Source organism: Schistocerca piceifrons, chromosome 8 (assembly GCF_021461385.2).
Source record: "Schistocerca piceifrons isolate TAMUIC-IGC-003096 chromosome 8, iqSchPice1.1, whole genome shotgun sequence".
Taxonomy (NCBI): domain Eukaryota; kingdom Metazoa; phylum Arthropoda; class Insecta; order Orthoptera; family Acrididae; genus Schistocerca; species Schistocerca piceifrons.
This window is the reverse complement of record NC_060145.1, coordinates 456,684,097-456,816,953: the sequence shown is the minus strand read 5'-3', so window position 1 is coordinate 456,816,953 and position 132,857 is coordinate 456,684,097. Positions and strand designations below refer to the sequence as shown.

The following is a 132,857-nucleotide window of genomic DNA, read 5'->3' as shown; positions in this document are numbered from 1 at the left end:
GGGCTCTGTGCAGACCACTCCTTGAGAGGGATGTTATTGTCGTGTAGACACTCCGCCAGAGGCCGTGCATTATGAACAGGTGCTCGATCGTGTTGAAAGATGCAATCGCCATTCCCGAATTGCTCTTCAAAAGTGGGAAGCAAGACCGTGCTTAAAACATCAATGTAGGCCTGCGCTGTGATAGTGCCACGCAAAACAAGAAGGGGTGCAAGCCCCCTCCATGAAAAACACGACCACACCACAACACTACCGCCTCGGAATTTTACAGTTGGCACTACACACGCCAGCAGATGACGTTCACCGGGCACTCACCATACCCACACTCTACCATGGGATCGCCACATTGTGTACCGTAATTCGTCACTCCACACAGCGTTGTTCCACTGTTCAATCGCCTAATGTTTACGCCCCTTACACCAAGCGAGGCGTCGTTTGGCGTTTACTAGCGTGATGTGTGGCTTTTGAGCAGAGGCTTGACCATCAAATCCAAGTTTTCTGGCCTCTCACCTAACTGTCATAGTACTTGTAGTGGATCCTGATGTAGTTTGGAATTCCGGTGTGATGTTCTGGACATATGTGTGCCTATTACACATTACGGCACTCTTCAACTGTCGTCGGTCTCTGTCATTCAACAGGCGAGGTCGGCCTGTACTATTTTGTGCTGCACGTGTCCCTTCGCGTTTCCTCTTCACTCTATTACATCGGTGACAGTGGAACTAGGGATCTCGCGTGCAAAAGCATGACAGAATTGACACCCAATCACCTGACCACTTTCAAAGTCTGTGAGTTCCGCGGAGCTTCCCATTCTGCTCTCTCACGATGTCTAATGGCTACTGAGGTTGCTGATATGGAGTACCTGGTAATAGGTGGCAACACAATGGACCTAATACGAAAAGCGTATGTTTTTGGGGGTGCCCGGATACTTTTTGATCACATAGAGCTTTCCGCAGGCAGCTCAAGGTACCGAGAATAATTTGAGCGCGAGAACTTTCCTGGAGTGCAGTAAATTAAGGAACTTTACTACGGATACTTCGACAGCTTACTGATAAAATTGACAGTCGAAACGTCGTTTGCCTTCTCTAGCCGCATAGCGACTGGCGAGTGTTCATCAGAGCACCTCAAGCTACTGTCTAGCCAAAAGAGACTGTGTACACTTCACAAGTACTCTCATATGCTAGTTGCTAGTAGCTGCTTCTTTTTTGTGTAGTGCACCCCTGACTTGCCAAGGGGACTCCTGCAAACTTCCACACGATGACGTAGGTCTAGAAATCTGCAGCCAAGACATCACAGAGTCGACGAAGCCTATGGTTGAGCCCCCCCCCCCCCCCCCAGTCTGCTCAAACCAAAGGACCCCGAACAGCTCTGGGAACGATCCTGCACGTTGCGAACTCTCTGCTCGCACCCTGCGCGCCCCGGGGCCAGCAGTCTTCGCCACCTCCACCAGCCGCGTGAACCAACTGAAGATCGCCTTAGAACCCGTGCGGTAGGCGCCGCTGGTGCCAGCGTGAGCCACAAGATGCAGACGACGGCACCCTGCCTGCTGGATAGCCGCATGCAGGGCCCCTCCACGTCTCGGATGAGGCCGCCCAGCAGACACAATGAGTGCACATTGGCTTTCTTTCCAGCCCTGAACGTCGTCTGCCTAAGGGGCTCCATAACGCGCTTAACGTTGGAGCTCCCAATAATTAGTAAACCAGGCGCTTCAGTCTAGAACGGAGCGACCGCTATGCTCGCAGGTTCGAATCCTGCCTCAGGCATGGATGTGTGTGACGTCGTTAGGTTAGTTAGGTTTAAGTATGGAAGGGGTTTATTTCAGTAAATGATGATGAGGGATCCTAGGCGCGTCCGCCAAATGTCGAGGGGTTTTAACAAGAATGCTTTCACTTGTTCACTTTCCCTACTGGATCGGGTCGTTGGCTCTGGCTGAAGGCCTGTTATGATACCCAACCTGTTAATTAAAACTGCCCCTTTACTAATAGTGCTCAGGGAACTAATCACTACTAAACAAACAAGGATAGCATTGAACACATTTATTAAACAATAATCTTCCTATCATCAAACTGAACAATGACATATATTTATAAGTGATTAAAATCAAGCTAGTAATGGCAATGGCTCTTAAATTCCAAAACTAACTCTTAAGGTCGGATAACGCATCTTTACTTATTATTTTCTACTCTCTCCTTGTCAGACAGCATAAAATACGCCAGACAAACCTACTTCAATTACCAAGTTCTCAATAAGACCGTGGCTAGAAAACTGAGCTGTGGTAATCAGAGGCGTGGGTAATATCGGATTAAATGCCGAAGCTGCGATTCACGTTACCAAATGCAGCATCGTGGACAGGTCAGCAAGCTGCCGATGGCGTCTGCGCCGTCGAGGAGCCTCAATTGTAACAAAAATGAATTTATTTTCCCGAACAGGCTTCCTGTTCGTAAACTCCTATCCAAAAACTAATTCTTCTTTCTTTCCAATCGTCTCGCACTCGTAAAGACAGGACACACCAGCGCAAAGGCGGAATCCAGTAACATCTTTAATAAAGTGAGGCTCAAGGAAATTGCTCTGCTCCTGTCTGCTTTCTGTGAGACAGTATTCCCAACCGTAATTGGCGAAATCAGCGTGTCTCTAACAGTAAAACACGACAGTTCCCCTAACTGAATACTAGTTTCAGTCGCAGCTGGCAGACTTATTCAAAGTCCTGCACAGCACACTGAAAAGAATTTACTCTCCTACAGCAGAACTGAAAGCACGACGTCCGCTCGCTACAGGAGCTAAGACGCTTCTCGCAGATAACAGCTCCAAAAGCTTCCCTCTGCAAAAGTCAGTACCCCCACACTTTTTTCGCGCTGGCCAATTCCGTGGCTCTAGACCAGCACAGTTCGCTCCCACTATTATTTCCTGGCTTCTTCCAGCCAATCAAAACATTCCGCGCCTTACTGCACCTAGAATGTTCTGGAACAAACTGAAATTCCGCTCAAAATTGAGCCCACCAATCGCGTCTCTCTGTTCGCCCTCGCGCGGGAAAAGGTCATTGCACTAGCTTAACCGCGTTTCTTAGAAAGCCCCAGAAAACGTTAAGACTCGTGGGAAGGCTCCCTTAGGCGCCAGCTCGTCTCGACATAGTGGCGTCGGCGTAACGCCCAGCGCCAACGAGGCCCCGTCCCTCGAAGCCCTGCCTGTGTTGTCCACGCAATGGGTGCCTACCTGCACCGGCGGCGCGTCCCCCCCAGTGGGACGCTTTCGTATGCCGACTCGTAATGGTTCGTTGTAAATTTCCGCACCCCTCTGCCCTGCCTTTGAGCAGTGCCGCTTGTCCACTCCGGCCAAACTCCGAGAAAATATCAGCTGAACACCGACTTCATGTAACATGCGAATTTCGCGTTAATACTCGTCTTATGCCGTCTGATACTCTCTATATTAATTTCAATAGGCTGATTGCATGATAAATAACATAATAACCGACATCTAACTCATCTTTGCAACAATTATTATATTACAGTAAGGTGCAAAATACTGCTACCTTACAAGTAGTTCTAAGTTCTAGGGGACTGATGACCGCAGATGTTAAGTCCCATAGAGCCATTTGAACTAGTAAACCTCCCCCCCCCCCCCCCTCGTGTGTCGGTTCGGACCCTGCTGAAGGAGCAGCCACCTCTCTACTTGCTGAGTGAATTGGCGACGCCAGGCGGCCAGTCTTCACTTCGGCCCCCCACCTCGAGCCACACTAACGTGTTACCACCCGCCACTCAGCCGGCTGTGTGGGCGGATCTACGTCGTCGGGTGCACCAGGAGGTGCCTCGGAAGCAGAAACCGTGGGCGAAACAAGCGACACGTGAGGTGTGCCGTGTGACGCCGCAGATTCTCAGCCACCGCTACACCGCTAGACACCAGCCTGAAGGAGACTAACCGCTGACCGTAGCAAATGCACATTCAGCTGTTTGCGAACTGTGGCCAGCTCTTCCTGCGTCCGCACACGGCATGCAAGCGTCCTAGCCATCCTAGCAAGAGTAACAATTTATGCACCTTGCTACCCACCCTGATGTTCCCCCAATGGACGCTAATGTGTTAATGAGCTACGTAGGTGTCCGTTCACAGAGCAACTATTGCGCTACAGACAGTATGAATTTACACTTACAAAAACGGGAGATTGAACCTTGTAAACAGAGAAACACGCACGAAATTTAATAAATATACTAGGAGGAAATACCAAAAGATAAACACTTAACTTGCCGCATTGTAGTTGTAACCGTATACCAGCCGAAAGCTGGAGCCTGAGTGATCCTGCTGGCATGACAAAGCATGACCCAGAACATCACTTGTTTTGCAGTTCCACTCGTTAATAGCCAAAGAAAGTGCTCCAGTACTCGTTGACGGGTTCTCTTCGCCGTCACGAGGGGGCGGCCTCTTCCAACTCGTGTTTGCGGCGTCTCCTCGGAGCACCTCAGTCGCGCCTGCTGACGTTGAAGACAGCCTTTCTCGAAGCCGTTGCGTAACCATGGCGAAGAGGGAATGCGGTGGGGTGGGACGTTGTGGACAACGATCTCGATAAAGGCAGCAGATCTTCCACTAACGTGAGACTCGTCATTCAGAAGGATTATATCGGTGTAGTCTGCAAACGTGCATTCAACCACGCTGCTGTAAGGCTCGAAGCAGGTCAGAGATGTAGGAGAGACGTAAAACGACAGCAGCTGACCCTACGTAACCACCCCCCACCATGGCTACCCGTTGCATACGTACCTGGCAAACATGTTTTCAATCGGCTGTAAAACGGAGACGGTATATTTCCGGACATGGGTTATGATTCAAAATATTATCTATTCACTCCCATTACAAGTTCTAGAAGATTGTAACGAGAATTTCCGTACACCCTGCATGTGAGGATGTTTACATGTAAGTGCATTTTGGTACTGTATCTTGGCTATTACTCGTCGCTTATGGCCAAACTCTAATCCCTGCCGGGTGTCTGTCTAGGAGGGCGCCGTGTCGGAAGCTCGTCTTGCTGCCCAAGTGGGTGGCCTCCGTTTTGAATGCATCCTTTAACTGTGGTACTGTTGTTAGACACATGCTGGTATCTGTTCTTCGGACAAGTCCGAAAAAACAGACACCATCTTAGTATATATATGGTTAAGGCTCACCGGCCACTTGACAATCTTCTTTATCTGTGCGAATTCACAAACAGTGCCCGAACTCTTACGGGAAACGGCAACGCGCCGCGAGTAATGAGTATAATGGGCGGGGACACTAAGAATGTAGTGTGGGACAATACGTTGAGAATGTGGGTTTCGCGGGAGGCGTGCCAGAGATAAGTCCCTGCAGTCGCGCTATCCTCTGTGTCCTCGGTGGCTTAGATGGATAGCCGGCACGGTAGCTCAGCGTGTTCGGTCAGTGGGTTAGCTGCCCTCTCTAATAAAAAAAAACTGAGTCAATCGATCAACAACGAACTTCAACGGATGTCTTACGACGTCCGCCCCGAGCAGATGCAACGAACAAAAGCGAACAAAATGAGAAAAAAAAAAAGAGTCCGCCCCCGGTAGCTGAGTGGTCAGCGCGACAGAGCGTCAGTCCTAAGGGCCCGGGTTCGACTCCCGGCTGGGTCGGAGATTTTCTCCGCTCGGGGAATCATCATTGCCGGCACGGTAGCTCAGCGTGTTCGGTCAGAGGGCTGTGTGCTCTCTGTAACAAAAAAAACTGAGTCAAGGATTCAACGATCAACTTGAACTGATGTCTTGTGACGTCCGCCCAGACCACACGCAACGAACTATATCGAACAAAATAAAAAAAAAAGATGGATAGAGCGTCTGCCATGTAAGCAGGAGATCCCAGGTTCGAGTCCCGGTCGGAGCACACATTTTCATCTGTCCCCGTTGACGTATGTCAACGCCTGTAAGCAGCTAAGGGTGTTCATTTCATTGTAACTGTTGTTAGATAACTTTGGAAATTCAAGGCCTACAGTTATCAATTAATAGTTTTAGGGTTAGGAACGTAAACATTTAAAACTATTTGTTTTGAAAAAAGAATTGTTACCATTATTATTACAGCCATTCTGGGCGAAGAAATTCAAAACAAAATTTAATTATCTTATTGATGAAAATTTAGCTGTGCAAGATTTCATTATTCTGAGTAATGATTTCTGATTATTACTATTATCACCGTTTTGGAGGAAAGATAGTCAAAATTTAATTGTTTTTGGGATTAAAATTTATTCATTTAAATCCTGATTCTATTGAGTAGAGATTTCATATGCTTATTATCAACGCTAATTTGAGCAAAGAATATGTATTGTCAAACTTATGCTTGGGGATAAATTTTAACTATTCGAAATAGTTTAAGTACAATTATCTTACCCTATTATTATTGCCATTTTGGACAGTAAAATATAACTTTTTTTTCATTGTTCTGCGTAAGGTCTTGTTATTATTACTGTTAAAGCCACCATGGGCATAAGGTACTCAGAGTCAACATTTAACTGTGTTTGGCAATAAAATTTAACGTTTTAAGATCCTATTGTTTGTAGTGGAAGTTTCTTCGAATTGTTACTGTCACCCTCCTGGGCGAAGGAGACCACATGGTTGTAGTTGTATTCATTTATTTTACTAGTCGTTGTAAAGCAGATTTGGAATATCAGTGCCTGTAGCCTGAATTTTAATTAGTTTGAGATAAATATTTTAATTGTTTAAAAACTTCAGGGGGCAAAACTGTTTTCTTTAAGAGTAACTTGTCTTTTTTTTTTAATAAAATGTAATCGCACCCAAAATAAAATCTTTGTATGTGAGCCGTGGAAAAAAAAAAAATTGCTGTTTTGAAGAGCGCGCCGCAGCGCGTTGTGTGAAGCAGTCGCCCTCTGTTTCTGGCGGTGGCGCCGCTGTGGCAATCGCAGCTTTGGTGTCTCCCTCTGGTGGGAAAGCGGAAAGGTTGCCTGTTCACGTGCATTTAAGAGGCGCTATGAGCTCGCCAGTTGCACATTCGAGGGTTGGATTCCCTCACTTCTTCATCGAGGACTCGCACTGCCTGGGCTACTCTCAGGGTGTATCTTTGACGTGGAAGAGCCCCACCTTTTCTTTGCCGTGTTGTCTGCTCGCCATCACTACTGCTTGCATCCGGTCCTCCTCGCCGCCGCCTGCTGGTGCTCGTCGCCTCCTACCGCCGCCGCCGCCCTTCTCGCGCGCCGCCACCATGTCCCAACCCACCACCACTATCATTTTCACCTCTACTTCCGCTGCTCCAACCACTATCACATGGAGCTCATCCTCCGCCCCCCTTCCCGTCCTTCCTTCTCTCCATGTCCACCCCGCCCCTGCGCCATTTTCGGCTGTAACTACCCCCAACTCCCCCTCCCCTATCACTGTCGCCCCATCGACAGCTGCTGACTTTCCGCCACTCCCTGCACCACCTCGACGGGTTCCAAGCCAGCACGGATTTCGGCTCGACGTTCCACAGTCTCTGTGACACCCACGCCCCCTCCCTCTGCGTCATCCTCTGCTCAGGGTGGTACTGCCCCACGCCATCTCCCCCTGCAACCCATCTCCCAGCCCACCCTGTGGTGACTACGAAGCCTTCAAAGCGCCCAAATGTTGACCCTTCCCCCGAAATCTCCTCCGAGAAAACCCCCGATCCCCGTGACCCACCCACCCCCTTGGACACGACCCCGACCCCTGCCACTGCCACGCCTGCCACCCACACCTTTATCCTCTCCAATCCTGACCCTCAATTCCTTGATGCCTGCTCCCTCACCCTCGCCATCTGGAAATACTACTCCAATGCCCCCATCTCCCTTCTGATTCCTCGCAAGGACTCGGTCCTCTTTAAATCCCCCAATGCTTCCTTCCACATTGATCTCCTCTCCTGCATCCCCCATATCCAATTTGGCCAACGTGCAACCCTCACCCCCTACCACACCCCGTCCTCTCCCCGTCAGCCTCAACCTCCCTGATGTCCGTCGACCTTCACTGCTGTGATCACGAAGCTTAGCCCGTCACATCTACGATGATGCCGGGCCGGCTTTTCTCATGCGGATATTCACTGAATATTCCTCCTCCATTGACCGCCTCCTCACCGAGGGAGCCCTCATCTACAATCGCCGTCATAAGGTGGACCCCTCGCGTTCCCCAGTCCAATCCTACTGCTGCCAACGCTGCCTCACATACAACAACCATGTTACCTCTGCCTGCAAGAACCCCCCCCCCCCCTACTTGACCCCACTGCAAAGCTTCACACTTCCTCAAGAATTGCCCAAACCTCACCTCTCCCCCCACCTGCAACACCTGTAACGAACCACATCCTACCTACTCTTCGAAGTGAAAGGCGAAACCTGCTCCAGTCACCCCTGAGCTCACCGACCCTGTCCATCCTGTTGATGACCCCATCCACCCCAACAACTCGCTCCGCTCTCCACCTACTGCAGAGGACATCATCCGTTTCATCACCATTGTGCTCCAAAACATCCACCCCTTCCAGCGCTTCCACACCCTATCCCAAATCGCCCTCGCTGCCCGTTCCATCTTCCATCTTACCACCTATGCCACATACTCCCACAACCAGGCCCACTTCACCTTCACCCCCCTCACCACCCTTGTCTAACTCTCCCCTCCCATGGTACAACAACCCTACCGTATCCTGTACCACAACATTCGCTCCCTGCCCACCCACAAACTTCTCTTCCTCCACACCCTCTGTCAGTACCGCTTGGATGCCTTCCTCCTAAATGAAACCTTCCTTCAACCCCGTATCTCCATCTCCCGCATGGCGGAGTTGCTATAGGCCACCTCAAGCACCTCCCTGTCTGGCTCCAACCTCTCCTTAACAATCCTGCCGAGCATCTCACCCTCAGCCTCTTATTCCCCACCCTTACCATCATCCGTGCCACCATTTATGTCCGCCCTCGCACCCCCATCCCGTACGATTTCCTGGCCCACATTGACCGCATCTTCTCCACCTACGTGATTGCCGTCAATGTCAATATGCACAGCCGTGATCCTGCCGACCTCCAGCGGTGGCATCACTTGCTCACCACCCTCCAGGGTGACCTGGTTCCCCTGCCTCAGCACACCTGACCCAAATCCAACACCACTCCCGATGTGGCCCTTGCCTCTCCCAACCTCCTTGGGCGCATCACCGCAGATGTCCTTGACCTCATTGGCAGTGACCATGCTCCTGTTCTCCTCACCATCTCTAATGGTCGCCATCCCTGCAACGCTCCTCGCCCCGACGTCACTCCTAAACTTGTCCATGATTACTCCCGTGCCAACTGAGATGCCTATCGGGACTCCATTCACACCCAGGTTGACAGCCACGACCTTACCCTCCAATCTCCTGATGACATCTCTCGCACTGCTGCCTTCCTGCACCAGACCTTGTCTGAAGACTTCGCCACCCATCTCCCCACCAAAGCCATCCACCCTCACTGCCCCGCACTGCCTCCACAGGCCGTCCTTCTCCTTCGTGAGTCCCGCCGCCTCTACCGCTCTTTTCTCCACACTCGTGACCGGGATACACTTACCCACCACCGGCAATTACAACGACACATCTGCAACCTGCTTACTGAGAAGAAACGCCGTGCCTGGCGCCAGACATGTACACAACTCAACACCACGCTCCCCATAAACTCTTCCAAGTATTGGTCTGCTTTCCACCGCCTTACTGGGAACCGCCCTACCCCCCAGTACCCTCTCCTCCTTGATGACCATCCCTTTCCCGACAACCTCAGTAAGGCCAACCACTTTGCCTCTCACCTCTCAGATGTTTTTTCCATCCCAGATGATCCCCACTTTGATTATTCCCTCTTCCCTGATGTCATGGACCGTACAAATACCTCTGTTCTTCCCCTTGCTCCTAGCTTCCAGTACTTGGGCCACACACCACCATCTGAACTCAACACCCATCACTACACAGGACATCAGCCTCACACTCTGCACTAAATGCAACACTGCTCTCGGCCACAACTGCATTACCTACCGCCACCTCAAACACTGCCATCCCTCCTTCCTTACAGTCCTTGGCACCCTCTACAATGTCATCCTTGCCACTAGCTTCTATCCCGACCTGTGGAAAACCTCTCGTATCCTAATGCTCTCCTCTTCCTATCGTCCTATCTGTCTCACATCGGTGTTCAGCAAGCTCTTGGAATCCATCCTTTCCCAGCGCATCCATCATCACTTCCACCAAAACCACCTCCTCCCCAACACCCAATGTTGCTTTCGACCTTCCTTCTCTGCCGATGACCAACTCCTCCACCTCACTCATCTCCTGTCCCTCCAGCTTAACTCCCATCGCTCCGCTATTTTTGGCTCCCGCAACCTCAAAAAGGCCTACGACCGTGTCTGGCATCCCGGTCTCCTGTTTAAACTCCTATGCCCTTCCTATCAACTACATTCGTCTGGTGGCCTCCTTCCTCTTCTGCCGCCCCTCCTATGTTACCATCCAAAATGCCAATTCCCACACCTTCTACCCCTCTACAGGTGTGCCCCAGGGCTCTGTCCTCCTCCTGTACACGGCAGATGTGCCCCAACCCCCTCTCCAGAACACCTCTTGCAATATGCTGATGACACCACATTCCTCGCCCTCGCTCCTACCCTCCAACGGTCCCAACGCCTTCTCCTGACTCACCTTGATCTTTTTGCTGCATGGTGTAACCAGTGTCTCCTGAACATCAATCCTTCCAAGACCCAAGCAATCATCGTAGGTCGTACCACTCGCTCCTTCCGGCTTCTGGATTTCTCCCTTACAGTCTGTGCCCGTCCTGTCCGCCTCACCCCCACCCTCACCTACCTTGGCCTCACCATTGCCGTTACCTCATCTGGATCCCTCATCTCCGCTCCATCCAATCCAAAGCCCACAACCGCCTCTGACTCCTCAAACTCCTCTCTGACCGGACATGGGGGTTGCACCCCTCTACCATCCTCCACACCTACAAGTCCTTAATCCATTCCATCCTCTGTTATGCCAGTCCTACCTGGATGTCTGCCCCCTCCCCCCCCCCAAATTCTATAAGTCCCTCCAGATCCTTGAGCATCATTCACTCCGCCTCGCCTTCCGTATACGCGTCGCGTCCCCCACGCGGATCCTCTATGACCTCATTCCTTTCCCCCTGCCACGTCTTCACTGTTGTGTCCCCCCTACCCTCCATCTCTACACCCTTCATCTCCTTTCCCAAGGTGGCTTCCTTCAACTCCCCCTCCCAGATGATGCCCTCTCTCCCTCCATTTATCCCTCCTATCAACTCTGATCCTCACTCCCCCTCCTTTCCTCTGTCCTTTCCTGGGCTCCCTCTTCCCCCCTTCCATGCTCTTTTTTCCCCACCTCCCCTCTCTCTGACCCCTTCTCTCTCTCTCTCGAGTCCTTTTGCATTTCACTCCTCTGCTTCTTCTCATTCCCTCTCGTGTCTGCCCTGCCGCTCTCCCTCCTTATGAGTCTTCTCCCTCCTTGGTTCCCCCCTTTGGTTTTTTCCTCTCCTCCCTCCTTGTTCCCCCCCCCCCCCCCCACATCTGCCTTTGGCTCAGGAGTGTCGTCTTTGTGCCGCCATTTTCGTGCAGTGTTTTACAGTGAGTGTTTTACAGTGAGTGTTCTGTGTTGTGTCTTTTGGAAAGTGTTGCAAACGACCATCATACTGTCACTGGGTGTGATTATTTTATCTCTTGCGAACAGAAACCAGACTGTCGCCATGTTTTTTAATTGTATGTCTACTATGTTACTTGTCTGATTCCTGTGTATTTTATTAACATTGCCAACCCCTTTGCTTTCTGTTTTAACTTTCCGTATTTTTCCGTCATTTTACCGTTTTATCGCCTGTTTTTTCTTGTTTCTTTTCTTCTTCCGTTTTTAAAAAAGTCTGTAGGCTGTAGAGCAGCATACTAAGCTGCTGCCAGCCCGCCCCCTTGAAAATAAAAAAAAACAAAAAAAAAAAAACTCGCCAGTTGGTCAGTCGGAGTGAGGCTAGGTCAGTCTCGCGTCACCAGTTGCTGGTCTGTCTCTCGTTTGCATTTGTACGGCAGTTAGTGTCTGTCTGTCGTCGGAGTGCGAGTATGTCTGTCGTTTGGATCAAACTTTAAGCCAGAAAATGAGAGTCTTTCCACTCCGTCAGTAACAGAACTCGGCTAGTGGTCGCCCGGTCGGGGCTGAGTTCCTACATCTGAGTCTGCGTGTTAGGCCGCCAGTCTGCTCGAGTTGCTCGGGCAACGGTCATTGGCGGTTGAATCGGTCAGTTGGTCGGTAGCGCACTGAGACACCAGATGACTTGTCCGCCTTGAGCGTGGGCGCATGTGGGGTCGCCACGTGAGTCCAGTGGGCCGCGTCGTATAGAAAGGGGTAGTGGCTTCGCGGTTCACACGAGAGCAACAGGAGTGAAACCACGACATCTACCTGGCCGGGGCGAGCTGCGACGCTGTGAGACGGGAGATCGGCGCGCCTTCCTGCGTCCATTGAAGCGGCTGGCAGCGGACGGTTCGGGAGAGCGTTGGGGGTGCTGCGGCAGGTCTTGGCCAGAAATCGCAGTTTATTAGAAGTTAAGTGATTGGAGATATGTTGTTTCATTTATTTGCTAAATTGTTTTCTTGGTGAGGTCACCAGCCGCTTTGTTTTGGGGTCGTCCCACCATTCTTCTCCGTTCGCCCACCCGCAGGATGGTGGTTATTTGGGAATTGGGTGTCCGTTTTTCTCTTGTGGAGTTGGGGAGGGTTAGAGCAATCTGCGGTTCGGGTTGTTCAGTAATCCCCCTGTCAATCTGCCATATGTTTGTCGGATTCGGTGTTAACGAATTTATAGAATTAAGTTGTAAAGGCCTAATTCCTGCCCGCATCTCGTGGTCGTGCGGTAGCGTTCTCGCTTCCCACGCCCGGGTTCCCGGGTTCGATTCCCGGCGGGGTCAGGGATTTTCTCTGCCTCGTGATGGCTGGGTGTTGTGTGTTGTCCTTAGGTTAGTTAGGTTTAAGTAGTTCGAAGTTCTAGGGGACTGATGACCATAGATGTTAAGTCCCATAGTGCTCAGAGCCAGCCAGCCAGCCAGCCTAATTCCTGAAATATGTTTTTGACTTGCCTATCATCTTGCGAGGCGGTATATGTGTAATGTAGAACATGTTGTACATTTTATGTAAGTCTGAATTTAATGGGTTTTATTTAAATGCCGGCCGCGGTGGTCTCGCGGTTCTAGGCGCGCAGTCCGGAACCGTGCGACCTGCTATGGTCGCAGGTTCGAAAACCTGCCTTGGGCATGGATGTGTGTGATGTCCTTAGGTTAGTTAGGTTTAATTAGTTCTAAGTTCTAGGGGACTGATGACCACAGCTGTTAAGTCCCATAGTGCTCAGAGCCATTTCAACCATTTATTTAAATGGTCATTTTTATAAAGTTGCCTCCCTTCCACCGTAAGAGTCCTTTTAAAAACAAATTGCACTTTCGGTGGCAAATAATTTCTTAGTGTGTGTGTTTGTACGATTTCCATCCCTCTTACGGGGTGCATAGTTAATGTGTTTGTGTGAGCTGTTAAAATTTTTAGTTTAAAGTAATCTGGTGTGTTGCAGATTTGCACCAGTGTAGTCTTTCAGAGGTTGTTGTGAGCGGTCGTGACTACGGCCGTGTTGAAAGGGAGCAGCAAGCTTCTCAGCCCGAAGGCTCATACTGTGAATATTGTTCTTTCTGCCTCTAAATAAATTTGTAACTTGATATTTCGAGGGTGCTTTTCTGCTTATAAATTTTAAATCTGTTTTTGAATAGGCTTCTATGAATAAAATTCCCATTTGTTAAAGGTAATTTCATTTTCATCAGTTACACCCTGGCAACTACTTCCACGCTCACCTAGTGTGATTGAATATGTTAGTGTTCTTGATGCATCGCTAGTAAATAAAGTAAATTATTTAAAAAAAGATTTTGAAGGTAAATTCACGGTTCAATGTGCTGGTGCCCTTTCATGTTTTCCTGGTCCAGCCCTCCGCTCCACAGCCGTTACTGCTGTCTCCTCTGTCGTTCAGTTTTTTCTTCACCCAAACTGAAACATCATCCATTAGGTAATGCACTTCCGTAATGTGACATCTACTGTATGTGTCCACCTGTGTTTGCTGTTTGCCAAAAAGTTTTGTGTGACGGAAGCGGACGATACTCCAGGAATGCGTGCAGTGGTACACTCTGGCCGGAGACTCTGTTCACATCCTGCCGCAGCGCCACACGCTCCCGCCACGTGCTCCACGAGCGGCGGCGCCTGCTGCACACGCTGTGTCTCGGCTGCTCGGCACCTGGAACTGTCCAAATGGCTCTGCACACTGCCCTGAGATCGGCCCTCACTTCTCCCGAAGGACGCACGATGGGAAATTCCCGGACAGATTTGAAGCTCGTTGACTTCCGATAAAGCAGACCCGCGTATCAGCTTATCGTCAACTTCGAGTGCTGATTGCCAGGTCCGACGTTTGTAGATAAATCCCGTTTAACATTGAGAGAAGAGTTGGTAAGACTTGTATAGTATGTTTCCCCTTCTGTATAAACAATCCAAATTTTATAACATTGAGTTCGATACCTTAAAAAATTATAAATATATTGTAGGCTGTGCATCTATCGAAGCCCTAGGACACCTCTTGTTACCCGAAATGTGCAATGTCTGAATGCTTTCATTGCTTGTTTTACACTTCTCACTGCGAAAGTGGACAGTTGAACTGTCTGTGAATACGAACATCAGTCCGTAGGTTATGGCATAGTGTACAGGATTCCGCCTGACGTATCAGAATAGTCCGATATGAAACAGGCAGAAGAGGCACATTCTTCTATAAAAATGTACAGTTGTAACATTAATTTCGTAAACCTATAGTCGTTTCTCGGAGCGTTATGGCACGAGAGTTTTATGAAAAAATGCATTTCTTCTGGTTATACTGGTAACAAATTTAAATTATCACCTTGAAATATTCGCGAGACAAAATTTAGAATATCAAGTGGAGACACTGCTGTGCTTCCCCACTTCTGTCAGTTTCGTTACAAAACCAGAGACAGGCTGTGGCGTAGACACGAACCGGGGGGTGCAGGGCGCGCACCGTCCAGACACAAGTGGCGGGGCGGGCAGCGACCAGACGCAGCGAATGCGCCAGAACGCGTCGGCTTCGTAAGGCACACCACAGCTAGATCTTTTGCAGTTCACAAACGTTCAGCAGTGAAGGAGATATTAGATACATCCGTTATCGTTGTAAAAGACAAGAAATATTCGACGTAATGAAAGAACTGCACATATATCTCGACCGCTTCCATACTTTTTACACAGTGTCGAAAGGTTCTTATATTCCGTTTGACAAAGTGAAGGATAGCTTTCAGAGAGGAGCGACGAAGAGGATGCATGCTACTCGTCTGGAAGAGAAGCTATTAATATCGCTCACATTGTAAGACATGTGTATTTCTATTGTTTATTGTCAAATCACAATTTACGAAAGATGTTTATATTTTATTAATAGGATTAAGTAGGAATAATTAATATTTGTCATGTTGGAAATAATTGTGGTAGCAGGGAATGTCTACACCAAAGTATTGTTGGCAAGAGAGACCGCAAATTGATATGATTTTAAAAAGGGCGGGAGAGACCGCGTATGGATACATTTTAAGAAAAGAGCGGGAAAGACCGCGCATTGATACATTTTGTAATGGTAACAGGTATTGTCTGCACCAGAAAGCGTTGTTGGCAGGAGAGACCGCACTTTAGCGTTCGTAGGATGTCAGTAGTAAGCGAGATGTGAAGAGAGTCGGTAGCAGGTCTGAAGCGAGAGGTTGAGAGGAGCGGTGTGCCTCCCAGCCACTAGCTATGATTTACAAGAGATTATAAACGGATGTACAGAGACATCAGCTAACTATTATAATAAGAGGAACTAATATTATTGAATTAATTTTTTTAAGAAACTCAAGACTACTGAAGGTATGTTTGCGCATTGCTAGTTGTAAGATTGTTGTAAAAAGTAAGTCTCATTTGAACGTTTGTAAAATCATTTAATTCAGAATATAATTAACTTTTGCCAGCAATATTGCATTTCTAATTATAATCCATCCCAAAAACCATTAACGTAAAACTATGCAAAATTTTATTGTTGTCAAAAAAAAAGTTTAAGTATGAATTACGTAATTTCAGTCAAATTAATTATAGAATAACGTCAGCTTTGCTATTAAAGAATAACGTCAGCTTTGGTAATAAATACAGCCACTTATTATGAAAGCCCACCAGCAGCTAATAGAGTATAGTAAAACAGAGTAAGTATATTCATGTCGCAGTTCGATGTAGCAGTCAGATGGCGATCCAGTAACACTAAAAAAGGTAAGGAACAGTTTTGGGTTATTGCAGATAACGACTGAGGGCCACGACGACGACACATTCTATGTTTCGTCGAAATAATCAGAAAATCACTTTTAATAAGCAGCAATTAAATTTGTACCAGAAGATAGAGAAAGAGAATAAATTTCAAAGGGAAGATTTCATTTGTTATTATTAAGCAAGAGATAGAAATCCTAAGAAAAGGTTACATAGTTTGTTGCAAAAGGGAATGTTATCATTAACAAAAGAGATATAGGGGAGACGACGGGAAGGTTTCAACATTAGTTGACTAAAAACCAGTCTGTTTGTTAAGCAAGCATTTGTTTAAAGCGTTTCGTAAAAGCACGAATACACAATCATTGTATGCTGCTGCAGTTATGGAGTGCAACATGAATACAGCTTTCTTCTTTTACTGGTACTAAACTGTTGGATGTTCATTCAAACTGCTTTCATTCTACTCTCTGAAAGGCCATCCCACAGATCAGTCAACTGCACATAATACGTCACAGGTTTTATGGCAGAACCTTCAACGTGAACAAGTGTCTATTTTCGGTATTTACTGTTAAATATGGAAAGAAGTCGGATAGCAACGTAAATAATTTTAGTGGTATTTTATTTTGTTATTCCTATGCAAATTCGAAGCTTTTTTACTTGAGACCATACGTGCTTTCCTCTGTATTTTCCAGTATTGATAATGGCTAGGCACTAACCGAAATCTAGGTTTAAAAAAAAAATGCTGAATAAAATCTGCAAGAAAAGGACGACTGATTGCTGTGCTCTATCATTTAGAATGCCAAATGGGAGGAAATGACAAACCGATTCTACCCTCTACGGAACCAGCCTAACTGCGTCGGTAGTGTCGATGCTGAACACGTAAGATTAATAAAGGGTACTTGCTTTTGTGAACCGCAAATGGTTTTTCAGTTGTATGGTTAGGCATTGTATACGTATATATGCTGTTTGTAACAGTGGTCACAGGTGAATATGGAAGCAACTGCCATGGACGAGCTTTTCAGAACAGTAACAACGGCGTCTTAATCTACCAGACGCAGCTTCATTACCGGCTGAGACGTACAAGGGTCGTTATTATTTCGTGGCAGACGAGGCTTTGTCCCCTTCTCACTAATATACTTAATGAAATCTTTCTTACGGAATCAACTGATAAACGAGTGCGGAATATATAACAGCAGACTGCGATGGAGGCCGACCGAAGTGGCCGTGCGGTTAAGGGCGCTGCAGTCTGGAACCGGGCGACCGCTACGGTCGCAGGTTCTAATCCTGCCTCGGGCATGGATGTCTGTGATGTCCTTAGGTTAGTTAGGTTTAACTAGTTCTAAGTTCTAGGGGACTGATGACCACCGACGTTAAGTCCCATAGTGCTCAGAGCCATTTTTTTTTTTAACTGCGATGGAGTCGAAAATTACGATCACATCTGGCAACTTCACAATATACTCGGGAATATCTTTGCACTTACTACGTAGAACGCCCTCCTATTCCATTTCTAGATAAGGACCGCATTCTCTATACACTCATTATCAGATTAACAGTTAATTGCAATATATTAAGTTTTATTTTCGCTGTGGCACAAGAAGATGGTTTAGGCACTACATTTACTGCTAACGGTGGCACAAATTGATTCTGATATGGACTGTTTTGATCATATGAATCTTCTTCATACTTTTAGTCTGGTTTCAGAATCTTACGAGTTCACTCAAGTGATAGCAGTTACAAAATTTACAGTTTTAAACACGGCTGTTTCTCGGCAACCGTATACTAGTTTCAACATAGGATTACACAGCCAACAGGTTGAAAATAACTGTTTGGTACACTGAGCTAGGTTTCGACGCCACTACGAATCACTTCATCAGAAACTTTGAGGAACCGTAAAACTACATTGCGAGAAGGCAATGGCCATAATTAAGAACAGATATACTCAAGTCAAAAAGTAAAACAAAACACGTTACCAATAATGAGATTTATTGGCTTACTAGGTCCGTTTACTTCCGCCACCGTTTGTCTTGCACAGTACGATTGCAGTAGAATGCACAATTATTATCGTGTCATTGAGGGTATTTGTCATTTATTTCACAAAACTTTACATGAAACTCCACATCATCTCACATTTCAACACTTCAAAGACCGACACTTTGAAGTCCAGCATGTCTGATTTGGAATTCCTTGAGAGTAGCCTACGCAAATACTGAAAATGTTTAAAATATTCGAGAAAGTGTGTTCAGTCACATTAGATACAATTACTACTTTACGAACACACGATGTTTAGACATTGTTGGATATGGATAATTTAGAATAATGAAACACGAAAGAAGTGTTACTTCACCATCTCCCACTTAAGCCAACTTGGATACAGTTTTTGACGTTATATGTCGATCATTAAGGAAGAAGAAACTGGCGAAATTACACTACTGGACATTAAAATTGCTACTCCACGAAGATGACGTGCTACAGACGCGAAATATAACCGACAGGAAGAAGCTCCTGTGATATACAAATGATTAGTTTTTCAAAGCATTCACACAAGACTGGCGCCGGTGGCGACACCTACAACGTGCTGACATGAGGAAAGTTTCCAACCGATTCCTCATACACAAACAGCAGTTGACCGGCGATGCCTGGTGAAACGTCGTTGTGATGCCTCGTGTAAGGAGGAGAAATGCGTACCATCACGTTTCCGACTTTGATAAAGGTCGGATTGTAGGCTATCGGGATTGCGGTTTATCGTATCGCGACATTGCTGCTCGCGTTGGTCGAGATCCGATGATTGTTAGCAGAAAATGGAATCGGTTGGTTCAGGAGGGTAATACGGAACCCCCTGCTGGATCCCAACGGCCTCGTATCACTAGCAGTCGAGATGACAGGCATCTTATCCTCATGGCTGTAACGGATCGTGCAGCCACGTCTCGATCCCTGAGTCAACAGATGGGGACGTTTGCAAGACAACAACCATCTGCACGAAGTTCGACGACGTTTGCAGCAGTATGGACTATCAATTCGGAGACCGTGGCTGCGGTTACCCTTGACGCTGCATCACAGACAGGAGTGCCTGCGATGGTGTACTCAACGACGAACCTGGGTGCACGAATGGCAAAACGTCATTTTTTCGGATGAATCCAGGTTCTGTTCACAGCATCATGATGGTCGCATCCGTGTTTGGCGACATCGCGGTGAACGCACATTGGAAGCGTGTATTCGTCATCGCCATATCACCCGGCGTGATGGTATGGGGTGCCATTGGTTACACGTCTCGGTTACCTCTTGTTCGCATTGACAGCACTTTGAACAGTGGACGTTACATTTCAGATGTGTTACGACCTGTGGCTCTACCCTTCATTCAATCCCTGCGAAACCCTACATTTCAGCAGGATAATGCACGACCGCATGTTCCAGATCCTGTACGGGCCTTTCTGGATGCAGGAAATGTTCTGTTCGACTGCTGCCATGGCCAGCACATTCTCGAGATCTCTCACCAATTGAAAACATATGGTCAATGCAACTGGCTCGTCACAATACGCCAGTCGCTACTCTTGATGAACTGTGGTATCGTGTTGAAGATAGATGGGCAGCTGTACCTGTACACGCCATCCAAGCTCTGTTTGACTCAATGCCCAGGCGTATCGAGGCCGTTATTACGGCCAGAGGTGGTTGTTCTGGGTAATGATTTCTCAGGATGTATGCACCCAAATTGCGTGAAAATGTAATCACATGTCAGTTCTAGTATAATATATTTTTCCAATGAATACCCGTTTATCATCTGTATGTCTTCTTGTTGTAGCAGTTTTAATGGCCAGAAGTGTATTTGTGAAATGACTGTCCTTAATTTAGTGAAACATCTCGGCTTTCTTCATTGTGCACTATCAGTTAACAGGAATCCATTCCTTTTTACTTTACAATGTATTTCCTAATCCTTCACGACGAAACTAATTTTCGTTATTTAAATAAGTAAACTGTTTTACATACTGCTCTTGTTATTCGGAAATGATAATGACGTAAATTCCATTACAGCATGACAACTGTGCAGCCTATACTGATTACAATGAAACCACCTGCTTCAGTTCTTCGCTTCACTGTTTGTGAAACGCAATCGAGTCTCATTGGGGGGGGGTCTCAAGTTTGAACGCCACTATGTCCTCGTATTCTCGTTTCTTCGAGCTGCTTGTAGGAATCGTATTAACTTGAAACAACAGATATTGAGATTTCAAGCATTTGATTTATTTCATTTAATTTATTTTTCTCTTTTCTTGAAACAAACAGTTCTTCTTTGCGCGCGTTGTGGCCGCGCAGTTAGTGGCTCCATGTCAGTGTTTGCTCGGCCCCTCCCGTCGGAGGTTCGAGTCCTCCCTCGGGCATGGGTGTGTGTGTTGTTCTTAGCATAAGTTAGATTAAGTAGTAAGTCTTGGGACCGATGACCTCAGCAGTTTTGTCCCATAGGAATCTACAAACATTTGAGTAGTTCTTCTTTCTTGTTTGACTTTTATTTCCTCTGAAGCTGCGCCTGATTCGGATCTTTCTGCCTTATACATTAAGCACAAGAACCTGCAACCACACAGCCTTTCCAAAGCTGTTCACCGCGTGTACTAGGTGCGTTTCATTTCTGCTCCTAATCTTGTCTCTGTGGTGTGAGGAAAGTTCTTAGACGTACTTCAGATACTTGATGGACCGCCTGATAAAGACAAAAGGCACCTCCTCAAGTGTTTTGTTTACTAGGTTCAGCTCACTCAAGCAGAGACGCCTGGAAAACGGCAGATCCATTTGGACTGCCGGCCTTTCATAATTATGATCATTACAGTGTTTGCTTATCAGTATTGTGGCAAGGCGTGTTTGATCTAACAGCGACTGCGCATTAAAGAGGGTCAGCATTTACTTGCACTGGTTAACTCTTAGCTGCTACGTATGTTGACAGGAGCACAATTACTACAGAGGGGTCTCTCAGATCGCCTTTCTATTTTTTATGTATCAAACTTCAGTTTCGATGTATATAGTTACATGACTTTCTGTTGTTCGTTACACTTCTTAGATACAGGCGTTATGGAAATTTGCATTTTTTAAATGATGCAGAATTTGTAACACTTTGAAAACTAAAACACAGCAAAATTTTTAGTTTATTATTATTTTATGTATTACTAAAATAACAGCACATAGTGACCTCCTACTCATCAGGTAGGTAGTATTAGACATCCGCAACATAAGTATACGGAAAAACACATTTCAGCTATGACAAATTGTATTTGGAATCAGCTTTGAGTTTACTACTCATCGTTTCAGCCTTAGAGTGATTACTCCAACCCATAATGCTAAGAAAGGAGAAATTCCGCCCATTTTTTATTTTAAAAATGAAGAAGAAATTAATTACCTATTGTATCGTTCCGAGGCCCTGAATCGAATTTCAGTTGCTTTCAGCCTGCATCCATTCCGCACAAACCCTCCACAATTCTGCAATCAAACTGGAACACCGAACTGTTGTCACGGATACAACAATAGGCTGATATTTTTCGTTTTTAGAAAAAAGAGTGTTTGTGTATCTGAGGCTCATGTCTCCAAACCACCAAGTTTTCTCCGAGACTTCTCGGAATCTGTTGCAGTCCAGGCAGTTTCAAGGCAACACTGAGTTGTCTTGTTCTTACGTTTGGTAGCGGCTTCTGTTTCCTCCAAAACATATTTCTGTTCTTATCGAAGAAGTACGATTCTCCATCGCCATCACCTGGCACGTCTTCATCACTGTCAATTTCCTTCTCCGAATTAGTATCGTGATCACTAAATACCCGAAATCAGGACCATTATCACTGTCATCAAAGTTATCATCTGAGAATTCACTGAGGCGTTGTCGAACGCCCATATCCCTCTCGCATCGAAAACGCTGCATAGAACGCCTAGCTTTCCTCACCACGAAGAAACGGTAGCGTTCAACAAAAATACAGTATGCCCACCCTGTGGTAGGTATGTGAGACTTGTCGAGGCCTAGCTCGCCATCCAGTAGGAAGGTACACTGACGAGAATACTTCACCTTAAAATATCACAAGACAAAAAACTGTAGCAGTCTGAGAGACCGTCAACAGTAGTTAAGGGTTAATCAGATCCTCACGTCACTTGACTGTTATCCTCTCGGTCTGTTCCGTTGCTCCTGTATGCAGAGGAAAGCGCGTACCGTGGGATGTTTTCGGAGGGCGACGAAAGCATTCGCAAAAGGCCCGGTCGTCGGCACAGTAGGTGACGGCTGGGGGGCTGCGTCAAAAGCGGACCTCGCTCGAGGAGGGAGAGTCCATATCTCTGGCAAACGGGGTCCGGTTGTGGTGTGAGCGCAGGCTGGCTGCAGTGTCCGACAGCCTGGCAGCGCCAGGGCGGCAGGCGCCACAGTGGAACGTTCCACGTCCGGTGGCGACTGTTTCGACACCTCCTCGGCATCTGCTGGCTGAACGTGCGAACGGCTCTCTTCAGAGATGCATATCTGCAGGCGCTGTCAAAGTTCCGTTTCCAAGTAAAACCTGGACCCACGCACCGGGGCCCCCGACTGTGTGTCGCCCATGTCGACAGCAAAATTCTCTGGTTCGTTTCTGGTTCTCGCGTCTATTCACTTCCTCCGCGCGCAACAAGCGCCCATTTTGATTGGAAATCAGACGGTGACGTCATGAGAGGTAACGAGACATCTCTTAACATTTTGGCAGAAAGTAATTCTATTGGGAGCCCGCCTGGCTAGCGCGCCGGTCTAACGCGCTGTTTCCCGAGCGGGAAGGCGCGCCGGTCTCCGGCACGAATCCGCCCGGTGGATTAGTCGTCCGGTGTGCCGGTCAGCCTGTGGATTGTTTTTAAGGTGGTTTTCCATCTGCCTCGGCGAATGCGGTGTGCTTCCCCTTATTCCGCCTCACTTAAACTATGTCGCGATTGCTGCGCAAATACTGTCTGCTGCGCGAAGTAGCCGCGCGGTCTGGGGCGCCTTGAGGCGGTTGGCGCGGCTCCTCCCGTCGGAGGTTCGAGTCCTCCCTCGGGAGTGGGTGTGTGTGTTGTCCTTAGCGTAAGTTCGTTAGTTTTAGTAGTGTCTAAGCCTACGGACCATTGACCTCAGCAGTTTGGTCCCATAGTGCCTTACCACAAATTAAAAAAAAAAGACACTCTCTCTACGTACGCATACACCATAATTACTCTAAGAAGTCCTGTTTCTCCTGCCACCGAACTTCACTACTTCCCACTGTATCTAACTTTAACCCATTCATTTCCCTTTTTAAAGTTTCTAAGCTACCTGACTGATTAAAGGATCTGACATTCCACACACTGATCCGTAGAATGCCAGTTTTGTTTCTCCTGATAATGACGTCCTCCTGAGGAGTCCCTGCCCGGAGATGCGAATGGGGGACTATTTTACCTCCAGAATATTTTACCTAAGAGGATGCCATACACTATAGCTGTATGCCCACGGGAAAAATTACGGCTGTACTTTCCGCTTGCTTTCAGCCGTTTGCAGTACCAGCATAGCATGGCCATTTTGGTTGATGTTGCAAGGCCAGATCAGTCAACCATTCCTTGCAACTACTGAAAAGGGTGCTGTCCCTCTTCAGGAACCACACGTTTGTATGTTTGTCTGGCCTCTCAACAGATATCGCTTCATTGTGGTTGGACTTACTATATAACTATCACGTATCACTGACGCACACAAACCTCCCTACCAACGGAAAGCTCCATGGTTTATTGGGGGGGGGGAGGTGGGAGGGTTCAGATCTGGGCAGATGATAACTTTCATTTCTGTTTCACCAGTTCCCTGCAGCCCACTCGAAAATGCTTAAGGCATAATCAAGTAATTCTTCCCTATTTTTATCAACTTTCTTTTTGCCTTTCTCACATGTGAATATCCTTTTTATTTCTCATATCATTTATGTTCTTATGAGAGAAAATAGATTGGGAAATCCGAACATGTTGTAAGTGGGCTGCTTCTATGTTGTCAGCGCTGTGTGGTGCTTCGCATTGGATCTCTGACTGTGCTTTCTTTCTAAGAGACTCCTGTGGCTGGTTGGGCTCATTGGAAGTTAATCACCAGTAGTGTTGGGCAGTTGGAAGAGTCGCCAGCAGTGATGGAAGTACTGTTGGGCAGTTGGAGGTGAACAACCAGCAGTGATGGGTGTTAAATGTGAGAAGTTAGCATTAACGGACGGCAGAGGTCTAAAGTGTTGGCGTAGGCTAACGATCTAGAAGTATCTGACTTGGAGATTGAAAATTATTCGTGATTATGTATCTTTGTACTGGATGTCAATGACGATTTATATTCATGTTTGAATTGGATGTCGCATTATGAAGGTAAAAAAAAATACATTGTTTGGTTTGCAACAAAATCTTTCCACACAGTTTTAATCTGCCAGGAAGTTTCATATCAGCGCACATTTCGCTGCAGAATGAAAATCTCCCTCTGGAAACTTCACCCAGGCTGTGGCTAAGCCATGACTAAGCAATATCCTTTCTTTCAGGAGTGCTAGTTCTGCAAGGTTGGCAGGAGAGCTTCTGTACAGTTTGGAAGGTAGGAGACGAGGTACTGGCAGAAGTAAAGCTGTGAGGACGAGGCGCAAGTCGTGGTTGGGTAGCTCAGTTGGTAGAGCGCTTGCCTGCAAAAGGGAAAGGTCCTGAGTTCGAGTCTTGGTCCGGCACCTAGTTTTAATCTGCCAGGAAGTTTCATATCAGCACACATTCCGCTGCAGAATGAAAATCTCACTCTAAAGTCTTTCCTTTGCTAACCACCTAGTAGTTATTGACTTTAGTAGGTAGAATCTTTTATTTAGCTGGCAGTATTGACACTTGCTGCATTGCAGTAGTTCGCGTAATGAAGATTTTTGTGAGATAAGTGTTTAATGAAATGTATAGGTTATTGTTAAGATATCTTTTTAGTCAGGGCCATTCTTTTGAATTAATTATTTGAAGTCAGGTTGCAAGTTTTCTGAGCAGTCAGATTGCGTTGCACTAGAATATTGTGGGTCAGTGTTGACATGATAAGAAAAAGTAAAGAGAAAATAGGCTCAGTATGTTCAGTTTTACTCAGCTGTTTCAGAATCAAATAACGTAGCAGTTTCATCTTCTCAGCCATTCAGCAATTTAAGTACAGACATACTCATTTAAATAAAGTAGTTTCAATGTTGTACCTATCGCCATTTAATAATTTATGCAAGGCTGGCACGCATGATTCATTTACAAGAGCCTTTCTGCATCGTTCATTGTCCAAATTTTTTACATTACGTATCTGAAAAGAAAAAAAGTACAAAACTAGTCAATCTAGGCTCACGACTGAAATTCCATAACATGGTTTGCCCTGTCAGGATTTGCTAAGCTGTAGTTCTCTAATAATGAGTCACATCTCACTATGTTAATGGAGTAGTTATACTGCATGGACATGGGCACACAGAATAAGCAGAATTAACTTTCTTGTATTCTTTACTATAAAAGCAATGAGAAGTCGTGTAGTGAAACACTTTTATATCACTCTAGCTCCATCTTAGCATGTCTATCAGCTGACGGTGGTTGTTCTGCCTGGCGGCGTCCAGCGGCGTCTCCCCGTCGCTGGTCCTGGCCCTTCTGTCGGCCCCTGCCTCCAGGAGTGCCGTCGCCGCCTCTACGTGGCCATTGAATGCCACCAAATGCAGCGGGGTCACCCCGTGATTGCTCTTGGCGTTCGGGTCAGCACAGGACGCCGCCAGCTGCCGCACCACAGGTGCGTGGTCGAAGAACGCTGCAAAGTGCAGAGGTGTGCCCTGCGTGTTGTTCCTGGCATCGACCTCTGCACCGGCCTGCAGCAGACACGCGACTGCCTCCTCGTATCCCCCGAGTGCTGCCCAGTGCAGGGCGGTCATCATGTCCCCATCCCTCGCCCCCACGTCCGCCCCGGCCGCCAGCAGTGAACGCAGCTGACTGGCTGCGCCCTCCTGAGCCGCCTGGATCAGCCTCTGGTTCTTCTCCTCTCCAGGGAGACTCCTGCGTGAAACAGAGAAATTCTCACAGCTTTCTCCATACGTACATTTCTGGCGAAAGATATATCATAGAAGCAGAACTATGCTGTATTCCAAAAACACATCTCTCCAGTAAAAAACGATAAACCTAGAGCATTCTTACTTCTCTGATACACAATAGAGCGAAAATCGCTGTATATTAAGGTACAGGTGCACAGCAGTATCGTACTCTGGAAGTCTTCATCCGCTTACCATCAAAATTTCCTACATTCCATTCCTCAAGAAATTCAGCTGTTAAATTTTGAAACATCGATGCCTGACAGTGAGTTCCTTTGACCTCACGATGCTACTGTGAAGCTGTGGTTGTCCTCCACTGAAAGAGATGCTTCATGTAGGTAGTACTGATCTTCTGTGTGAAGGAATCCCTTCTCACTCTTGCAAACATGGCACACAAAAATAATTACATCGCAATACATTTATTATGCCAGTAAAAAATTTCAGTTCGGTTATTTGCAAATTTCTTGACACAGCCTCGTCAACAGAGAAAGCTAGTACTTACTGGGAAGACATTTGGTTGTGATATTTGAGATATAGCAATGACAATAAGTCGACTCCATTACCCCCTACCCACAAAAACGCTTGTTCACCTATGCACATTTTTACTGCCAGTGTTTGGCCAGCAAGGGGAGGAGAGGTTGTGGTGTAAAGTTCCTGATTACCAGACTTTTCGCCAATGTCCTGGTTTAAATAGCAAACCACTCCACAGTACCTCATGAAGTGAGAGCATGTAACACTGTTGATCATGATCCATCTGTGAGAGAGGGCGTCAAGCTTGGCAGCCCCCTTGGTGCTTTTGGTGAGGTGTAAACCATGTACTGGCACAAGGTTTAACTACCTCCTTCCCTCATCATTATCACAATCATAATCGTCAAAATGCAGCACAAACATTACACTGCATTACACACACACACACACACACACACACACACACACACACACACACACACAAAGAAACATAGACTTTCACGTAAATTCTTGTGACTTTGATCTCTATGAAAGCAAAACTTAAAGCTTATGAGACTAAAACATTGTTTCATGCAGTTGTACAGATTACCATTCTAAATACTGAAACTTCCTGGCAGATTAAAACTGTGTGCCCGACCGAGAGTCGAACTCAGGACCTTTGCCTTTCGCGGGCAAGTGCTCTACCAACTGAGCTACCGAAGCACGACTCACGCCCGGTACTCACAGCTTTACTTCTGCCAGTATCTCGTCTCCTACTTTCCAAACTTTACAGCTCACCTGCGAACCTTGCAGAACTATGCACTATAATGAGTGTAATAGAAATTCTACACCTCTGCCATGTGAGATATTACAGCTAATAAATTCAATATTCAGTAATCAACCAAATACAAAACTATCTTTTCTACACATAATTTGCACAAAGATATGCAAATTTCAGTGTTGTTGTTGTTGTTGTTGTGGTCTTCAGTCCATAGGCTGGTTTGATGCAGCTCTCCATGCTACTCTATCCTGTGCAAGCTTCATCTCCCAGTACCTTCTGCAACTTACATCCTTCTGAATCCGCTTAGTGTACTCATCTCTTGGTCACCCTCTACGATTTTTACCCTCCAATACTAAATTGGTGATCCCTTGATGCCTCAGAACATGTTCTACCAGCCTATCAGAGCCATTTGAACCATTTTTTTGAAACCCTGCCTGTACCTCATGCTTATGTGAGCTGTTGATCTGACATAATTAAATTTTCCTCGAGACGTTTGAATCTCATCTTTTTCTATGATAATAAGTTGAAGAAATAAATTAAAATTTGTGTGATGGCCTGAGGTACAGGTGGGATTTCCCCATTACATCAGACATGGAGTGTTATTCCAGTACAAGATAGCCTCTCCAACAGTGATGACCTAATAAGGCGAAAATAAGCTGAAGATGAGATTTGAAGATTTTTATGGAAGGCATTGGACAAGTGTAGTCTGTGCAGCGGTGGTAACTACAATGCTGTGGTGGTGTAATGGCTTGCAGACCTATCTTGCAAGGAGACATAGTTTCAAGTGTTGGACATGGCTCAAATTTTAATTAATTTCTTTAGCTTCCATCACTATCGTAGATAAAGATGAGACTCGAATGTCCCTAGAAAAATTAATTTATATCAGATCTGCAGGAATACGTTTGAGGCGTATGCTGAAGACAGCCTCCTCCTCACACAATGAGCTGTCATAGGAGTGGCAGATTGGCGAGTTGCACTCCTGATTTTGAGGCCAGTTGATATGATCGCCAATTTGTGGACCTGAAGAATAATAATATGTATGAAAATGAAAACTGTCAGCTCAAAGGTATCTTGCGTTTACTCTGAAATTTACTTCAGATACCACTCATATAGATGGTCTTTATTAACAAGAATGTTTCAGTGTAAAATACTGCAGCATTACCAGTTATCTCATTCTATGCACTACTGGTAGCTCTTCGTTGAGGATGGGATGTGGGAAGGGGCGAGGAGTCCTAGGGGACAGACTGAAAAGTTATACTCAGCTCTCCGCAGTTATGTTTGTGGGGATAGGGGAAGCAGCAAATAGACATCTGTAGGGAGGGTGGTGCTGAGGGGGGGGGGGGGGCAGTTACAATGGTACTGGGCTCTGAGGTCATGTCATACTTTGGTCATTCCAGCGACTGGCAGAGAAGGTTGAGAAGTACAGTCTTGAGCATTGACTTTTGATGAAGTTCGCAATATGCAGCATTGTCCCCAGAACAGATGGTGGCCCTTCGGTTCTGAGTAGAGTGAAGGACTGAACCAGAGACTTCAAAAGTTCTGTGACAAGCTAGAATGTGACTTCCTGGACGTTCGCCATAGGGTTGAGAACTGTAGGGTTTTTCTAATTGAGTCAGGTATGCACTACACATCAAAAGATGCTACTCGTAGCTGGCTGTGTGCAGGGTGCAAGCAAGTTTTTTTTATTTATTTTAGATTAGGCTATTCTCCATCTGATCCAGATAACGACAGCTGCAGTGAACCCAGAAGTGTCAGCGTAAGATCGAAAGAAATGTCTGTGTAGGTGAGAGTAATGACATCCTAATGGTTAACTGCCGAAGCATTCACAACAAAGTGCGGGGTTTGAAGCGCTCCTGAAAAACACAGAAGCTCTTATAACACTAGGTACAGAAAGCTGATTAAAACTTGAAGTTGATACCAGTGAGATTTTTGAGGAAAATTTAATTGTATATCGAAAAGATAGGTTAATGGGAAATGGAGTATTTGCTGCAGTGGACAAAAAACGCAGATTCACCGAGATAGAAATTGAATGTGGATGTGAGATTCTTTGGGCAAGAGTAAGTACCAGGGGTGAGCGCTAAATGATAATTGGATCCTTCTATTGCGTACCAGATTCATCTGCTCATGAAACACAAAACCTTAGATAAAATCTCAGTTCACTTTGCTAATCATACTGTAATAAATGGTGGAGACTGAAATCATCCAACAATTAATTGGGGAAATTACAGTTTTGTTAGTAGCGGGCGTGATAAGACATCCCGTGAAATATTACCAAATGCCTTCTCTGAAAACCACGTAGAGCAGATAGTTGGGAACACCAGTCCTGATGCAAATATATTAGATCTAATGGCAACAAATAGGCCTTACTTCTTTGAGGATGTCCACATCGAGACTGATATCAGTGACCATGATGCAGTTGGGGCAACAATGATTATCATAGTACGAAGGATATCTAAAACAAACAGAAAAATATAAATGTTCAGTAAACTAGATAAAAAATGAGGAGTGCCATATCCCAGTGAGAAACTTTAAACTTTTATCACAGGGCAGGAGCATGTAGAAGAACTATAGCACAAGCTCAAGGTAATAGTTGGTCATGCACTGGACTGATACGTACTTAATAGAACAGTTCATAATGGGAGGGACCCGCCATTGTATACAATGACTGTAAAGAAATTTCTAAGGAAACAGAGTGTAATCTCCCCACGGAAAATTACCCTCTACCACGCAATAATTAATAATGGTCAACCAAATCATCCACATGTATTTACGTTTGAAAAGTACCTGATCAGATTTTCTAGTAATATATGCGCCGACAGCTCGTCGACGCCAAGGTATTTTTCTAGTACGTTTATTCTTTGGAACAACAGAGGTACAGAAATGTATGCTCCATGGTTATTATAGAGAGAGAGAGGAACAGCTTCGGAAGTATCGGTTGGAAGATTGTCGGATTGCTAAAGGAGATTTATTTACTCTTCTTCGGGCTAAAGCGAGCTAGGAAAGTTTGTGCCGCTAGCGTGATAGATAAAGAAAAAGAAAAACCTGTAAAAGAAAATTACATGAGACTTGGAACCAACAGAAAACGGAACATGTACGGAAATGGATTCAATATACAATTTTCCTCAGAAATAAGGTTTGTGACCATTTTATTCTAGAGTGAATGACGAATGAGCTCTCTGTCTGAACCATTGATGATTGTCTGGGCCCTGTAATTAATTGGGAAGTTTCAGCTGTGACGAAGAGAACCTGCAATCTCTGAGTTTTTCGAAATCGTCCAAAAAGGCTTCGTCCACATCTGAAATTTTAGATCTGTCGTAAACTGAACGAATTGTTCAAACGATCGATTTTCCCAACTGAATGCAGCGCTGAATAATAATAACAAATGTAAAGATCTTTTCTAGCAAGCCAGCCGCTGAATATTAAGACGAAGGGCTCCACCAGAGATTCTACTAGGCTGATTTCACGTAAGTAATATATTTAAACTGTACACAGGTAAAGGACAGAGAGGGAGAGAGTGAGTGAGAGAATCCTCCATTAGCATAATTGTTTCTCTGTCTTTTCACGGATCAGCCTAACTAGAAAACACGAAGCCCTGACTTTATTGTACCGATTTATGTGTGAGAGGGAAAGAGCGATAAAGGCGACAGATACACTTCTGTACAGACAAAACATTACACCAAGTTAGCGGCAAGCTGCATTCACATAGACTTTCATCATTTACAAAAGCAGAGTAGAAATCATTATAAGAGGTTACCGCATAATAGGTGTAAAACAAAGCGTAGGGCTTTAGACAGGAAGATGCTGAATGAAACACGTTTTTCTGTCAAGAAATCAATGTGTGATGCTTTCAATGACTACCATAGCAGCATATTGTCAAATGATATTTCATAAAACCCAAAGAAATTATGGTCGAATGTAAAGGTTGTTTGTGGCACCAAAGTTCGTGTCCAGTCCCTAGTGAATGAGACGAATACGAATAATCCGCAGAATTACAAACTCATGTCACTAACGTCGATTTGTAGTAGGATTTTAGAACATATACTGTGCTCCAACATTATGAATCGCCTCGAAGAAAATGATTTATTGACAAATAGCCAATACAGATTTAGAAAATATCGTCCTTTGATACACAACTAGCTCTTAATTCTCACGAAGTAATCAGTGCTATTGACACCGGACGTCAAGTTGATCCCATACTTTTAGATTTCCAGAACGCTTTTGACACCGTTTCTCACAAGCGGCTTCTAATTAAATTGTGTGCCTTTGGAGTATCGTTCAGTTGTGTGACTGGATTCGTGACTTTCGGTCAGGTAGATCACAGTTCGTAATACTCGTCGGAAAGTCATCGAGTAAAACAATTATAACATATAGCGTTCCCCGAGGAGGTGTTATAAAGGGCCTCTGTTGTTCCTGATCTACGTGAAGTATTTAGGAGACAATCTGAGTAGCCCTCTTAAACTGTTAGCAGATGATGCAGCCATTTACCGTCATGTAAAGTCATCAGATGGTCGAGATGACTTGCAAAATGATTTAGACAAGATATCTGTATGGGGCGGAAAAATATAAATTGACTCTAACTCATGAAAAGTGTGAAGTGATCCACATGAGAATTAAAAGGATCCGCTAAATTTCAGTTACACGATAAATAAGTTTAATGCACAAAAGAAGAAGTTCGCTTATCTCACGGTGCATTACAGACTGTCGTAACTGTTTGGTTTTCACCGACCAGTCCTTCTTGTAAGAAAATTATACAGGTCACTCGGAAAGTAACGGCTTACTTTTTTTCTACAACAGTTACTTATTCCACTCAATGAAAATTACGCATGTGAAAGAGTTACGTTTTATGTACACACCACGTAAGATCCTTCCATTTTATGACGTTCCTCCATCGAGGCATAAGAGCGTGTATGCTTCGCTGGCAGCCGTTCTTGCTCTGGTCACAAGCACAGTCCTTCACAGCGCGAAAAACAAGTTTTCGTACTTTTTTTTTTTTTTGGTCATCAGTCTACTGACTGGTTTGATGCGGCCCGCCACGAATTCCTTTCCTGTGCCAACCTCTTCATCTCAGAGTAGCACTTGCAACCTACGTCCTCAATTATTTGCTTGACGTATTCCAATCTCTGTCTTCCTCTACAGTTTTTGCCCTCTAATGCTCCCTCTAGTACCATGGAAGCCATTCCCTCATGTGTTAGCAGATGTCCTATCATCCTGTCCCTTCTCCTTATCAGTGTTTTCCACATATTCCTTTCCTCTCCGATTCTGCGTAGAACCTCCTCATTCCTTACCTTATCAGTCCACCTAATTTTCAACATTCGTCTATAGCACCACACCTCAAATGCTTCGATTCTCTTCTGTTCCGGTTTTCCCACTGTCCATGTTTCACTACCATACAATGCTGTACTCCAGACGTACATCCGCAGAAATTTCTTCCTCAAATTAATGCCGGTATTTGATATTAGTAGACTTCTCTTGGCCAGAAATGCCTTTTTTGCCATAGCGAGTCTGCTTTTGATGTCCTCCTTGCTCCGTCTGTCATTGGTTATTTTACTGCCTAGGTAGCAGAATTCCTTAACTTCATTGACTTCGTGACCATCAATCCTGATGTTAAGTTTCTCGCTGTTCTCATTTCTACTACTTCTCATTACCTTCGTCTTTCTCTGATTTACTCTCAAACCATACTGTGTACTCATTAGACTGTTCATTCCGTTCAGCAGATCATTTAATTCTTCTTCACTTTCACTCAGGATAGCAATGTCATCAGCGAATCGTATCATTGATATCCTTTCACCTTGTATTTTAATCCCACTCCTGAACCTTTCTTTTATTTTCATCATTGCTTCCTCGATGTACAGATTGAAGAGTAGGGGCGAAAGGCTACAGCCTTGTCTTACACCCTTTTTAATACGAGCACTTCGTTCTTGATCGTCCACTCTTATTATTCCCTCTTGATTGTTGTACATATTGTATATGACCCGTCTCTCCCTATAGCTTACCCCTACTTTTTTCAGAATCTCGAACAGCTTGCACCATTTTATATTGTCGAACGCTTTTTCCAGGTCGACAAATCCTATGAAAGTGTCTTGATTTTTCTTTAGCCTTGCTTCCATTATTAGCCGTAACGTCAGAACTGCCTCTCTCGTCCCTTTACTTTTCCTAAAGGCAAACTGATCGTCACCTAGCGCATTCTCAATTTTCTTTTCCATTCTTCTGTATATTATTCTTGTAAGCAGCTTCGATGCATGAGCTGTTAAGCTGATTGTGCGATAATTCTCGCACTTGTCGGCTCTTGCCGTCTTCGGAATTGTGTGGATGATGCTTTTCCGAAAGTCAGATGGTATATCGCCAGACTCATATATTCTACACACCAACGTGAATAGTCGTTTTGTTGCCACTTCCCCCAATGATTTTAGAAATTCTGATGGAATGTTATCTATCCCTTCTGCCTTATTTGACCGTAAGTTCTTCAAAGCTCTTTTAAATTCCGATTCTAATACTGGATCCCCTATCTCTTCTAAATCGACTCCTGTTTCTTCTTCCATCACATCAGACAAATCTTCACCCTCATAGAGGCTTTCAATGTATTCTTTCCACCTATCTGCTCTCTCCTCTGCATTTAACAGTGGAATTCCCGTTGCACTCTTAATGTTACCACCGTTGCTTTTAATGTCACCAAAGGTTGTGTTGACTTTCCTGTATGCTGAGTCTGTCCTTCCGACAATCATATCTTTTTCGATGTCTTCACATTATTACTGCAGCCATTTCGTCTTAGCTTCCCTGCACTTCCTATTTATTTCATTCCTCAGCGACTTGTATTTCTGTATTCCTGATTTTCCCGGAACATGTTTGTACTTCCTCCTTTCATCAATCAACTGAAGTATTTCTTCTGTTACCCATGGTTTCTTCGCAGCTACCTTCTTTGTACCTATGTTTTCCTTCCCAACTTCTGTGATGGCCCTTTTTAGAGATGTCCATTCCTCTTCAACTGTACTACTTGCGACGTCGGCATGTATACCTGAACTATCGTTGTCGCTGTTGGTCTGCTGTCAATTCTGATTAGAACAACCCAGTCACTGAACTGTTCACAGTAACACGCCCTCTGCCCTACCTTCCTATTCATAACGAATCCTACACCTGTTATACCATTTTCTGCTGCTGTTGATATTACCCGATACTCATCTGACCAGAAATCCTTGTCTTCCTTCCACTTGACTTCACTGAGCCCTACTATATCTAGATTGAGCCTTTGCATTTCCCTTTTCAGATTTTCTAGTTTCCCTACCACGTTCAAGCTTCTGACATTCCACGCCCCGACTCGTAGAACGTTATCCTTTCGTAGATTATTCAATCTTTTTCTCATGGTAACCTCCCCCTTGGTAGTCCCCTACCGGAGATCCGAATGGGGGACTATTCCGGAATCTTTTGCCAATAGAGAGATCATCATGACACTTCTTCAATTACAGGCCACATGTCCTGTGGATACACGTTACGTGTCTTTAATGCAGTGGTTTCCATTGCCTTCTGCATCCTCATGTCGTTGATCATTGCTGATTCTTCCGCCTTTAGGGGCAATTTCCCCGCCCTCTTTGACAAGGCCGTTGGCAGAATGAGGCTGACTTCTTATGCCGGAAGTCTTCGGCCGCCAATGCCAATTATTTATGAAAATTTAGGTAGTGGCGGGGATCGAACCCGGGACGGAAGACGTTTAGATTATGAATCAAAGACGCTACCCCTATACCACGGGTACCCCCTTCATGGTATCCTTTAAAAGCCGGAACATGTGGTATTCCGAGAAAGCTTAATCAAGGCTAGGGTGGATAGGGTGACACTGTTCAACCCTGTTCAGTGATGTGTTCAGATGTTTTCAAACTTGTGTGAGGCCGTGCGTTGTCATGTTGAATCGAAACTTCCCCTGGGCAGTTGACGGCAGCAGTGCCAACTGCCGAATCGTAATTGCGTCAATCCTCGCGATGATATCTGCACTGTGTAACATTCACGCGGGACGGCCAAGGATGGCCTCCCTGCTCGTTGCAAATAATCAAATCATGAATCTCCGTCCAACTGCCTTCTGATGCGTCACTTTCTGTGCCCAGAGACCAATTGTAGTCCTGTCTATTCTAGATGCTCCACAGACTTCACGTAAACACTTGCAAATAAACCCCACAGCGCTTTTCTCCGCGGTAAGAAAATTAATAACGGAACGCTTCTTGTAACGTAGACCACTTACAGACGTCATTTTGAAACGTTGCTGCAGTTGAGCTATCTCTTGGAGGAAACGCGCTCACTTGGAAAAAGTAGAGTGGATTCACACCTAACATGGTTTTCGGTTCAGGAAAAAATGTGGCTTGTTTACGTGCGAACCTTGTACATCTAGATCTGCAGTGTAGCTATCTGTTTAAAATAATTCTTTGTGATGTTGCATGTCCTGTGGTTTTTTTATGTAGGGTGTTTCATTCAACCCCACCAAAGTCTACTACCGTTCAAAGAGGGAAATATTCACTTTGTTCGCCTGCACAATTCCTATTAATACCGTGCCTACATGCTCTTTCTCAATACGCATTCTGCTCTCCAGCCAGATTTTCTTTTTGTCTTTGCCAATACATTTTCACTTGATTTTGCAAGCTCTGTCCTAGATAATTTTATTCTCTTCTCTAACACTTCTACTTCCTCCTCTGATTGTTCCCTTATAGTTTTTTTCGTTTTTTGATTACATGTTGTGCTTCCTTCCCGCGAATTTGTTCATAGTGGTGTTTTCTGTGCTGTATGGTTTTTCCGTTCCCATGTCTTGTTTCTGATAACAGTCCTCCAATTTGTTTTCTAATTTTTTTTCTGTCCCATTATCTAGTGACAATTTACTAACTTCGATTTACTTGGGCTACATTATGAATGATATTGATAACTACGTGACGTTAAACCCAATGTGCTACATAATTTAAAACTTTTTTCTGGGCACCGTGTGTATTCTGTTTAACATTACTGATCGTGTCTGGGGTATGCATTTTACTGTGTCATCTTACATTGAGAGGTTTCTGGTTTTTCTACATAGTAATCCACATTGTCTTCTGTCTCTTTAATGCTTTTCCCGTAACTTTCTTCCAATTGGTTTTTAGTATGCACCTCTTCTTGTGTTTATTGACCTACGTTATTTGTATGTCCGAAATATGGCAAATCTGTGTCAGGGGCCTGTTCCTTATATAACCTGTCTCTTACTCCTAAACAGTTATATATCAGTCACAGTGAGTGAACCTGTGTTGTCTACTTATGCTGCATGAGGCACTTACAGGCAAATAGGATTCGCAGGTCATGCACGTACATGGGTGAACATCCAATGTTAATCAATTCTAGAAATACTTGAGTCACTTTTCAACGGGGGATAAGTTTTCTTTAGTCCCCTGAAACCTTTCTTACACAACTATCAACGTTAAAGTATTTGTTTTGCCGCGCAGGATTAGCCGAACGGTCTAAGGCGCTGCAGTCATGTACTGTGCGGCTGGTTCCGGTGGAGGTTCGAGTCCTCCCTCGGACATGGGCGTGTGTGTTTGTCCGTAGGATAATTTAGGTTAAGTAGTGTTTAAGCTTAGGGACTGATGACCTTAACAGTTAAGTCCCATAAGATTTCACACACAAAGTACTTGTTTTACTTCCATGTATTCCCCTGAATAGTTAGAGAGGTTTCAGCATTATGGAGTAATACCTTACTGTATTCTGCTGAGATCTTAACGTGAGCCACATTGGCAAACAACATATTCCATTGCAGTTTACGGCCTCGTATTGCTCCCCTAGTCGGCAGCCAGGCCAGCGGCAGTGCTACACGCGGCCTGGGAACGTGCTGGCTACTGACACAGCCCTAGAACTCTCGATGCGGCGTCCGGCTCACGTGATCTCTGTGAGAAGTCTCCAGCTAGTCTCTTCAGTGGTCGCGAGTACAGCAGGCCAGACAGCTACCAGTCTGGAAGCCGTTAGTTATCTTGGCAAAGCGTAGCATTGCGTCACAGGCTTGGCCACGTAGCTGATGTAGTGCAGCCATGACTTGGAGGCCTGAATATTTATTACTACTTGTCTGAGGCAATGACGTGACGCCTGGCCAGCGATGACCGAATGTGGCTTACTTTTCTGGACTCACCAGCGGTCTTCACCACTCCTCTATCTCGCAAGGATGGCTTCAGGCGTCGAGCTTGTTGCCTGTCCGCTATATCAGTTGCCTGTCCGCTATATCAGCAAGCTGACAGGAGTTCTAGTGAAACTTTTACTCCCTCTTGCGCAATCGAGCTGTGCTGTCAGTATGAAATGACGTCTCCTCCTCGCTGGAGTCATGTTGCTATGTTACGATTCCGGCCACACACTTGCACGAGGTGAGCCAATACCTTTCGGACTTGTTCTGCTTTCCACAATGTCGCCTTTCTGCCTGTTTGTCATTTAGATGGTGACATGGGGCGTTGGCCTGGCTTGCTTGGCTTTGGAGTTTGAGAAAATTTTACATTTGTCCCTAACACATTTCTGGTGTGTGTGAACCTACGGGGTTTACAGTGAGACAGCAAAATTTTTTCATGAAGCCAGCTATGGTCGTCAGCTACCAGCGGTCACTGATTTTCAAAAGTAAAAGTGAATTTTGGGACGGATTTTCGCAGAAATTGTACTCAGGATACTTGCAAAACTCTCTCAGCTGCAGACTGTTTACAACATGAGATTTGTGCATTAGTGTTGGTGTCTCCACTCAACCACACCTGCAACACGACTGATCAGACTTCCTGATTATCACGAGCTGCCGCCTTAACCGTTACGCCAGATGAACACGCCGACAGATCTGACTTGTACTGAGGCCGATGTTTCCACGAATAATTTACAACACTAACATCAGAGGTTCCCTCAATGACTCTGATCCCCTGTTCTCGTACACCCTATAGGAAAACTCCTCATTTTAGTGCTTGGAAAACCAAGGTGTAAATGTAAATCACAGTGGAAGTTTGATCTAAGCCTGGACGTTTGGTGAGGTAAACTGACGCTGAAGTAAACGTCTTGTGACGTTTGTTGTTGTGGGTTTCAGTCTGAAAACTGGTTTGATGCAGATCTCCCTGCGAGCAGGTCCTCTGCTAGGCCTTTATCTCTGCCTATCTGCCATAACTGCTGCAAACTACACCCATTTCAATCTGTCTACTGCATTTAGGTCCCCAGCTGCAATTTTTACACCCACATTTCCTTCAATGGGGAACTGACAATTCCTGGCTGCGTCAGGATGTGCCTTGTCAGTCGCTCGCTTGTTTTAGTCAAGTTGTTTCTTTTTTCCCTATTTTGATTCGACGCCTCCTTATTAGTCACTCATCTAACCATCAGCCTTCTACTGTAGCACAACATTTGAGAAGCGTCTATTCTGTCCAATAAATGCATTGAAAAAAACTATCATAACACTTAAATTTATATTCCTCCTTGTGATAAACGTTTTTCATGTTACTAACATTCTCCATTCAATAGTCTCCATACCTAGGCCGTCATCATTTATTTTGCCGCCCAAATTGCAAAACTCGTTTACTACTTTTGGAGTCACATTTCTTAAGCTAAGTCCCTCAACATTGCCTAATTAAATTCAGCTATATTCCATTAAACTTCTTTTACTTTCGTTAATGTTCATCTTATAACATCTTTTGAAGATATCGTCAATTCCATCCAACAGTTTACCCAAGTTCTTTGCCGTCACTAACAGAATTACAAAATTGGCATACCAAAAAATTTTTATTTCATCTCGCTGAACTTTGTTTCCCTTTCCATATTTGTTTTATTTCCTTGGCAGCTTGCTCAGTGTACAGATTCAATAACATTCTCGACTAACGCTTACATTTCATGGTCTTTGACTTTAAACCTGGTTTCGAAACTGTCTTATAGTTATAATGTGAGCTGTAAAAAAAGTACTGGCAACATAGTACACTCGCAGCAGATCGGACATGTTCAAATACACTGATGTACAAAATTAAAGCAACAAACCACCATTCCCCGTGTTGTTTCTAATTCACGGTATAATCAAACAAAATATCAGCAGATGTCCGTACAATCGTGTTCTTCACGAAAGATGGCTTTCCGATCAATAGACAACCTCCACAACGATGACGTCACAACACCAGTCAAATGGGGCAGTGTTTGCCGTGTAGTCCCACACCCACACTCGCTGTGTACACAGTCACAGAAAAGACGCCTGGCACAGAGAAGACGCCTACCAGACTCTCTGCGATGAAGGCCACAAGAAGAATCGAAGAAGGAGAGTCGCAAAATGATGTGGCCTAAAGACTTAATGCGAATCGTTCTGTTATTTCTCGCATCTGGTGGCAATTTATACAGACCGAAACAATATCAAGAAGATCAGGGCATGGCCGATAAGTGTGACATCAAAAAGAGAAGACCTCTATTTGGCCGTAACGGAATGACAGTACCGCTTTAGTACTGCGCGGCAACTGGCATCTCGCCTCGCAGCATCCACTGGACATGCTGTATCGAGACAAACTGTGTACAGAAGGCTTCGCCAGAGTAGCCTTTACTGTCGAAGACTTTCTGTACCTGTACTTCTGATGCTTCTCCACAGAAGGGAAGGTCTAGAGTGGAACAGTGGACCAATGTTCTTTTCGTAGATGGGTCCCAATTTCATCTAGAGAGTGATTCTCATCAAATTTACATCTGGAGGGAACGTGAACACAATTTCTCTACACAAACATTATGGAAAGAAACTGATATCGAGGAGGACCCATAAGGTGGATAAGGATTTTTTGATCACTCAAAAACCTCTTCATGAAATTGTGCAGATGAATCAGCAAGGTTTAATTGCTGTTAGGTACCGTGACGAGATCTTGGAACCTCCGCGTGGATGTTGAAGGTCGTGCGGTCCAAGACTTCGTATTGATCGACGATCATGCTCGACCTCATAGAGCACAAGTGGTTGATGTTTTCTAGGAAAGTGGCCTGCTCGCTCTCCCAATTTCGCTTGCTGTGTCTCAGGGACAAACCGATTTTTGATTCCACATTTTCGTTTGCCATGCGGCACAATAGTCAACGTGGCCTATGGAATACAAGTTTTGTTGCTCTTGATGATGACATCCTCCTGAGTCGTTTCCGTATGGAGACGTTAATGGGAGTTGATTATCTCCAAAATATTTTATCCATAAGTATGCCATCTTCGTATAACCATACAGCAGATCTGCATGTTGTCGGGAAAAATTACACGTGCAGTTTCCCCTTGCTTTCAGCCTATTGCAATACGAGCTCACAGACGCTCTGTTGACAAATATTACAGGGCCAGTTCAGTCAGTAATACAGACTGTTGCCGCTGCAACGGCTGAAATAGCTGCCTGCCCTTTGAGGAACTACAGGTTAGTCTTCGTTGTGCCTGCTTGTAGGTTACCGCCGGCGTTGCAAAGTCAATTTTTCTTGAGGAGGGTCACTGCTTGTGGTGAGCGAGAGATATGCATTCGATCACAGTATGGGGAAAATTTTTGACTGTCACTACATACGAAAGTGTCCGCAAAAATCGTTTAAATAAAAATATACAAATTCTCGTATTTAAACATACAGATCACAACTTTCCATATCGTCAGTTGGAGGAAGCACATTATTTTGTATCTCTTTTGCTGGTAACTATTCCTCTGTCATTACATTTTGAGCGCAGCCACAGACTTACATTAGCAGTTATTTATTGACATGAAGGCAATATTATTGGCGTTGCAATGCACTGATATCCTCTTTTACACAAATTCCTACCTGGATTAATTTAGGAAGATAGAAATCCATCATTCAATCCAGAAACTGCATCCAGCAAAACCAATCCATTCACTATCTTTTGAAAAGAATTTTGTTTCGCGAACTTTTATCTCATATAAGTGCCTCGAGTGAATCATTTGTTTCTTCAGTTGAATATCTCCTGTGAAACCAGAGAAGGAGGTACAAACTCATCTTGATCCATGCCAACCGGAAGGTCCAAATTTATCAGAGGTGTAACTTTTCCTGGCATATAAACCATAACCTCTGATTTACAATAAAGCAGAAATCAATTTTTGACCTAAACTCTGATTTAATAAATCCACAAGTTGTACAATGTGTTTGCAATATGTGCAAGGGTAGTTACAGAACTCACCGCATGGGGGAGACTGCTGCATCATCAGGCGGGGGAGTGCTGTCGGCGGCCACGTCCAGTGCAGCTGTAGTGGGAGTCCGGCTGTGGTCGCTGAGTGGCTGTGAGAGAGGGCTGGGTGTGCGACTGCTGCCTGCTGCGGCTGCCACACTGCACAGACAGACAGACAGCGTGTAGGAGGGGCCAGAGGCCAGCTGCTGCTGACAGACTGTCCACACACAGGCAACAGGTCACACAGCTGGATGACTTAAAAGTGAGGCTAACACTCAGCTTCTTCTGAGTTGTCCACAGAAGCAGATTAGCATTCAAAACAACAGAATGTACAAGACATAGCGGAGATGAAAGATACCGTGGGCCAACAGTTAGGCTGGCGTCATAAGAAACCTATTGAATAGGACTATGTAAATACATAACAACCATTTTCACACAGAAATTAGAAGTCAATAATCTTTAAATGTACTTACTGTAATACTATGACATTTGTGGATACTTCTAGAATGTACTCGAACCAAACACAGAAATCAAAATCGTACAGTCCAGGCGAGTTTTGAACTCATGACCCACCATGCAATAGTCTAGAATCATAACCACTACACCACAGCTTCTTCTGCAACATTGCTCCCTCCTTAAAAGAACAGCGTCACGGTGTTACGTCCTCCTAGTCCGGGAACGAGTCATCGGTCCTCCATACTCCGACTCCCGATGACTGATGTTCGCCCTGGTGGCGATCTTCTTAGAACTTCCTTTGCCACTACGCTCTTCGTCACCTTCCGCTTGTTGCCTGTCGCTGGAGCTTCGAATTTACCCTGGTTTGCAGGATACTTTTACGGCTTCATTGGAAGGACAGGGACCGTATCTCTGATCTCTCGTCGTCTTGTGTCGGGGTCGAAATCTTCAACTTCATCAGTAACATCCAAAGTAGCGCCTGAGGAGCTTCTCAGAGAAACAAATCTTCCGAATAGGAGTGAAGATCCAGACGAGGTCACCAGGCTGGTAAAGAACAGGGCGGTGGCCCGCGTCATATCTACATCTACATCCACACTCCGAAAGTCACCTGACGATGTGTGGCGGAGGGTACCTTGAGTACCTCTATCGGTTCTCCCTTCTATTCCAGACTCGTTAGTGGAAAGAAAGATTGTCGGTATGCCTCTTCGTGGACTCTAATCTCTCTGATTTTCTCCTCGTGGTCTCTTCGCGAGATATACGTAAGAGAGAGAGCAATATACTGCTTGACTCCTGGGTGAGGGTATATTCTCGAAACTTCAACAAAAGCCCGACCCGAGCTACTGAGCGTCTCTCTTAAAGAGTCTTCCACTGAAGTTTATCTGTAACCCTTTCACGATTAGTAAATGATCCTGTAACGAAGCGCGCTGCTCTCCGTTGGATCTTCTCTATCTCTTCTATCGTCCCTATCTGGTATGGATCCCACACCAGTGAGCAGTACTCAAGCAGTGGGCGAAAAAATGTACTGTAACCAACTTCCTTTGTTTTCGGACTGCATTTCCTTAGGATTCTTCCAATTAATCTCAGTCTGGCATCTGCTTTACCGACGATTAAATTTATATGGTCATTCCATTTTAAATCACTCCTAATGCCAACTCCCAGATAATTCATGGAATTAACTGCTTCCAGTTGCTGACCTGCTATATTGTAGCTAAATGATAAAGGATCTTTCTTTCTATGTATTCGCAGCACATTACATTTGTTTACATTGAGATTCAATTGCCATTCCCTGCACCATCCGTCAATTCGTTGCGGAACCTCCTACATTTCAGTACAGTTTTCCATTGTTACAACCTCTCGATATACTACAGCACCATCCGCAAAAAGCCTCAGTGAACTTCCGATGTTATCCACAAGGCCATTTATCTATATTGTGAATAGCAACGGCCCTTCGACACTCCCCTGCGGCACACCAGTAAGCCCCTTAGTTTGCGGATGATAGGCAATAGTCTTGTGATGAGTAATGTTGCACTGACGGTTTATCTCTGTCACAAGATTCGGTTGAAAAACGTTCCCTCAATCCGTAATTAACGCTCTTGTGGCACCGTGTTTTAATACAATGTCCACAATGAATTTGGCTTCCTCGAATGCTTCGGCTGTTTTCACCGCTTTTTTAATGGCATAGCGTGTCAGATAATCAGTACAAACAACAATGCATTTATTGCCACTAGCAGACGTTGGACAGACGTTGGAAATTGTCCGAGGAGGTCTATCCCAACACGGCGGAAAGGCGTTTCGGTTGGTGGAATTGGTATGAGTCGGCCAGGTGGTTTTTCCTCTGGCACTATCGACAGTGCGACACATAGTGACGAACACTCCTAAATAAACCTCTTGCGGATTCTATCGTATGTCTTAATAAATCCTAAATGTCCGGCCTCAGGTGTCTCATGGAATTTCTGTAGAACAATTAAGCGCATGTGTTGAGGAATCACTGGTAGCCACCTCTTTCCAAACGGATCGAAGTTTTTCTTGCAAAGTAATCCATTAACTACCTTAATTGTCCTTTCACATCCTCTGACCGATTTAAGGCAAGCATAATTTGAGATATCTTTGCGTCCTTCTTCTGCTCAGCAGAGAGATCGTGGAGTGCAGAGAGACAGTCACTATCTTCATCAAAGTCTTAATGGTCTTGCACAGGGTTTCTTGAGAGATAGTCGGCATCTTGGTGTTTTCTTCCACTTTTGTACACTATGGTAATTCCATACTCTTGAAGACGTAGTGCCCACCTGGCGAGTCGTCCTGTTGGATCCTTAAGACCTGTCAGCCAACAAAGTGAATGATGGTCTGTAACAACTGTGAATGGCTTTCCATAGAGATACTGTTGAAATTTGCACATGGCCCAAATCACAGCAAGACATTCTGTTTCTGTAGTTGAGTAGTTTCTCTCGGATTTTGTAAGTGTCCTAGAAGTATAGGCTATAACCTTCTCTTTTCCATCCGAAATTTGCACCAGAACAGCACCGATCCCATATCCACTGACATCTGTGTATAGTTCTGTAGGTGCTCTCCCATCATACAGACCAAGTACAGGGTCAGTCATCAGAGCTTTTCGCAGCACATCGAAAGAATCTTGTTGAGCACCACCCCAGATAAATTTGGCATCAGCATTTAACAACTCTTGGAGTGGCCTGGATTTGATACAAAAGTCTTTGATAAAACGATGGTAATAAGAACATAAGCCGAGGAAGCTTCTCACATCTAATACTTTTAGGAATAGGAAATTGCGTTGTAGACCTCATCTTTTCTGGGTCTGGCCGCACACCTTCGTTTGACACAAGGTGTCCAAGTATTTTGATTTCGTTTTCTTCGAAGAGACATTCTTGGATTAAGTTTCAGTCCGGCCTGTTGGAGACACTTAAGAAAAGGCCCTCAATCTTTTTATATGTTCATCAAAAGTCTCTGAGAACACTATAATGTCATCTAAATAACTAAGACACATCATCCACTTCAGGTGACGTAGAAGATTAACCATCATCCGTTCAAAAGTTGTTGGTGTATTACACAAACCAAACGGCATTACCTTAAACTCATATAAACCCTCAGGGGTGATGAATGCAGTTTTCTCACGATCAGCCTCATCTACTTCGATTTGCCGGTATCCCGAGCGCATGTCCATGGTTGAGAAAAACTTAGCCCCCTTCAGACAATCTAGTGTATCGTGAATTCATGGAAGAGGGTAAACGTCCTTTTCAGTTATCTTTTTAAGCTTCCTGTAATCAACACAAAAGCGCCAACTGCCATCCTTCTTCCTGACGAGGACCACTGGTGACGACCATGGGCTCTGCGAAGATGATCAAAATTACTTGCAAAATTATTTAGATAAGATATCTGTATGGTGCGAAAAGTGGCAATTGACCCGGAATAAAGAAAAGTGCGAAGTTATTCACATGAGTACTAAAAGAAATCAGCTAAATTTCGATTACGCGATAAGTCACACAAATTTGAGGGCTGTAAATTCAACTAAATACTTAGGGATTACAATTACAAATAACCTAAATTGGAACGATGACATAGATAATATTGTGGGTAGAGCAAACCAAAGACTGCGATTCATTGGCAGAACACTTAGAAGGTGCAACAGGTCTACCGAAGAGACTGCTTACACTACACTTGTCCGCCCTATTCTGGAGTACTGCTGTGCGGTGTGGGATCCGCATCAGGTGGGACTGACGGATGACATGGAAAAAGTACAAAGAAGAGCAGCTCGTTTTGTATTATCGCGAAATAGGGGAGATAGTGTCACAGACATGATACGTGGAGTGGCAATCATTAAAACAAAGGCGTTTTTCGTTGCGATGCGACCTTCTCATGAACTTTTAATCAGCAGTTTTCTCCACCGATTGCGAAAACATTCTGTTGGCACCCAACTACATAGGGAGAAATGATCATCACGATAAAATAAGAGAAATCAGGGTTCGCACGGAAAAATTTAAGTGCTAGTTTTTTCCGTGTGCCGTTCGAGAGTGGAACGGTAGAGAGACAGCATGAAGGTGGTTCATTGAACCCTCTGCCAGGCACTTTATTGTGAATAGCAGAGTAATCGCGTAGATGTAGATGAATGATGTCATTCTTCAATATTTTCTCTACCTCGACGCGAATTATTCGACGTTCCGTTGCTGATACATAGTATGCTCTCTGGCTTATCGGTTGATGGTCTCCAGTGCTAATCCGGTGCTTCACCGTCGATTTGTCTAATTTGCTCTTCGCTTGTGAATTGAAGTATTCAGAGAACTCTTGAAAAATGGCGAGTAGCTTCTTCTGTTGTTCGTTAGTGAGATCTGGTGTCAGTCGAGCTAGACGATCTTGTAGTGGTAGCACTAATTTCGCCCACAGACTCGGCATGGGAGGTTTCTATGACGCTCAGCTGTTCTTCAATTAAGGGCTGAGCGTTTGCTACGCACATGCGTCTTGGGAGGATCTGCGGTTCTCAGTGACAGTTAACTATCCACAATTCACCCAATCAAAAAAAAAAAAGTTCAAATGGCTCTGAGCACTATGGGACTTAACATCTATGGTCATCAGTCCCCTAGAACTTAGAACTACTTAAACCTAACTAACCTGCGGACATCACACAACACCCAGCCACCGAATCCGTTGTTAAACGAGACAACAGAGGCTGGGATGACCAAGTTATTCTTCAGTGGTATGCTTCTCTTACGTTCCACTACAAGATCCATGGGTTGACGCATGGCATGACACGTGGCAGTTACCTTTCTAGCGCTGACTGCAGGAATGATCACTTCATCCAGCACACATGTCTCCACACACTCGGATGCGCATCTTCCTGTACACAGCACCTCACATCTCGTCTAAATCTATAATTGCCTGAGAAGCTTTCAAAAAGTCCCATACGAGAATGACGTCATGACTACACTCTTGTAAGACGATGAATTCTAAGGGCTGTGTATGACCACTTATATTCACACGGATAGTACATCGTCCTGTAGGCTTTACATATTTCCCATTAGCTGTCTTCAGCAGAGATGTTTATCTGTCGACGAATACGGTTTTCTCCAACTGGCGATGGTACTTCTCCGACATGATTGGATATGATGCTCCAGAGTCCACAAGAGCTGGGGCTGGTCGGCCATCCATGAGGATATCGACGTAGTTTTCTATCATTTATGTAGTAATCGACGGCGGAGGATTTTTCTCTTCGGCGGCCTCACCTCAAATGAAGGTCGAACCCTTTAATTTTCCAGGTTGTGGCGGGTAGGTCATCGGATGGAGCTACTAAACGCCGATGGAGACCTTGATCGGCGTGTTGGGGAGCGTCATCTGCAACAACTAGCTTGCGCCGATGGTGACATTACGTCGTCATGCACCCACATCTTGTTCATCTTCGTCGTCCCGGAGTTGTCGTCGGCTGAGATCGGTCTGCTGTCTTCTGGCGAGGGCGTCATCAAATATCCACCGCCTTTCTCGACAGTAGCACATCACATGTCTAGTACACCACATGTCCTGGTCGTCCGCAGTGGAACGTAACTTCGCCTGGGAACGACTTTTTCACCGTTTTAAAGGGAAATGATGGACGAGAGATTGGGTTCAATGTCTGTTCCACTTCCTTCCTTATGACCTCTTGAAGCGTCTCGGTTTTTTGCTCGCCGTGCAGTCCAAGTGCCTTCCGAACTTCCTCTCTGGCTATCTGAGGAAGAACACTTGTGAAATCATTTGTTTCCTCCATCGCAGACATCGATACGACGTTTGTAAATCGTTCAAACTTGAAGTCGTCTGCTGTCGAAACTTCATTCAGGAGCATTGATACATGTCCTCAGCAACACCCTTCATGAGGTGTGCAACCTTATCTTTCTCCTTCATTCTAGGGTCCACTACTTTACACAGCTCCAAGGCGTCTTGAATGTAGGATGCTGTAGTTTCTCGTGGATGCTGTGCCCTGCACTTTAATTTACCTTCAGCCTTGCACTTCTGTCGTTGTGTGTCGCCGAAATACTTGCGCAGTTCCGCCTGGAATACTTCCCAGCTTGTGAACTTCTCCTCGTTGTTCTCATACCATTGTGTGGCAGTGTCCTCCAAGCAGAAAAATACGTTAGCCAAACACACGGTGACATCCCATTTGTTAAATTTGGCTATACGCTCATATACCTTCAGCCACTTCTTTGGATCTTGGCCATCGTCACCAGAGAAACCGGAAGGATGTCTCATGTGGTCGCACACCGTTGGTGTCATCGTAACGTCCTCTTCTTCTTCTGTCACCGGTAGACTGCCATCTGTTGAATATGGCTCGAAATCGGGTTTCTCGCCACGTAAACGGCGGCTCTGTCATGGCCTGGTGGGAGCCACTGTGTCGTCGATAATGGGGGCTACCACAATTTCCAGTACCCAGCGTCTCCACCAGAATAATGTCACGTAGAAGATGGTGTAATTGGATGAATGACGAACACTAACTTCACTCAGCGAAAGTTTATTCAGCACTTGCACGTACAAGAGCGCGGAGCGAACTGCCTTCGGCCAGAACACATACAATATATATACAGCTACTGAACATTCCAGTACAGTGGTGCTTGACATTTGTGGATACTTCTAGAATGTACTCGAACCAAACATAGCAATCAAAATTGTACAGTCCAGATGAATTTTGAACCCATAACCCATGACAGTTAGAATCATAACCACTACACCACAGCTTCTTCTGCGAGAATGTGTTAGACACTGGGCTGTTAGAGGCACAGATGGTAAATTGGGGGGGGGGGGGGCGACAGAAGGATCTGACCTGAGAGGAAGAAATTCCATATGTGGAAGGAGCACAGAATTTGTGATACAAGGAAACAGTTTCAATGAAAAATTTAATTTCCATAAAAATATGACACAGACTGAAACATTGTCCCAATAAATAGATTTAATTCACTTTCGCCAACAAAGCACTTCTCTGAATATTAAGCATCATCTGACTTTGAAGTTGAATGAGTGTGTGAGGAACATCAGAAAAGCAGACAGAGACAATGTACAATCTACATTTCGCACAGATACAGAATCTGGGCCATACCACTGAGTATTCATCCACCCCCACAATGCATATGAATGTTCATGATATTTGATTTTTCATGGAGATAAAAAAAGGGAGCTGCTGCTGTAGACTTACACTGCACATTGTTTTGAAGCCGGTGGGGGTGGGGTTTGCCGCCATCTTGAATAGCCCAAAACATAAACAGACTATAGTTTACGATTGCTTCTTGTTCTTTATTTCTGTCGTGTTCCGCAACAGCTGTCCTAAATATTAAAAGTTAAGTATTTACATCAATAAAACAGTATCACGAAGGCAATTTCGATCGCTTTTCTGTTCAGGAAAAAAGCAACGCAAGCTATCGTATCTTGTATACCTCCATGTCGAATAGACTTCTTGTTTTTTTTTAATTGTCAGTGCATTAGTCTCACTGTAGTTTACACATCGCCTCTCTTTAAAATCGTACGTATGATGCTTCATTCACTATGTGGTGAATCACAGCATTTTACAGAGTAAAAAAGATATAATTTTTTAAACGTGTTCCAGCTTTGTGCAATGCTATTAATGTGATTGAGGAAATGGTCTCAAACGCTTAGACCCTGTAAAATTGATATTTTACATTAACATGTATCTAAATCATATAATTTAGTATTGAAAGCCTAACATCTTTGAATGTAAGTGTACTTTGATCATATGCTTCATCTTACTTTTGAATTTAATTCGAAATTTTCAAAATATATAGGGTGAGTCACCAACGATTGCCACCTAGAATAACTCCGAAAGGATGATACTAGCTGAAAAGTTTGTGGGACTAATGTTGCATGGGACAACGAGGGCCATAATATGACTTTGGTTATTTTTTGCTAGGTGGGGTTGCGTCAGAGATATGAAGGTCAACTTCAAGTTTGTAAATGGGATGTTGTAGTTTGGTACTTATTTTCTGATAGCAGCTATCAAGAAGAATCCAATGATGTGTAACAGTAAGGTTTTTGAAGGTCAACGAAGATCACAAAGGTGGCATGAACGTCCATTTAAAGGTGTTCGATGTGATGACCATTGGTATCAATGCAGTGCTGTAATCTTATCATGGTTTGAGTGGTATTCCTTATCAGCTAAGCACTTATCGAAGCACATGCTCTGACAATCCTCTCTCATATATCGTGCAAATAGTAAATATTCGCCGAATATAGCAACTCCATCTAATGTGCCATTGACATGTAAACAGCTTTCGACGGTTCCGAAATACAACACCAAAAAAGAACGGTAAGACTAGTATCGTCGAATCAACAGAATGTGAATGATGTATTCCTTCGAAGAACAAGTCGATATGCTTCACATTTACGAAGAATGGCAACGATATTCAGTGAGATCTAGAGATTTATAGACTGAAAGATATCCTCAACGTACTCACTCTACAAGTCGTACATTTAAATATGTGTATGATAAATTGAGAACAATTACATCTGTAACGCATTGGAAACATATCCCGCAAAGGAAAGTTACTAACAAGGAAATCGAAATGGTACCCTTGCCACTGTGGTTCGAGATCCTTGTGTTAGTTAGTTCACGTCAAACTGCAAGGGAATCTGGCATGAGCCATAGTAGTATTGTTCGTGTTCTGCATCGGCATAAATATCATTCTTACCATATCAGTCTCCACCAAGAATTAAGTGGTACGAATTGTATGCGGCACATTGAATTCTGCCGATGGGCTCAACTTCAGATTCAGAGGGATGACACATCTATTAATTTGATTTTATTTACTCGCGAGGCTATATTCATGAACCATGCAAATGTTAATTTGCATAACATGCATTATTGAGCAACAGCAAAAGAGTTTCGACTGTGGGAAGTTGCACACCAAAAACCGTGGTCAGTGAATGTATGTTGTGGGATTCTGGAAAACAGTACAATAGGCCCCCTATTTCATCGAAGGAAGTCTTAAAGGTAGGAAGTACACCACGTTCCTGCTAGACACATTGGGTCTGTTATTGGAAGAAATACCTTTAGGAACAAGGAACAGAATGTGGTATCAACACGATGGATGTCTTGCACATTTTTTGCTGATGGCTAGAAATGAGTTGCGAGACAATTCCCAAATCGCTGAGTTGGACGCGGAGGAGATTTGTCGTGGCCGGCTCGTTCGCCAGACTTGACGCCTCTGGATTTTTTCTTGTGGGGATTCGTAAAAGACATTGTTTATGAAGACGTTCCAACCACACCCGAAGATATACGAAAGAGAATTGTCAGATCATGTGCTTCGATAAGAGCCGAAGTGATAAGCAATACCACTCAATCCATGATAAGAAGATTGCAGCACTGCATTGATACCAATGGTTATCACTTCGAACACCTTCTGTAAATCGACCTTCAAAGACCATACTGTTACATATGATTGGATTCGTCTAGATAGCTGCTATCAGAAGACAAGTACCAAACTATAGCATCCCATTTAAAAAAGAAAGTTGACCTTCATATCTCTGAAGCGACCCCACCTGGCAGCAAAAAACCAACGTCATATTATGGCCCCCGTTGTCCCATGCAACTTTAGTCCCACAATCTTTTTAGCTCCTGTCACATTTTCCGAGTTATTCCGGGTGGCAATACTTAGAGACTCACCCTGTATAAAACTTGAAACTATTCACTACACTTTTCAGATTCTCTCACCTCCCTTTCACATTAAAGGATCCACATTCCAATCGCTGGCCCATAGAATACCACTTTTGTCGCTCCCGATGATAGCATACTCCTGAGTAGTTTGCGCCTGGAAACGTCAATAGGAGACTGTTAGCTCCGGAATATTTCAGCCAAAACTGTTCCATTATCGAATAACCATACAGCAGATCTGCATGCTGTTGAGAAAGATTACGGGGTCAGCTCCGTCAGTCATACACACTGTTGCCGCTGCAACTGCTCAAGTGCTTGCTGGGTGTTTGAGGAACTACAGGTTAGTCTTCGTTGTGGCCGCTTGTATGTTCCCGCCGGCGTTGCAAAGTACATTTTTCTTGGGGAGGGACGCTGCTTGTGATGAGCGAGAGATACGCATTCGATCGCAGTATGGAGAAAATTTTCAACTTTCTCTTCATATGAATGTGACCGCAAAAGGCGTTCTAATAAAAAAATACAAATTCACAACATTACATATCGTTAACTGGGGGACGAACATTATTTTGTATCTCTTTCCCTGGTAACTATTCATCTGTCATTTCTTTTTTAGCACAGCCACAGACTTACATTCGCAATTATTTATGGAATTGAAATCGAGGTTTTTGGCATTGCAGTGCATTGATAACCTCTATTACATCCATTCCTTCCAGGATTAATTTAGGAATCATTTAAACTAGAAACTGCATCGAGCACACCAATTCACTCACTATCTTATGAAAAGAATTTTGTTTCGTAACTCTTTTCTCATATAAGTGCCCCGAGTGAATCATTTATTTCTTCAGTAGAATGTTATTTCTCCCATGAACCCAGAGAAGGAGGTAGAACCTCATCTTGATCCACACCTACTACAACGTCCATGTAAATCATAACCTCTGATTTATCAAGATGTAAAAAAACAACAGTAAATTTTTGACCATAACACTCGATTAACAACACCATCAGTCGTATTCTGCATTTGGAAAACGTGCACGTGTAGTGATGGAACTCACCGCATGGGGGAGACTGCTGCGTCACCAGGCGGAGGAGTGCTGTCGGCGGCCACGTTATGTGTAGCTGTAGTGGGAGTCCGACTGTGGTCGCTGAGTGGCTGCGAGAGAGGGCCGGGCGTGGGACTGCTGCCTGCTGCGGCTGCCACACTGCACAGACAGACAGACAGCGTGTAGGAGGGGCCAGAGGCCAGCTGCTGCTGGCAGACTGTCCACACACAGGCAACAGGTCACACTGTGCCAACGGGAGCAGTGCATCCGCTCAGCTGGATGATTAACCAATGAGGCTAACAGTCAGCTTCCTCTGAGTTGTCCACAAAAGTAGATTAGCATTCAAGACAACAGACTGTTCAAAACAAAGCGCGGATGAAAGATACTGTGGACCAACAGTTATTCTGGTGTCAAAAGAGACCTATTGGATAAGACAGTGTAAATACATAACAACCACATTCACACATAAATTAGAGGGTAATAATCTTTCTATTTACTTAATGTGGAATGGTGTTTGTAGCTCATATGTTAGGGACTGGGCTGTTAGAGGCACAGATGGTAAACCAAGAGCATCGGAACTGTGAACAGGAGAAATTTCATATTGGGAAGGAGCACACAATTTGGGATAGAATGAAGCAGTTTCAGTGAAAAATTTAATTTCCATAAGAATATGACACAGACTGAAACATTGCCCAACAAATTTCATTGACATCTGTCAACAAACGCCTTCTATGGATATTAACTATTGTCTGTCCTTGAAGTTGAATGATTGTGTGACGAAGATCAGTAAAGAAGGCAGAGACAATTACATATACCGTACATTTCGCACAGATTCGGAATTTCGGCCGTACCACTGAATTTCTCCACCCGCGCGATGTATACGAACGTTAATGATTTTTAATCATCATTTTAATGGGCTTTCGGAGCCGAGGGCACACTCATGTACCCTTGATGATACATCTACTCGCAGATGACACGCATGTAAGCATCGTGTCTGATCACCTGCATCCATTCATGTACATAGTGCGTTCCAACAGACTTTTGCAATTCCAGCAGGACAATGCGACACCCCACACGTCCAGATTTGCTTCAGAGTGGCTCCAGGAACACTCTTCTGAGTTTAAGCACTTCCAATAGCCACAGAAGTGCCGAAACGTGAACATTATTGATCATATATTGGATGCCATGCAACGTGCTGTTCAGAAGAAATCGCCATCCCCCCGTCTCTTATGGATTTATGGACAGCCCTGCAGGATTCATGCAGTCAGTTCCTTCCAGCAGTACTTCAGACGTTAGTTGAGTCCATGCCACGTTATGTTGCGGCACTTCTGCGTGCTCGCAGGGGCATACACGATATTAGGCACGTGTACCAGTTTCTTTGGCTCTTCAATGTTATATGTGTTACATAATGAATGATATCGATGTCTACGTGACGTTAAACACAGTGTGTTACGTAATTATAAATTTTTCCTGCACACTATGTACATTCTGTTTAACATTACTGATTGTGTTTTGGGATATGCATTTTATTGTGTCATCTTACATTGAGAGGTTACAGGTTTTTTTTTACATCGTGATCCACATTGTGTTATTTCTGGGATGTGTCGAAAATCTATAGAGCCCAAAACGTTATCCCAAAGACCAGGGTCCGCAGCTCGTGGTCGTGCGGTAGCGTTATCACTTCCCGCGCCCGGGTTCCCGGGTTCGATTCCCAGCGGGGACAGGGATTTTCTCTGCCTCGTGATGACTGGGTGTTGTGTTATGTCCTTAGGTTAGATAGGTTTAAGAAGTTCTAGGGGACTGATGACCATAGATGATAAGTCCCATAGTGCTCAGAGCCATTTGAACCATTTTGCACCAAAGACCAGGACACGGCCAACCACGTGTGATACCAGAAGCAGAGGACCATTATTTGGCCATAACGACACGACGGTAGCGAGTTACTATTGCATGGCAACTGGCATCTGACCTCACAGCATGCACTGGACGAGCTGTATTGGGGCAAACCGTGTACAGAAGGGTTCGGCAGAACGGCCATTATTGTCGGAGACCTCTGATGCGACTTCACAGAAGGGAACATCTAGAGTGGAGTCGTCGACATCCCACCGCCACGATCGAACAATGGACCAGCGTTCTTTTCGCAGATGAGCCCCAATTTCGTCTAGAGAGTGATTCTCAACAAAATTGCGTCTGGAGTGAACGTGGAACACGATTTCTTGACACAAACATTGTGGAAAGAGACCTATATCGAGGAGGATCTCTAATGGCGTCAACAGGGATTTTTTGACCACTCAAAAACTGTTCAGTAAATAGTACAGGTGAATCGTGACTATATCTTGGACCCTTACATGCGGTTGTTGAGGGGTGGTTTGGACCCAGACTTCGTATTAATGGACGATAATGCTCGACCTCATAGTGCACGGGTGGTTGATGTATTCTTGGAAACGAACGATAGTGCAAGGATGGCGTGGCCTGCTCGCTCTTCCGATTTAAGTCCCATAGTGCCATGTCTGGGATGCACTATGGAGACAGGTTACATCACCTCAGCATCCACCAACCACTCTCCAAGACTTGCAAGCAGGTCTGCAAGAAGAATGGACGTTATTGTCTCAAATTGAAATTGATGATATCATTGTGTGGTGGTCACACCCCACACTGAGCACATTAACCAGTTGCCAGAGCGTGTATGCAAATCGGTTATGTTGGAAAAAACGAATAACATTTTTACCTACCGTTATGCGTTTTGCAGTTGTTTGCATTCTGTATCCTTTATGTTGTTTCTAATTTACTGTTATTTGTTTACATTGTTTTATGGCAAAATATATGCAGCCTTGAAAAAAATTTCCTTTTCTTACTTTAATTTTGAACACCAGTGTAGTATTGGAAGCCGACAGGTGACGGTGATGTCGATGTTTAATGAGTATTCGAGGGGCATCCAGTTGTGAGAGTTGTTGTTGTATGGCACTGAAGTGAAGACTATCGATTTCATCGCTCTAACGCGCGTTTTCGAAAGGTGGTCAGTATTCGTGGAGAAGAAACGAGGTTCCCCGTGCCAAAAGTGCATCAGAATTTTATCCAAGATTACGTGAAGCCATTGGCGAGAGATCATCACCGCACAGGACAGTAGCACGATGAGTCAAGGCGGTTAGTGTGTGTCACATTGAGACTGCGGATCGGCAGCGCACAGGTCGGCTGTCCAATCGCTCCTTGACACCAGATTGCCATCGTGAGTATTCTCGTTTCGGTAGACCAGCGGGGGACTCCCTAGGAATTATCTGTAGAGGTTGGTGTCATTCATCAAACTGTGTGGCACATGCAGTAGAAATGTTTTAAGGAAAACCGCGTCCCCCTGGGTTACAGGTCATCTCACCAACGGATAGAAGTGGCAGAAATGACGGGATGCACTGGCTGACACCCACCTGAACAGATACCGCAACGAAGGAGGCGCCTTTCTGCATCGCACTGTCGCCATTGACGAGACGTGGGCGCGAGCCTACGAACCTGGATTAAAGTGTCAGTGGAATTAATAACGTCACCCAGGTTCGCCACGTTGAGAAAATTTTGTCCGGGACCCAGCTGGATAAAGAGTGTAGTGATACGGCGTATGACTACGAAGGGTTTATTCTTGGGCTTGCTGTGCCTGAGGGACTAACCGTTAACAGTATCGATTTTTGGATCGACATCTGCGTTCTGCCATGCCGCATAATAGCCAACGTTTATGAGATGGTCGCCCAGTCGTGTTGCATGACAACGTACGTTCTCATACCGCAGCAAACGCCGACCTCATATTGCATACGTGCTACTGGGAGGTGCTGGAACACTCTCCGTTCTCAGCATACATGAGTGCATGTGACTTCTACGTGTTTCTGAAACTGAAGGAACACCTCCGAAGCCAGCATTTGCTGCGTGGCAGCTGTTCCCCGCGCAATGGGGTGATACGCCGCTGTCATCAGCAGGGAATGTCTCGCCAACCGTCCCGATCGGCTTCCCGATATTTGGTAAAAAGTAACAGACTTTTCGGATGGCTACACTGAAGGAATGTCAAACAACTGTACCTGTTAGTTCATTAAATACTGCGTTTTGTTGAAGTTGCCACTACTTTGTATACAGCCCTTGTATAACCAATCTCAAAGATTCTAGTGCCATCAAGTCTCCTCGACGTATACACCCTTCCTTCATCATTCTAAAAGCAACTGTTAGCGATAATCACACAATGCAAAATTCTACTAGGTGGCTTGCTCTTTCATTTTCCCCAGCAGCAAGTTTCCTACCACACTTCGCTTCCTTTTCCTACTATATTCCAGTCTCCCACCACAATCAAATCTTCTTCTCCCTTAAGTACCTAAATAATTCATCTTATCTCGTCACATGTTTTTAATCTCTTCTCCATCTGAGGCGCTAATTGATAAATAAACTTGTACTGCCTTTGTGGTTGTTGGTTTGGTGTCTGTTTCCGCTATGATAATACATTCACACGTAATTAGCAATATTTCTACACTCCTGGAAATTGAAATAAGAACACCGTGAATTCATTGTCCCAGGAAGGGGAAACTTTATTGACACATTCCTGGGGTCAGATACATCACGTGATCACACTGACAGAACCACAGGCACATAGACATAGGCAACAGAGCATGCACAATGTCGGCACTAGTACAGTGTATATCCACCTTTCGCAGCAATGCAGGCTGCTATTCTCCCATGGAGACGATCGTAGAGATGCTGGATGTAGTCCTGTGGAACGGCTTGCCATGCCAGTTCCACCTGGCGCCTCAGTTGGACCAGCGTTCGTGCTGGACGTGCAGACCGCGTGAGACGACGCTTCATCCAGTCCCAAACATGCTCAATGGGGGACAGATCCGGAGATCTTGCTGGCCAGGGTAGTTGACTTACACCTTCTAGAGCACGTTGGGTGGCACGGGATACATGCGGACGTGCATTGTCCTGTTGGAACAGCAAGTTCCCTTGCCGGTCTGGGAATGGTAGAACGATGGGTTCGATGACGGTTTGGATGTACCGTGCACTATTCAGTGTCCCCTCGACGATCACCAGTGGTGTACGGCCAGTGTAGGAGATCGCTCCCCACACCATGATGCCGGGTGTTGGCCCTGTGTGCCTCGGTCGTATGCAGTCCTGATTGTGGCGCTCACCTGTACGGCGCCAAACACGCATACGACCATCATTGGCACCAAGGCAGAAGCGACTCTCATCGCTGAAGACGACACGTCTCCATTCGTCCCTCCATTCACGCCTGTCGCGACACCACTGGAGGTGGGCTGCACGATGTTGGGGCGTGAGCGGAAGACGGCCTAACAGTGTGCGGGACCGTAGCCCAGCTTCATGGAGACGGTTGCGAATGGTCCTCGCCGATACCCCAGGAGCAACAGTGTCCCTAATTTGCTGGGAAGTGGCGGTGCGGTCCCCTACGGCACTGCGTAGGATCCTACGGTCTTGGCGTGCATCCGTGCGTCGCTGCGGTCCGGTCCCAGGTCGACGGGCACGTGCACCTTCCGCCGACCACTGGCGACAACATCGATGTACTGTGGAGACCTCACGCCCCACGTGTTGAGCAATTCGGCGGTACGTCCACCCGGCCTCCCGCATGCCCACTATACGACCTCGCTCAAAGTCCGTCAACTGCACATACGGTTCACGTCCACGCTGTCGCGGCATGCTACCAGTGTTAAAGACTGCGATGGAGCTCCGTATGCCATGGCAAACTGGCTGACACTGACGGCGGCGGTGCACAAATGCTGCGCAGCTAGCGCCATTCGACGGCCAACACCACGGTTCCTGGTGTGTCCGCTGTGCCGTGCGTGTGATCATTGCTTGTACAGCCCTCTCGCAGTGTCCGGAGCAAGTATGGTGGGTCTGACACACCGGTGTCAATGTGTTCTTTTTTCCATTTCCAGGAGTGTATTTTCTGATTCATCATTAGCATTTTAGCTACGTGATTTGGTGTTGATGACCCTGTAATGACATGATCAGAGCTCCTGTTCTTGCTGCCACCACACTTCAGTGGTTCCCACTGTATAGAACTTCATCCTATTCATTTCCTTTTTCAGATTCTCTAACCTCCCTTCCAGATTAACGGATCTACATTCCATGAGCTGGCCCATAGAATACCAATTTTTTGCTCCTGATGATGACGTCCTCCTAAGTAATTTGCGCCTCAAGACGTTAATGGGAGACTACTACCTCCGAAATATTTTAGTCATCATCGTATATCCATGCAGAAGATCTGCATGCTTTCAGCCATTTGCAATACAATCACAGCAAGGACATGTTGCCTAATATTACAGGGCCGGTACAGTCAGTCATACAGATTGTTGCCGCTGCAACTACTGAAATGGCTGCCGGCCCTTTGAGGAACTACAGGTTAGTCTTCGTTGTGGTTGATTGTATGGTACCGCTATTTCTGCAATTGAGGCTCACGAGCCACCACGGCGTCATAAAGTCCAGTTTTCTTGGGGAGGGGCGCTGTCTGTGATGAGCAAGAGATTCGCAACCGATTCAAAAATGGGGAAAATTTTCAACTATCACTATATACGGATGTGATCAGCAAAAGTCGTTTAAATAAAAATATACAAATTCACGTATTTAAAAATACACATCACAACTTTCCATATCGTCAGTTGGAGGAAACATTATTTTTTATCGCTGTTCCCGACAGCTATTCCTCGATCGTTTCTTTTTTTGCACAGTCAAGACTTACATTCGCAATTGCATTAGTTAACAAATTTAAACTTTTTTTCTGCGTCTGCTTTGTAAATGGGTGGATTGACTACTTTTGGTGCTGGATACACTGGTAAAATCAGTTTTTCTCTATGACGTCACATTTCCTAGATAACAGAATAAAAAAAAAGTAATAGCGAAAATTGACACGATAAAATCAAACAAAAATACATATTCGGAACTTTTGAAATCAAAACTATTTTGTACGTATATATGGGCATGATGCCAATAAAAGCTTCAAGTTAGTTCAGAAGATATTTTCACCTTTAATCGTCTTTGGTTTTTGAAAAATGCGACGACGGAGCTCTTCTTTTGTTTGCCGTTTCATCACTCTCCCTAACAAGACCCCAGCAGTAGTCACCCATCATCGAAGGGTTCCAACGGCCTTGGTAACGGTGTTCCATGGTAAGAATGTCTTGGTGAAAACGTTCACCATGCTCATCGCTTACGGCTCCCAAATTTTCCGGGAAGAAATAAAGGTGAGAATGTAAAAAGTGAATTTCAAGCGACATTGTACACCTCATGTTCTTATAGTTGTCCAACAGATCATTCACAATAGTAACATAGTTTTTGTCTTTTGTGCTACCTAAAAGGACCTTCAAAATTGCTTTAAAAGAAGACCAAGCAGCTAATTGAATATCTGTGAGTTTGGTATCAAAGGATGGATCTTTCAGCAATTTTCTTATTTGTGGTCCAACAAAAAAAAACCTCTTTCAGCTTTGCCTCACTTAATTTGAGAAACTTTTCTTTTAAGTGATTGAAGGCCTCACCTTCTTTATCCAGAGCTTCTACAAAGTCCTTGATAAGGCCCAACTTGATATGAAGAGGAGGCAAAATGATTTTATCGGGCTCAACCAGTGGGGTTTTGTTCACATTTATGCTTCCAGGAACATATGCCTTCCTTATAGGCCATTCCTTGACTGTATAGTGGTTCTTGGTGTCATGGCTGTCCTAAAGGCACAAGAAGTAGCAGTATTTCGTGAATCCAGCCTATAAACCTGTAAGGAGTTCAACAAATTTTAAATTCATGATGCTTATATTTGATTGCCTCTGGCAGCAAAACCATGTTTCCTTAAGTTTTTTTCATGTGTACTGCGTAAGCCAAAGGTACCGATGTAAATCCATTGCCATTATGCAGTAGTACTGCTTTCAAGCTGGTTTTACTGGAGTCAATAAATTGTCGCCACTCCTGTGGATTATGTTTTACACCTCGCTGCATCATCAGACCATTGACATCTCTACATACACACAGTGAATTCTGCATATCGAAATATTGAGCGAAGGAAGCACCACTTGATCTGAAACAGGAAATTTTTGTGCCTGATGCTAGAAGGCTCCCGTTGTTGCTGTCTCGACCCCAAGAGTTCAGCTTGCTGTTTAGAAAGTTTTAGATCGTGAACTAGATCGTTCAATTCCTTTTGACTAAACAGCTGTGTTGAAGTGTCATGATATTGAGGGCAGTACTCTTCTATATGTTCAATACTTTCTGATACTTGACATGGTGTCTGGTTCCGTGGCTTTCAAGTTACAGACAGGAACCGGCAACCACTCATCATGGGGTACAGGCAAATGCACTTAGGATACATTTGGATACTTTATTTTAAGTCTAGTCTTGCTTGAATTTCCCGAAATATTTGTAAGACAGGAGAAACAGTCTGAATAATGGTCATTAGGCTCTCACCACACCATTGGAACAGCGAATGGCATGGCTCGGCGTTTTCCTTTCAACCAATCATTAAGGTTGTAGTACACGTTATGCAGGCAATATGAGATGCAAAAACTTTCTATCTTGATCACTAACAGGAGAATCGAAATACAATTTATATGTCTTCTCAACCAAATCAGTAATTTGTTTTCTTTGGGCTTTTTTAGTGAATTTCCCATAAGATAACGAGATTTACAAGGTGCTAATTTTCTTAGCGTATGTTCTAAACACAATAAGTTTACACTATCTTTAACAGGAAACACTCACTGAGGATCTCTTTAACACCACTGCATTACCACACCAACCATTTACTGACGATTTGTAGATCTTCTATCTCTCCTCTGCCAATCAAAAACAAACAACTAAACAGCTAAACAGGAGAACAGCAAAAAGCGAAATACTTAATACGAATAATAAAAAACTTTTAAAAACTCAAAAATGGTACATGCTAGAAAATTTTGAAAGCTATATTCGCATTCGACACACAAAAATACATACAAGTTGATGTTTCACATCCCAGATGCAAAATGGCTGTCGAGTAGTGCTGTTTATTGACGTGAAATCAATGTTTTTGGCGTTCCCATGCACCATTTTTTAACCTCTTTTACACTCATTCCTTCCACTGTTAATTTAGGAAGATAGATTTCTATCATTTAAACCAGAAACTACATGCAGCACACCAATTGATTCAGTATCTTTTGAAAACAATTTTGGTTCGTAATTCTTTTCTCACATAAGCACATCAAGTGAATCGTTTGTTTCTTCAGTTGAATATAATGCCTCCTATGAACCCAGAGAAGATGGTAAAAGCTCATCATGGTCCATGCCTACTGGAACGTGCAAATTTATTACAGGTGTAACTTTTCCAGACATGTAATTCATAACCTCTTATTTAACATAATAAAGCAACAATCAATTTTTGGCTATATCACTTGATTAACGACACCACAAGTCATACTATGCGTTTGGAAAACGTGCACGTGTAGTGATGGAACTCACCGGATGTGGCAGATTGCGACGTCATCTGGTGTGGGAGTGCTGTCGGCGGCCACGTTAAGTGCAGCTGTAGTGGGAGTCCGGCTGTGGTCGCTGTGTGGCTGCGAGGGAGGGCTGGGCGTGAGACGGCTGCCTGCTGCGGCTGCCACACTGCACAGACAGACAGACAGCGTGTAGCAGGGGCCAGAGGCCAGCTGCTGCTGACAGACTGTCCACACACAGGCAACAGGTCACACTGTGCCAACGGGAACAGTGCATCCGCTCAGCTGGATGTGAATTAGTCTCACTTTAAAATCGTACATATGATGAATCATTTAGTGTGTGTGGCCAATTGGCACAGTAAAAAGTGATATAATTTTTAACACATGTTCCTGCATTGTGCAGTGCTATGAATGTGATTGAGGAAGTGATCCTAAATGCTTAGACCTTGTGAAATTGATATTTTGCATTAACATATAAGTAATTTAGTTTTTTGGTAATGATAGCCTAACCTATAGGCCTACGTTTCCAACCATAGCCTATTTGATTGTTTTTGGGAAAAATTTCTCGCCAGTTACTCATTCAGATTTTTTAGCAAAAACCAAACACAAATGGAAAGTAAGCCTACTTTGATCATCAGCAAGTGTTATCAATGATGACGTTATGCATAATTCTTCAAGATGACGCCATCTTTCACTTTTCCCCAAGATGCATGGTCTTCTAGTACCCTTCTCTTCCTTTCCGTACTACTGTACTCCAGTCTCCCATCACAATCAAACATTCTTCTTCCTTAAGTTGCTCAATAATACATATTATTTCATCATATATTTTTTTAAATTCTTCTCCATCTCAGGAGCTAATTGATAAATACACTTCTACTGCCTTTGTGGTTATTGGTTTCGTGTTTATCCGCGCCATGATAATGCATTCACACGTACTTAGCAATCCTTCTATTTTCTGATTCATCATTAGGCCGACTCCTGAATCTTAACTACTTGATTGGGTTTTGATGACCGTGTAATGAGCTGACCACAAGTCCTGTTCTTGCTGCCTACATTCCATGCGCTGACCCACAGAAAACCAGAATACCAGTTTTGTTGCTCCTGATGATGACGTCATCCTAAGTAGTTTCCGCCTGGAGACGTTAATGGGAGATTATTACCTCCGAAATATTTTAGCCGAAGGTATACCATCATCGTGTATCCATGCAGCAGATCTGCGTGCTTTCATCCACCTGCAATACAATTTCAGTAAGGCTGTGTTGACTAACATTACAGGGCCAGTTCAGTCAGCCATACAGACTGTTCCTGCTGCAACTACTGAAATGGCTCCTGGTCCTTTGAGGCACTACGGGTTACTCTTCATTGTGTTTGCTTGTGTGGTACCGTTGTTTCAGCAGTTGAGGCCGGCGAGCTACCCCAGCTTCACAAAGTACATTGTTCTTGGGGAGTAGCGCTACTTGTGATAAGCGAGATATTTGTATTCGGTTCAAGTATGGGGAAAATTTTCAACTTGCACTACATACGAAAGTGGTCAGCAAAAGTCGTTTAAATAAAAATATGCAAACGTACCTATTTAAACAAACAACATTCCGTATCGTTAATTGGAGGACACACATTATTTTGTATCTCTTTTCCTGGTAACTATTGCTCCATCGTTTCTTTTTGAGCAGTCACGGACTCACATTGACAATTATTTATTGACATGAAATCAATGTTTTTTGCATTGCAATGCACTTTTCTTAACCTCTTCTACGCCTGTTCCCCCCACTGTTAATTTAGGAAGGTAGAAATCCATCATTTAAACCAGAAACTGCAACCAACACACCAATTCATTCACTATCTTTTGAAAACAATTTAGTTTCATAACTCTTTTCTCATATACGCATCTTGCATGAATCATTTGTTTCTTCAGTTGAGTATTATTCCACCTGTGAACCCAGGGAAGGTGGTAACAACTCATCTTGGTCCACATATACTGAAACGTGCAAATTTATTACAGGTATAACTTTTCCATACATGTAATTCATAACCCCTTATTTATCAAGCTATACTAAAGCAACAATCAATTTTTGGCTATATCACTTGATTAACAACACCACAAGTCTTATTATGCATTTGGAAAATGTGCACGTGTAGTGATGGAACTCACCGGAAGTGGGAGACTGCTGCATCATCAGGCGGGGGAGTGCTGTTGGCGGCCACGTCCAGTGCAGCTGTAGTGGGAGTCCGGCTGTGGTCGCTGTGTGGCTGCGAGAGAGGGCTGGGCGTGGGACTGCTGCCTGCTGCGGCTGCCACACTGCACAGACAGACAGACAGCGTGTAGCAGGGGCCAGAGACCAGCTGCTGCTGACAGACTGTCCACACACAGGCAACAGGTCACACTGTGCCAACGGGAGCAGTGCATCCGCTCAGCTGGATGACTTACCAATGAGGCTAACAGTCAGCTTCCTCTGAGTTGTCCACAAAAGTAGACTAGCATTCAAGACAACAGACTGTTCAAAACAAAGTGCAGATGAAAGATACTGTGGACCAACAGCTATACTGGTGTCACAAGAGACCTACTGGATGAGACAGTGTAAATACATAACAACCACATTCACACAGAAATTAGAAGGTAATAATCTTTAAATTTACTTAATGTGATACTATGAGTGAGATGGTGTTTGTAGGTCATACGTTAGGGACTGGGCTGTTAGAGGCACAAATGGTAAGTAGGGGGGACAGAAGGATCTGAACATTAGCTGACCAACGTTTGCGATTGCTTCTTGTCCTTTATTTCCGTCGTTTGCACGGAACAGATGTTCTAAGTACTAAAAAATATAGTGTTTACATCAATAACATAGTGTTGGGAAGGCAACTTCGATCGCTTTTCTGTCCAGGAAACAAGCAAGGCATGCTATCGTATCTTTTATACCTCCATGCGGAATAGAGTTCTTATTTCCTTACATTGTTAGTGCATTAGTCTCACTGTAGTTTACACATAATCTCACTTTAAAATCGTATGTGTGATGCATCATTCATAGTATTGTAAAGGGTAAAAAAAAATTTAATTTTCTAATCGTATTCCAGCGTTGTGCAATACTATGAATGTGAATGAGGGAATGGTCTCAATAGCTTAGACCCTGTAAAATCGCTATTTTACATTAACAAGTATGTAACACACATTTTTTTTTAGTAATGATAGCCTGACCTGTAAGCCTATGTTTCCAACTACAGTCTATTTGCTTCTTTTTCCGAAAAACTTCTCTCCCTTAACTCGATCAGAAATAACCAAACACAATTAGAATGCAAGTCTACTTTGATCGTGGGTTTCATTTTACTCTTGAATTTCATTTTGAGTTTTTCAAAGTATATAACCCTATACCATCCTTTGTGATAAACTGGCAGTTACGTGGTTAGTTTCATCTTCCATGTATCAGTCATTTCATATTAAGATCAATTTTATTGTAAGTATACGTCCATGTTGATCATTTTAATTAAAGACATACATAGGTTAGTCAATAATTGTTACCCATAACCATTTACACATTAGAATAACAGATAATCTTTTTCGAAATAAGAGGAGTAGTCAAGAGAAAAGTTCTCAGTTTGGTCGAAAATTTTACTTTGCTGTCTGTGAGGCACCTTATATAAGTTGGTAAGTCATCAAAAATTTTGGTTAAAGCATTGTGAACCCTGTGTGTGCTACAAACAACCTTAACGTGGCGTAATGCATGTCCTATTATTCTTGTGGTATTGCAATCATGTACATCACTGTTCCCGTTGAAGTGCAGTGGATTATTTACAACAAACTTCGTGAGTGAATAACTGAAGCGGAGAGATCGCTACTCACATACCGAGCAGAGGCCATGCACGACTGAAAGAGTGTTCACAAAAGTTTTCGGCAAAAGCCTTCTTCAGAAAGGAAGCAAAGCGCACACACACACACGTTCATACAATCGTACAGAAAAAATTCTCGCACGGTTGACCAATGTCTCCGGCTGTTCTAGCCAGATTCTCTTTTAAAGAGGGAGAAAATGCGAGCATTTTCTTCAGAAGACGTACCACTGCGATGTATTCTGTGGTGTTAAACTATGTTAATAACCATTTAATGATTTTCATGAAAAATTGTCACTGATTCTGAATGAAAATTAATCTGGGTGAAGTCAAGCATCAAAGAGCGATCAAAAATGGTAATCAGACGCTTTTATAGACCACCTGGGTGAGGAGCTGTATGGAAGAGCACTTACGAGAGAACTTGCAGAATGTCGTAAGTAGTTTTCCTGATCTGTTGTGATAGGTGTGTGACTTTAGGTTACCAGGTACACTTCTAGAGAACCATGCTATCAAAACTGATGCCATAGAGTGGGATTCATGTGACATTGTTCTGAATGTCTTGTCCGAAAATTACTTCGAGCAGATAGTCAGAGAAACAACTGCTGAATGTAACGTCTTGGACCTCCTACCAACAAACACCGGAACTTACCGAATCAATCAACGTAGAGGAAGGTATGGGTGATCGTTTGGCTATGATAGCAATTATGACTACAGGTATTAGAAGAAATGTAAAGAAAGACATGAACCTATTTTTGCTTAGGAAGAGTGACAGCCTACAAATTACAGAGAATCTTAGCAGTCAGCATCAAATATTCAATGATGAGGGCGTAGATTTGGAACACAAACGGAAAAAAAATCGTTCAGTACGCCTTAGACTAGTATGTTTCGAGCAGAATCTTAAGGGACAGAAAAGACGCACCGTGGTTTAGTGGCCATACTGAGAAACTGTTGCCTAAACAAAAAGAGGTTCATCACACATTCAAGAGAAGACAAACTGTACCTGACAACCAGCAGCTGAACGAAGCCGGCCGGAGTGGCTGAGTGGTTCTAGGCGCTACAGTCTGGAACCGCGCGACCGCTGCGGTCGCAGGTTCGAATCCTGCCTCGGGCATGGATGTGTGTGATGTCCCTAGATTAGTTAGGTTTAAGTAGTTCTGATGACCTCAGAAGTTAAGTCCCATAGTGCTCAGAGCCATTTGAAACAGCTGAACGAAGCGGATATGAGCATCAGGAGAGCAATGAGAGAAGCTTTCAGGGCCTTTGAAAGGAAAATTTTGCAATTCGCTCCGAGTAAAAACCCTCAGAGGTTTTGGTCTTATGTAAAATCAGTAAACTTTTCGGAATCCTGTTCATTTACTCAGTGACCATACTGGCACTGAAACAGTGGATGACAGAGAGAAGACCGAAATACCGAATCGAGACACTGTCCCATATTTCACCTCATAGTACGAACGTCAAAATGGCAGATACTGAGATAAGCGATAGCGGACTGGATAATCAACTGCAGTCGCTTATGGAGTGAGAACACATCAGGACCAGATGGGATATCCATAAGATTCTGCAAACATTACGCGAAACAACCTGCTTCTCTTCTAGAAGTAATTTATCGTAGACCGCTTGAGCAACGAAGCGTACTTAGTTACCGGAAGAAAGGGCAAGTGATTCAACCATTCAACGAAACATTATCCTAATGGGCTTTCGGAGCCGAAAGCCGATTCATGAAACCTTGATGATACGTCTAGATACGATTCTCACAGGTAACATGTACGTAAGCATCGTATCTGATCACCTGCATCTATTCATGTACATAGTGCGTTCCAACAGACTTCAGCAAACTCCAGCAGGACCATGCGACACCCCACACATCCAGAATTGTTACAGAGTGGCTCCATGAACACTCTTCTTAGTTTAAACACTTCCGCTGGCCACCGAACTGCCGAAATATGAACGTTACTGATTATATCTGGTATGCTGTGCGACGTGCTACACAGAAGAGATCTCCACCCCCCTCGTCTCTTATAGACAGCCCTGTAGGATTCATGGTGTCAGTCCCCTATAGCACTACTTCAGACGTTAGTCTAGTCCATGCCACATCGTGTTGCTGCACTTCTGCGTGCTCGCGGGGGTTTCTACACGATATTAGGCAGGTGCACCAGCTTTTTGGCTCTTCACTATACTATGTGATACATAATGAATGATATCGATGTCTACGTGACGTTAAGCCTACTGTTAACATATTTAAACATATTTCCCGAACACCATGTACGTTGTGTTTAACATAACTGATTGTGTTTTGGGATATGCATTTTATTGTGTCATCTTACACTGAGAGGTTTCTGGTTTGTTTTACATAGTGGTCCACATTCTGTTATTTCTGGGATGTGTCGAAAATCTATAGAGACCAAAACAGTATCCTAAAGATCAGGGCATGGCCAACCACGTGTGATACCAGAAGCAGAGGAACATTATTTGGCCATAACTGCACGACGGTACCCTCTTACTGCTGTACGCCAACAGGCATCTGAACACGCAGCAGGCACTGGACGTGTTGTATTCAGGCAAACTGTGAACAGAAGTCTTCGGCAGGGTGGCCTTCACTGTCGCAGACCTGCTGTATGTGTACCTCTGATGCACCTGCACGGAAGAGAACGTCTAGAGTCGTCAACATCCCAACTGGACGAACGAAAATGGACCAATGAGCTCCAACTTGGTCTCGAGAGTGATTATCGACAAGGTTGCATTTGGAGGGAACGTGGAACACTATTCCGGGACTCAAGCATTATGGAAAGAGACCTATGTCGAGCAGGATACTTAACGGTGTGTGCAAGGATTTTTTTGACCACTCAGAAACCTCTTCATGAAGTTGTACAGGTGAATCGGCAAGGTTTAACTGCTCTTAGGTGTCGTGACGAGATCTTGGAATCTGAAGTCCGGTTTAACTGTTGTTAGGTATTGTGACGAGATTTTGGAACCTCATGTGTGGTTGTTAAGAGATAGCGTGGACCCAGACTGTATTGATGGACGATAATGCTCGACCTCATAGAGCACCTGAGGTTCATGTTTTCTTAAAGACACTTCACAGACGGCGTTGCGTGCTCTCTATCTCGTTTCAGACCAATAGCGCATGTCTGGATGCTCTAGGGAGATAGCTTACATCACCTCAGCATCCACCAACCACTCTCCAAGACTTGCAAGCAGGTCTGCAAGAAGAATGGGCTTTATTGTCTCAACACGCGATTGATGACATCATTAACAGAAAGTCCATCGTCGACAGGCTCCTCCTGCCAGAGGTGATCACATCACAAACTGAGCACATTAACCAGGTGTCGGAGTGTGTGCGCAAATCCGTTAAGTTGGGAAAAACGAAGATCATTTTTATCCATCATGGCATTTGTTTACATTCTGTATTCTTTACATCGTTTCTAATTTGCTATCATCTGTTTACAGTGTTTTGTGACAAAATAAACGCAGCTTTGCGAAATTTCCGTTTGTTGCTTAAATTTTGGACACCAGTGTAGTATACGGGAGTGGTCAGGAGTCGGCGTTGTCGATGTTTAATGAGTGTTTGAGGGCCATCCAGTTGTGAGAGTTGTTGCTGTATGGTACTGAAGTGAAGACAATCGATTTCATCGCTCTAAAGCGCGTTTTCGAAAGGAGATCAATGTTCGTGGATGATAATCTAGGTTTCCCGTGGTAAAAATGCATCAGAATTTCATCCAAGATTACGTGAAGCCACTGGTGACAGATCATCACCGTCGGCTGTCCACTCAGTCCTCGAGACCAGACAGCCATCGTGGGAGTTCTCGTTTCCAAAGACCACCAGTGGACTCCCTAGGAATTATCTACAGACGTTGGTCCCTGTCATCAAACTGTGTGGCAAATGCAGTAGAAATGTTTTAAGGAAAACTGCGTCCCTCTGAGTTCCACGTTGCATCACCGACTGTCAGAAGTGCCAGAAGTGACGGTATGCAATGGCTGGCACCCATCTGAACAGATATCGCAACGAAGGAGGCGCGTTTCTGCATCTCATTGTCGCCATTGATGAGACGTCAGCACGAGCCTAGGAACATGAATTAAAGTGCCAGCGGAATTAACGACGTCACGCAGGTTAGTCATGTTCAGAAAATTTTGACAGGAAGCCAGTTGGGTAAAGGTTGTAGTGACTTGGCTTTTCACTACGAGGATGTTATTCTTCGGCTACTTGTGTCTGAGGGACCCACCGGTTTTTTGATCGTCATCTGCGTTCTGCCGAGCGGCACAATAGTCAACGTTTACCGTGACGTGGTCGCCCAGTCGGGTTCTCTTCTTTTTCCTACTTCCTTATTCCCGTCTCCCATCACAATCAAATTTTCTTCTTCCTTAAGTACCTGAATAATTGATCTTATCTCATCATATATTCTTCAAGCTCTTCTCCATCTAAGGAGCTAATTGATAAATAAACTTGATTTGCCTTGGTGGTTGTTGGTTTTGTGTCTCTCTTCTCCATGATAACGCATTCACACGTGCTTAGCAATATTTCTAATTTATGATTCATCATTAGCCCAACTTCTGAATTTTGGCTACTTTATTTGGTGTTGATGACCCTGTAAAGACCTGACCAGAGATACAGTTATTGCTACCACCTCACTTCAGTGGTTCGCCCTACATAAAACTTCAACCTATTCATTTCCCTTTAAAGATGCTCTAATCTCCCTTCCAGATTAAGGGATCTACATTTCGTACACAGCTCCTGCATACACTAGATCTGCATGCTGTTGGGAAAAATTACAGCTGTAGTTTCCCCTTGCTTTCAGACGTTTGCAATACAAACTCAGAAAGGCTGTGTTGACTAATATTACAGGACCAGTACAGTCAGTCATACAGAATGTTGCAGCTGCAACTACTGAAACGGTTGCTGGCCCTTTGAGGAACTACAGGTTAGTCTTCGTTGTGGTTGTTTGTATGGTACTGCTGTCTCTGCAATTGAGGCCCACGAGTCACCCAAGGGTCGCAAAGTACATTTTTCTTGGGGAGGGATACTGCTTGTGATGAGTAAGAGATACGCATTCGATTCCAGTATGGGGAAAATATTCAACCGTCACTACATAGGAAACTATCTGCAAAAGGCTTTTAAATAAAAATATACAAACTCACAACATTCCACATCGTTAATTGGGAGACAAATATGATTTTGTATTTCTTGTAACTATTCCTCTGTCGTTTCTATTTGAACACAGCCACAGACTTACATTCGCAATTATTTATGGACATGAAATCAATGTTTCTGGCGTTGCAATGCACTGATAACCTCTATTACACCCATTTCTACCAGGATTAATCTAATCTAGAAACTGCATCCAGCACACCAATTCATTCACTAATCTTTTGAAAAGAATTTTCTTTCATAACTCTTTTCTCATATAAGTGCCTCGAGTGAATCATTTGGTTCTTCAGTTGAATATAACGCCTCCCGTGAACCAACAGAAGGAAGCATAAAGTCATCTTGATTCATGCTTACTGGAATGCCCAAATTAATCAGCGGTGTAACTTTTCCTGACCCTTAAGTCGTAACCTCTGATTTATCAAGATATAGTTTTTGACCATAATACTTGATTAACAAACCCACAAGCAGTACTATGCATTTGGAAAACATGCATGTGTAGTGATGGAACTCACCGCATGGGGGAGATTGCGACGTCATCTGGTGTGGGAGTGCTGTCGGCGGCCACGTCCAGTGCAGCTGTAGTGGGAGTCCGGCTGTGGTCGCTGAGTGGCTGCGAGAGAGGGCCGGGCGTGGGACTGCTGCCTGCTGCGGCTGCCACACTGCGCAGACAGACAGACAGCGTGTAGGAGGGGCCAGAGACCAGCTGCTGCTGACAGACTGTCCACACACAGGCAACAGGTCACACTGTGCCAACGGGAGCAGTGCATCCGCTCAGCTGGATGACTTACCAATGAGGCTAACAGTCAGCTTCCTCTGAGTTGTCCACAAAAGTAGATTAGCATTCAAGACAACAGACTGTACAAAACAAAGGAAGGTGAAAGATACTGTGAACCAACAGCTAGGCTGGTGTCACAAGAGACCTGTTGGATAGTACAATGTAAATACATATCAACCACATTCACACAGAAATTAGAAGATTATAATCTTTAAATGTACTTAATATGATACTACGAGCGAGATAATTATGGACTGGGCTGTTAGAGGCACAGATGGTAAACGGGGGGGGGGGGTGGGGGGGGGGGGGGAGGGGGGGGAGGGGGGACAGAAGGATCTGAAGTGAGAGAAGATGAAAATTCATACATGGAAGGAGCACAGAATTTGGGATACAATGAGGCAGTTTCAGTGAAAAATTTAACTTTCATTAAAATATGACATCGACTGAAACATTGGCCAATAAATAGATTTCGTTTATATCTGTCAACAAAGGCCTTCTCAGGCTATTGTCATCTGACTTCGAAGTTGAATGAGTATGTGAGGAAGATCAGAAAAGTAGGCAGCGACAATCTACATACATATTTCGTACAGATAAGGAATTTGGGCCTTACCACTGTGGATTCTTCCACCCCACACAATGTATATCAATGTTAATGAGTTTCGATTTTTCAAGGAGATAAAAAAAGGGAGCTGGCGCTGTAGACTTAGTCTGCACATTGTTTTGAAGCCGGAGTGGGTGGGTCCCTGCCTCCATCTTATATAGCACAAAATATTAACAGACTAATGTTTCCGATTGCTTCTTGTTCTTTGTTTCTCTCGTGTTCACCGGAAGCTGTTCTGGGTACGAAAAATTACAGTGTTTACATCAATAAAATAGTTTACATCAAAATCTTGTATTGTCAGTGCACTAGTCTCACTGCAGTTTACACATCGTCTCACTTTAAAATCGTACAAATGATGCGTCATTCAGTGTGAGGCCAATCATAGCAATTTAGAGGGTAAAAAAGATGTAATTTCTTAAATTTGCTCCAGCATTGTGCAATACTATGAATGTGGTAAGGGAATGGTCTCAAACGCTTAGACCCCGTAAAATTGAGATTTTGCATTAACAAGCGTGTACTTAATTTTTTGTTTAGTATTGACAGCCTAACCTGTTGAAATGTAAGTCTATTTTGATTATCTGCTTCATTTTACTTTTGAATTTCATTTTGAGATTTTCAAACTATATAAGCCCACACCATCCTTTGTGATACACCAACAGTTAGTTGGTTAGTTTCATCTTCCACGTACCAGTCATTTTATACTATCACCAATTTGTTGTAAATATACGTTCATGCTGGACACTTATTAGTTTTTTTTCTTTAATTAAAGACAAAAATGTTAGTAATTCTTACCTGTAACCATTTACACATTAGAATAATAGATAATCTTCTGTGGAGTAAGAGTAGTAGTCAAAGAGAAAAGTTTTCAAATTAGTCGAAAATTTTGCTTTCCGGTCTGCCAGACATCTTATATCAATTGGTAAGCGATCAGAAATTTTGGTTACAGGCATTGTGAACCTCGTTTGTGCTACAGACAACCTTAACGTGGCGTAATCCATGTCATATTATTCTTGTTGTATTGCAAACTTCCCACTGAAGTAGAGTGGATTCTTTACAACAAACCTCGTGAGCGAATAACTGTACCGTAAAGTGGATAGATCGCTGCTCACATACCGAACAACAGGAGGTGTCCATTTTGTAAGGTGAGTGTATAGGGGGCCCAAGGACCACACATCTCTACCAGTGCCGTCATCTTGGCCTTTGAGGGTGATATGTCGCCTGAAAAGATGATGGTATACTGGTGTAATATTAAACCACTATGTCCCCCCCTCCCCCCCCCCCCCCCCCCCCGCCCCAGCCAGCGGCGGCGGCCGAACGGTTATAGGCGCTTTAGTCTGGAACCACGAGGCTGCTAAGGTCGCAGGTTCGAATCCTGCCTCTGGCATGGATGTGTGTGATGTCCTTAGGTTAGTTAGGTTTAAGTAATTCTAAGTCTAGGGGACTGATGAACTCAGATGGTAAGTCCCATAGTGCTGAGAGCCATATGAACCATTTGAACCCCCCCACCCCCACTCCCCACCCAACCGGTATTTCAGATGCTAGAAATATGGGCTCATGCTCTGTTTATGAAATGTCAGCCCCACATACTGGGAATGTAGACATCCTTCATACATAACCATTCCTTGCACCCCTCCTCCTATTTGTGTCAACTGCAGAGAGCTCCATTCCACCCGTTCACCGGACTGCGCCGTTTATCAGAAAGAGAGGAAGATAATGCAATATAAGACCCTGCACAATTTGAACTATATAGAGCCCAAAGAGATGTACGACAGTCTTAACCCTGTATGCATGTTGCCATGATATGCTACGGCTACGACGACATCACCCTTTATAAAATCAGCATCGCCATCAGCTATGCCATTTAAAGTAGGCGATGGTTATGGGCCCTCCTTCTCTCGTTGCTCCCTTCCCACCCACTTCGGAAGTAATAATGTTTGTGGCTGAAGGAGCCACAAGTTGCTCGGTTCGCGAGACCAACTCAGAGAAATCGTCCCAGCCACCAAAACCTAAGGAGAAGAAGGAGGAGAAAAAGAAGAAGCCAACAAAGAAGAAAGAGATCACAGTGACCCTCACACCTTCACTTCTGGCAGGCTCCATTTCTTGGGATGAGTTGGACATCCTAGTGTCCACCAAGGACCTGCATCTCCCCAGAGCCTCAAAACCAATGGACACATGGAACCAATGGCACTGAGCCATTGGCGGCAGGTGATCCTGTACAGAAACTGCCTAATCGGTCCCTTAGTGCCCTTACAGTACACTGAAAGCTCAATCCCTCAGTGGAGTTGCAGCGGTTTTTTCCACCGCCTGGCTGCATTACGACAGCTCTTAAGCACTTCTCGTGCTTCCAGGAAACTTGGCTGCAGCAATGTCGACCCCCGGCCTTCACTGCGGTGTTTGGCTTCCTGGACTAGCCCTCTGAGATGCCTACTCATGGAGGCTCGGATTGGGCACCAACAACTGCTTGCTAATTATTGCCAGACATGTCCATAGTGAGCCGTGTAGCTCGACCAGCGATATTCCCGTCGCCGGTGTGGGTCACCTTTCCGGTGGTGTGCGCAGAGCGCGCCGTGGCGCCACCTACCGGGCCGATCGGGGAGCGGGCGGTGAACTCTAGCAAGTAGCGCGGAATTTGTCTTTGGGACGCCTAGCAGTAACGTCGTTGGCCAAGTCTGGCGGACTGTACAGGTGCCGTGCGAGGCAGCAGGAAGAGCACGTCTAAAAAGTGCTGTTTGCCCGGGTGACGGCGCCGTAGGAAATATCGCCGGCGTGGAAGCAGTCACGTTACTGGGAAGCCACTGGTGCATTTCGCTTGGTATATCTCTCCTGGCTCCAGGATCTGCGGCGGCTGGCTTCGTCGAACAAGGAAGAGGGTAAGGGCCTTGCTTGTGCTGTAAATTGTCGCCGGAATCGGCCACTGGGTTCGGTGCTGTTGACTTCATTTTCTTCGCCGCCCATTGCTACTCCTACTGACTCTGTCCTCGAATGTATTAATTTCAACTTGCTTAGTACGCAAGGTTCTAGTGAGACCTGTATGTGATGTGATGATTAACAGTTACTAGGGCCTGGAGTGCTGATACATTCTGTTTGTAGATTGTTACTGTCAGTGTTAACCCCCACTGAAAACAGTTTGGCTGGTCCTTGTCTAAGTGCCACCTGGTTATTGTATTTATATCATACAATGGAGTTCAGCTGGCCAATTGCTATAGATATACATGGATAAAATTTTCCCTGGATATATTTTGCTGTGAACTGCTGTAACATTATTGTTACATTTCCATCTGAAGTGATAGCGTGTTTGACAGACACGTGTCTAATTCTAAATGAGTAGTTTCATAAATTCTTACAAGTTACTGAGAGGCCAGTTGTTATTGTGTGTTGAAATAGTTTGAAACTAATACTGTTAATTAAAGTAGAAGAATTCCTTCAATGACAGTATGTGGATATGGTAATTAATTCTGATTTATTGTTCTTCAGACTGATCATAGTTTTTGAGTAAATAATTTTTAACTCTTTTCACTAAATGTGTAATAGACCATAAGTGCCGTGGTTTATGAATGTTTAAATTTTGAAGTAACTTTCTCTCACCGAAATGCTAAATTCTAAAAATATGTTGACGGTTTTATTTGTTATTTGTCTTGTTTAAATGTGCCAAATAAATGTTCAGTGAAACTGTCGATGGTAATTGCCTGATTTGTCACTTGGTCCAGACCTACCACCCCACAGCCTATTGTGCTGAGCTTTTGTCGTCGTGTAAAAGGTGAATTCCATGCTGTGCTGACGCATCACATAGTTCACCTGAGCATCCGAATTACCACCTCCTCTTCCCAACCAGGGTAATCCATCTCCCACAATGGCGTCCCAGGTCAGGAGGCATGATAGCAGTCCACATTCGATCCCTTGTTTCTGAACTCGAGATTTTCCCTCTACCATCTTTCCTCTGGGCCCACTCACGTACACCTCCAGGGTCCATATCTCAGTCACAGCTTCGTCTCGACCTATCACAAGGCCCAAAGGACTGAGTTCTTACTGAGGCTCTCCGCTGACAGCTTTTCTCTGTTCTCGGCGAGTTCCAGGGCTCAGAAATAGTCTGCACTGATGTCTTGACGGTAGGTGGTCACGTTGGTTTCACTTAAACTCCGCTGGACATATTGAGAGTGCTCCTTGCCGGATGGCTACAGTATTTTCACTGCAGAGTTGGTAGCTATTGAAACTTCCTGGCAGATTAAAACTGTGTGCCCGACCGAGACTCGAACTCGGGACCTTTGCCTTTCGCGGGCAAGTGCTCTACCAACTGAGCTACCGAAGCACGACTCACGCCCGGTACTCACAGCTTTACTTCTGCCAGTACCTCGTCTCCTACCTTCCAAACTTTACAGACGCTCTCCTGCGAACCTTGCAGAACTAGCACTCCTGAAAGAAAGGATATTGCGGAGACATGGCTTAGCCACAGCCTGGGGGATGTTTCCAGAATGAGATTTTCACTCTGCAGCGGAGTGTGCGCTGATATGAAACTTCCTGGCAGATTAAAACTGTGTGCCCGACCGAGACTCGAACTCGGGACCTTTGCTTTTCGCGGGCAAGTGCTCTACCAACTGAGCTACCGAAGCACGACTCACGGCCGGTACTCACAGCTTTACTTCTGCCAGTACCTCGTCTCCGCAATATCATTTCTTTCAGGAGTGCTAGTTCTGCAAGGTTCGCAGGAGAGCTTCTGTAAATTTTGGAAGGTAGGAGACGAGGTACTGGCAGAAGTAAAGCTGTGAGTACCGGGCGTGAGTCGTGCTTCGGTAGCTCAGTTGGTAGAGCACTTGCCCGCGAAAGCCAAAGGTCCCGAGTTCGAGTCTCGGTCGGGCACACAGTTTTAATCTGCCAGGAAGTTTCATAATAGCGCACACTCCGCTGCAGAGTGAAAATCTCATTCTTGGTAGCTATTTCTCGCTCTCTTGAGCTTATCCACTCTTGCGCAGGTGAGTCGTTCCTCACTTGTAGTGACTCCAAAAGCAGCCTACAAGCTCTCAGACAGAGCTTTCCTCGCCATCCTTTGGTAATGAGTCACCAGAAGTCCGTTTATGCCCTCAGACACAGTCGACGTCCAGAGACCTCTCGGCCCCATGACATATCGGAATCTCGGAAAACGAACTTGCTGACAGGCTGTCGAAACAGGCTACCGATAAACTGATTCTGGCGGTCGCCACACCGTGAACTGATCTCCGATCGGTCTTACGCCATAAAGCTTTCGGGATCTGGAATACCGAATAGCATTCCCTAATAAATCCACCCAGTTGCTGTAGACAACTGTGAAATGATATCTCGTTGTTACTGAGAATTTTAAATAACATATGGTATTCTAGTTTCTGTAATGGGCTGAAATGAAACCAATTGTAAATTTCCGTGCACATGAAATCTAGGTTTGCATTTCAGAAGCCTGTGATGCAGCATTGTCAGTTGAACAGCAAATGCACTGAGTTAGTTGTATTTTATCATTATCTCTTTTGAACAGAGCAGAACTTAAGTATTTCATACAAAATCACTGCTATTGCTTTCTCAACCTCCTATAACCCAAGAAACTCCACAGTTTCTATCTCTTTTACATTCCTGTAATATATCAAATACAAAGATACTTTGTGTCCTCCACATCGATGCTCTCATCAGCAATGTCGTACAATAAAGCATCAACACGTTTAATGTGAGCACAGTATTTGGTTCTGTGAATTCATGCAGCGTTTTCTCTAGTCATCAGTCATCTTATTTACAGGATGACAATCATTGAACTATATGAAATAAAATCGTCATAACTTCTGAGCGGTTTGCATTAGGACGTTCAAACTGCACGGTTGCCCGCGGGACATGATGGGAAGTAGTATGCGCATGCATGGTTTGGCTTAGCGACGAAGCTCACTTTAATTTGGATGGGTTCGTCTGTAAGCAAAATTGGCGCATTTAGAGGACTGAAAATCCGCATTTCGCGATCGAGGAGTTTCTTCACCCTCAACGGAAGACTGTGTAGTGTGCAATGTCCAGTCACGGAATAATCGTTGCGATGCTCCTTGATGGCGCGGGGGCTACCGAACGGTACATGAAGGTTTTGGAAGATGATGTCATCCCCATTATCCGAAGTGACCATGATTTCAACAAGACGTGCTTCGTGCAAGACGGAGCTCGACCCCGTCGAGGCAGGAGACTGCCCTATCTTGGAGGAGCACTTTGAGGACCGCATTCTGGCTCTGGGGTACCCAGAGGCCATATTCTCCGGATCTGAACACATGCGGCTCCTTTTTGTGGGGCTATATTAAAGACAAGGTGCACAACAATAAACCCCAAACCTTTGCTGAGCTGAAAACAGCCATTCAGGAGGTCATCGACAGCGTCCATGTTCCGACACTTCAGCGGGTCATGCAGAATTTCCCTATTCGTCTGCGCCGCATCATCGTCAATGGTGACAGGCACATCGAACATGTCATAGCCTAGATCTGACTGTCTGTAGTGACGTTTACATGTTGAATAAAGTGTGTAAACGCCGTAGTTTGTAACTAAATTACGTTTTTTCTTCATATTGTTTAATAATTGTCACGCTGCATTAAGACTTCGAAGTATATGATGAATGATTTCTATTGATGGGAGAATTGTTACATGAACAATTACTAATAGCTGTTTCTCATTGGGCTTCGTTGTCAACTTGTAGAAAATTATTTAATCTCTTTGAGGATATCGATTTTTCATTTTTGAGACATCAGATTTCCCGGTTGCATGCTTCATCAGATCCGTCTTGGAGTGGGCTCATAGATTTCCTCGAACCTACTGGCATCTTTTGAACTGTCAGGAAGCCAGTCTATTATACAATAGTATATATTGTAGTCGAAATTAGTGTTTGTTACCATAATCGTTTAATTTGACTATAGTTTTGGAAGGCTGCATCACAATTGTAGAATTAGTAAAATATATGGGTATTGCATACCTTTCGCCCACTCTGCTTCCCATTCTCGGCTAAATCCTCTAAGGCACATTTTGCATGGACTGGAAAGTACACTAATCGTAACCCACACTCTGTAATTTCTTCTCTACATGTATTCAACAATAATTGGCCACAACAACGATAAGCGAGAACAGGCATTGACTGTTGCTGCACCATAAAATAATGCAAGGCCAATGACAGCAAGAAGAAAGTACCGCTGTTTTACCAGCAGTGTATCAGGTACTTTTGCGTCATGAAAGAATGCATCACCCATCAGAACGACAAGTAAATTATCGTATTTCTATTATCCTTAAAAGTGGTGCCCCAAGAGGAAATGTTTCACATTCGTTTTATTTGCATTCAAGTTATAGGGGCGTTCAATAAGTGATGCAATACTTTTTTTCACGGCCCGTTCCGGTTGAAAAAATACGGAATTTGTTGTGGAACATACAGCCATTCCTTTATTTCGGTGAAAAATAGCAATTACGATCCTGAATAATTCGCATATGTCAAAAGACCAATTTTTATTAGTCTTCATAAAATTAAGATTGAAATAATAAGACTCTAAAAACTAAGGTTAACAACGTCTAGAGAACGTGAAACTGTTAGTTGCGTGTCTCCTTTTTTAGTGTATGTACTGATGTAAGGCACTGTTTCAGATCTTCTTGCTTCTTGTTCCTGGTCTCTGGTGCCTTGTGTCTTGTGTTTTGTATCTGGTGGTTTTGGCGGCTCGTCTGTGTTAGAAGAAACGAAAATACAACTGTTCTGAAATCAAGTTACTTTCCTTCAAGTAGTTTGGGGAAACTTTACCGTAGGGCGTGAACGGCAAAGATTCAACAGCTATTTCAAATATAGTAACAAAGTATACCAAAAGAGGAAAGAACTCTTTAATCCACTGATAGTTGAGATAAATCTAGTTAGATAAACGGAGCACATTCGTTTACATGTGGTTCACTATGAATTGTGTTAAAATGAAATGAGAGTGGCATTGTTGACCGGGACGCCGAGTGCGAGTCTTATTTCAGTCGACGCCACATCGGGCGACTTGAGCGCCGGTGATGAGGATGAAATGGTGATGAGGACAGCACAACACCCACTCCCCGAGCGGGGAAAATCTCGAACCCGGCAGGGAATCGAACCAGGACCCACTGCATGGTAGGTAAGCACTTACCACTCAGTTAAGCGGGTGGACATGAATTGTTTTAATACTGCGGGACGAAAAGTATTCGAAAGAACTCACAATGAAGTATTTTTCAGTTGTCAGAGTTAATTGCTTCGGCGAGGAATAATTGACAACTTTGGATTTCGTTTGCGATGTCGGCAATTATCGAGATAAAACTACTGATTATGTAATTTTCATTTAAATGTGAAAAGACACGAAGTGTTCACTTATAGAAAAATTACCATTGAAGGCAAAATATATAACCTACAAGAGACAGCATTCAAACATAGAATTAGATGTTGGTACGAGTTCTGTCTGCAGAACTGTCCTGCGTGTGTTACATCGTAAAGTCACGCAGATAGTGAGTTTTGTCTTTCATCTATATCTTTATTTGGAGAGAATATTGTTCCTTCTTGTACTAATCTCCTTTTTACCTAATGACTATCGCAAACCAGAAAACAATCAGTCAGAAAGAATCGGCGTCAACAGCGCAGACGAAGCCGAAGAGAAGGAGGCAGTACAAATGGCACTGTCCACCGTGGAGCCCGAAAAGGACAAGTGGTAGTTATTGTGGGCATTTCATTATTTATGGACAGTGAAATAACTAGGGAAGTAATGTAATTAATTGTTGTACATAATTGGACATTGCGAGAATCTTATGTGTGTGAGTAATGGAATTTGTGTTTTTTTTTCATGTTTCCTGATTAATTAACTAATCTCGCACGACCAAGTCCCAAAAAACCTAAAAGAAAACAGTGGGGACTCAAATCGATTTATTAAAATTGATTATCAACGCCGATGTTGCCACGCGGTATAAAGGAAAGGGCGTTGGTATTTACGGCATTTTGCCTTACATGTAAAGAAATAGAATTATTATTCTTTAACGTGAGTGAATCAATGTTTGATGAGGAAAAAAAGGCATGACATTCGAATTTTAGTTTTGTTACTCCATTAGATAAAAGTTGATTTTCTTTTTTTGCGTGATAAACTTCACGAATATAGTTTTATCAAGTTTTAGCTGAAATCGATGTCTAATTTTATCGTTTTGGCTAATTGTATTAAGCTCTAGGACTGACATTAATTTTTTGTTTGAGAGAAATGGCTAAAATAACACGGAAAGGCAAAATAGAATCTGAAAACATTATTGGATTAGGGATCACGAAAAAAATTTACATGGGCTACGACTACAGTAGATCAAAACGAAGTAGAATGTGGCTGTAATTTGTCAAATTTTCCAGAGAGTATTGTCGAAAGCGAGTGGAAAATGTTCCGATTCGGAGCAAAGCCATGGGTCCTTTCACAGCATTTTTAATGAAATTAGGGGAAAGGGATTGAGAGTGAGATCGGAAACAGGTGGAATGAGATAAGAAAATCTTCAATGATTTAGAACAGATTCGATCAAAATTGACCAACGTAGGTAACAAACATGAAGGTTTTCCCGAATAAGTCGACCAGATTAAAAAACGAGGTCCACGTCCTTAAAACCGCGCAATATACGTTTGAAGCGACTATAGATAATCTTGCCACTGGAATTAAAGGCATAGAATTAGATAATAAAAATTACAGAGACGATTATTTGGTCATGCAACTGAAAATATTGGAGGACGATATCTCTAACTGAATTGAAGTTATAGCTACAGACAGTAATGGGCAAGTTAATTCCGAAATTACTTCGGCAATCCAGCGAGAAAACAAGGACTTGTGTTTTAAAGTGGTAAAATGGTGGAAAATTTTAAAGCTGAGTTTCAGTAAATAAAGGACAAGGTAATTTCTGAGATTCCGAAATGGCAATTCGAAGTGAATAATAGGATGTGTCAACTTGAAAGTGAATTCCCTGTCAAAGCTAGAACTTAATGGAATACTTTACCAAGGATACTAGAAATAGACAATAACTACAACCCCACATCAAAGAAATAAATCAAATATGATTATGAATCAACGCACTTCAGTGTGTATTCTAACTGAGTAGACTATGTAAGGGGTGCTATCCTTTCCTTATTATCACTAATACTCAACGGAGCATTAGTAAAAGCCGTCAGATCGAAACCTATTCGTCAGAGAGAGATGTACTACATCCAATGGTACTTTAAAAAAAGTTTTCGGAATGTTTTTCCAAGATCATGGACAGAACAGAATAAAATACAAGTTATTGTCTCTCATATCACTTGACACGCTGATTTACAGGCTGATGAAGCTGCTGAGACATTTAGAACATATGAAGATTTTGAAGAAATGTTTATTTGAAATTTTAGTCTCCCCCCCCCCCTCCCGTAAACAAGGACGCCTACATACAGAAGCATATAGCCCTGAATATTATAGTTCAAAAATAAGAGCATTTTAAGAAAATACTTTGAACGTTATATCGATAAGACTAGGTACTGGAAAGAACCAATATCGCATAGAGAAGTATAACGAATTCTTAGTGCGAAACTACCCACATCAGAGAAAAACTAATTTACATACCTAACACAGATCTGGATCACTTTACGTTAGTTACTGATTTGTTACATGTATCTCAGGAAGACATTAAACAGCTTAGTGGCAATAACCCTTCGACACATAATTCAGTGGGAACAAATAATAATAGCTATAGCCGTAAGAAATATAATAATAATGATAACAGAAATAACAGCAGCAATCACGGCTGCAGCAGAAATGGTAATGGAAATTTTAGGCGTTCTCAGGGATCACATATTCATGTGAAACAAAGCTACAGACCTTATAATAATAATACTAATAATTGTAATAAACAAAATTTAAATAGGAAAGGAAAGTGTAATGAAAATTTCAGTCCTAATAACCCAACAACAGTAGGAGTGTGGGAAGTCAATGATATAATCAAAATTCAGGTCCTTGGCATCAAGCAGCTGGGCCAGTCTCTAAGCAGATTTTATTTGGTTATTTATTTATTTATTTTGATCCTCTGAATCATACATAGTACAGAAATGTACATCATGATATAGGACAGGTCATTTGATACATATTAGGCATTTACGTTGTTGTTATTGTCTTCAGTCCTGAGACTGATTTGATGCAGCTCTCCATGCTACTCTATCCTATGCAAGCTTCTTCATCTCCCAGTACTTACTGCAACCTACATTCTTCTGAATCTGCTTAGTGTATTCATCTCTTGGTCTCCCTCTACGATTTTTACCCTCCACGCTGCCCTCCAATGCTAAATTTGTGATCCCTTGATACCTCAGAACATGTCCTACCAACCGGTCCCTTCTTCTTGTCGAGTTGTGCGACAAACTCCTCTCCACCCCAATTCTATTCAATACCTCCTCATTAGTTATGTGATCTACCCATCTAATCTTCAGCATTCTTCTGTAACACCACATTTCGAAAGCTTCTATTCACTTCTTGTCCAAACTATTTATCGTCCATGTTTCACTTCCATACATGGCTACACTCCATACAAATACTTTCAGAAATGACTTCCTGACACTTAAATCTATACTCGATGTTAACAAATTTCTCTTTTTCAGAAACGCTTTCCTTGCCATTGCCAGTCTACATTTTATATCCTCTCTACTTCGACCATCATCAGTTATTTTGCTCCCCAAATAGCAAAACTCCTTTACAACTTTAAGTGTCTCATTTCCTAATCTAATTCCCTCAGCATCACCCGACTTAATTCGACTACATTCCATTATCCTCGTTTTGCCTTTGTTGATGTTCATCTTATATACTCCTTTCAAGGCACTGTCCATTCAGTTCAACTGCTCTTCCAAGTCCTTTGCTGTCTCTGACAGGATTACAATGCCATCGGCGAACCTCAATGTTTTTATTTCTTCTCCATGAACTGTAATACCTGCTCCGAATTTTTCTTTTGTTTCCTTTACTGCTTGCTCAATATACAGATTGAATAACATCGGGGACAGGCTACAACCCTGTCTCACTCCCTTCCCAACCGCTGCTTCCCTTTCATGTCCCTCAACTCTTATAACTGCCATCTGGCTTCTGTACAAATTGTAAATAGCCTTCCGCTCCCTGTATTTTACCCCTGCCACCTTTAGAATTTGAAAGAGAGTATTCCAGTCAACATTGTCAAAAGCTTTCTCTAAGTCTACAAATGCTAGAAATGTAGGTTTGCCTTTCCTTAATCTATTTTCTAAGATAAGTCGTAGGGTCAGTATTGCCTCACGCATTCCAACATTTCTGCGGAATCCAAACTGATCTTCCCCGAGGTCGGCTTCTCCCAGTTTTTCCATTCGCCTGTAAAGAATTCGCATTAGTATTTTGCAGCTGTTACTTATTAAACTTATAGTTCGGTAACTTTCACATCTGTCAAGAACTGCTTTCTTTGGGATTGGAATTATTATATTCTTCTTGATGTCTGAGGGTATTTCGCCTGTCTCATACATCTTGCCCACCAGATGGTAGAGTTTTGTCAGGACTGGCTCTCCCAAGGCCGTCAGCAGTTCCAATGGAATGTTGTCTACTCCCGGGGCCTTGTTTCGACTCAGGTCTTTCAGTGCTCTGTCAAACTCTTCACGCAGTATCGTGTCTCCCATTTCATCTTCATCTACATCCTCTTCCATTTCCATAATATTGTCCTCAAGTACATCGCCCTTGTATAGACCCTCTATATACTCCTTCCACCTTTCTGCTTTCCCTCCTATGCTTAGAACTGGGTTTCCATCTGAGCTCTTGATATTCATAAAAGCGGCTCTCTTTTCTCCAAAGGTCTCTTTAATTTTCCTGTAGGCAGTATCTATCTTACCCCTAGTGAGATAAGCCTCTACATCCTTACATTTGTCCTCTAGCCATCCCTGCTTAGCCATTTTGCGTTTCCTGTCGATCTCATTTTTGAGACGTTTGTATTCCTTTTTGCCTGCTTCATTACTGCATTTTTATATTTTCTCCTTTCATCAATTAAATTCAATTTTTCTTCTGTTACCCAAGGATTTCTACTGGCCCTCGTCTTTTTACCTATTTGATCCTCTCCTGCCTTCATTACTTCATCCCTCAGAGCAACCCATTCTCCTTCTACTGTATTTCTTTCCCCCATTCCTTTCATTTATAAGAAGTGGTAAATTTCTATGATTACATATTTACATCACATGCGTAATGTACTTAGGTCTTATATTAATTCTGTACCAGAATTTAGCATTTACACCAATAAAACTTACATTTAGTTATGTTATGTAAGGTCAATAGTTTGGGATCCATTATCTGATGTTTTTGTTGAGCAGTTCATTATAGCTGTTTCTTGTACCAGTTCCTTATAGCAGGTTGTTTCCAAGGAATTCCTGTATGCTGTAGAGGCAGTGTTTAATTAGAAGTGACTGTAGTTTTGCTTTAAAATCCTTCACTTGTGTAATGTTCTTCACTGCTATTGGGAGATGATTGTAGAGTTTTATTCCCATATATTTGACACCTTGACTGTATAGTTTTGTTGAATGAAGAATTACTCGTAGAGAGTTCTTTGACCTTGTATAGTGTTGGTGGCAGTTTGTGTTGATATCTAAGTTGCTAATATTTTTCTTGGTGAAACATAGTGGGTCCAGTATGGACTGACATGGGAGGGTTAATATGTTCGGATTCTGGAACAGTGGTTTTCAGGATTCTTTCTGCTGTCTGAATAATATTATTCTAACTGCCTTTTTTTGGGCTTGAACAGCCTCACTGCTTCTGCACTTTGGCCCTAAAAAATAATTCTGTAGCTTAGTATAGAGTGGAAAAGAGCATTGTACATTGATTTGAGAGTGCTGGTATTCACAATATTCCTTATTTATCTGATCATGAAACATACTTTACTCAATTTGGTGCAGGTTATATCAATATGACTTTTCCATGTAAGTGTGTCAGCAATGGCAACCGCCAAAAATTTGGTTTCCTTCACATAGTTGATTTTATCATCACTCAGTGATATATTTGTTACTGGTGGGTTTTTATTTTGGACTGTGTGGAAAGTAATACCAGCTGCCTTTTTTATATTTATGAGTAGTCTGTTTGAATTAAGTCATGAGTTTAGTTGTGCTGTGCTTCTGATTATTGCATCTTGAAGATGTTCATTTGAGTCAGATATCATAATTGTGGTATCATCAGCAAAGAGGAAGGTTCTGTTATTGTGTAAATTTAAGGAGAGATCATTTACATAAAGTAAGAATAATAAGGGTCCCAACACTGAGCCATGGGGAACTCCATGTTCTGTGATTTGGGTAGATGACTGTACAGTATTAGCGATTCCTGGTCATCTTACCCATGCGTGATCAGCTGAATGACAATTGCAATAACCCCCAACCCACTTGTAGTACAACTAGTTTGTAGCCACAACAGAATCAAAGTGTAAGGATAGCTGCTGTAGCTGATGATACAGTTGTGCGAACCTGCTGGGCCTGTACCTGCAGGTTGAAAAACTGAGACTTGACGGGACCATTTTCTTGTAGGGTATTGGTGGGCAGTGAACCGCCCCCCCTCCCTCCCCAGAATGCGAGTCGCTCAGCTGATAGTATAGCAATCAGGATAGGAGTAGCTTCAGTCATATTACCATTGTCAACTCCAAGTACTTTCAATAGCTCATACTTAAAAATAAAAAAAGACCACAGACAAATTCTTATTCTAAACATGTCTTAATAATCTTCTGAGAGAAGAAAAACAGAGAAACTCTTATTCAAAACGTTTCTTAATATACTTGTGAGGGTAGATTCCTTTTATACGCTTAGTTTCCGGATAGACAAGTAAGTAGCTTCCTTCATGAGGAATATCTAATATATTGTATAGACTGCAATATACCATTGGCCTTTTTTTGTTTTGTTTCTTTAACAAAGATATTTTCGGGTGAGCTTTCAACAAACCCTCCTTCTCCGATGTGATACTGAAGTGTTTTTCCCAAGTTTTTATCTTAATTAACTTTTCGCAGTTCGCATTACACTGAAGAGCCTCTGAAACTTTTTCCAGGTGTTTTTCTTCGTCACAAATGATTCCGGTTATTTTCGGGAGTGGGTTATCCCGTCCATTTTACTCAGTTTCCTTCAACATTACTTCGGCTAGCATATTCTTTGTCGAAGACTGAGGCAGATGATTAAACGTGTTTAGAAACTGGTTCATAGTCGATCCATTTAGATTGTTGTTTAAAAGCTTAGGATATAACGAACCGGTTAAAATTGAGGAGAAAATGCATTAGACTGGGCTAGACTCAGGGTGGAACCTGGATATTAGGATTTGTTTTATTTTTGTTCTCTGAGCAATTCTTTCAATTCGTGCCCCATGAAATAGGAGGCATTATTGGATAGAATGACATTCGGTCTTCCTGTTTGTGGAAAGTATTTTTGCACGAGCCTTCTAGTGGCGGGAATAAGTATCGTTTTGATCAGATGAAACATGAGGTATTTAGTGAACAAATCATACACAGCTACCAAGTATCGTACTCCATACCAAGTATCGTACTCCACCCGTAGCTATATGGAGGGATCTGGTAGCATCACAGGATAGTAGTTGCAGAGGTTTAGTAGGTATGACAAGGTGTAAATCTGTTCGACTGCACAGGTTCACTGGTTTCACTTTTTAACACAGGATACTCGTTCGTAACCTTGTTCCACTCTTCTTTTGAGTTTAAGTAAGTAGCAGTGTCTCAATATTTTACCAGCTCGTTTTTCGATACCAAAATGTGACCATGCACAATGGGTGAAGCAAATAAAATTTATCGAACACTGTGATGGAATACACATGTGCGAGTTAGCTAACTTCTATGAAACAGTACATCAGAATACCCTTTAAACTTTCACGAAATATGTTCATTGTTATTCTGCCTCAATAACTAGTTTGTAGAATTCCACGCAGGATCTTCATCTTCCAACGGAGACATATTCCTATACATAACAAAATAGTGCGCCTAAATGGTGAGTCTTTTATTAACAATAATTTAAAATTGGATGACTGCTCAAATATTTAATGATGATTTGACAGTCCTTGTGCTATTCACGAAAGAGCATCAGCTACTATACTTATCCGTTACATGAGCTATTTCAGTGTGCGAGTCTCGCATTTAACGGCTTCCAGGTAAACAGAAAACTAAGTGATTGACGATCACAATTTTTCATAGATAAAATAATTACACTTTTCTAATATTCATTTTACAGCAAGCACATTAAATTTCATGATTATATGTACGCGTAGTGTCTTTTCCTTTGGACACATTCAAAAGTACCGACACCATGCGGAAAACGCAGCTGTTTATCACATGTGAATTGAAGCTGTAAGGGGAAGAACGAACTCATGAGGTCATGTGCACTGGGACTGTATGCGCAGTCAGTGGCACTGAGTTAAAATGTCTGCGGGCCCGCTATTCGAATTCATGGTCTCGTGCTTAGCAGGCAGTCCATCTTGTGGACTTGGATGGGTGCAGAACAGCAGACACGGACTCGGCACGCTGTGTTCCTTCACGAGACGCAGAAGGTAGTGGTCTACTTCTGGTCAGTTTCAGATGAAATTGGTAACAGTGCTGCAGGGTGGGTTGGTCGAAGACAACGCAAGAAGACCTTTCAGTCCCTAACTTTATCCTAAGAATGCGAAAATGCCCTGTGACTTCCCTCCACATAGAGAAAGATCGCAAATTACGAGATACGCTCGAAGTTTTAGAAATCTGTAGATCGCTGTCTGGTATACTTTCATGTATATGATCAGGAATTAACAATGAATAGTCATCAATCTACATTCGTAGTGGTACTCGCAAAGTACAGGAGCGACGGTTTAGCGATGAAACAGAATCTGGAAGTATACTGCTGTGTCACTGGTCGGTGTTGAAATTACGATAAAATTGCTAAAATTGTTCGCACCATAAACTGTGATGCTTATAATTACAGTATATCGATGGTGTCTTTTGCACCCCATCTGTCCATTGGTACACAGTTGATTACCACATACTGACTGACTGCCATCGCTTGTTTGAGATGGAGAACGAGTCTTGGTGGAGGGGTAACACCTGCAGATGGCTAGCACCGAAAGAATGATCGCGTATATTACTGCAGTATGAGGAATCGATCGAAACGGAACACAGAGCCATCAGCTGTTCCATCACTGTAACAAAAGAGCTTAAATGTAGAGGCCGTTAATCACCTTCAGACAGCAGTTTGGCAACGCTCCACAACGCCGCAAAACTCTTCTAGTTTCCTTATGTTGTGACTGTCTTTTATTTCAGTCATTCAATGTGTGTGTGTGTGTGTGTGTGTGTGTGTGTGTGTGTGTGTGCGTGTGTGCGTTGTGGGGGCAGTAGCAATAACACGATTTACAGAGAGGCAATGGATCGCAATGTGTTACTGTCAGTTTAGAATCTGACACAGACCTCGAAGACGTGGCGGAAGAAGCAAAGTGTATGGCAATGTTCAAAGCATGTTACAGCACAAAGAAACAATGTTTCAAACAACGTCACAGGTCCACTGAGAGCCTCTCGTGTGACTAATAGTCTGTGATATATGGTCTTCCTCCTCCTACAGTACAGGCGTTGACACTTTGCACTGGTCTGTGCAATGGATCAATACCTGTATATTTAATAGGATCGCAGCATATGCTCGATGCCAGCACACATATGGTATTTATTTTTGATGTATCAAAAGAGAGGGATGCAGCAAAAATCTTATCGTGTACTCTATCGGATGAAGTTAGCGGAGCTTTTATAATTCGTAATTTTTCTCTGTTAGATGTCACAGAATAATAATGACAGAATGTTGGGGTGATAGACGTAAATGGACCCTGAGGGACGTGGATCTGCTTCAGACTGCAGTATCTGTATGACGCTGAGACTTCCTAATTTTCACTATAAGAAACACCACTGCAGCTGTTCATACTGACTTTTATACCACCTCGTGTTGCAGGAGCAGGCTTCATTTGGTGCTGATCTTACACATCGTACACCGTTGGCAGAGCTGCGACAACACGTTCCCATTTCCACCTAATGGTTAAAACACGGTCCTGCCGCACTAACTCAGCTTAGCCTGTTTCTACTCGGGTTGCAGAATGTGTTAAATATAGCTCTCCCCGACTTCTGCTCAGTTCCGACTTAAATTGGAACGATCATATGCGCAAAGCTGCAGGGATGGCAGGGTGGAGTATGAGGCGCGGTTACAAGATGTATGGGCTCTATCTAAAACCACGTTGGAATTTTTACAGTAACAGATCGGTTCGGAAAAGGTGACTTGTTTCGAGATATGAGAGCGCCACGAATAGGATTCACTAGTGGCTGTAATTATTAAAATACTTCTCCATAGCATCAATGCAGTATGAGGTTGAATAGAAAAACCTTATTCCCTATCGCAGACAGCATTCCTACTGTAGGACCATTTTCGAATATTTGAGATTTACTTTCTTGAATAAACATTACTCAGCAGAGTTCTCTGATGCCTGCATCAATTACAATGGAATCCTTTTTATTAATTATCCATTTACATTACATTTAATATTTCTGTTTGTTTATTAATTCGCAAGTCTAGCCAATACATAGACTATATGACTGCAGACCACAGCCGCAGCTTTTTATTTGTAGCGAGTTAGCTGCCCGACATGAAAGCAGACATGTGCGGCGCGACCCTACGACATTATCGAGCAATGCTTTTAAAGAGCAGCCGTGCATTACCCGATTACCAAAGGTACAAGTAACTGAAGGCAAAGTCTCAGCTGGTGTGCTCCCATGGGCTGGTTTGACAGCAACAACTCAGCGAAATATTCACTAGCCCTTACCACATTGATTCAAGAATGACGAGACATTAAGTGGCATTTCAGTGTACTTGCAAAAATTTGTGCTCAAAATTTAAATTCCGTGAACTTTTGGGTGACACCTCGTATATCTGCAGACCACACGGTGTGCCTAAGTCTACTTGTGGACATAGCATTATAATGTCCTCACTCAGGGACCATCGCCAAGTAGTTAGTGGGATGAATGACTTTCAGTAAGGCTCCGTACGAGCTGTTCATTCCTGTGATGTTCTCGCCTCACGAGACGTATGTCAAAGCAAGTAATATGTTGCTCGGTTTTTCTGCAAATTTTAGCAATAACCCTCTGTGTAACCTAGTGCAATTTGCAGAAAATCTCTTTAACGTTTTCGCGCTTACTAAACGAATGCGTCACGAAAAGCACCTCTCTTCGTTGGCTCTTGTCTACGTTTTCTATTAATCCGGCACCAGAAGGTTCACAGGTTGACGAGTAACACGCAAGAGTCGATCGAATGGATGTTTTTGAAAGCCAACTCTTTCGGAGATCGAAGTCGTTTCCGTACGATTGTACCACAGAATCTTAGCCTGACACCCGGTTATCCTATATTTATCGCCAATAGTGGAATCGAAAACTAAAGGATTTCTTCGACGGTTTAATTGCAATACGTTACCTTCACAGTCTCTTAAGGTACTGCAGAAATCACTTCTACATCTACCGAGTTAAATTTGCTAGGAAGTCAGGCTTCTAGCGATAAATGTGGTCCCGTTCTGGAAAAGCTCTGTATGACAGTGCGAGACTGTATCGGATGCCTTCCTGAGGTCAACAAAAACCCAGTCAAACTGGGCGCCCTTGTCTACAGCTCTCTGGACCTCATGAACGAACGGAGCGAATTTAGATACGTACTGAGTGTCTCACGAGCAGTGGTCAACATCCAGGAACGATCATTCGAAGCAGAAAGAATCTCATTAATATGAACTATAAAATGCATGCCTTAAGATATACGAGTATTTCTTCATCTTGGGTGCTACGAAACAAACTACGTCTTCTGCAAGGGTACTTTGTGCCCACCTTTTGAGAATACTGTAATTTAGTGAGTAACTTTATATTCTAAAATTTTGAAATAAATATTACTGTTTTAATGAATTCTTCAACCGCCATTTTTTAAATTTTTTAGTTAAATTGAACCCGAAAAGTTAAGTCTTAATACTAAACGTCACTTTCCCCAGTTAATGTCATATCCAGCGTTTTCAGGTTCAGTACCTTACTTATGAATCAGTATCTCTTTAAAAAGTATGTCCTTAATATAAGCCAACAGCAATGACGGAATTTCGTTTATTTTTTTTTCTTTTTAGGGTGGACATCACCTCCCCCGTAATGGCTTTATGAAAACGCATTGGTAGTGCTAGGTACAGGTATAGGAAGCCATGTTTAATAGACCTTTTTGCTAATAATGATCAATCCTATTGTAGCTGTTCACCTACTTTGTTTCTCTCTTCGTTGATCTCCCTCGGTGTCGACGTACTGCGTTGCTACACTGGCTGAAAAATGGGGTTTGCTATTTGGACGCTGACTGCTGTAAATAATGTAGCCGACACGTGCACAGTAGCGTTTCACTGTGTTTTACTTTAACTTTGCACAACCCCCCAATAACACACAGTTATGTATGTATGGCCAGTTCACTGTTGTTTAAATTTCCCATAAGCCTCATTAATAGTTTGCAGGCGAATCTCCACATACAGCTACAATAGTTTTCTGTTGAACATCTACAAGCAGTAAAAACATAACCACATAGTTTACAGTCCTTCAAACAAATTGAACAGTGACTGTCATTGCTTTAACACACAGCCAATTGGTGTAACACTTATTTCAATGTTAAGTTGGTACATTGTTGTCGTTCTAAGCAACACAGGTTCCTCGTCTGCAACTCGGCCATGGACTGACTGTCTCGTGACCAAAACTTGGGCCCTTATATGTCACACGGTAATAGGTACTGAAACTACACAGTGTTTAAAATTAAATTTACAGAAGTTGCAATTAAAACTTAACTCATTCGATAAACTGAATACATCTAAAAATTGCTTCTTTTTAACAGTTGCTTCTACTGCAATATTTAAGCTGAATTACTTGTTTAAATGATGAAATTAACAAATATAGTTACGCAAAAACTACTTTTGGCAAAACTGTTAATTACTTTGGAATTAATTAAGGGCTGGCTTTGCTAACATGTTTCCAACTAGAGCCAAATAGATACCTTAAGATTACTAGTATTTCGTCTTCCAAATATTTATAATTAGCACAGAATTTGTATTTGTTTATACGACAACAATAGAATTTTAGTACGAAACAATTTCTAATTTCACCCTATAATGAAAGATACTAACTAGGAATAGTCAAAATAAATTAGAAAATCAATTACGTACATAAAACGGAGCACTAAATTAGATCTGGTGTCATAGTCTTTAAAACTGAGGGCCAGCCCTTCTCTTTTAAGAAAATGCAGATTGTATTCACGTATGCTAAGGGTAAATATTTAAAAGTAACAAAACGAATTTAAGGAGGCAGATGGCAAAACAAGAGGGGAATTAAAATTATCCCATCTTCCTTCGTCACACTGTCACATATCTCTGAATACTGACCATTCCTCCTGGGACACCCTGCTCATTGGAACTTTGTTCTCGATTTTTTTTCCACAAGCTCTACCATAGGGGAATCTTAATTTTACTTTAAAGTCGCACATCTCAGATTTGGCTAGGTTTGGAAGAGACAATGATTCGGTGGTGGGTGTTTCGATAACTACGGGCTTCACTGGAAGATCCATGGCATCAAGCGCCAAACTCGTATGGGAAGACAGAAATTAGGATTTCAAAACGTTAATAAATAAGCTGCAGATTCTTCAAATTTATATACTTAAAGCAAAAATAGCAAAAAAAAGTGTTCCTGTGACAATCGCTGTGTTATATTACGAGGGTCACTCCAAAAGATATGCACACTATTTTTTAATCCATCTTTTATTCTACATGTTTGAAAGTTTTACAGTATGTAGATGGATCCTTTAGGAACAATGTTTTCATTTCTCCACATAATTTCCATTCTTCTCAACTGCCTTACGCCATCTTGGAACCAGCGCCTGTATACCCGCACGGTAAAATTCTGGACCAACCTGTTGGAGACACTGTTTAGCAGCGTGCACAAGGGAGTCATCATCTTCAAACCTTGTTCCACGAAGAGAGTCTTTCAGTTTCCCAAAGAGATGATAGTCACATGGAGCCAGGTCAGGACTGTAAGGCGGGTGTTTCAGTGTTGTCCATCCGAGTTTTGTGAGCCACTGTCAACATCCTGGGAACCCACGTGGCACAAACCTTTTTTAACGCCAACACTTTCAGTATTCTGTAAACACTTCCTTCCCCTGTCCCAACGAAGCGTGACAATTCGTTCACTGTGATGCGTATGCCAGCAGTCACCAATTCGTTAACTCTCTGCACATTGTGTGGAGTGTGTGCAGTACGAGGCCTGCCGCTGCGAGGACAATCCTCAATATTGCCGTGCCCGCTTTCATCATGTAATCTGCTTGCCCACCGATTAACTGTACTGCGATCGACAGCAGCATCTCCATACGCCTTTTTCAACCTCTTGTGGATGTTTTCCACTCTCTCGTTTTCACAGCACAGGAATTCTATGACAGCGCTTTGCTCTGACGAACGTCAAGTGTAGTAGCCATCTTGAAGACATGCTGTGACGGCGCCACTCACGGGAACACTTTGAACTAAGTTTGAAAACAAGCGGGAAGGATGTATCTACCTTCACACACCCGGTTTCACAAGAGGAATTTGTAGAACGAAACGGACCGTCGTTCCCAATTAAGGTGTACAACAATCGCCCAATGTCTGCAGGCAGTAGTGCAACTGTGTCTGCTCACAACAGAAGAGAAGTAGAATCACTTTCACCACGTGTCGATGAGCAAACATTTATTCTGGCACATTCAGTTTTGTCACTGTCCAAGGAAGAGTCACCGGTATTAGATCCACGTACGACACAACACCAAACACGAACTTCTTACGAGCCTTTAAGTCAGCGTTTTTCTCAAATATTAGATACACTTATAACTACAGAGAATTTCCTCTCCCATAGATTAATTTTCTCAGCTAATCTATAGAGAGTAAATTTGGGCACATACTGAATCGTGCCTTGACTTTTCTCCGCAGTCTCCAGTCGCAGAAGAAAAACCAACATTAGCACGTCATATTTCTTAACCTGTCAGTAGATGGAGTTACGTGCGTGATCTTTTGAATACTGTGTGTACACTACATGATCAAAAGTATTCGGACAGCCGTACGTAACACGGAATTGATCTTTAGATACCACCAGAGGCTGGGTTTCCGCTGTTAGCAGACAAGCAGTAACAGCAGAACAGGTCAGCCGGAAGACCCCAGTGAGTTGGTCATAGGGTGTCATGTGGTTGACAAAGCCAACTGGGGCATTCCAACCACTCTAAAGCTGTCCGAGTCGACTGTTGGTGGTATGGCAGTGAAGTGGAAACGCGAAGGAACGACCAGAGCTAAACCGAGAACACGCAGACCTCGTGTACTGACGATCGAGCAGCGCGGAGCGTGGCTGTTATAAAGTCGCACGAAAACAGCGGAACAAATCACTCGTGAGGTAGTAAGTCCTACCTGCAATCCAGCTAGCACAGTGGCTATGCATACTCTCTTAATAAGAATTGCGTACGATGGTCAAGAAGCTCCTCATACGCCACACATCCCTGTAATCAGTGCTAAGCAACGCTCGACGTGGTGCAAACAGCGGTGCCACTGGACCGTGGACGACTGGAAACAAGTGAATTGGAGTCATGAACTGCGCTGTACCCCATGGCAACCCGACGGGAGGGGTTGGGTTTGGTGAATGCCTAGAGAACTTTAGCTGATACCTTACGTTGTGAAGTACGGAGGAGCTGGTGTTACGCTACGAGCGTGCTTTTGTCGGTTAGGGTGCGGTCCCTTTATTGCGGTTAAAAAACGCTCAAATTTACAGCATTATGTATTGCGTACAGCAGAGGAAAAGTTGCGAGCCGATTATTGTGTCAGCGTGACAAAGCACCGTGTCATTAAGCAGTATGTGTGTCGTGAAATGAACTGGCCTGCGCAAAGTTCCGAGCGCCTTGGAGATGGGTCAGAACGTCAACTCCTCTCCAGACCCGGGCGTCCAACCTTCCCACCTTCTCTGGTTTCGGCTCCTGCAGCGGGGGGCTGCCAATCCTACAGTCATTCAGACACCTCACTGGAGTTCGACCCGTCATGGGTGGGATGCATACGCCCTCTACTAATGACTACTAACAGGTGTCCCGATACTTTTGACCAACCTTAGAGCGAATCTCAAGACGTAGGAATGTACAGTATAATTAACTGAAACACACATTGATACTAAATGAAGGCCAATTAACTGAACTACTAAAATTACAATGAACATAGTCTTCATTGGTCGCCTAGAATGGTAACTTATCTGTATAATTAACAGAATGACAATGCTCATTATTACTCGACAAATTTCCTCAAAACAAGATACCGGCAGCTGACTGTACTGTCAGCAAACATCGTAAACCTCTGTTTGACTGTAGCCGTTAAATCATCAGAACCTGAACAGCTGAGGATCAGTTTCTTCAACATTTCCAGCAAATTTACTTTAGCACATTTACTTTTCCCATTGCTCATTATAAAGTCAATGAGATTAGACCTATGTGCAATTAAGATATAAACGAAACAGGACATTGTCGAAACACACATCGTGTCAGCAACGAGAGGAGGCGGAGTTGCCACCTTTCATACCATTGGTTACACTTTTCATTGTACGTTGGATTTTAGTTCTATTATTTCGTATCTCGTGGTGTCTCGAATAAAAATCCAACGATGAAAAACACTCCGAATGAAAGTTGCTTACTCTTCTCGTTTTTACTGTGCTGAATCCTAATATGATAACAAAACGCCGTATCACATTGTTTTTATAATTAACTCTCAATACCTAAATACGAATTTTTGGCGATTTTACTGATTTTTCTTCTGTTCTTTCAACACTTGTCATTCTTTGAGAATTAGTTTTATGATCAAGGTAATTCGTGGGCGCCGCATAATGTATGTTACTATGTAAGATCTTAGAAAACGATTTCTAAAAAGACTTTTACATTTGCTGTTTCACTGCGATGGAAGGAGACAAGAGACAGTTCTCGTGATTGCTACTTTTTGAGCGTTTATGTTATTAGTTACAATTTAAAAAAATAAATTACAAAAGGTCATAAGATTCGCTAACCTTACGTCTGCCATTCAGTCAGTTTGCACAAATCCGGAACTTCTGTTCCTAAAGCAACACAAGCTTTTTGTGGATGTTACAGACCAGTAAAGCCTCTATTGTTTAAAGACTCCAACTCCCCTACATAAATAAGCTTCAAACAGCTGTTTACAAATGACTTAATCTGTTAAATATTTCACGCGACACAATTAACAGAGAAAAGTTTAGAAAAGGTTTGGAATTATGTTTAACGTTTTTTGGAAGTCGCTAAGTGTTCTGATTCTGAAATAACTTTATGAATACAGTCTGGATATTCGCGCTCTCTGTGTTACACTGCCTCAAGGCATATGCAGGGTGATTCACGAAGATATGCAAATATTTTAATATATTATTCTACAAGTAAAACTAAGGAAAAAACTTCATATAAACATAGGTCCGCAAATGCTTGCTTACGGAGTTACAGGTAATAAAAGATTTTGCCTGAAATTTAGCAACTTCGCTAATATGAAGCCATCGCAAAACCGTACGAGGTTAAAATAAAGCACAATTTCCATTCATTTTGTTGTTATTGGTCTGGTGAATCTAATAAAACATGTCACAGACGTGTATCTGCAGTAGTTGTCCGGAACATCCAAAGAAGCAGTGATTATTATACAAGTAAATTTGTTTACTTTCCATTAAGAATGGCTTCAAATGGCTCTTAGCACTATGGGACTTAACATCTGAGGTCATCAGTCCCCTAGAACTCAGAACTACTTAAACCTAACTAACCTAAGGACATCACACACATCCATGCCCGAGGCAGGATTCGAACCTGCGACCGTAGCTCCATTAAGAATGTACAAGTGTTTGTGTCATTTTTGGAAATCGTTAGTGAATTGTTTCAGTCGTTTCCTGATCTTGAAACGAGTTATTTTTCTGTACTGTTCTGTGGAAGAACGTAATAACAACAGTGTATTTATGTGAAACCACGTAGTAGCTGCTGTAGTTTGTAGATTGTTTAGGAAATAGGGATGCTTTTCAAATTTACGACAGAGGAATACGCCGATATGGTGTTTACTTATGGCAAATGTGATGGTAATGCTACAGCTGCAGTTAACGAATTACGCGTACGTTATCCAACTCAGAGGATTCTGAATGCACGAACGATTAGCGGAGTATTTCGAATGTTGCGGGAGAGAGGTTCTCTGGCTAGCGTTCATAATCGGTACGAGCGCTCAATACATGAAGACGATGATGAGGATATTATGGATGCTGCTGGACGTAGCCCGGGTACCTGTACACGACGTGTCTCTAAACGATTAGGCATTTCACAATCTAAGGTATGGCGTACACTGAAATACAATGAATTTTATCCTTACCATAAACAAAAAGTGCATCATTTACACCCGGGAGATCCAGCCCGTCGCTTGAAGCTGTGCAACTGGTTAAATACTAATCGGCAGTTACGTGCAACAGTGCAATGCAATTTCCAGCAGCGATTTAGCATAAATGTGTGGTGTGCTATAATCAGCATAGACTCTATTGGACCATTCATTTTCCCAGGCCATCTAACTGGCGAGAAGTACTAACAATTACATAAAGATGAAATGCCCCACTTGCTCGAAGATGTTCCTCTTGCTACGGGATTGCAAATGTATTTTCAACACGACGGCGCGCCGCCACATTTCACCAACGCCGTTACTACACAAAAATGGTTCAAATGGCTCTGAGCACTATGGGACTTAACACCTGAGGTCATCAGTCCCCTAGAACTTAGAACTACGTAAACCTAACTAACCTAAGGACATCACAGACACCCATGCCCGAGGCAGGATTCGAACCTGCGACCGTAGCAGCAGCGCGGCTCCGGACTGGAGCGCCTAGAACCGCACAGCCACCGCGGCCGGCAAAATTCTCTACAACTTCTGTTGAAAACAATGTCTGGAACTTAAAAAGAAATAGGGCCAGGTAGTTAATAAATTAAAAATTTTACGAAATTACGTCTTTGCTTCTCTGGGTGTTCTGGAAAATTACTGCAGATACACGTCTGGGACATGTTTTATTAGATTCACCAGATCAATAACAACAACATAAATGGAAATCGTGTTTTACTTTAACCTCAAACAGTTTTGCTATGGCTTCATATTAGCGAAATTGTTATATTTTTTGTTAGCGATAACTAAACATTTGCGAACCTATGTTTATACGAAATTTTTTCTTTAGTTTTACTTTGCGAAATAACAAATTAAAATATTTACATATCTTCTTGAATCATGCTGTACACTGCAAAGCCAGACAGCATACGCACATGCATCACATATAGTCATCGTAGCACTAGATATTTCCAGCGAGCTCGGTAGAATATCCACCACAGCTCACGGTGACAAGTCATCTGCCCCCCCCCCCTCCCACCCCGCCACACACACACTCACGTACACTGGCCCCACGCGTGACTGGAGCTCCCTCAGCAGGCCAAGGTCACTCTCCGAACTGTTGTAAGAAGGCCGGATCAGTTCCCCTTGGCACAAACGCATTACTGTTTCTGACCCCGACCTGGTTGCTAGCGTGCTTTCTACACCCATCCCCAGAATCTGGGATTACAAGAACATATGTATTTTCACACGGTTTACCAGAATATCATACCATTTCCGCGATACTTGTCGATATCAAGCACATAGCAATATCACTTGCATAGCACAAAATGATAATACTGCTATATCCAAGGATCAAGTCTTATGGTCCAGCGCCTAGAAACGCAGAAAAAGCAGTAGATAACCTCAAGCAGATGTGCGGTACAATTAAATTAAATACTGACCAAAAGCATCAAGACATCAGTTCAAACAATGATCAGTATTCCTCAGATCAACATGAATGTCAGTCGTTGATTTGGGGAAAATTTTATCCGCAAGTTAAGAATTTTCTTGCTGTACATAATCCTGCTGCATCGAGCGCTATAGAAATAGATAGATACATTACTGAACAATTACTTGAGAGGTCTCGAGATTCTCTTATGTGGTGGAAGCAATTTAAAGATATTTATCGACTCCTCTGTAAAGTGATGGTGCAACGGTTGTGTGTCACTGGTACCTCTGTGCCGTGTGAGAGGATCGTCTCCACGATGGGTCAATAATAATTAATGAGCGACGGAGCAGACTGAAATCTGAAAAACTATCCTAAATAATATTTCTTGCTCACAATTTAAAGTAATTGAGATGCATATGCTTGTGGAGTTGTTTAAGTATATTTACAAGAAACATTTCTTACAAACCTAATACTAGTAATTATTTAAAAATCTTGATTGACTAAAAGTCTTTTTTTTTTACAGTAAGAACTAAAAGCGAACAATGAATTTAGTTTTGTAGCAATTAGTGATTTGGGTGACATGTATAGTAATAGATGACTATAGTTTTATACAGCGATAAAGTGGTTATCATTTTCTGGTAATAAAACAAAATTTTATCAGAGATGGCATCCTCTTATTTAAAAAAATAAGTACTATTGTTAATACGTTACTGGGTGCACGTTTTGTAACTCCTGTGTAACACAACTGCAATCCTTCTCGGCGAGAGAAGATTATCTTCATAGATGCGGTTCGTCCGCCGGCTGTAGAGCCAGACCAATACAGGTCCAGTGGACACTGGTTTACTTTACAGTTGGCGCTCCGTCCTAATGGCTGTAGAGCTGGACACGTACAGATCCACTGGACTCGGAACGCGGAGGCGTGTCCTCTTGAGCTGGATGCAAATCCGCACCGGATTCCTTTAAAATCTTGGACCTCCCATCTCTAAATCCCACGAAACCTATCTGGGTCACTAACGAGCACCACCACCGCGTACGCAAATAAGCAGCCCGCTATTTACACGAATTGCAGGACCCGTGTATAGGCATCTAATGCCACACGTCTCCGGAAACCTACCAGCAAACTGTCGGATCCCTGATCCCCCATCATGTATTGCGTTCTAAAGAAGGGCAACGATCTATTAAGCGTATTGGTTAAAAAGAGTCTTGGTTGCAGTTTTAGTTGTTTTATTTTTCAACGACGCGTTTCGCCTTATTTAGGCATCTTCATGTTATCTTTTCAAGGTGGACGCGGGAAACACCAAGATCTGCATAGCGCGTTCGCGTTCACAGGAACACGTTATGCAGATCTTGGTGTTTCTCGTGTCCATCTTGAAAAGATAACATGAAGATGCCTAAATAAGGCGAAACGCGTCGTTGAAAAATAAAAAAAACTAAAATTGCAACCCAAGACTGTTTTTAACCAATACTGTTAAGCCGGGTTTGCTGTATGCGACCTATGAATTGGAAGAAGATCTGTTAAGCAGTTGGGCATAATGTTTTAGCTCATCAGTGTGTGTGTGTGTGTGTGTGTGTGTGTGTGTGTGTGTGCGTGTAGTGAGGGGACTTACCGTTTGCGAGGCACCGCGTCGCCGTCGGGCGGCGAAGAGCGGCGGGCAGGCGGGGGCGGCGCGGGGGCGGCGGTAGTCCAGACGCGGTCCCCCCGCGGGCGACGACGGGCGGCGACGGCTGCGGCGGGCCCGCTGTCCTCGGCGGCTGGCGCACTGCACACACACACAGGGCCGCTGCGTGGGAAGGAGCGTTCGCGTGGAGGGGCGGGCTCAGTGCAAGCCGCACAGTCAACAGGTCACTTACTGGCAGCAGCTGCTGCGCGTTGCACGGTAACCGTGACCTGGCACTGACTTAAGCGCTTTCTCCACTGCTTCTCTCCCAAGCAACTGAGTCTTGAAAATGAAGCACAAATTCCATAGAACTGCCGCGCGGGGTAGCCGCACGGTCTAGAGCGCCTTGTCACGGTTCGCGCGACTCCTTGTGTTTTATGTTCGAGTCCTCCCTCGGGCATAGGTGTGTGTGTTGACCATAGCGTAAGTTACTTTGCGTTAGATAAAGTAGTGTGTAACAATACTTACGACGTACTGAGACAAGAAGAGACCTTTCAAACACTGAATACATTACCCAACGACGTATCATGAAAAGTACTAACAATATTCTTGAGAGACTTTCGTGACTAGTTGGTAATCACCGATCGCGTCCAGCCCTCCGATCCCGTACCGCCTGTTCGTGGGTAGGTCGACTAAACAGCTGGAATCCGCCACGTGCAGGACTAGGGGGACTGGGGTGATCTATTTCACGGACTTGACATATGCACCGATTATGACGTAGATTAGGTAGAAGTTTTAGTAGAATAGAATTGTAGATTAGAAACCTCCAGCGACAATAACCTCCTTGCCTGCCCCGTGCCAGCGGCATGCTCATAGGGTTTAGCTCTATGAGCCAGGCACCCAAGTAGATTTATACTAACACTGGCACACTTGTAACGCTGCAGGCAGTTAACACAAATCACCAGTAGTTATTAGAAAGTAATGGTAACACTAGAAGTAGTCTGCCCATTAACCCATGTAATACTGTCTGTAGTCTTGCAAATTAAATATGTAGTAGCTGCAATTATAATAACATTAAGGGGTATTAAGACCCACTAATCACTAAGGTGGTGGGTTATTCTTGTATAATTATTATGAATGAAAGTAGTGTGTAAGCTTAGGGACCGATGACCTCAGCAGTTTGGTCCCATAAGATCTTACCACAAATGCACAAAATTTTAAATCTACTTAATTTGGTATTGTGATCACTAGAAGGAGCTTCAGCTCATACACTGACGGAAAAAATAGCAACACCGAAAACAAATTCTTCGGAATAATCGAAAGTTAGTAAGTGTGTTCCTGCATACGAATAGATTGTGGCTACTCCAGCCAGTCACGTAATACTGGCGCTAGACTACTCAAATTTCCTGCCAGCCGCGTAATATTGGCGCTAGTACCGCCACCATGAGGATGTAAATCAGATTGGCTTTCAATACAGGCTGTAACGGTCGTGTTACTCGCCTTTAAGACTGGACGTGGTGAGTCGATGTTAAAGAATGCCTTTAACACGACAAGGACGCCATTATCAGCACCTCACTCCTTTTGAACGAGGTCCTGTAACGGGGCTACGAGAAACTGAAAGTTCCTTCTGCGACACTGACGAAGACCTCGGCAAGAGTCTAATCACATGGCTGCTGGCAGCAGTGGTCGCGTGAATGTACGGTCGTAACAAGCCCGGTCTGCCCAGAGGGGAGACCATCGTGCTCTGCTGCATCGTACTGCGGCTCCGCCAACAATATGAGCAGCAATTGGCACCACGGTGACACGACGAACTGTTACTAATAGGTTACTTGATGGACAACTCCGAGCCAGTCCGCAGCTCGTGGTCTCGCGGTCGCGTTCTCGCTTCCCGAACCCGGGGTCCCGGGTTAGATTCCCGGCGGGGTCAGGGATTTTCAAATGTCTCGAGACGGCTGGGTGTTTCTATTGTCCTCATCATTTCATCGACATTCATGAAAGTGGCGATATTGGACTGAGCGAAGGTTGGGAATTTGTACGGGCGCTGATAACCTCGCAGTTAAGCGCCAACAAACCAAACATCACCATCATCATCATCAACTCCGAGCCAGGCGCTCTGTAGCGCGCGTCCCACTGACCCCTATCATCATTTCCGACTTCAGTGGTGTCAAGCGAGAGCTCATTGGAGGGCTGAGTGGACGTCTGTTGTGTTCTTTGACGAAAACTGGTTCTGCCTCGGTGCCAGTGATGGCCGCTCTTGCAGGAGGGGCCAGTTGAGGGCCTGCAAGCAACCTCTCGTTGTGCTAGGCACTCTGGACCTATACCTGAAGTTACGGTCCGGGATGAGATTTTGTATGACAGGTGGAACACTCTCGTTCTTATCCCACGCACTTTTACAGCGAAACTGTACGTCAGTCCGGTGCTTCAACCTCTTGTGCTGTCATTCATGAACAGCATTCCAGGGGATGTTTTTTAACAGGTTAACGTTCAACCAAACGCATTGCTGTTGCAACCCAACATTCTGCACAGTGTGTCGACACATTGCCTTGTCCTCTTCGATCATCAGATCTGTCTGCAATCGAGCACATACGGGACACCACCCCTCGACGACTCCAGCGTCATCCGTAAACGGTATTAATCGTGCCTCTATAGATCGATAAAAGTGCTACAAGCATGGAACCGCATACCACGAACTGGCATCCGGCACTTGTACAATAGAATCCACGAACGTTTCCATGCTTGCAGTCAACATTCTGGCAGTGACACATTTTATTAATGTACCAGCATTTCACATCTGTCTTGACTTACCTCGCATTTCCATTAACCTGTGATCTTCCAATGTTAATCACTTACATATGTTAGCAAGTCAAATGTATTCCCGAAATTTAATTACTCTGAAGTAATTATTTTTTGGAGTTGCAACTTTTTCTCCGTCAGTATATGTTACATTTTAGCCCATAGGCAGTAGCAACAGCAGAAGCTAAACAGCAGGAGAGCAGTTTTTGAGATAACGAGAAACGAAATTCATACGAGCAAAGGGCACCGAACCTTTGATGCAATACTGTTGTTCGAGTGAGAAATTTTACTACTATGTTAATACGAAACCCAGACAGCTGCATTACTCGTGAAAGCAAGTACTAATCTGGTCACGGTCGTGGCGCCACCGCGTTTAGGCCTCTGAGGCAGGGAGTACGCAGCAGGAGTGGCGGACACTGCAGTTTTCTTACAACTGGCGTGCTGTCACACCTATCCACCAAGTCTACGCGCCACACAGCTCGCCGAAGGCGAAAATCAAATATCGAAATCCGAATGCGATGTTCACTGTCGTGGTTACATGTTGGCTCCGAATTTATTTCGTTAACATGGCCAGATATTGGTTTCCGAACGTCACTTGTCCAACACGAATGGATTGTGTAAATCAGCTCTTCCGGTTTAGTAAATGATACGAACTGAAATTATCAGCTTCTTCATTTTTCTTTTTAATAAAAGTAGGAGGTTGTTCAAGAAGAAATGTTTGATAATCTTAGCCATTTGAGACTGTTTATTATTATTATACAAATTTGGCCGTTAAAGACCGTGAAAACAGTTATTTCTTGCGCTTCTGGGAAGTCTTCTTTCTCTCAGTCCACACTTCTTTCATTCTTGCGCTGAAGGCGGCTTTTCTCTCTTCAGACCAATTAGTTCCACAAGTCTTCTTAATTTTCACACCGAAACCCGTGAATGAATTCAGTTTTTTTCTAAAAAGGTTTCTGTTAAATAGTTTCTTGATCTATGTCCATTTCTTTTACATCTCTTTCTGTGTTGATAAACCATAAATATTTATTTTTTAGATTTGCGATGTACGAAAATATTTGTTTTGTAAGCCTATTCGGGTTCATCCTCATGATGTGAGCATGAAAGGAGCATCTTCTTTTTCTAATTTCATCTGTAATTTTGCTGCACTTCGTATACACTTCTTTGTTGCTTTTTAGTCTGTATACAGGCTTGCCTTGATCATTTGTTATTTTCCTGTGTCCAAGAATTGTCCTCACAATTCTTCTTTCACGATTTTCTATCTGTTCTGCGTATGTAAAATTTGCCAGTGTTTCTGATGCATATAGTATCTGCGGTCTAATGACAGTCTGGTAGTGTCTGAGTTTAATGTTTTTGGATATACATTTTTTTGAATACATTTGTCTGCAGTAGTGAGTTGCTGTCTCTAGTTTTTGTATTCTAGCCCTGCAGGCTGGATGACCTTTTGCCACAGGCTGAATTAGTTCACCAAGATATTTAAAATGTTTAGATACCTGTATTTTCCCGTATTTCGTAGTTATTTTCTTTGGTGGATTTTTGATGTTTGTGATGATTTCTGTCTTTTCAAATGAAATTTGCAAGCCTGCTTTTTCAGCAGTTTCTTTAAGTAATTCTATTTGCTTTATTGTGTCTTTTTGTGTGTAAGCTAAACAGGCGAGATCGTCAGCGAAGGCAAAACAGTTGGTTTCAATGGCTTTGTAGCACTTCCCTCCAATTTGGACTTTCTCAACTCCATGTTTTTGCGTGAGTTTTCTCCATTCTGCTATGACTTTATCCAGAACACAGTTGAAGAGTACCGGGGACAGCGCATCTCCTTGTCTGACGCCGGTTTTGACCTCGAAATGCCGTGAAATTTCTCCTTGGAATTTTACTTTTGATGTTGTATTTGTTAATGTTTCTTTGATTATGGTGATTGTTGTTTCATCTATTTCATATTCTCGAAGTGTTTTGATGAGTGTGTCCCTATAGATTGAGTCATAAGCTTTTTTGAAATCAATGAATGTTATGAAATATTTCTTGCTCCTTGTAGATAAATAGTTCATTGTTGTTTTGAGGTTAAAAATTTGTTCGGCGCAGGATCTTCCTGGTCTGAAGCCAGCTTGATATTCTCCAAGTTTTTCCTCTATAATTGGTGATACACGATTGAGCAGGGCTTTTGATAGGATTTTGTATGGGACTGGGAGAAGCGATATTCCACGATAGTTGTTAACATCCCTTTTGTCACCTTTTTTAAACAAAGGGTGAATTAGGGCAGTTTTCCAGTGACTTAGGATTTTCTTGGTTTCCCATACTTGTTCAAGTTCTTTGTGTAGTGCTTCTACTGATGTTTCTCCCCCAAGCTTGAGCATTTCTGCTGTAATTGTGTCTTCTCCACATGCTTTCCTGTTTTTGAGATTTTTGATTATGTTTGTGATTTCCTCTCGTGTCGGAGGTGTTGAATGTGTTGGTAATGTTTCTGGTTGCGTAAAATGGAGAGTCTGGATGGGTGTTTGGCAGTTTAGGAGTGTCTCAAAATGATCAGTGGTTGAACGTTATTGTAATGAAACATTTTCCATACTTTCTATGACTAGCAATGTTTCGATCGTGTAGACATTTCCAGTGAAGGACAGGAAGAATATTTCAGCGTTTTTGTATCTCGTTTCGCCAAAGAAAGATAAAATGTAACTGTTCTCAAATAAATAAAAAAAACTGGTAGGCGCTCGCCTCGCACGTGGCTACACGCACACGTGTCTGACAAATCCCAATCGCATGGCCGATTTGGCATCGAACCCCTTTCCTTTCCTTTCCTTGGCGCTGGGAGGGCGGGAACGAGACATTAAGGCCAGGCCTCGGAAGACAGCCCCTGCCCCCGACCCTACTCTCAGGCTCTTATGAAAAAAAAGCCGTATTTTTTACTACCAGACTCGCGCCCCGCCCCAAGCAGTCAGAACCGATGCAAGAATACTGCACGTGCTACAGGCACGGGCCGGCGCAATGCAGGGGTCTGCCTGCAACACGTGCCACAGAACTGAATACGTGATTACAACGTAAACGGGAGGAGCAGGTACCGTTATCTTAACCTAGCTGCTCACCAGATTCTCTCGTGCTACCCGTACAACGACTATGCATGCTGATTCTGTCCTCTTCCTCGTCTGTCTGTCGATTCGCCGTCCGCAGGTACAGTAGTTGACAGTTACGATTGTGCGCTGAATCCGTGACAAGTGGTATATTTATATTTTCAGTTCATTCATCCAGCTATGAATCTCTCATCCAATAGTCATCCCTCACTATTTTTAACTGACATGCTGCCTTTCTCCAGACTCGTAATTCCACAACAGCAAAATCATCAGCCGTTACTTCTTTCAGCTCTGAGAGCAAGATGCTTCACATATTTTATTTTTTCCAATATCCCAGATCTGTTCTTTGGTATTTAGGTGTGGCTGGTATAGCGGGCGTCGGACGGGACCAAACACACTTTCTTACAAATTTTGCCTGTGCAAAGAAACAGGAGGAGGTTGGTGCGCCTTAATTAATGTCAGAAGTTCGTCTCACGATAGAACTGGCACATAATCTATGTTGTTGACAAGCCATAATTGTATTTAACTTTCTAGAGAACTAGAGGAAGGGGTTTTATTCCGCTGATTATTCTGATACGCATATTTATCAAAAGCGGCAATACTTCGTGGCGGTCAGCCTGGTATAAGCGGCGACTCTAGTTATTTTTGAAAATTTTTTTTGTCCCTTTTGTATTGAATCATATTATTTTTTCGTTATTTTCTTTTCTTATATATAATCTATATGTAAACTGAATGAGTCACAGACACCGCCAAAGGTAAATTAACAAGTTGTTTTGTGGCAAGGATAATATTTCGATACATCGTTAATTATCTGTATGAAACAAAGTAAGAATTACACTCTTCAATTTATTAATTCACGTATCTTCACACTTTTGTTTCGGGAGGTGGTAGCGTATGGCCGTATTCTTAGATCCGCCGTACCAGCATTGTTAAAAATGTGTATTTTAACCGTTCATTAAAAGTATTATAAGAAGTTGTTAGAATAGGAATATTTATTCGCACTGTTATATGGTCAGCTCCTTCGTTTCACTCGCCGCCGAGCTCCTGCATCAAGAGCTTCGGTGCAGACAGGAATAATTTACACGGTATGCATAGAAGCGTTCCCGCGTCGTCATTATCACCATCAAGACTGAAAACAATGTAATTAATTTGAAAGTAATGACTCGCACTTGATAGGCACCTACTGAACTTGGTTTAATTATACTAAAAATATTGTGTTTCGTGTGACAGATCGACAATTTCAAAGGCTGCGGTGATTATTTGGTACCACACACTACTAGAAACAGCTTGGTCTGCTGAGGGAGCTGTGGTCACGTGTCAGGCTAGTGTGTGTGGGGAGCAGATGACTTACACCTTCGGCTATGGTGGATAATCTACCGAGCTTGCTGGAAATATCTAGTGCTGCATTGACCATATATGGTGCAATTGCTTATGCTGTCTGTCTCCGCGGTATATGCACGAGTGCCTGGTGATCGATAACCGTATGCAGAGAGCAGAAGTGATGATTTTGTATGTTGTAGGATACGAATTGTGTGTTTACTATATCGATATGGTATGTGGTGATGTATAGCCAGGTTGGAGATCAGTTTCACACTGAAATATTCAAGCTTTCGTTGTCAGTGGCAGAGAAGTGTAACTGAGGTAGTGTGTTTCTGTATTTCACGATCTGTAGATCACTTTGACAGTGTTTAACTGTCAGTGTGATAGGCCGATCGGTACAAAATACTTCTGCCACTGGAAGTGTCGTCTGCAGAAAATGGTGGACAGTGCACCCACACTGCCGAGCAACAGTAGTTTGGAGGGCTTCGAAACACAAAAAAAAGAAAAAAAAATAAAAAGAAAAAGAAAAAATTAAAAACAAAAATAAATAAAAATACAAGATTTGCTCGACAACAGCAGAGCACTGTAATTGAAAAGTTCTTTCCATATGTGACGATCAGTTCAAAGAGTGGAGAGTCTTCCTCAGGTGAGCATGAATGCCAGTCGTTGATTTGGGGAAAATTTTATCCACAAGTTAAGAATTTTCTTGCTGTACGAAATCCTGCTGCATTGTGCGCAATAGAAATGGATAGATACATTACTGAAGAACTACTTGATAGGACTGGAATCCTCTTATGTGGTGGAAGCAATGTAAAGATCTTTATCGACGTCTCTGTAAAGTGATGGTGAAACGGTTGTGTGTCGCTGCCACCTCAATGCCGTGTGAGAGGATCCTCTCCACGATGGGCCAAATAATAATTAATGAGCGACGGAGCAGACTGAAATCTGAAAAACTATCCTCTATAATATTTTTTGCTCACAATTTAAAATAATTGAGTTACATATGCTTGTGGACATCTTTACGTATATTTACAAGAAACATTTCTTACAAACCTAATACTAGTAATTATTTAAAAATCTTGATTGACTAAAAGTCTTTTTTTTTTACAGTAAGAACTAAAAGCGAACAATGAATCTAGTTTTGTAGCAGTTAGTGATTTGCGTGATATGTATAGTAATTGATGACTGTAGTTTTATACAGCGATAAAGTGGTTATCATTTTTTTGTAATAAAACAAAATTTTATCAGAGATGGCATCCTCTTATTTAAAAAAATCGGTACTATTGTTAATACATTACTGGGTGCACGTTTTGTAACTCCTGTGTAACACAACTGCAATCCTTCTCGGCGAGAGAAGATTCACTCCACATATACGGTTCGTCCGCCGGCTGTAGAGCCAGACCAATACAGGTCCAGTGGACACTGGTTTACTTTACAGTTGGCGCTCCGTCCTAATGGCTGTAGAGCTGGACACGTTGGATGCAGATCCGCACCGGATTCCTTTAAAATCTTGTACCTCTCATCTCTCAATCCTACGAAACCTATCTGGGTCACTAACGAGCACCACCACCGCGTACGCAAATAAGCAGCCCGCTATTAACACGAATTGCATGACCCGTGTATAGGCATCTAATGCCACATGTCTCCGGAAACCTACCAGCAAACTGTCGGATCCCTGATATGCAGTCGTGTATTCCGTTCTAAAGAAGGACAACGATCTATTAAGCGTACTGGTTAAAAAAAGTCTTGGTTGCAGTTTTAGTTGTTTCATTTTTCAACGACGCGTTTCGCCTTATTTAGGCATCTTCAGGTTATCTATTCAAGATGGACGCGAGAGGCACCAAGATCTGCATAATGCGTTCCTGTGAACGCGACGCGTTATACAGATCTTGGTTCGCGTTCACAGGAACGCGTTATGCAGATCTTGGTGTCTCTCGAGTCCACCTTGAATAGATAACCTGAAGATGCCTAAATAAGGCGAAACGCGTCGTTGAAAAATAAAACACTAAAATTGCAACAAAGACTCTTTTTAAGCAATACTGTTAAGCACTGGTTTGCTGTATGCCACATATGAAATGGAAGAAGATCTATTAAGCAGTTGGTCATAATGTTTTAGCCCATCAATGTGTCTGTGTGTGTGTGTGTGTGTGTGTGTGTGTGTGTAGTGAGGGGACTCACCGTTTGCGAGGCACCGCGTCGCCTTCGGGTGTCGGGGAGCGGCGGGCAGGCGGGTGCGGCACGGGGGCGGCAGAAGTCCGGCCGTGGTCCCCCCGCGGACGGCGGCGGGCGGCGACGGTGGCGGCTGGTCCGCTGTCCGCGGCGGCTGGCTCACTGCACACACACACAGAAAGGGCCGCTGCGTGGGAAACAGGTCACATACTGGCAGCAGCAGCAGCAGCTGCGCATTACACGGTAACGGTGACCTAGCACTGACTTAAGCAATTTCTCCACTGCTTCTCTCTCAAACAACTTCTGTGTTGAAAATGAGGCACAAACTGAAATTCCATAGAATTGCCGCACAGGGTAGCCGCACGGTCTAGAGCGCCTTGTCACGGTTTGCGCGGCTCCTCCCGTCGGATGTTCGAGTCCTCCCTCGGGCATGGGTGTCTGTGTGTTGTCCATAGCGTAAGTTACTTTGCGTTAGATAAAGTAGTGTGTAAGCTTAGGGGACCGATGACCTAAGAAGTTTGGTCCCATAACATCCTACCACAAATGTACAAAATTTTAAATTGTGATCACTAGGTGTTGTGTACATAGTTCCGCGTAGTCAGTGCGTACACAACTTTCCCAATAGAACGCGCCCCGCTAAGCACAACAGTGCAGGCGCAGCGGTCGTCCGTCTCTGCTCTATGAGATGGCGCTGCCTTAGAGACGGACCAAATTCTGCATCTGCCGATCCGCGTATTAATATGTAACGCAGCCAATGAGATTGCTGCTAACGTAGAATCTCTTCTCCTCGTGGATCACATTCGCGCAGTGATATCTGAACGCTCGAGGTATTATAACGAGTGTACAGACCTCCGATTAGTCAGTCTGCATTAGTCTGCATTAGTCTGTAGTCAAGTTTCAGTCTGCGCCTAATAAGATTACTATAGTCCTGTACATAGCCATGAAGATAAATGTATAGACACTTTGTCAAGTATCAGAGATATGTGAGGATAAGATTAACGTATCAAGAGCAAAGGAACTTCAGATTGTCAATTGTAAATAGCATCCAGAATGAAGTTACGTAATGTCTATGCTTGTTATTATTTTAATAAATGTGTATGAAAATTAATCGAGTTCTGTTTAAAGTTGGTCACCGTCAATCTGCTACTCTAAGCGTGCAAGTGGCATTTCTATCGTCTGACCTAACGGCAGAAGATAAACACGCCACGATAAGACCGCGAGACATATTGCTGACACTCGCCTACTTCGTTAGAGTGTCACGTCAAATAATCTGATGGTGTGTGTACCAAAGGCCCTACAGTACGCACACCACACTAGATGGACTTTCAGCACATAAACTGTCGGAAAAAATAGCAACACCGAAAACAAACTGTGCGGAATAAATTAAAGTTGTTAAGAGTGTTCCTGCATATGAATAGATTATGTGTACTCAAATTTCCTGCCAGTCGCATAATATTGGCGCTAGTACCACCACCATGACGATGTAAATCAGACTGGCATTCAATACAGGCTGTAACGGTCGTGAGCGTTACTCGCCTCTGAGACTGGACGTGGTGAGTCGATGTTAAAGAATGCCTTTAACGCAACAAGAATGCCATTATCAGCACCTCGGTCCCCTGAACGAGGTCCTGTAACAGGGCTACGTGAAGTTCCTTCTGCGATATTGACGAAGACCTCGGCAAGAGTCTAGTCACATGATTGCTGGCAGCAGTGGTCACGAGAATGTACGGTCGTTCAAGTGGCTCTAAGCGCTATGGGACTTAACATCTGAGGTCATCAGTCCCCTAGAACTTAGAACTAATTAAACTTACCTAAGGACAGCACACACATCCATGCTCGAGGCAGGATTCGAACCTGTGACTATAGCATCAACGTGGTTCCGGAATGAAGTGCCTAGAACCGCTCGGTCACAACGGCCGGCTTGTACTGTCGTAACAAGCCCGGTCTCCCGTGAGGGGAGACCATAGTGCTCGGCGTACGGCTCTGCTGCATCGTACTGCGTCTCCAGCAACAATTTGAGCAGCAGGTTACTCGACGGACAGCTCCGAGCCAGTCGATCTGTAGTGCGCATCCCACTGATCCCAAACCACCACCATTTCCGCCTTCAGTGGTGACAAGCGAGAGCTCATTGGAAGACTGGGTGGACGTCTGTTGTGTTCTTTGACGAAAACTGGTTCTGCCTCGGTGCCTGCCAGTGATGGCCGCTCTTGGAGGAGGGCCTGCAACCAACCTCTCGTCGTGCTAGACACACTGGACCTATACCAGAAGTTACGGTCTGGGATGCGATTTTGTATGACAACTGGAACACTCTCGTTGTAATCCCACGCGGCCTGACAGCAAAACTGTACGTCTATCTGGTACTTCAACCTCTTGTGCTGTCATTCATGAACCACATTCTAGGGGATGTTTTATAACAGGATAACGTTCGCCCACATACTGCTGTTGCAACCCAACATGCTGCAGACTGTGTCGACACATTGCCTTGTCCTGTTCCATCATCAGATGTGTGTGCAATCGAGCACATATGGGACACCATCCGTCGATGGCTCCAGCGTCATCCGTAAACGGTATTGGTTGGTTGGTTGTTTTGGGGAAGGAGGCCAGACAGCGTGGTCATCGGTCTCATCGGATTAGGGAAGGATGGGGAGGGAAGTCGGCCGTGCCCTTTCAGAGGAACCATCCCGGCATTTGCCTGGAGTGATTTAGGGAAATCACGGAAAACCTAAATCAGGATGGCCGGACGCGGGATTGAACCGTCGTCCTCCCGAATGCGAGTCCAGTGTCTAACCACCGCGCCACCTCGCTCGGTAGTTAAACGGTATTAAGCGTGCCTCTATAGATCGATAAAAGAGCTACAAGCATGGAACCTCATCCCACAAACTGACATCCGGCACTTGTACAGCACAATCCACGAACGTTTCCATGCTTGCAGTCAACATTATGGCAGCTACAAATTTTATTAATGTACCAGCATTTCACATCTGTCTTGACTTACATCGCATTTCCATTAACCTGTGATCTTCCAATGTTGATCACTTCCATGTGTTAGCAAGACAAATGTATTCCAGAAATTTCATTACTCTAAAGTAATTATTTTTTGGAGTTGCAACTTTTTGTCCGTTAATGTATGTATGTTACATGTTAGCCACAGGCTGTAGCAACAGCAGATGCTAAACAGCAGGAGATCAGTGTTTGGGTTGAACGGGGAATGAAATTCATACCAGCAAGGGGCACCGAACTTCTGATGCAACAATGTTGTTCGAGTGAGAAATTTAACTACGATGTTAATACGAAATTCGAACGAGAAGTAATTATTTGTCGTTGCTCCTTTTCTGTGTGAAGAAGACGAACCTGCAAACTAATAACCATGTAATAAATATTACTAAATAGTGGTGTGCAGACAGTTGTATGACTCGCAAAGCAAATGGTTCAAATGGCTCTGAGCACTATGGGACTCAACTGCTGAGGTCATCAGTCCCCTAGAACTTAGAACTACTTAAACCTAACTAACCTAAGGACATCACAAATATCCATGCCCGAGGCAGGATTCGAACCTGCGACCGTAGCGGTCTTGCGGTTCCAGACTGCAGCGCCTTTAACCGCACGGCCACTTCGGCCGGCACTCGCAAAGCAAGAACTGACCTGGTCACGGTCGTGGCGCCACCGTGTTTAGGCTCCTGAAGCAGGGAGGTCGCAGCAGAACTGGTGGACATCGCAGTTTTCTTACAACTGGCGTGCTGTCACATTTATCCACCATATCTACGAGACACACAGTTCGCCGAAGACGAAAATCAAATATCGAAATCTGAATGCGATGTTCACTGTCGTGGTTACATGTTGGCTTCGAGTTTCTTTTGTTAACAAGGCCGGATATTGGTTTTCGAACGTCACTTGTCCAACACGAATGGATTGTGTAAATCTGCTCTTCCAGTTAAGTAAATGATATGAACTGAAATTATCAGCTTCTTAATTTTTCTTTTTTAATAAAAGTAGGAGGTTGTTCAAGAAGAAATGTTTCAAAATCTTAGCCATGTGAGACTGTTTTATTATTGCTGCCAGATGTGCAGATTATGGAAAAGATTTGGAAGGGATCTATGGTTGAACGTTATTGTAATCAAACATTTTCCATACTTTCTACGGCTAGCAATATTTCGATCGTCTAGATATTTCGAGTAAAGGACGAGAAGAATATTGCACGGCTTCCGAGAACAGTGTAGGTGTTAAGATACGTTCATGGCAAGTGGAAGATAGTTGATCGGAATTCCATCAAGTGCTCTGAAATTTTTATTTAAATCTTTATCAAAATTACTTAATGCCTTATTTGTATTCGATTAACTGTATTTATTTTATTTCTAATTCTTTACTGCATAATTTTAATAATTGTATTTGCTTTTCTATTTGTCCATCATCATATGGATGGATCAGACCGTTGATTACACTACCGTGGATACCTTACGAGTCACCGAATGATTTGTCACCAACAAATGATTGGTGGTGAGAGCGTTTACAAATAAGAGGGAATGAGTATAAAAGTTAACAAAAGCCTGCTGCGAAAGGACAAAGGATAGTATGGATGTGCCAATTACTATCCAATTACTATGGTTTCGTTCATTCAGAAAATATTTCAGCGTTTTTGTATCTCGTTTCGCCAAAGAAAGATAAAACGTAACTGTTCTCAAATAAATAAATAAAAATTAAACTGGCAGGCGCTCCCCTCGCACGTGACTATACGCACACGTGTCTGACAAATCCCAGCGACAGTTTCGCATGGCCGATTTGAGATCAAACACCTTTCCTTTCATTGGCGCTGGGAGGGTGGGAACGGGGCATTGTGGCCACGCCTCGGAAGACGACCCCTGCCCTCTTTGCCCCCGACCCTACTCTCAGGCTCTGGAGTTAATGTGTAGGTAATGACTCACACTTGATAGGCACCTACTGAACTTGGTTTAATTATACTAAAAATATTGTGCTTTGCGTGACAGATCGACAATTTCAAAGACTGCGGCGATTATTTGGTACCGCACCCTCGTAGAGTCAGCAGTGCTTGATGCAAATTATGTTTATTGATGTGATTCTTCAATTTCTCCAGGCGTATTTTATGACGAAATAAATCTCGGGTGAACAGCCTGGTATGAGTGTGCACAGGACATAATATTCCGGCAATCGACCACGTTGCCATCATCAGGTGCGCTGATACTTCACGTGGAGGAGCAGTGAGGTAGAGGAGTTGGGTGCTGTTTCATGGGGCCATTGTGTCCTAGCTCAGTCGATCCCTACACGTCAAGGTGAGCACACACACGAAAATTTTCCAACAAGACAAGACCTCCAATCTGCAGCCATGTAATTACGTGATTAGGACATTTAGTTGCTCGAAAGGGTCATATTTGCACTTTCCACACTAACATCCATGCACAGTCTGAGCGACTTTCCCACCAGTTTTTTACTGGAAGGGGAGGGGAAATGGGGATCTGGGGCCAGAGAGGGCTGGAGAATTTCCCAGTAAGGAGGAACTGAACTGGCGAAGGCTGACAAAAAGAAGTGTCCCTTTTCCCAGGTGGATGGGTGGGGATTTCTCAGAAGGATGTGTTATTCCCAGAGGGTCACAAATGAACCCCAGAAGGCCACAAATCAATTAACATAACAATAGGTTGGGCGGGGGGCTAATTTGCCCCTGAATGTATGCTTTCCCCTTAATGAATGAAAAAAGTGTGCCAGTACCTCTTTATACCATTAATGAAACAAAAGTAAATGGGAGCTGCATTGTGACTTCATGCATAATGAGCAGCAATAAGTGAAATTGTTCACTAGAGCAGATTCGAACAGGGATCTCCCGCTTACTAGGCAGTTCCGTTATCCTCTGCACCACCTGGACACAGTGCTTATTGCTTTTGCACAGACTATATCAGCACACATCCTGGCGAACCACACTCCCATCCAGTGCCACTATCAGCGTTCCACATCGATGTCCGCAATGCTTGCAACCTGAGATTCTCACGGGGGGTCAAATGTAACTGTGCATGCACACTGAAGGTGGTGGATTCATTGCCCATCAAAGTGAGTCTCTTCTTTCAGAAATGGCCTTCCCCTCTGTCCAACTCCTCCTCCTACATATAATTCCATTTTCTCCTCCCCCTCTCCCTGTTCATCTGCTCCCCTTTCCTTTCTCCATCCAACCCCTCCTCTCGTCTCTCTCTCCGCATTTCCTCCTCCCATATCTCCGTGCATCTCCTTCTCCTAATAGTAGGAGTTCCTATCTTTTCCTTCCTCATCATGGGCTATCCATCTCATCGTCCCTCCGTCCCTCCCTCCTACCCTCCCTCCGTCCTTCCGTCCCTCCGTCCCTCCATCCCTCCCTCCCTCCCGCCGCCCCTGCCTCTGTCCCTCTCTCCCTCCCTCCCTGTATGTGTGTCAAATGTCTGCAAACTATGTTGTGAACACAATTAGCAGTAAGGAAGTAATCAATTAAAACGCCATGCGTGATGCGAAAGTTTCTCACGCATCTCAGTGATTATGACGTCATATCTACAGACTGCAATACGTGTCGTAAAACGATATATTTTTCTAGATACACTCAGCAGCATGTATGGATGCTAGCTGCGAAATGTGTTGTGAATAGAGTTAGTAGCAAAGAAGTAGTAAGTTAAAACATCTTCCATGATGCGTCAGTTCTTCACACGGCATATCGAACTGTGTGTGCTGCAACAACATATTTTTGTAGCTACATTCAGTCGCAAATCTGGGTATCGTCTGCGAAAAATGTTGCGTACAGAGTTAGTAGCAACAAAGTAATAAATTTGAAAGCCTTCCGCGATGCGATAGTTTTTCACGCATTCAGTGTTTATGACGCCGTATTTCCTGAACAAAGTGTCGTACAATGATATAATTATTTCGGCACATTCAGTTGTATATGTGAATGCTGTCCGAAAAAAGTGTCACGAATACAGTTAGTAATTGAGAAGTAATAAATCAAAACGTCATGATTCATGTGACAGCTTCACTGCACGAACAAAGAAAATGTAGTAAGCGACAAGCTTTTTTTCCTTTCATCATTTTTTGTCGGTCGTCAGCGAGAAACAGTTTCGTTAAGGGTTGAAATTCTGTGTGAAGTTTGTTGTACGTCTCAAATACAGGATAACTACAGTATGGGTATTCTCGTGTCATGGGCTACAGTTTTTATTCACCCCCGCCCCTTATGTAAGTGAGTTGTTCTTACCCCGTCAGTAACTACGTTTACACACGACACAACCGAATTTAGGAAACCGTTTTTCGCTGTCATGTTTATATGTTAAGGTCCGAAGCGCACTTGGTATCCCAGTTTAATATGGCCTCTGGAAAACGGCTGATCCAGTTTCTGATTCAATCAACACATTCGTTACTTCTCTTCACTTCATGGTCAGTCTAATATTTCCTCTCCTCCTTCACCGCACAGTAAGACCGCTGAACCGTGCGTGGCTCGTGTTCGTGCCATCTCTTAATTAACATCCTGTTTTGCCATACTGCCTGTAGTGGCGTGGTAAGACAGCCAAGCCACTCGTAGGTAGCCGAAAGGCACGCGCTTAAGCTCACGCAGGCTGGCGCGAGGTCTGGAACAGTTAAGGGAATTAATAGTAGCAAATAAAGTACGTAGTTGATATAATACTTAACTTTAATCCATAATTGGAGAACATCGCTCTTGACGGTACATGTTTTATAATTTCAATATGGACTGGTAATGGCGCCTTGCTAGGTCGTAGCAAATGACGTAGCTGAAGGCTATGCTAACTATCGTCTCGGCAAATGAGAGCGTATTTGTCAGTGAACCATTGCTATGAACGTCGGCTGTACAACTGGGGCGAGTGCTAGGACGTCTCTCTAGACCTGCCGTGTGGCGGCGCTCGGTCTGCAATCACTGACAGTGGCGACACGCGGGTCCGGCGTATACTAACGGACCGCGGCCGATTTAAAGGCTACCACCTAGCAAGTGTGGTGTCTGGCGGTGACACCACACTGCCACCTCGTTATGTTCGTTTCAATTACTGGTGTCACTGAGTTGCTGCTTTGCCTGCCCGTGAGCGGCAGCAGCAGCGCTTATCGATATGAACCCTGCCGTATGATCTTTGCTGGACTGCTATTACTTCCCGGTCATCGTGTGTCGACGAGGGAGTTGGAACGTGCCAGCATTTAGTTCAGACCTGGCAGTGTTTGAGTTGGCGCGCGGCACAAGTTCAGTCGGGGTGCGGCAGCAGTGAGGTCCGAACCGCCATGACTCGCCCGACGGTTGCCGACACACATGATTTGAGTGGGGGCGACTTTGGTTGGTCGTCGGTCGGTCGTCTTGTCGGACGACGTCTATTTGGCCGGCGATCGCTTATGGGTTGGCCGACTTTTGATTCGTTCCTGTTATTGTACAGGAACTGCCGTTAGCATCGTCTAGTTCTTTGTGACAGTGTTCGTGAAACTGTGTGTAGTTTGTGCGATTTTGATTGACATGTTATTTTAAATGTTGTCAGAGTACTGGCTCCGAGGAGTCGGTCGGCTGGCATGGAGCAGTGAGGAATTCTCAAATGGTTCAAATGGCTCTAAGCACTATGGGACTTAACATCTGATGTCATCAGTCCCCTAGAACTTAGAACTACTTAAACCTAACTAATCTAAGGACAGCACACACATCCATGCCCGAGGCAGGATTCGAACCTGCGACCGTAGCGGTCACTCGGTTCCAGACTGAAGCGCCTAGAACCGCTCGGCTACTACGGCCGGCCTCGAAAGTTGGGTTTTGATTTAACCTACCAGCACGTCAAGACTGTTCACATTGTGTCGTTTGGAGTTCACTGTCGGCTGTTGGGATATTCCCGCGAGCAGCAACGTGGTTTTCAAGTTTGAAAATTCTAGCCACCCTCCGGTGGAGTTTCACTGTATTTGGTTATTTGAAGTGCACCAGCGGAATCTTCTGCCTCGAGGCTGTTAACGTTCCGGTTACCTGCCCTGGGCGTTGACGTAAATTTCAGGCAGCGTAGTTTCCTCATCGTGTTGTTGCTGTCCAGCATGGTGTGTAGTTTGACAGCTCCGTGTATGATTGGTTGTGGGCGTCAATATCTTCTACACTGTTCAGTTGCACTCCCTGTTGTGCCCTGGTCGGGTGAAGTGGAAGTTATCTTGTCGGTGGTTCCGCTGACTGTTGGTCGGTTGGGTTGTCGTCGGATCGTGAACGGTTGGCCCGACTGCCTGTCTCATCTAACCGAACGTTAGTGCTTGAATTACAGGCCGCCCCTCGAGCATCTGCGTGCCCTTGTGTGGACTGCCTTTTTTTAAAAATTTGTTTTTACTGTTGGTACTTGTATGGCATCTAGCCGGTTTTGTGTTTTAAGTTAGAGTTGTTTTACTCTTAAGGTCTTCAGCCTAGTTCAAAGTACTGTTTCAAGTAAGCCCTTTAGCATTTAAAAATAGTGAATTTTTAAGTCTTCGGCCTTCAGCCGAGTTGAATTTAACTTGTTTACTTCAACCTATTGAATTTTTCAGTCTTCGGCCTTCAGCCGGTTTGAGTTTCAGTTGTTTGTTCTTAAGGTCTCCAGCCTAAGTTAAAGAACTGTTCTACCTAAAGACTTGGGTATTTTAATAAAAAAAATAATGTTTTGGAGTTTCAAGTGTTCGGCCTTCAGCCGATTTGAATTTAACTTGTTTACTTCAGCCTAACTAAAGAACTGTTTTAAGATAAGGCTTGCCTTTTAAATTTCTGATTATGCTTGCGTTTTAAGTTATTGGCCTTCAGCCGTTTCTAAATGAAAATGGCTTTCATCTGTATGTTTAAAAAAATTTTTTTTGGCTCTTGTAATGTTTGATCAAATAATAAAGTTGTCTCTTCGAGTGTAACTGACAGCCCCTTATTTTGGCCCCTTTCCACAATTTCTTTTATCTGCCCCGTCCTGCGGGTTAAGTAGGGCATTTCACCCACGTTAGCCGCATATCCTGAAAACAAGACGTAGCTTGACAACCCAAGCACATATTAAACCCGGTTGCGTTAACAAGGGAGCGATAATCGACTGCGAAATTGGGAAACCAGCAACTAGAAGTGGATTTCCAGAATCGATTTTGAAATGTTAACATGAGCACCCGGAAGCGATATTGGGAAATCGGTTTACGTAAATCCGGTTTTGGGAGCCCCATGGAAATAGCCTGAGTGATTCTTTCCAGACAGTAAATGATATTTGTACCAAGCGTGGTTGAAATCGTTCAAGTTGCTTAGGAGGAGATGCGGAACATACATACACTTTTACAATTTGTATGGGTCTTGTATGTTATTCGAGATTCTCATGTTGCTATGACGTTTGTGTTACAGACCCATGTGTGACACAGGCTTGAGTTTAATCCGTTGTAATTGACTGGCTTACTCACAATACATCCATGACTTAATAAATTATGCGAGTAGCACAATTAAATGTAGGTTCAGCTATATTTTGTACTATTCTCTCTCCTTCTTGCTTGCTGTGGGTGGCAAATGATTATGGAACTATAATCTTTCGAAGATAGTTCTGCAATTAAACGTATATTATTTCCGACTGAAGCGCATTTATGAGTTCAGTTAATATGATCCTCTGTCGCGTATGTTCTACATATCAGATTTTGTGTAAGTTTCCCTCCCGTGATTGAGCTAGATAAATTTGTGTATAAAAGCTACCATCCCGACTGACTGACTTCACTCCCCGGCTCACCATCGCGCAGCCCAACGCACTCAGGACAGAAACTTGAAGTTAGCAGAGGGTGTTGACCTTATACCGTATGCGTCGTTTACGAGGAGATTTTTTGAAATTCCATCGCTAAGGGAGCGAAATAGGGCTTGAAAGGTGTTTTGCAAATTGTCGCCATGAACGCAATTTTAAGGCTGTACCTACGGAAATTCGTATATGGTTTCTCGATCATAAGTAAAGAAATAAGTGTTTCAACATTTTTAGAAATTAGAATTTAACTCCTATGGGAATGATATAGTGGGTGAAAGCTGTTTTTGAAAATATATGATTATTGAAGGACTACTAAAGTATTTTTAAAGCTACATATCTGAAAACTGGTATCTGACTTCTGGGTTCCAAATTTAAAAAATCGTATTTCAGTGTTTTTAAAAAGTCAGCACCCAGGGAACTTAAATAAGGAATGAAATGTTTTATGGAAATATTTAATTGTGATAACATTTTTAAATTTTTGTATTTAGCTTCTCGATTAGAAATGAAAGAATTCGTGTTTCGCTGTTTTTGGAAATTCAGTCATTAAGGGGGTGAGATAGGGCCATTATCATCCAGCCCACACTGCAAAGAATAGAAAGTTGAAATTTGGAGATAGTGTTGATTTATACTGTAGATATCGTTTCAGAAAAGACTGCTCGAAATTTGACTGCTTAAGGAGGAGAAATAGGAGATGTCATTACGAGAGAATTTTCAAAGCTAAATCTATGAAAATTTGTATTTCGCATCTCAGCAAGATGAAAGAAAATATATGTTTCAGTGTTCTGGAAATTCAACCCCAAAGAGGATGAAATAAGGGATGAAAAATTTTTAAGAACATATTTCGCTATATGAAAACTCGTATTTGATTTCTCAGTTAGATATAAATAAATATCTGTTAGGGGATGAAAGTTTCTTTGGAAATGTCACTACGAGGACGCAAAAAGCACCTTTAGGAGAAGTATTGGACCCCAGCTCCCAGAATCGCTTGTTGGTCAGAACCACATTCGCAAAAGGACTTAGCGTGAAAAGTTCTGTTGCTACAATTTGTGAGCAACACAATTAAAGATAAAAAAAAGAAAGAAAAAGACCATCTTGGGACTAAACTAGTGTGCAAATAAATGCAGTTCAACTTAGAGATTCGATGGACCTGTTATGCGGCATGTTATGTGGTATCATCACGAGCTGTGTGGTTCAAATGGCTCTGAGCACTATGGGACTTAACTGCTACGGTCATCAGTCCCCTAGAACTTAGAACTACTTAAACCTAACTAACCTAAGGACAGCACACAACACCCAGCCATCACGAGGCAGAGAAAATCCCTGACCCCGCCGGGAATCGAACCCGGGAACCCGGGCGTGGGAAGCGAGAACGTTACCGCACGACCACGAGATGCGGGCTACGAGCTGTGTGAAAAAGGCTTATTAGTGACGATGAATTTTACACTACTGGCCATTAAAATTGCTACACCACGAAGATGGCGTGCTACAGACGCGATGACTGGAAGAAGATCCAGTGATATGCAAATGATAAGCTTTTCATAGCATTCACACAAGGTTGGCACCGGTGACATGAGGAAAGTTTCCAAACACAAACAGCAGTTGACCGGCGTTGCCTGGTGATACGTTGTTGTGATGCCTCGTGTAAGGAGAAGAAATGCGTACCATCACGTTTCCGACTTTGATAAAGGTCGGATTGCAGCCTATCGCGATTGCGGTTTGTCGTATCGCGACATTGCTGCTCGCGTCGGTCGAGATCCAATGACTGTTACCAGAATATGGAATCGGTGGGTTCAGGAGGGTAATACGGTACGCCGTGCTGGATCTCAACGGCCTCGTATCACTAGCAGTCGAGATGACAGGCATCATATCCGCACGGCTGTAACTGATCATGCAGCCACGTCTCGATCCCTGAGTCAACAGATGGGGACGTTTGCAAGACAACAACCATCTGCACGAACAGTTCGACGACGTTTGCAGCAGCATGGACTATCAGCTCGGAGACCGTGGCTGCGGTTACCCTTGACGCTGCATCACAGACAGGAGCGCCTGTGATGGTGTACTGAACGACGAACCTGGCTATACGAATGGGAAAACGTCATTTTTTCGGATGAATCCAGGTTCTGTTTACAACATCATGATGGTCGCTTTCGTGTTTGGCGACATCGTGGTGAACGCACATTGGAAGCGTGTATTCGTCATCGCCATACTGGTGTATCACCCGGTGTGACGGTATGGGGTGTCGTTGCTTACACGTGTCGGTCACCTCTTCTTCGCATTGACGGCACTTTGAATTGCGGACGTTACATTTCAGATGTGTTACGACCCGTGGCTCTACCCTTCATTCGATCCCTGCGAAACACTACATTTCAGCCGGATAATGTTGCAGGTCCTGTACGGGCCTTTCGGGATACAGAAAATGTTCGACTGCTGCCCTGGCCAGCACATTCTCCAGATCTCTCACCAATTGAAAACGTCTGATCAATGGTGGCCGAGCAACTGGCTCGTCACAGTACGCCAGTCACTACTCTTGAGGAACTGTGGTATCGTGTTGAAGCTGCATGGGCAGCTGTACCTGTACACGCCATCCGAGCTCTGTTTGACTCAATGCCCAGGCGTATCAAGGCCGTTATTACGGCCAGAGGTGGTTGTTCTGGGTACTGATTTCTCAGGCTCTACGGACCGAAATTGCTTGAAAATCTAATCACATGTCAGTTCTAGTATAATATATTTGTCCAATGAATACCCGTTTATCATCTGCATTTCTTCTTGGTGTAGCAATGGCCAGTAGTGTACAAGACAGAGACTTCTGTGCAGGCTCGTAAATATACACACGACTAGAACCGGGCAAGAGAGACTGGCGGCCCACCTGGGTTCTGCCGGCGTGTCGGCCAGCCGCCGGATGACCTCGATGAGGGCGTCGGGCTGCGTGCGCATGGCGTCGGCCCAGCCGCGCGTGCCCACGACGCGCGAGACGTGCGCCCTGAGGAAGGCGACGGCGGCGCGCGCCAGCCCGGCGTAGCGCCGCGTCACGGCCAGCACGGCCGCCGCCGCCGCCGTCTCGACGCGCAGCTGCGCCGCCGCCAGCCGCTCGCAGTCGGCCGCCAGCTGCGTCACGCCGTACCTGTCGGCGGCCTCCAGCAGCTGCAGGGCGGCGCCGGGCTGGCGCGGCGCGCGCAGCGTGTACAGGCCGGCGACCAGCTGGCGCAGCAGCGGGCCCGCCACGCCGCGCACCTCCACCTCCACCTGGCCGGCGCGGCTCAGCAGGGCGGCGAACACGGGGCTCCTGGCGGCGAGCACGGCGCGGTGCGCCGCCAGCCGCGTGCCGCCCGACACCAGCGTCACGACGGCGGCGTCGCCCGCGTCCAGCAGCGCCGACAGCTCCGCCGCCTCCTCCACTCCGCCAGCGGTCGCCATGGCGCACGGTTCGCTCAGCAGCCCTCTACCCTTACAGACCGATCTCTGTATCTGTCCAAGCCGCGGGCAGACCTGAAATAAACAACAACTGGTACATGACGTCTATCGTATGAAACAATGTAATGTGAATGCTACAGCCGGCCGAAGTGGCCGTGCGGTTAAAGGCGCTGCAGTCTGGAACCGCAAGACCGCTACGGTCGCAGGTTCGAATCCTGCCTCGGGCATGGATGTTTGTGATGTCCTTAGGTTAGTTAGGTTTAACTAGTTCTAAGTTCTAGGGGACTAATGACCTCAGCAGTTGAGTCCCATAGTGCTCAGAGCCATTTGAACCATTTGTGAATGCTACATAACAATGATGCCAGAGTAGCTGCAAATTTCTGTATACGGGGTGTTCGGAGGCTTCCGTTACAAACTTCAAGGAGGTGTAGAGGGGAGAGAGTACACAATATTTTTAATAGTGTTGTCGATGGGTGCCAGGAGGTGCCGTATTAAAACTCGTCCGAGCTTTTCAAATGAGCTATTCGCTTCCACTGCAGAGCTTCGTTCACCTCAGTCCGTGCCACAGGCCCCGCATTGCTGAGGCCACCGCCCCAGCGACCCGTGCAATGCAACGCTGTGTCTTGCCGGCCTTGTTCGCCCGCTGTAGAGTTGCGATTACGTCAGGATGGCTGCGCCAGCAGCCGACTCAGCAGCCTCCGTCCCCGTCGACTCCTCGCTGTTCCGCCTGGAGCCGTAGGCCGGTCCTGCTGCTGCTTCTTCCTCGCCTGGTGTAGCTGGGCACGCAGTGGCAACAACCGCCCCCGAACCTGCGGCCCTCGCCTTGTAAGTCTCCGGCGCGTGTCGGGAGACGAGACGACTGCCCTCGGTAGTGAGCCGAAGAGTGGCTGCGGACACCGCGTCGGCCTCAGACTGTCGAACCGACGACCCGCCGTGCACTGGGACGCTGTCGCCTCATCTGTTGCCGTGTCTCACCGGTAATGTGACAATCCCCGCCGTCCAGGAGAGCTGCCACACTTGAATGAATCTGGTTAGAAAACAACACCTATTTATATTGCGCACCTCTGTTCCGCTAACGCATCGCTCCCAATCACGTATGCCCCACACCCCGGTTGCGCCAGTGGGCCCCTTCTGCCTGTAGCTTGCGACATGCGAACCACTGCGTTTACGCTTTTCAGCCGTTCGATGGCCCCTGCGGCCTCCATTCCACGTCGCAACCGCTGGTCAGCGTAACTTGCTCCAATCCGGCACACACCTGGCTGTAACTTGTGCTCAAAATATCACACAAAACTAACTTTCCCAATCCTAAACGGTGGTGCCGCTACGATAGGAACCCACGTCCAGATATGCGACACAACGTCAAAGCTGTAGGCGCTGGCGCTTGTAAATCCCTGTGCGTACAGGGTGATTCTGTAATGACGTTACAAACGTTAGAGGACGATGGAGAACGATAGATGTATGTCTGAAGTAAGGGTTCGTCAGCTCGCCCGGCTAACCGCGCGGTCCAACGCGCTGCTTCCCGAGCAGGAAGGCGTGCCAGTCCCCAGCACGAATCCCCCATGCGGATTACTGTCGAGGTCCGGTGTGCCATCCACCCTGCCTCCGCGAATGAGGGCTATTTCCCCCTATTGCGCCTCGGTTTGCTGCACAAACACTCCCTCCACGTCGCCATAATTATCAAGCAAACCAAACATTTGGGGTTACACTCGTCTGGTACGAGACGTTCCCAGGGGGTCCGAACCGCACAACAACTCAGGGTTTGGTGTGGGCCGGCGGTCGGGTGGGTGGACTGGTGTGGTGGGGTTGTGAACCACTGAGAGCTACGGCGGGACGAAGCCTCTGCATCGTTTCTAGGTCCCCAGTTCAATACTCAATACTCACACAAGGGTTCCCATATCGGGAAACGAAAGAGTCGAAACTTATAAGCGAAAACCGTTCTGATACTTGTAACAATGGAATGCATGTACTGGTTCTCATCTTGCTAAGATTGCAAGGTAGGCAACTTTCACAGACTGTAGTATGGACCAAAACAAGAAAAAATATATAGTGAAAATGAGCTCTAAAATGTACACCCTAAGAGCTATGAGCAGTTGTTCAATAGAGGAGATGTGTTTCACAGCGGCGACAATCAACAACCGGCCTGGCCACCAAGAGCTGTTGCAGGACGATTGATTCACGGATCCAGTTATATGGCTCCTTCAGTGTATAGCGATTTTACGACTATGACGAGTGGGGCGTGAAGATGGCATCAATGTAATGCCGAAACTGGTAGCACACAGAAGTTCATAAAATAAAATTAATTTCTACAATACATACAGCTGTTGGTAAATTATTGCATCAAGAATCAACAACTGCTCCGCTGTTATGCATTTTGCCTGCATTACAATCTCAGCAACAACGGTACCGGTACATGTATTCCACTGTCAGAGGTAACACAATGATTTTCGTTTGTAACTTTCGACTCGTTCATTTCCGAACCAGGGACCCTCATCTCATATTGATACATTTATCCTTCTCCACCATCCTCAAAAGTTTGTAACATCATCATGGAATTACACAGTATATACAAGGTGACAACAAGGTGGCAACACGGAAATCTTACGGAGATGCTTTGGGAGCTCAGATGGAAAGGATTCTACTGCTGCCATAATACATTGCTCGTAAAGACCACAAAAATAAGATACGAGAAATTGTGGCTCATTCGGAGGCATAGAAAGAGTCGTTTCTCCCTCGCGCTTTTTGCGAGTGGAACAGGAAAGGAAATGACCAATAGCGTTACAGGATACCCTCCGCCGCGCACCGTACGGTGCCTTGAGTAGTATCTACGTAGCTGTAGATCTAGCTGTAGGTGTAGATGTAGATCCAAAAATGCAGTACTGAGAAGTTTAATTACGTTACACTTTTTGTTTTCGTTGTGTGCTTCTACAATTGATGTTTCTAAAAATGGTTCAAATGGCTCTGAGCACTATGGGGCTCAACATCTTAGGTCATAAGTCCCCTAGAACTTAGAACTACTTAAACCTAACTAGCCTAAGGACATCACACACACCCATGCCCGAGGCAGAGTTCGAACCTGCGACCGTAGCAGTCCCGCGGTTCCGGACAGCAGCGCCAGAACCGCTAGACCATCGCGGCCGGCAGCTGATGTTTCTACTGATGTACTGGGGTATGTTACAATGTAGGTTATGTTTTTAGTTTTCTGTAGTGTGAGCTGTTCTGCAACCGAGCCCTGTTTTTGAACAGTGTGCGTGGGACACAGTACAGTATGCAACATGATACCCAGTATTTGGTCTCTGCGTAACTGAGAGAGAGTTTTCGGAAGATCGTTCCGTACTTACTTTTCAGGACGAGAATGTGTAAATGAATCTGCATCTCAGGTTAACTAAATTCATTTACTGGAAGACCAATCAAAATATATATCGAAAATCTAGAAGATCTACATCTGAATATCGTCATGTTTCTTCATGTCTGCCCTATACTTATGCTATTTTCCCACGCCCGGGTTCCCGGGTTCGATTCCCGGCGGGGTCGGGGATTTTTCTCTGCCTCGTGATGACTGGGTGTTGTGTGATGTCCTTAGGTTAGTTAGGTTTAAGTAGTTCTAAGTTCTAGGGGACTGATGACCATAGATGTTAAGTCCCATAGTGCTGAGAGCCATTTGAACCACTTATGCTATTATGCTACACCGACACCTTTCATCTTAATGAAAAACATTTTTTTTCACCTGTAAAATGTGAGTCAAGTGTTTGAATAGAAAACAAAAGTAATACTATAGCTGAAGGAGAGCGTAGGCCTGCTGCGAAAACCTGAAAACTTTCGCTACCAACTTGTCGCAGGCACCATTCTGGTGACAACCGTTGCACGTACTGTTCCTTTGCTGACCACAGTGCTACCACGTAGAGACTAAACTGAGTCAGAAGTTGGAGCAGGAATTATTGACTGAAAGTGCGGTGAGGCACTTGGTGCACGAAAACAGTGCGAGAGTAAGCAGCACAACAAGTCCACCGGAGCAGCTACTCACCCCAGAGTGAGGGAAGAGTGACGTCAGAAAGTGTGAGAGCCCTGAGTGCAGGGGCGGCTCGGCCTCGTCTCTGGCTCTGCTTCTCGTGCACCTACTGGCTGGCTGCCCGGGCCGCCTCACCTCACCTCCTACTTCACTTCTGCAGGTGTGGCCGCAGTGAGGTGACGCGTCTCAGCTTATCGCTTATCTCGGCTGTTCGCCTCAAAGTGTCAGGGTCCGCTAATCACAAGTGCGCCGTGAGAGTACGCTTACGTGATCTGTCTACGAATACCTCTGATATTCGAGATTGCGAAATGTCAAAATATGTTCCCTATCACATTCAAATATTGTACTATGTCACCGAAAATTTTGTCCCGGTCAGAATTTGAACAGCATCGAACAGCATGTTTTTCATTTTCTGTGGAATATGTTGATATGTTCGTGATACTGTTTCTTGGTCAGTTTTGTTTGACTCAGGTGCATATTACGATGTGAAGTGGTCAGAGCGGGACACATTTCTAGTTAACAATTTATATATGTATATATACACACTCCTGGAAATGGAAAAAAGAACACATTGACACCGGTGTGTCAGGCCCACCATACTTGCTCCGGACACTGCGAGAGGGCTGTACAAGCAATGATCACACGCACGGCACAGCGGACACACCAGGAACTGCGGTATTGGCCGTCGAATGGCGCTAGCTGCGCAGCATTTGTGCACAGCCGCCGTCAGTGTCAGCCAGTTTGCCGTGGCATACGGAGCTCCATCGCAGTCTTTAACACTGGTAGCATGCCGCGACAGCGTGCACGTGAACCGTATGTGCAGTTGAAGGACTTTGAGCGAGGGCGTATAGTGGGCATGCGGGAGGCCGGGTGGACGTACCGCCGAATTGCTCAACACGTGGGGCGTGAGGTCTCCACAGTACATCGATGTTGTCGCCAGTGGTCGGCGGAAGGTGCACGTGCCCGTCGACCTGGGACCGGACCGCAGCGACGCACGGATGCACGCCAAGACCGTAGGATCCTGCGCAGTGCCGTAGGGGACCGCACCGCCACTTCCCAGCAAATTAGGGACACTGTTGCTCCTGGGGTATCGGCGAGGACCATTCGCAACCGTCTCCATGAATCAGGGCTACGGTCCCGCACACCGTTAGGCCGTCTTCCGCTCACGCCCCAACATCGTGCAGCCCGCCTCCAGTGGTGTCGCGACAGGCGTGAATGGAGGGACGAATGGAGACGTGTCGTCTTCAGCGATGAGAGTCGCTTCTGCCTTGGTGCCAATGATGGTCGTATGCGTGTTTGGCGCCGTGCTGGTGAGCGCCACAATCAGGACTGCATACGACCGAGGCACACAGGGCCAACACCCGGCATCATGGTGTGGGGAGCGATCTCCTACACTGGCCGTACACCACTGGTGATCGTCGAGGGGACACTGAATAGTGCACGGTACATCCAAACCGTCATCGAACCCATCGTTCTACCATTCCTAGACCGGCAAGGGAACTTGCTGTTCCAACAGGACAATGCACGTCCGCATGTCTCCCGTGCCACCCAACGTGCTCTAGAAGGTGTAAGTCAACTACCCTGGCCAGCAAGATCTCCGGATCTGTCCCCCATTGAGCATGTTTGGGACTGGATGAAGCGTCGTCTCACGCGGTCTGCACGTCCAGCACGAACGCTGGTCCAACTGAGGCGCCAGGTGGAAATGGCATGGCAGGCCGTTCCACAGGACTACATCCAGCATCTCTACGATCGTCTCCATGGGAGAATAGCAGCCTGCATTGCTGCGAAAGGTGGATATACACTGTACCAGTGCCGACATTGTGCATGCTGTGTTGCCTGTGTCTATGTGCCTGTGGTTCTGTCAGTGTGATCATGTGATGTATCTGACCCCAGGAATGTGTCAATAAAGTTTCCCCTTCCTGGGACAATGAATTCACGGTGTTCTTATTTCAATTTCCAGGAATGTATATAACAGGTGGCCCAGGCATGCCGTCCCCCGTTGATGTTAGTTAAATCCGGTACCACAGAAGCTGAAAGGTTTGCCTAAGCAGAAGGGGACTCCACACCGACAGGGAGGAGACCTTGCTAAATGTAAGACTGGCGCTTGACGACAAACACTTTACAGCTTTAATTGGTCCTATAAGTCGCCACTAGAAAACTTGCTTGCTGTAGGAGGGGTGCTGGGTTCAGTTCCTGGGCTCGAGAAAGGTGTCTGTATTCAAGAATGATTGTCCCTGACCAAAAAAATACGCACAGGGGCCAAAACATATTAATTATCTGTATCAAGGCATATCAACTATGACAGCTACTTTATTAACATCACAAAATACGCCAGTTCGTGCTTCACAATTGGCAGCATTACATAAATGCTATCATATCTTTGATTGCAATAAAGAACAATGAATATAATGAATATCAGAAATGATGTTTCTTTAAAGCTACGTCATAGACCGACAGATCTTTGTAACTGCATTATTCATAATAGAAATGTTCGAATACATGTCTGTCTCGCTGGATGCATTGATATAAGCGCCTCTTGGTGTTAGTATGGACACCACTTAAGATTACTGCAGATACTGAAGTGGAAGCATGGCGTATTCATTCTTTTAACACATCTGGATTTTTCGGTTCCGTTTCGTAAACCGTGGCTTTGTTATAACCCATAAGACAAAAATGTAAGGGCATTAAATCAGACAATCTCGTTGGCCATCGAATGCCGACCATCACGACCTAGCCTCCGTTTGGGGCATACATTTTAAGATATTCGCAAACTCCACACAATAATGGGATGATGCATCATCTTGCTGAAACCAGTGCCTCACAGGTAACTGAAATGGGATGTCTTCTAGGAGATGCCCAAGATTCAGCTCATTCTGTAGGAATTGCAAATACAGCCGACCAGTTACTCTGGAAACCAAATAAACTGGTCCGGTAATGTGGTCTCCTAGAATGCCGCTCCATAGGTCAACACCCCAGAGCTCTTCAATGTGACATGGTCGTAGCCAGAGAGGATTTGCAGAAGCCCAGTAATGATAATTGTGTCTATTGACAGTGGTATCATTGGCGAAATAGCACTTATCTCCGCATAAAATCTACTTGATGAAAAGCCGAATTTACGGGTATTTTATTTACAAGACGTCTGCAGAACGATACCTGATTTTGGAAATCGTTTGCATATACCTGTTGGTGATGCCATTTTCGTTCCTCTAGAATTCTCTTTATCGCAGACGTCGAGATCCTCAGGTGAGCTGCACCTCATCTTTGTACTAACTACGATGAGAAGTAGATATTACTGGGCGATATCTAATGACTTTCATAATAATGTTCATATTATTATTATTATTACTATTATTATTATTATTATACCTATAATTATAATAATAATAATACTATTATGGTCATTGATTTTTGCCCACATACATAATGAGGGTGAAATAAACGATTCCATATTTTTGCTTCATGTAAAACAGCTAGTTTCATCGAATATTGTTATGTGGACATTTGTTATGGCCTGCAAATTCCTGTGTGAACTCACATATTTAAA

At 44.2% G+C, this 132,857-nt stretch overlaps 1 protein-coding gene across 1 annotated transcript; it reads right to left on the bottom strand.

Moving 5' to 3' along the window:
- Nucleotides 1-25,729: 25,729 nt before the first annotated feature.
- Nucleotides 25,730-132,572, bottom strand: LOC124712448 (mucin-1-like). The gene is made up of 8 exons (XM_047242743.1): nucleotides 132,494-132,572; nucleotides 101,877-102,029; nucleotides 71,578-71,782; nucleotides 64,256-64,402; nucleotides 62,129-62,275; nucleotides 52,702-52,848; nucleotides 41,584-41,730; nucleotides 25,730-26,216 (listed from the first exon to the last, which is right to left on the bottom strand). The coding sequence occupies exons 1-8, from the start codon at nucleotides 132,570-132,572 to the stop codon at nucleotides 25,730-25,732; spliced, it is 1,512 nt and encodes a 503-aa protein (XP_047098699.1).
- Between the last annotated feature and the right edge of the window lie 285 nt (nucleotides 132,573-132,857).

Coding starts and splice junctions, on each gene's coding strand:
- LOC124712448 (XM_047242743.1), bottom strand. CDS start 132,572: ATGAGGTGCAGCTCACCTGAGGATCTCGACGTCTGCGATAAAGAGAAT. Junction 41,731..52,701: donor GCAGCAGTCTCCCCCATGCG/GTGAGTTCCATC, acceptor CTGTCTGTGCAG/TGTGGCAGCCGCAGCAGGCA. Junction 26,217..41,583: donor GCAGCAGTCTCCCCCATGCG/GTGAGTTCTGTA, acceptor TGTTTCACGCAG/GAGTCTCCCTGGAGAGGAGA.